Raw genomic sequence first — 144,179 nt, forward strand, 5'->3', positions numbered from 1 at the left:
TTGATTGTCCACTTACACAACTATGGTGCTCGGAGCTACAGAAACACAAGAATTTGAAACGCTCTGTCTACTTCAACATGCCTTCAATGTGACTTTAAGCATCATGCAACAGTTTTTTTTTTTTTGGGCGTTTCACTGTATTCTGTACCAGACAGTTTCATTAAAATCGGCTTCATGTTGAGACTGGAGTCGTTCTTGGTTGTAATTGAGCTTTAAAGCTCAAAGTTAAAGGTTATTATGAACCTATTTTATCGGTCCGGGCCTGAACTGATATGTATTCACTCCTCTGCCTTAAACAGCGATTCTACGTCCCGGCATTTTTATTTTGCAAACCTTCAGACATCAGTGTTCCTCCATTCTCTGATGAGCTCGCTCCTCATTGAACTACGTCTCTTCCTCCTTCGACAGTCTTTTATAATGTGACCTACTTTACAAAACATAGAAAAGGATAAAACTGAATCATCTTACTGGAGAAATGTAAAATGAAAGTGTCTCAGTCATTATACGAGCCCTTCAGATGTTACAGCTGTGACTCAGGCTGTGATAATCGCTCTACTTATCCCCCACATAAAACACCAGATCTGATGTCGCGCGGTTCAGCGATGGCCTGACGACATACGTTAACGCCACTTGGGTTCTCCGCCGTGCGTCACGGATCAGGGCTCTGAACCGTGACGCCGCGCTTCCCATCAGCCACCACGACGTCGCCTCCGCGCTTCGGGTTGTTGTGTCACCTCCTCGCTCGCTCTTCCCGTCACCGTCCGACGTGACGCCAGCGGGCCGCTGCATCGGCGCCTCGTGTAAATAAAAACTTCCTAAACCCAAACAGAGGGGGATGTTTTTCGAATCGTCCGAGGACAAAACCTCCCAACCTGCTGAAAGCCTCTCCGGCTCACGCTGAGAGTGTCTGGAGCGGACAAACAGTCGCTGCTCTTTGATGGGAACAAACCAGCAAACCAGCAGAGGTGCTTTTTTTTAAATTTTTTTTTTTTTTTTTTTTGTAATTGGGAGGAGAGGGGATTATCTCACTGGAGCGGTATCCACAGGCTCGTTTTACTGGAAACAGCCGTCGCAGGTATTTCTCCTTGTGATGCATGACTCAGGTGAGCGCATACCTGAGCGCATACTTCAGCAAACACAAACACACGCCCTCCAATCACAATGGAGGACACAGAATGCCACTTAGTTTTAATGGAGAAACAGATTTTTGAGGATTAAACGCGAGATAAAGATCAAACAGAATCCATCTCTTCGTGGTCCGTGGGTATTTTCTGTTCCCTCAATCAGCTAAAGGTCATCGGATTCCCAGATGCGGATGAAATGAACTAATTCCCTCAACTCGTCCACAAAGGCGTCGTTCTCCTGGTTGTCTGTGTCTGTGACGACCGTGTTTGTTTTTTATCGCAAGATCCATTTCTGTACGCTGAGTCATGAGGAGAAGGAGAAAACTCCCCAGACTGACATCCCGGGCTCCATCGGCCCACTCTCTGGCTCCTCTGGCTTCTCTGGCTGCCATTACCACAAACTTTACAACGTGGAGTTGCTCCAGTAATCCGGCAGACTCGAACGCAGCGGCGACTGGAGGAGAAGTTCAACCGAAACGTGGAGATTCGGGAGAAATGTGAGTGAAGGACTGGCACCGAGTCTCTCCCCCTGTTTCTCAAAGAGAATCCAATGAATGTGTCACTTCTGCTTCGTGTGTATTGGATATACACCGCCGCACACACATGCTGCACACACACACGCACACACACATACAAAGTGTTGGCCGGAGGGCCGCGATGGCGAGCGCGGATCGTGTTGCTTAAGACCCAGCTGTCCGGAGAGAAGCTTCAGACAGAGCAGGGAGACGCTGTCAGGAATGTCTACGAGGCGGTGAGGGGGCGGGAGGCCGAGGGCCGGAGAGCGCCGCCGCCGCCGCCGCCGCCGCTGCCGCCGCCGCCGCCGCCACCGCATGCTTTCTGAGGCCCGGGAAGGAAAAGGCCCAGATCACAAACCGCTCGGAGGGTCAGCTCCCACTCCCAGTCGAACGGTCGATACATCGAGGGACAAACCGCAACAGATAAGGTTGACGTGCCGATGTGCAACATTGGAGGCAATTCGCTGCTGCAGGTCTGGATAATAATAGCGTGTAACTGCGAAACACTCTGTAATTGCTGAAGTAATAAAGCCTATTAGTTCATGATTGTGAGAAGGCATCTGCGCCGACATAAAACAACACTGGCAGCAGGAGCCCAACCTGAAACATGTGTGTCTTTGACATCTCAAACACGTGAATCAGATTGTCTTGTCGTTCATTCAGTAAAAGGCCAACACACGCACAGGGAGAACATTCAAACTTCACAGAAACATCAGCCTGCAGCCTGAGCGGGCGGAGGGCCGATCGGCGGAGCAGCTGGAGTTCCGGTCCGGAGCGTAACGGCGCTCCTGAGGGGAGCTTCGGTTTCCAGCACCTGTCTGAGGAGGCGTGTGAAGAGCAGATTACAATAACATCAGAATTCCCAGCCATGTCTACCAGAGGATGTTATTCTGATGATGAAAAAAAAAAAAAGCTGAAGCCAAATCTGGAACAGCCGTCTTCTCGTCACTTTCCCCAGACATGATTTCAATCACGGCATTAAAGCACAACTGCAGTAAAATATATGCAGCAGCGAGACACAAAGGGACGAAAGAGAGACTCTCGTTTAACAGGAACCAGCAAAGTGCTGCTGACAGCCAGAGAGCCGTGAGATTCCTGCAGGTGTCACTTGACTCTGTCGGACCACCTTCCAGAAGTTTTACTGTTCGTTACATCAGTGCAGAAAATAATCCGGCAACACGATCGGCGCTGCCTGACGTGAAACCCAAGATGAAACAAATGGCCGTAATAACCTGTAATGATGACCCCGGGTCCAGAGATAACCGTCCGGGTGAGAGGAAATTGGTTCAGTGCCGTTATTACATGAGAGGAAAGCAAGATTAATGAGCGGAGGGGAGGGAGAAATTCCTGCACGGAGAATATTACAAGTAGGAAAAAAAAAGAAATATGAATGGAGGAATTCCCCTGTGCCACGCCAAAGCACACGGCACAGAAGGAGTGATTGAATACGCTAGTTAGTGATTAGGAAAACACCGCCCTGAACAAACAAGCGGCCGAATGATTCATCGGTGACTCGGTCTGAGGAGAGCGAATCCAGCAAATCAAAAATCAAAAGATTTAACATCAAAACAAGATAAAAAACAGGCTGTTATTAAAATCCAAAAGACATGAAGTAGGAGAATCACTGAAATTTAACACTCTGATATGAGTGAGCAGGCCCTCAGGCTTTAGAGTTCTTTATCTTCAATGAAGATGATTGTAAGTTTAGTTTTGTATTGTTTTGATCTTTACACTCTCTAAACTAAACTAAATAATAAAGACAGAAAAACACTTTATATGTGCTTTTTACTGCCAAATGAGACTGTTGTGTTGATGAAAGAAGAATCTTTTCTGTTGATTTTGGCTCCTAAATATCTAAATGAATGCAAAATTGTCAGCCAAAAAAAAGCCATGTGGGCCATCGGCCCTCCCGGCCTTAAATCAAGCGCTGAAAACGGTGCAGAAGTTCTACAAACAGAAAGAAATCCAGCCGTCCTGGTCATGGAAGGGTTAAAGCAGCTGTTTGCGTTTAAATAAACCACCAGCGTCCGTCTCGTTTTCATTCATCTCTAACCTGTAACCTCCTGTCAGTCCTCTAACCTTTGTGAGACAAATGTTCATAATTCTGTTCGGAAACTGAAGTAAGTAAATCCCTGTTTTAACTTGATTTTTAGACATCCATCTGCAAATGTCTTTCTTACATGATGGGAAAACAAGGAGTACGGAAAGTCCCATCATACGAGCACAGGTTCTCACACAATGCATTCCAGCAGTCTCCGTATTGTCTCCAGCTCCCTGATCGCTCCAGCAGCGGCTCTGACCCGCCAACAAACGTTTCCATCAATCACTGGAGGATGCTACGGAGGTGTATTGTTCAGACTGCGCGGAGGGTGTTTGATCGCTGCTGATCAGGGTGCACGCCGTCACTGCAGTGATCTGAGGCCTGCGTGGGACGAGGGGCTGGAAGGTTGAACCACAGGAAGCGACGGGAAGACACAACCACATCCCCACAAAGCCGGACAATTACAGCCAGAAATGACTACAATCTCAACTTAAAGCCAGTCTTAATGAAGCCTTCTGCTGCAAAATACAGTGAAACGTGGTTTTGACCCACGGGCCTTATGTTTGACACCCCTGATTTATAACAGAAATTCATAAATCTATACTGAGCGTAAACCGTTCACAGTTCTGTCAACTAAGACAGGAAGTCAGTGCAAAAGTGATTGATTTTCTTAGCAGTGTTTTATTCACCTGGAGCAGACAAACCTGATAACTGAGGCCGAATTTGTTTGAAAACACACCAGGAGGTAGATTAATGATGTGAACATCATTAAAGATTTGTCTGCTTGACTTTTTCAAGTGAAATGGTGGAACTTTCATAGTGTTCTGGGGGCTCATTTCCATGCAGCTGCTCAGTAAAATAGCCTCAAATTCATGTTGTCAGGGTGAATCCATTAAGATATTATAATACAACAGATATAGGAGAAGATTTTTGGACATTTTACTGTATTTTGCAGCAGAAGGTTTCACTGAAATTGTAGAAATTTTCCACTGTATTTGTTTATTTTGTTAAAAACAAACTAAAAAAAGACATTTTGATCATGTATAATACTAAATATGTAAACTACTATACATACTATCAAAGATAATATGACTTCATGAAGGCCTGAGTTTATGTGGGGTAACAAAGCTGCAAGTGGCTGTTTTATAAATTCCCCAGCGGAAATAGGAAATGGGAAGATTAAAGCCTCAAGTAAGAGGAAGTTCTGTTTTTAATGGCTCAAGGGTCTTTCCCCAGAAGCCGAGGAAACCACAATGGTCCCTTCTGTGCAGCTGCTGCCCTGGGACCGAGCGCAGGGGAGACTTTTGCCATGTAGGTTGGGGTCATGTTGACATGCGGCATTAATCACATCAGACAGCGGCCATAAAATGAAGCCTGAGCACACTTCAGCAGCGTAAACACAGACGACGTGCTCACAAACCCGATCGTGTCAATAAACAGGATATTTAACAGGTGCATTGCCAAAAGTTCTGATGCAGGAGGAAAACTGTACAAAAATAGACTTGCTTCTTCCAAGAAGAGTGTGTGTTTTTCTTTAATTCCAGCCGCCTCGCTGAGTCATTTTCCTCTAATAAATCCCTCTGAGTCTGGTTCTGCAGAAAGTCTCCTCCTCTGACTCTGGTTCTGCAGGTTTCTTCCAGGCAAAAGGGAGTTTTTTCCTTAAATTGTTGTTTTTCTCGCTGTATTTGGCGCTATAGAAATAAAATCTAATTTCACTGAACTCTAAATGAACTCTAATTCACATTTCAGAAAAAAAAAAACAGCTATGGGATTTTTATTTCCACCACAGTCACCCAAAGTGCGGCTCGAAGCAGCGTTTTCCCATGAAGGTGGAGAGAAATGACTCTAATTGTTGTTGAAGCGGCGTGAAACTTTTACTGCAGCCTGGAAGTCCCATGAAGTCATCTCCCTCAGAAGTCGTGAATAACGGACACACAGTCACGCCGTCACGCAGCGCAATGTTAAAAACACACACATTTCACGGGCCGAGCCTTAAAACATGGCTGCAGATGTCTGGCTTCGGCCCCCGCGGGCTCCGCCGGCGTGAGCGCGTGGGAACAGGAGTGCACGGTGTAGTTTTACACGCCGTCCCCGAGGAAACCTGCTGGAAGTGAGTCCGGCGGGAGAGACGGAGCCACAGATTAGGATGTCAGGTTTGCATGAGAGCGGCTCGGGAAGGCGAGATTCTGTTCTGGACGAAATTGATTCCAAATGATGCTGAAATATTAGAAGAGGTGGCGTCATGGCCGCGCACACTGGAGTCTTTCACGATCCCCGAAACAACATCGCTTTTCTTCTATCGGCGACCCGAACGAGTGTGTGTGCGAGGATCTGTGTGTGTGTGTGTGTGTGTGTGTGTGTGTGCGGGGGGCAGGAGCTGAGGCCCCGGGTGCGGATGGAGAGGACTGGAGGGTGGGAGGATTGTTGGGTAATGAGTCACTGGAGCCTTCTTCAAAGTCTGCTCTCCGGCCCTCACACCCGAGCAGGGAGGTCCGCTGGAATCTGGGCCGCCGGACGGAGGAGCCGAGTGGGCAGCCGGCCACAGACAGAGCGCACATACACACACACACACACACACACACACACACACACACACACACACTCATGACAGGCGGACACTCACAGGTCCCGCACAAACTTCTGCTCCCTCTAACTGGGGTCAGGATCTCGCCTCCGAGGACGCGGCTCCTTCAACAAAGGCCTCTGCTGTACATCACTCGAAGGCTGTATGTACAGCGTGCGGCTCTCTGGACTTTCTATAAGCGCAACGCAATTTATTATCTTTCCATAGTCAGCTGGTGAAACCGCGACCTCCGAGTCTGAAAGCTGACTTGTTTTTCGGTAAAAATTCCACATTTTCTACAGAAAATACAACATTTATAAACTATTAGTCTGAGCAGCATATACATCAAGATGTGTTGTGTCAGGGTTTGCACATTGTGCTGCGATTGTGTGTGTGTGCGCACGGCTGTAGTGAATAGTGGTTCTGCACATGCTCAGATGGACGATAACAGCTCCCGGTCTCCGAGGACTGGGACAGTCATTCCAACAGGAATCCGACTTCGTCCTCACCCCCTAAGTGGCTCAACATGAAAATGACTTTGTTTGCAGCATTTCTGCTGTTTACATGTAAACGAACATCTTTTTCAAAACATCGCGTCAACACAAAACTCTTTTGAAATGATTGCTTTGGGCGTAAACGAGGGCAATATTTTTCAGCTCCACCAACATGTGGCCAAATGTTCTATACCTTCAAAGATGGATATTATGTATTATATAACATTTACCAACAAAAAGTGATCATTGCCATCAAACCACAACCGGCAGTGAAAAACCTCCTTGAAATATCGAGAATTAAGAAAAAGGTCAGAGGTCTGTGAGTCACCGCATTATTCAAAAGCTCAACAAATGTTGCTAATCACATGGAAATCAACAGCAACAACAACAAGAAAAAGTTAAAGTTGCTCATCTTGTTGGTGCCTTGTATTGTCGGGCCACTAGGCGAGCCACTAAAACTTGTCTAAACATGCGAACGGGGCGGGAGAGAACCAACGGTGTTATTAACTCGCCCAGTTTAATTTTGGCTTCGTCATGATGGCGCATTAAAGCAAAAGTTATTTTTATGTTGGCATCACGCAGCCAGATGCTACAATGAGAGGCTCTTTCCTCACGCAGGTAAAAAGTCATTAAAGCGCGAGGAGGTTCAGCTTTTACCTCAGCAGGTAAAATCAACCAGAACCAAGACAAAGGGAACAACAACAACCTGCCCAGTGTGTGTCACGTCTCTGTGTTAAAGACGAGCGGCCGGGGAGCGAGCGTGACGTCCGTATGGGATTACACACACACACACACACGCACGCACGCACACACACACAAAACAGCTGTGACCTCATGTCACAGCTTTCACTCTCGTTTATTAGATCAGGAGCAACTGTGTGAGAGAAGAGAAGAGAAGGAGAGGAGACACGAATCAAGAAGATCTCTGATTTGTCTTTTGTCGAAAACAAAAAAAGCTTTAGCTGCATTTTGAGCTTCTGTTTACTCTTGGAGCCAATAATGCAACTGTTTGTGAGCATCTCCTGACATGGAACTTTAGGTAAAAAGCTATGACTCTGAAATGCTGCTGCTGTGTATCACAGTCCCAGGAAATAGTTTTTCTGCTCATGCTCAGTAGATGGACAAATGTCCATCTTCTCCCATTGTTAGTGTTTATATTGTATTGTTTTCCGTGCACGTGTGTGTAGTTTCATTATGAAACCAACCAGCGGCGCCAACTCCTGGCCGGACTGGCTGACTACATAGTTTTTAGTGTTTCTGCTGTTTTCCCTCTAAACACACATCATTTGAAAAACGTTGCCATAAACGCACAACTTTTCTACAAAGAAAACATAAAAACGATGTGTTTTTCACTTCAGACGTTGACTGAACGAGGCCTGACTGATCCGCTCTGACAGGATCAAAAGGAGGGAAACAGATCAGCTGACAGCCGCCGTGTAAACAGGATCAAACACGCCGAGCCGGAGCAGCGCCCTCCACAGCTGGCTCGCCTATATTTAAAACTCAATACATCCTCATGTGGCTGCCGAATCACATTTGCACTGCGTAGGTCAAAGGTCACTCCTCTGGTGTCAGCACAATTCATCAACAACGTTTCGGATGTAATAAAAGTGAAGCATGTTTCTTCCTGGAGCAGCCGGATCCCGACGGTCTATTTCAGGGGTTCGTGTCGAAGCGAGGCGCTGACGGGTCGCGGTGTCGATTCCCTCTCTGTTTGTCTCGTAAAAGCGAGGGACGGGCTGGTAGCGCCCCGGCGGGACAAGACTCGACAGGAGCCTCGGCTCTGCGCTGAAATCCCCCAGGCAGACGGCGTGGGCTCCGCGGCAACAAGTAAACACGGCGGCTCGCCGTGCGGGTTGAGCAACCCATCCGGCAGCTGCAGGCTCCGTCTGCCTCTGTCCCGACAGGTCAGGCCTCGCCTGTCCGCACAGGACGACCTCCTGCACGACCTTTCGCTCCTCGTCACATCACATGGTGTGGGCGGTTGGCACGGCAACACACGGGCAGGGCGCCTGCCGACCGATCAACGCTCGCCTCCGAGGCTTTTCCTTTTTATAGCGATACTAATGATTCACCTTTCGAATCGTCAAAAGGCCAAATTTAATTGTTGATTCGGGAGGAAATGAAGAGTTGGTCTCTGGTTTTATTTTTAAAGTGAAAATGAGGCTCGATAAGTGCAGAGAAATTCAGAACCAGCTGTTCTCCGCTTCACTGAACACAGAGACGTCATGAAATTCAGGGCATTTCCAACATTAATTCAGCTGAAGAGTCGATTCAGCTGCTCTCTTTCACCACAGAAACTCATCACAACGTTTAAGTCCGACCCTGTTTTCACCACAGCGTTCTCAGTTGAAACACGTTTCTGCATTTTTGTTTCAGGAACGTTTGATATTTAGAAAAAGGATGTTCATACACATGGAAACAACAGAAACGCCAATAAAACTCCAATAAAAACACTAAAAACATCAACATAACAAGTGAAAAGAGATGGAAGTAAAGCTTCATCCATAAGTCCTCTTCAGGTTTTCTTTAATACTGTTCCTTCTCAGGCTTTAAGATAAGTGCAAATTGTTGTTATATCAAGTTTGTGTAACGACCAAATCTCATCAGTGCGAGCATCAAATCTACATATAAAATGTACAAACTTTAAAACACAGAAAAATCCAATGAAATCTGTCTGAAAATAAGCTTCAAATGAACAAAACAGTAACTTTTCTGTCCCGACAGGAGTTTTGACCCAACATGTCTCATTCAGCGGCTCGCAGCAGCAGAAAAGCTGTGGCTTCATGCCAAACCACAGAGAACCCAAGACTTCACAACACGTGCAAACAGCTGTATCGTCACACGGATGAATATCCAGATATTTAACCGGAGCGCTGATAAATCTCACACAGAAGTGGCTTTGTGGACTCTATTATTCTGAGCAGAGCTCAGAACCCGTGTGATCATATACTAGTGGTGTAAAACTATTTGAAACACTGTCATCTAAGGCCCTGTTTACAGGACAATGTAAAAACGCAAAACTTTGGTTGCATTTTCCGGGTCTGTTTACACGAATACGGTGCTCAGAAACACTGAAAATGGAAGTTTTTGAAAACGCTCCATGTCTGTTAAAACACTGCTTCTGCCGACAGCTATATAACTCTTTAGCACATGTTCAGCAGATGGACAATAAGAACAATGATTTCCTCCAGAGTGTCGTGACTCTCAGTCCGGATTCTCAGTCGTTTTACAGCTGACAGTCACCGTACTAACGTGGTCGTCTGCCCATGTTTTCCCATTGTTCATGTTTCTAACATATTGTTCTCTATGCGTGGATGGACTTCTAAAAACACAGCAGAGCCCATTCTAAAGCCCTTTCTACTGCAGCAGTTTGATAAAAAGTCATATTGACAAGGATTTCCTGACTTCAAAGGTTCAAACCAAGTCACATGCTCCCTTGGAGGAGTTGACCTGACGCCTTCTAATCTCATGGAAATAAAAGATAAAGACACACACAGCGCACGCCGCCTCGGGGCGCAGCAGACGGATGAACTCCCTCCCTCTCCTGCTCTCTGCAGGGCGAGACGGGACAGGCCCGGGCAAGTCCTCCCTCCGGACGGCCTCTCCGTGTGAGGCGGCAAACATCCGACCTGCACGAGGGGGTGGAGCTGACGGAGGCCCCGTGGGGCCCGGGGAGTGGGTAAACGACCATGACCACCTCTTCAGGGTAATTACAATAAACAGCGGCTCGCCGCACGCTGACAGTACAGGCGGCTGCAGAGGTTTTCACCAGAGAGCTGTTTCCGCCCCTCGCAGCAGGGAGGTGGTCACTTCAGAGCGGTCACCGCCTGGAAAACCAACACACACACTCTCAAAAGGCCCAGTCTGGACGGTCACTCCTTCCAGCAAACCCACACCGCTGCACAAAGCTCCACTGTGCTCCCACACACACAAACAAGCCGCAGGAAGGAGATCTTCACTGGGCTGCGGAGCTCTGCCCACGAGGCCACAAAACATTCTGCACGTCTTCGCTGTGAAGATCTGGACGGCGGGAAAACATGGATTTGCACGCTTTGATGATATTTAGCTAGCGATTCACATCAAGGCCTGATTTCAGTTTTCCACGGGTCTCCATTGAACTTATGATTAAAGCCCATTTACATGACGCTTCAACATTGCTGTATAAATGAGCCTCATTCAAATCAGCTGTTTTTCCCTGTTTTATCAGAATGCTTCAATGTCGAGCTAGATGTTGCTGGGTCGGTGAAGATTTGTGAAAATTGTAAAAACACTGAACACGAATAGCTTTGATGAGGCCAGCAAGTCTCAGTATGTGCAAATAATTGACACAATTAACTGGAAAATGAATCAATCACTAGCTCAGTGGAACAATAGCAATTAGATGGGGACCATTTCCCATAATCCACTTCCTCATATGTTCCCCGGATGGATTTCACTCAATCCCTCTTTAATAAGATGCAATAATTTACCAATTACAGCACAATCGTTACACTTGATTGGCAGTTTTCATTAAACAATAATAACAATTAAACTCGGGGAGAGTCACAGAAATCCTCCAGGCAGCCAAAGAACAACAAAGCCAGGATGCTGCGGTGTGTGTGTGTGTGTGTGTGCAGAATGATGGCTGTTTGTGCAGAGCTGACATTTTGATATGTCAGGTATTCAGCGCTCCGCACTTCAAAGGCTCCGTCTGCACTCCGGATGGGAGTCGGACTCATTGACTGTCGCTCATCAGCTCGCATAAAACAACAGCACGATGCGTTCAGTGACAACGGTTCAAGACTGGAGTCTTTTTTTAGACAAGTTAAACACACTTAAGCTTTTATAAGTCAGGTCTGTCATTCATGAATGACTTAACTGCAGAACATTATGGAGGCTGCTTTAAGTCTGCAACGATCTCCATTCCAAGGTTCAGTAAGCAGCCTGCACTGAGCAGAGTTGCGAGTTTGATTCCACATGTTGATCCATTTGAGTGTCTTGAGGAAAACACCAAATCTGGGAAAATGTTAGCAATGTAATTTCTATCTTTTTAAATCTCTTGATTGACACCGTGGCTCTTTAATGAAAGGCACTTCGTGAGAACAGGTAGATCCCGGTCCGATAAGGTGTGGCGGCTGCTGGAGCACGAACGAACACTAAATCTGACAGTTGTGGTTGGGAGGATGCCGCCTGCTGCTTTTCATTTCCTCGTTTCCTCCCAGTTCACAGACTGGCTCTCCTCCGCCCTGTCCTCATTATTACCGGCACATGCTGACTCACTCCAGAGCCTCTAGTTTCTCTACAGCAGCAACAGAGAAAAGACTAAACTCAGACCCGGTGCAGACCTGACATGAGAAGAAGGAACCGAGTCGGCCTTCCCGTTCCAGTCAGACATCCTGCAGGAAGGCACAGAGTGCAGACTTCTACCGATACATCCTCAACACTTAAATAGCTCCTTCCACTCGGTCCCAGCATACTGCTTTTCTCTTGGCTTGGCTGAAGGACATCACACCGCAGACCCCCGGCGTCGCGGCGAAGCTCCTAAACACTCACAGGGGCTTAAACGTGTGTGTGTGGCAGAGACGTTGATCCGTGTGGCGTCTGGCAGGAGATTTCCACCTCAGGTTCAGCTCAGCTCAGCTCCTGTTTGAGTCCCTGTGATACAGACGTGGGGGAAACGCAGCGGTAACCCTCCATGTAAAACAAATTCATTTCATTTAGTTTGATAAGAAGTGCGATTTCGAAAATTTCAAATCAGGGATGTGGAACACGGACAGCTCAGTTTCACCACTCAGCGGGAAAAACGTCAGTAGAGGCAACATGTGGTTTCACACAGATTGTTACTGGAACTGATCTTGAAGGTTTTATAAGAAGCTTTTCTGTTTTTTTTTTTAAAAGGTTAACTGTTAGTTTATTTGACGGGTGTCAAACATGAGGCCCCTGGACCAAAACCCACCCACGAGAGGCTTCAATCTGGCCCAACAAACCACCAAGCAAGTAGAAAAAACTAAAAAGAAATTAGCTTTTTCATATTTTTCTTAAGATTAGTTGAATCAACAAAACACTGAGAACTGTGGAGAAATCAGTGACCATGGTATGAAAGATCTCCACCTCCTAGCAAACTAGCATTGGAAATGTAGTAATTTGTAGTATTAAGTGTGAAATGCTCTTCAAAACTTGCACCACAACAAAGAAAAAAAAATTAATTCTAAAGGGTATTTTGGCTCTATTTTACCACTCTGACCCACTCAAGAGGAAACAGGGCTTTCTGTCCCTCCTCAACTCAACTCTGGCCTGATCACTTTCATCAATTCAATGTCGCCCTCCAGTGGAAGACTGCAGAGCTGCCATCTTCATGATGGGTCACTTCCCGGTGCAGAAGATGGACACAAAGAAACCGAATCCATTTCTCCATGTTGAGATATAGAAGAAGCTGCAGACGGTGTCAGGGTTAAAACTTTTTACTGTAGTGCTACAGTATGCAACAGGTATGAATGAAAAAACATGGGCATCGTTGTGATCTCTGTAGTTTTTGTTCCAGATGACAGAATTGTCTGACATGTCGGATCCCCGCAGCATGGTAGCAGAGTATAAAACAGGATAATAAACAAGAAAAAAATAAAATAAAACAAAAGAAAGAAATTAAGGTGTAAATAAAAAGCATTCAGAGTCGACTTCCTTCTTTGTGCTCTCAGATACGCTCTCTGTGTGTCGATCAGCACTGGCAACGAGAGTGAAATTCAATGGCTAAAAACCCAGTAAAAACCGAGATCACAGATCTGGCTTGGTTTAGCACGACCGTAATGGCTTTCCTCACACTTACACACATACACACACACACGCATACACAAAATGACAAACCTACACAAGCCCCGGGAGAGCGATTGTCAGCCCTGGTCTCTGTCCACCGAGCGGTTTCGGGTTAGGAAAGTCAAGGTTAATCACGTAATAAATACATTCTCAAATCTCTTTTTGAAACAGACCGTCAGACGAATATATACAAACCGATTAAAGGAAAAACCCAAATATCCTTACTAAGTGTTTACATCTAAAACAGTCACTTGAACATGGTGCAGACCGAGACGCACACACAAACTCCTTCCAGATGGGGTTATCGACATGTCTCACGGCTCCGTCCGTCCGTCCGTCCCTTCCTCCACACGCTGATTGTACACACCAGTGTCGAGGTCTAGACCAAAGCAGTGCGACTCTATCCTCCCTCCACTACAGGCACACAAATACAAGGACACTCTGTTGGACCGGCTTCCCGGCGTCCTGCGAAGCCGCGTGTCACCTGGAACACGAGCGGCGCTCCCTGTAAACAAGAACTCTTTGTCCCCTCGGATTATAAATACTGTTTTGGTAAGGTCGTCTTCCTTAAAAGACGCGACAGAGTGTGTTTCAGCGAGCATCAATAGAAAACACACGACTGCGCTGTGAGAAGGCTTTTCCTTCTACATTTGTCTATCTTGTGTTTCTCTTCTTCTAACTTCTTCTTCTTTTTGGCTTCAGCGTTAAGGCCCAGGATCTGGAGTGGAAGAGGACAAGGAGAAGTCCGAGCGGAGATCTGCCGGCGCCCATAGGGCCTACTGTAGGTACGAACGACACACACACACACACACGCTCACACACACTCACAGATAAACAGTATTGCAGGGCAATATAAAAGAAGACACTAAGGAATGGTAAAACATCCTCTCTGTCATTTGCAAAATCATTCTTCTTCATACATTTTTAACTGTTTAAATAGTTCTTTTTGTTTAATCTTTTTTCTTTTTTTTTTTTTAGCGTGCTCGTCTCTCCTCTCCGGTCCAAAGTGCGTGGGTGCCGGTGCTCTTTCCGTCTGGCTACACTAGGGGGCGCCGTTCCTCTCTGCAGATGGCTGACAGGTGGTGGCTGTGGCTGTGTTTATTGCTATATCGTCCGTGGCCTCCCGGCGCCGAGCCGAGCTCCCCGTCCCCCGTCTGCTGATTGGAGTCTGTGCTTTGAGGAGGAGGGCGAAGCCCGGGCGGCTCGGCCGGGAGGGAGACTCCTCCCTCCCCGGGAGCCCGTTAGGTGAAGACGTAGTTGAGGAGGAGCTGCGAGAGCAGCAGCACGCAGAGGATGAGACAGTGGCGGCCGGTCAGCGACACGCCGTCGTCCGAGGCCCTCTGGCGAGACAGCTGACGACTCAGAGCCACCAGGTTTCTACAGAGGATGAAAAAGATCCAGCTGTCAGTCTCTCTCTCTCTCTCTCTCTCTCTCTCTCTACATCAAGACGACTGCATGTTCGTTTTTCCTGGCTGTTCAAGTCCAGCACACGGTCTTAACTCCACACTGTCATTTCAAACATATTTCGAGCCGCTGAAGTCAGAAAGTCTTTGGAAAATGACGACAAATGCCAGCCCTTTAAATAACGCAGTTTCATCCCTCAAACGTCTCTGATGGCGAGTCTAAACCGCCCGGCCTATAAAAAGAAGAGTGATGTGACAGAAAGTGAAGTCGATACATCTCAGTCAGGCAGATCGTTCGTAAAGCTCATGGAGCAAAACGGGATATTAGCCGGCATTCCTCACGCCTCCTCAAACGCGTTTTGAACTAAATGTTATTTTGAATCAGTTACTCAGAACCGGCGGCGGCACTGAACCAAGCGGTCACTCGCGATTGGATCAGACGAGTGTAGGAGTGGAAGCTCCAGACCACGAGGCGCCGCCGCTAAGTCCCCAATGTGGTTTCGCATGTCGTCACCAGCGCAACGTGGCAGCTCTCATTGTGGAGACTTCTCGTTCACAAATATTCCGTCTGTGGATCAAACAAGTTCGGCTGTCGGAAAGGGTTTCACAGCGTCTGAGTCACAGACGCAGCAGTGGTGACGGCTGCCCTGCAGAGTGCACGACCTCCGCTGAGGGGAACTTGGGCTCCGTTTACACGACTATGTTTACAAGTGAAAATGCAAAATTTTGGTCGTGTTTGAGTGTCTGTTGTCACGACGACGGTTCAGACTGGAAGATGATCCACTCTCAACATGTCGGCCTTTGTATTCTGAGCGTTCCCTGCCTTCCCTCCTGTTCTTCACTCTAATGTCAATGTGTGGTGTTCACCTCTGGATGTCCTGCTGTGTCTTCTGTATCGACGTTATGGAGGCCTCGATCTGTGCGATGTCCTTCACCTCTTTGCTGCACCGGGCACACTGGTTCGAAAAGCCTGCGCGCACATCGGACGACAGCGTGAGCCTTACAGACGTTTGGTTTTTAAAGTGTGTTTTTAAGTGTGCGCGTGCACACCTTCGTTGTCGGAGGACTCGTGCGTGGGCTCCGGCGTGGTGCTGCTGCTCTCGGTGTTCTGGCTGCAGCTGGACGGCTGACTGCTGGCCTTCCTGTGCTTCCCGTTCACCTCCGCCTGCGAGCGAATCAGAGAGACTTTATTTCAAGACGCTGCAGGGAAAAACGGAGCGGATGAAGAATTCGGGAAGCTGCGATAAAGATGCAGCTTCACGTCACTACAAAAAGCATGAGGCGGGAAGGAAAGAGGCTTCAAGGTGCTTGTCAGTGATTTCAGAAGAGAAAATGTCAAATTACTACACAACAAAACATATTTAAAAACGCCTAAATTAACACATGCTGGTATCCCAAAACAACCAATCTCGACCTTAAATCAAGCACTGATCTTGAAGTTACAAAGCACACGGTGAACCGAGGCAGAACGCTGATCGAACCTTCTGCTGGCTGGCCCAGCTGTGGCTGTACGACAGGCCGTTGTGCTGCCGCTGGCTCTTCTCGTGCGTCTGGATCACGCCGTCCTTCTCGAACTGAACCAGGCAGAGCTCGCCGTCCCAGGGCCGCGTGCTGCGGACACGGAGACGCTCGGATTAAAACCCGCGCACGCCGTTATCAGCGATAACACTCAGCGCTACGCTTCAGGAGTCAGAGCGTCCGTACTCCATGTGCTTGTACGTCCACTCCGAGGTGAGGGGGTCCTGCTGGAAGAGCCGCGGGATCCAGGCCTTCTCCCCCCTCTCTCTGGCCTCTTTCCTCTGAGCCTCCTCCAACACAAACTTCTCCTGGGTGGCCCGCACTTGGTCCCGGTCCATGATGGCGCTCGTCACGTGCTGCCACAACCTGTGCGGGGAAAATTAAAATCAGATGCAAACGACAGGAACGTAGCGAATGTTTGAATCTCACATGTTTGACTTTTCCTGTTTCTGGAACAGTTTTGTCCTTCGGTTACCGATGATTTCATAACTTTATTCAGTATGTACAGGTGCAATGAAAACGTTGGAATATAACAGGATGCAGGATCTCTGAACATGGGAATAGTTGTTAAATATTGTCCGTTATTGCTAAAAACCGAGGCTCTGTTTGCACGACATTGGTCTCACCTCTCAGACTCGAACTCTCCCTGCTGGTCCACCTGGACCACCTGCCTCTTGAGGCGAGCGCTGCGGATGTCTGAGCTGGGGTTCCACAGTGTTTCCTGCTGGCCGGAGCGCTTCTCGTGGATGAACACCTCGCCGTCCTGGTTTCAACAGAAGCAGCGAAACCAGAAAGAAGCTGTTTAGTCTCATTCTGGGAGTAACGCCACTCTTTCAGCAAAGCCTCCAAAACATTCCCAAATAAAAACTTCAAGTATTTATTTCTGCCTTTTCGAGCAGCTCCTCTAAACCGGGTCTACTGCCTGAAGCCTCTTATTGCTGCTTCTTCAAAACACGCAATTACCAATTCTGACTAATTACTACACTCGATACGACGCTGCACCCAGTAAACGGCGGGGGGGGGGCTGAACGGCTCGAGAGGAGAGCGAGCGGCGGGAGAGTCGGACGGAGAGCAGCTCTCACCCAGTGACCGTCCACGGTGGCCAGGAGCTCCTCTCCCACGAAGATCTTCCCACTGATCTGATTGACTGAGCAGGAGCCTCCCAGGAAAGGCTGCAGGCAGAACATTACGGTTACATTACGGTTCACGGTTTGCGCGGTAGAACACTCAGGTGAACATACCTTCAGTTTGAACTCCAGCTCCGTCAGACATTTAGTTTTCTCACACTCGATGGTTATTTTTCCTCCCAGCTCCAGAGTCATGGTGCCATACAAGATACCTACAGAGGACATGGGAGCATGAAAACAACACATGACAGTAGAAAACCTAAAGCTGGAACTCCATAAATCATGTGTAGTGTGTGTTAATGTACAGTCAGTAGTATAAATTAAAGTAGTTCGGTGATTTAGCAGGAGAGATCACATCACTCCAATATTAACGTCCTGTTCAATCTTTAATTCAAAATCCTTTTAACTTATGAAGCTCTAAACAACAGTTGGAGCTGGTTCAGGCCACCCTGGACCATTTTCCAGTCAGACTGCTTTATGTTAAGCACCGTCTCCTCGGTGTCCTGAAGTGACGACGTTGTATTTGGCGCTACACACACGAAATTCAACTGGAACTTGATCTTACTGAGATAAGGCAGGATTGGCTTTTCACCTCTGACACATCTGATGACTTATGAGAAAAGATATTTCATTGGCTCCAGCAGAGAAATGAACTTGCATATTTAACTCCTGTTCTTGTCGTGCTGCTGTCCAGAAAGGCCATTTGCTGCTGGATCAGTCGTCTGGTACAGAATGTATCTTCAGTGAAATAAATAAATGCAATGTGACGGCAGGATTAGACTAACTGCTGCTTAATGCCTCCGTCACAACTTGACTTTCTGAAAGCTTATAAAAAGCAAAGTACACGATGTTCTAACTAACTCCTTAATGCAGTTACAGCTCTTCAAAAAAACTGATGAAGTATAATTCACGTTCTACAGAGTGGGTCCTTTAATCTGTTTACCATTTAATTTATTTCCAATTACATTTTTTTGCAATCTGCAGTTATCACCCAAACCTGGAAGTAAGTAGCAAATCGATTCGACTGCGTTGAAAGGGAACTGTGAAGGTGAATTATAATTAATGCAACACGAGAAAAACCTTGCAAATCCCCGCAGTCCGTCCACGCTCCATAAAGATGCAACAGCAACACCGAGTTCACCAAAGAACGAGGGCGGATTACCTTTGCAGTGCGCGTAGGGCATCGTGATGACGTACTCCTCATCCCTGCTGAGAAACAGCAGCCTGGCTTTTCCGTCCAGAATGGCCGACAGAGAGTTACCTGAGAGAGCAGCAGAGACGTGAAGTTACCTCAACATCAACAGGCAGCGGATCCCGCGGGTCACACACTGCAGCGCGGCGTTTATCTACCGTAGAACTTGGACTTGGCCAGGATGCTCCCGCTGATGGAGAAGCCGTCCTTCCGGTTGCAGATGTGAAAGGCAGAGATGGGCGGATGGTGGGACACCTGGCGGAGAGAGCAGCAGCAGGCACGTACTCGTCACACACTTGCTACATTTCAGGGGTTTTGGGGGAGGATGGCGTCCTGTGTGCGTTTTATCTGCGAATGCGGCTCAACCTGCTCGGCTATGTAGAACGTGCAGCTGTCGGTCTGAGGATGAAGCCAGCAGCAGCGAAACGTCTCTCCGAGGATTGGATTGTAAGGCTTTTTCAGACCCTGAAAAACATAAAAACGTGTGTTGGAGTGAGTGTGAGCGCGTAATCACAGAGAAATTCTCTCTTTTAAAGATGGATTAAGATTGATTGGATGGATGGAGCAGATCGATCGCAGATAAACGACACCATCATGGAGCTCAACTGAACTGTGTGATGTTTTCACTCCAGAACCAATTTCAGCCTCTGCATTGAGAAGTTATGAAATGTCTATCGCTACATCTTCAGCCCAAAAAGTACTCTGCTTTAAAAACGCTGAGTCGACCCGAGATTAATCTGGAGACATTATCTGCTGGCTCATGACGGCCATTCTGACTCTGCTGACAGAGGAGATAAAATCCCCCAAAAAGAGGAAACAAGAAGGAAGCTTCTGCTGACAGATTCACTGCAGAACCAGACCTTGGACGGAGCTGCTCAGCAGCCGGAAAATAACTCGTTACTGAGTGTCATGGCGGAGGCTGTTGAGCCCCAAAGGGCCATAAAACATGATCAAACAGCATGAATAAATGAATTCCTATTGAGGGGGCTGGTTTAAAACTCCTGCCTGGTTATGAAACCATGCAAAACTCTGATAAGATAAGAATCACATAAACTCAATAACCACGTTCATCACATATCTGAAGAGCATGTAGTTTAAAGAGTGTTTTTTTTATCTCTCAGTCCGCTATCGGATCTTTCTTATTTACAGAATATTCTTTAACTTACATGATAAATTATGTATATCATATATGTCAGACATCAGAATTGTCATTGTTTGTTGTTAATCTTTTTTCTGCTTTAGCTAAAAAAAAACCCCACTAAAAGTCGTGCAAAAGAAACTTGTGCCTTCTTCCAACAAGTGGTAATCTGGATCAAATTAAACAACGATTAACAATAAGCGTTCAATCAGAAGAGAGCAAAGCTCAGAACTGCAGTCAATTCCCACCTCCAAAAGGAAAATTAAATATTGATTAATAGGTAAATAACCGAGATGCAGTACGATCTAGCAAAAGATAAAAAAAAAAAAAAAAACTCCACTAAAATTCAATCAGTTCTTTCTTCAGTCCAATCTGAACCTAGAACACCTTTGATGAAGTTCATCCATATTTTCTCGAAGCTCTGCTGTTTAATATGCATCGTATCTTTTCTAACAGTAAGGTTGACGTTTGCTTCATCTACTGTTGGCAGTTGATCTATAATTTTATTTCCATGAACTTTTTTCTGCATCGATCAGGTCAGAGGTCAAGAACTGTCTTCTCATTGTTATTCTAAGACTGATTTTCTGAGTTCAGACCCAGCAAGAAAAGTTTGAGATTCACTAAAAATGATCATTATTTCTTATATGAAAACAGGGGTGGCGATCTGTTGAATCACAGGTAAATGTTTGATGTCTGAATGAAGATATCTTACCTTGGGTTTCTTGTAAAAACCAGACAGATACCATCTCAACACCTGCTTGATGCGACCGTACGCGCTCTCCTCCTGTACGGCTCTGTGGCGACCGAGAGGAAAAGGAGTCATATTTCCTCGAAGGAATTTAAAACACTGAGATGCTCATGCTGACAGAAGCGGTAGAAGCGACTGACTGTGAGAGGAGGTCGGCGTGGTAGTAGTAATCCGACAGCTTGTCCAGGAAGGAGCGCGGCTCCAGGATGAAGGTGGGCAGCACCACCTTGGACAGGTCCATTCCCGGCCGGAGCTGCTTCAGCAGGCCCCAGATCAGGCCTTTGTTCTCCTCCGAGACGGTTTCCACCTGGGACGCCTCTCCAGCCTGGAGCAAAACGCGCAACAGCGTCAGTCTGGAAGGATTTTTAGAATAAAGTGCACACAACTCTGAATGCAAATCCATGATCAGTAAGTGACCTCGGCCATCTCCTCCGTGCTCTGCTCCACGTAGGCCGTGGCCTGCGGCCCCGGGGACAGCTCGTCCGATTGGTCCATGTCGCTCTCCTCCGTCAGCCGTCCGCCGTTCTCGTTGGCCGTGGCGTCCCAGTCGTCGTGCACCTCGCGCTCAGACTTGTCCGAGAAGCCGTCGTGCTCCATGTGGTCCAGAAGCACCGTGTCGTTCAATCTGACGAAGAGACAGGCGTGAAGGACGGAACGAAGCAATTCCCACAATCAGCCGTTTTACAGCTCCTGGTGGTCTTGTTATAAATGAAGCCAAGACAAATTACCGATAATTAAACTGCCGGGTGGTTCTAGTAATTTGAGTCAAGCTGAGGATAATTCAGCAGTTCAGATGGTTGAGCGAGTTTTATTTGTCCTGTTAATGATACACGACAACAACAGCCCACAAAAACACTGGTAACTGCGTCGCTGGTCTGATAATCTAAAAACAAAAGCAGTCTCTCAGAACATGAAGCCCACTAATGACATTTTAGGTTCACACTGGTCAGGTGTGGTCCAAATAAATTCACGCCTCGTGCAGCTGCAGCATCACTGCAGGCGACACATCGAAGAGTGAGAACTGCTTTCAAATCATTGCAGACACCAAATAAACTGACGAAAGACAATTAAATTAAAGGTGATGATATGCAGCACTAACCTCTAAAAACCTCTAAAAGACCAATCATGGGGATTGAAGGTTCCTCACAGCAGCCATTTAGCTAAAGCCATTCTTACTACTGTTTCAAAAAACAACAATAACTGCCACAACAAGAGTTTTCAACCAACTAGTGGAAGTCATGAGCTGAGATAACGAAATGCAGTGGAAAATGTGATTGAACATTTTGCATCGACATGACGATGTTTTGAAACCCAGGAGCTGGGAGTCATGACACTCAGGAGGGGAACTTTATTGAACTAGTTAGTATTTCAGTAGCAGTGTTTTAAAAGTTGTGTTTTCTCCTGTTTGCATGGAGATAATGTCAGCATTTAAAAAAAAAAAAAAAGTTCAGGTGTTTGTAGATCCAATCACTGATGTTGTGTAAATTCTCCCAAGATGCAATGGAAGTTATTCATTTTCACTTGGAAATGCTGTGGTTGAACGGGGCCTAAAATGCTGCAGCATCTCATTATTCTCTATCTTTTTCCATACCGGGGTATTTTATTATTCCCCGCACATGAATTTTACTAGCACAGCTGCTCTATTCTTACTGAGAAGCGACTGGCAGCGTGGGCTGATAATATGGAGGATAACCTTGTTATTCTTGCATACTGAAGTACTGTCCTATCCCGCAGAAAGCCACATTGTGAAGTGAAACTCCAAGCTCATGAAATCAAAATCGTACCAAGTAGCAGCTAATGAACTTATAAGACTGTTCAAAATCTCAGTCTGGAACCGTCTTAAAGTCACATTGCTGCAAACCACAACCACACTGCATGAGGAAGCAGTATTATAACAGATATGTAGACACTTCATAGCTGGATGCAGCACCCTTTCTTCTCTTTATAACTACAACGAGGCAGAATAATTAGAAAAGTAGCTGTTTTCATCAAATATAAAGGAAAGCTAATGAATTTGAATGTTAACGAATTTCACAGCTTTTAATATTACAACAAATAACACAACACCATCACAATAGCAATTAAAACATAATGAATGGTTCAAACTGTAGATTAAAATCTGTTGGTAAAACTACAAAAGCAAATCCCTCGACTACCCCGATCAGTCCTGTTCTGTGTCTGAAATAAATATCCATCAAAAACATTCTAGATAATGAGAGCAGTTTTAGGAGAAGTGGCTGCAGTACATCCGTCTCTCTCCAGCTATAAAGGCAAACCTGGAAACCCCCCACACGGGCCGGTTCACTTTTTTATGATTACATTGTCTCACTCTCGTCGGTGTCCGCCTCCAACACTGGACTTTGTTCCACGAATATGAGACTTTGATCAAAAAGCTAATTATATCAAAAGAACCCTGGGTACTGACACATGTAGCAAAATAGCAAACAGTCTGATAAAAGAAGCACAAGATTCGAAATTAAGATAAATGAAAGGGTAATACATGCATTACAAGTCACATGTTTCAGTGTCTTATGATATTCAATCACACACTCAGAGGAAATTAACGAGATAAATAATGATTACAATCAACGACAAGAATTTGGAGGGTCGTGCATAAAATAAAACAACAACTCATGACCCAGAGCGTTTCACCTTATCCGTTCTGGACGGATGACTTGCAATAGAAAATAAAAAAGCAGCATTTATGGATAATTTCACACTGAAAAGTTCCACGTCAGAGGTACAGAGGAGAACACTGTGTATGCTCAGGTTAAAATCCATCTACGGAGACCCAGAGGAGGATATTTTATCACTCCAGTGATGAGGCGATGATGGCCTCGGCAGCTCAGCCAACTCACTTTAATCTCAACGACTTGGCCGGGACACAATACAGAAGCCCAGATACTGGCTGAAAGCCCCAAACAAGCAAGACATGGCGGAACCCGGGAATCCCTGACAGAACCACTCAGAACAGGGGTGTCAAACATAAGGTTCTTGAGCCAAACCTGGCCCGCAACAGGCTCCAATTCAGACTTTAACACATTTATTAAAAGTAGCAGCCACAATAAGACAAAATACACCATAAAGTCAAAACAAAAAATACGGCTCCAGCAAATCTGACGAAATAAACTTTTGATTTTGTTTTGGAATTAGTTCGTTCACAGTGTCTTCAGACTCAAAATTGAGTTAGTTAAGAAAAACATGCAACTTGGATTGCACAACACACACTGCCACAGTCAATCTGTCAGCACACATGGATGTGAAACACGACGAGAATCCATTCATACCGCAACCTCTGCTGAGCTGTCATTTTCAAAGCCTGAGGTCTAATCCCCAGATCGAACTAAAATAAAACAAAAAAATCATGAAAGAAAGCAATGTATCAGCATTTAAAAAAAAAAAAGAAGTGAGAGTGTAAGAGGGAAGGAAAGCTTGAGATGGGCCAGCAGCTGCAGAGGAACATCCTGAAGCTTTTACAGAGCAAACACTGGACGCCAAAAAAACAACCTCAGAATGTAGAAAAACAGATTCGCAGTACAAGCACACCCAGCATCATATTCCCCCAAATCCTTAACATCTCTTAATCCCAACAACTACCAGGAACCAGCAGGACATTGAGCAGCATCTGTAATGTTTCAGGAGCTGTCATAAACACCCTCAGCGAAGGCACTATGGTCACGGAAAACAGCAGCTTTTCTTTTTCAGAAGCAACCATGGAAGTGAGCCTGACGGTTAGAGAGACCTGAATGATCGCATTCCTGCAGCCGACGACTGATGTTAGTTATTAATCCAAACACACCCTGGATGAAGCCACACAGTTCCTTACCTCAACGACACACAGCATGGAGACAAACTCTCCCTTTGCAACACAAAGCCAGAAAATCCAAAAACAGATGCAGTCTGTCCTGATCTCCTGTGTGTGTGTCAATGTCAGTGTCCTTCTTTTTTTTTTTTTTTCTTTTCACTGACTGACTAAAAAGGTACAGTTTGGTTTGCTCGGCTCTGGCTCACCTGCTTCCTGAATGAGTGCCTGCATATTTCTGTCTGTGTGCCAGAGTGTGTGTCAGTCTGTGCGTGCGTGTGTGTGTGCGCGCACGCAAGCTTGCAATGGCTGCGTTGCTACCGTGTCTTTCTGGGTGGTGTATATGGCTCACATTGTGCTCCATCTTCCTGCTCCCCTGTCAGTCATGTGACCGAGCGGGCTGCCGCGATTGGCCGGGAGGGGAGCAGGAGAGGAGGGAGTGCTGGGATGGATGGCCAGAGGGAGGGCTCAGCAAGGGCGGCGATAAGAGAAGGGGGGGGGGGGGGGGGGGGAGGCGTGACGAGGAGGAGGAGGAAAAAGATATCTAATGTAAGATGTAAACAGTACACAAACAGGTCAGTGTTGTGTGTCCTGATTGCACACAAGCTACACACATATTAATAGCCGAAAGCATATGAGCACACACTCATGATTATCCTCCGAGCAGAGAGAGAAAATGAAACAGTGCGTCATTTCTTTATCAACAACGCGACCTGTGAACTGGTGGTTTTGAAAATGCTGTGGTCTGACCTGATTTTCACAGCAGCAGCTATCAGATTCCCGAGGTGAAACAACACCGAGGACGACTGAAACACAGGCGGTGTCAGACTGTCCACCACCTGATGGGCGTCAGCTGCCTGTCTGGATGAGGACCCAGTCACTTTTTACAGTATTTAGGGAGATTCCTCACAATAAATTAAGAAAAAGAAATGAAGTAGGACTTGTCAACTAGTTAAAAAAGTAAAACCTTGAAGCTGTCGCACTGTGTATTCAGGTTCAACATGTTCCCATTAACTCCCCAAAGTGTTCATCTTTGACAATGTGAAAGTGTGCCTTACAGTAGCAATTCCCAAACGGACAAAAAAAAGGTGTTCCAAGAGAGTTACATAGAATACAGCCTCACTGGAGCAATGGACACAATTCGAGCTAAATGCATCTTTGGTGAAAAACTGCAGAGTGAAATTTGGAAACTGCAAACTGAAAAGACACCAGTCCCTCAAACACCCCGACACGGAGTGTAAAAACAGAGTTTATCCTCAGACAGAAGGAACTCATCGTTACAGAATATAACAAAGAAACTGGATTTCTCATATACTGTGCTGCGAGGTTCCTTCAATTTTTCTGTGACTGTATAGAGCGTGGTGTGGGGTCGCCAAGGGTTCCAATGGCAAAAATGCTGGCCCCTCAAGAAAAATATTGGGAATTGCTGATGAGTTGCATTGTTTTTCTTAGACCGTGAAGGATCACAGCCTCCCCAGGTAAACAATGTCAAATTCATCCTGCGTGAAGCTGCAGACGTTGTCCATGCAGAAAACTTAAAATCCAAGCAGTTCACTGTCATTAATCTCTATTTGCAAGGCAGCGTCACATGATAATACTGCTGCACGGTGACACATGTGCACATGCTGAAGCGATAGGAGGCTCTGTGAATGTTCCAGGACAGAAGAGTTGCTCAAATCACAGACCTCTGGCATGTCAAAGCAGGAAAAGCACAAATGTATAAAAGATGACTCCCTGCCATTCCTGCAGTATCCTGTTATTGTTCTTGCTGCTTTTGGCTTGAATCCGACTTGTGAAAGATTTGTGGGTATTTGTTACCGGGTTCACCAGCACTTCTTCAACATAGCATGACAAACCCTCACGGATACAGGTGGGCCGACACGTTAAGAATCAGAATGGAGCTGCAGAATCTACGTCGCCGTTTCGATTAATCAGATTGAAATCTTTCCAATTGAGGGATCAGTTTGTCCTGTAGGCTTGGAGATCATATGAACTGATCAGAATGATGTGAATATCATCCGATTCAGTCAGTGGCTCAATCCCATAATGCTTTGGCCCGGAATGTTGGCTGTTTGACATGCACACATGAGCCAGAGATTCAGATGCATTTGTCAGCGCCACAGTCTGTTAGTTTCTCACAGATTTTGTTAAACAAGTGAAGCTTTCCAGTTGTCAAGCCTTTCAACTGTTTTAAAGCTTTAATATTGTAGCGTTGTCTCCTGCATCGACCAGTCGTGTCTGCTTCCACTCCTTTCCTCTCCTCAGTACATGGAGGGACACATTGACACTGCAGAACACACAGATGCACAAAACTCCGACAGTGGGAACCGGTACGATGTGTTTACAAAGACTGGATAGGACTGTGTCATCCTGATTTCAATCAGCCAGAACCCATATAATCAGATAAGAGCGCTTACATGAGGCGATTTCAATCAGATTGGCGTTTAACTCGATTGTCTAAGTGATAGTTACAGTTCAAGTACTATGAAATAGTTTAACATCAAAAAGATAACAACTTTAGTTTGAGTATGTTGTAAAATGCATGTTTTTTTCCCCTCAAAACAACAATACAATCATTAAAAATTTTGTAAAATGTTATACTGTACAATGAGAATTAGACACTGAAGACCAGTTCCTGAGCAATATGATTCTTTCTGCCTCCATAACACTGTTGACTCCTTTATTCATTCAAAAATGCATTTGCTGAGGAGCTTTTTGGACGTCTCATACATGGAGTTATCATCGGCAGGGATTATTAAAGCAGGACCAAGAACCTTATCACTATGGACAAATGTGATTTTAGACGTTTTGTGAAAAGAAAACTGATAATATGAGTTGTTGGTGGCAGATATATGAAAAACAAAACTATAAAGGTTTTTGTTTTGATGGCTTTCGGTTTCTTCATCATGATGGTGATGAGTTTCCTGAAGATACAAATCCGACAGAAGGTTATGCCTCAAAACGCCTTCACGACTTAAATCAAAGATTTTCCTGCATCTCTCAGAAACATCATGTACTGCATAATAACATTTCTTTACCCAAGAATCCAAAGAATATCAAGACAACCTGCAGCAAACTCAGTTACTATTATAAAAGCAGACGTTCAGCTGACTGTATTCACGGCAGCCTTGACAACTTTCACACTGATTTTCAGAGAAATAATAAAAGTCAACCACAACAATAAACCAGCACACAATGAGAACCATCGGAAAGAGCGATAAATAAAAGATAGAGTAATATCTTGACATAATTGGTGCACAGTGCACTGCATCTTGTTCAACTGAGTAAAAACAGCTCCTCAACAATCAACAAACAAAGTCTAAGATAAAGCTAATAGGAGGATGGTGCAGCAACATTTGTAGAAACCAATTACAAAAAAGCAACACACTTCTTTAATTCAGGTTCTGTAACTGTACAATATTAAAAAGCTAATCTCTTGGTTAAAAAGCTCACAGTCTTCAGCAAGGATGGTCAATTGCTACAATTTGACAAGTGACTATAAAAGATTATACAAACCACAGATGCAACAACAAGCAGGAAAAGACAGATGAAGACATGGAGCTGTTTGAATGTGTGACATACTGTAGGAGCTCTGCATCCGTCAGCGCCGTGGACTGCAGCAGGTGGAGGATATGGGAGGACTCTGAAGACGTGCTGATATCTCCTTCCTTCCCAGCTTTGGCCGTCAGCTTGTAGAGACTGGAGCAGCTGAGAGCGAGCTCCAGGGCATCCATCCAGCACCGGCCTGGGGAGCAGACAGATTTTTGAGAAACGGGAAGGCGCGCAATGCCACAAATCCTGAGCACTGGAAACGCAATCCAACGGAAAGCGTTGCACAGAAGCCTCACCGTCAGATTCAGACGCGGCTCTGAAGATCAGGTAGTTGCTGGGTAGCGGCTGCGTGATGGAGCCAACATTCTCTCCTTTGGGACCCTGAGCATATGGATCAAACAGTGACTCACGCTTCATGTTGTGTCTTCATGTTGCACCAACAGAAACTAAATGCTTTCCCATGGGCAACGAGCATAACGTTTAACCGAAGAGGATAATTATTACTGGGGGGAAAAAAAGCTATTTAGGAAAAAAACCAAACTGAGCATCAATCAGCCAAATCAAGCTTGTTCAAATAATTTCAGTGTGCAATAGAACCAGTCTGAGTGTATTTTCTAAAACCCCCACTAGGAGTCACTCAAGCCAGGCTTTTTCTAAAGCTACATATAGGGGATTATAATTATGTGTTTGGCTTGTTTAAACAAAGACAGACCTACAGTGAGTGACTGCAACATTCAAATCAGTCGTGATTGAAGTCTTTCAATGGGATTTTGATCTGTGTCAGATTGAACGCTAAACCTTTCCTCCCGACACGCAGTCACTGGGTTGATGGAAATGCTGTTGAGTCTGTAAACCCAGCTGACCTTGACAGCCCAGATTGATTTGTCCAAAGGGTGGTAGAGCTTGAAGCAGAAGCCATCCTTCTTGGAGGGTCTCTCGATCAGCTTGCAAGCACTGAGGAGGATGGTGCCCACCCAGTGGTCTGTTTTCGGGGTCTTATAGATCAGCAGCACGCCGGGCCTCAGGGCACACCACAGCTTGGTCCAGCTTTTCAAGGAACCACGGATCTACAGACGTAAAGAAGAGGAGATGAAATGAGAGTGAACCAATACTGACGTATGTTTACGGAGAAGATTAAACTGTGAAAAAAGGTCAAATTGCTTCAGGTGAATAATCTGAACAGGTTTCAGACTGTAAAACTACTGAAATAATCATTTGCAGTATTGATTAGTAGTATGCACATAAGTAATGGCTCAGTGTGACTATTAATCTGGATTTTGATATTAAAACTGCATATAATTCACACCCGATACCTTTAGCCAGTTGGACATGATGACAACACTGGGGTCCTTGAGGGCAGTGGACAGTTCTTTAGCTGCCCGTTTCTTCTCCTGTCTGTAATTCTGCTTTTGAACCTGTACAAAAAACAACAAAATAACAGAAAATTATATTATGCTTCAACCTGATTTCCATCTTAGAAGACAGCTAAAAGGCTCAACATATTGCTTGACTTTTAACATTTCTTGAGAATATCTGAAATATAAATACATTTATTTTATTATCACGTCATCCCAGACATACACATTATATTCATACAGAGCATTTAATTCAGATGAGCGATCTTTATTTATTCATTCCATGATGAATGAAACACTGTTCAGCATGTCTCCAGCAAGCGGGTGATTTTTACCTTCAGCGACTCTTTCCTGGCCAGCTTCTCTGTGGGGGAGGGACAGTCCTTCTCCACACCATTAAACATCCTGGACTCAGACTGGAGGTGGGCGGGAGGAGAGACGGAAAAAAAACACAAACTTAAACGATAAACACTGCTAACTATTACCAGCCTAGCAAAGATACAGTCTCCCTCATGTTTCCATAACTCAAAATCCCAGAAGACACAAACTATGTCTTATAAGTTTAATACTTGATAATACAGAAAAGAACACGATTCACTTAAAATGAGGAAAGCCTATTTGACCAAATTTTTGTTTCCGGTATAATCTTTAAAGAAAAAAAGTTTGTTTCCTATCAAGGTTGTGGAGGTGACCACACTCCAAACGTTCCCTTGATTTTACAGATAAGGAGAAAGTGTTGACCACAACATCTAGTTATTAGATTTTACTGAGACTACAATTCAGCATAAGCACAAACATTACAACCCACAACATCTGCTGAACCCACACAAGGTTAACTAAACCTATCTTAAAGAATTGTACAATTACATGAAAATATCAAGGACAGCATGGAAGGGGGAGGGGCTGTTCTCAGTCTCATATTTTTCCCATGAGGGCTGTCAGGGTGGAAAACGGGGCAAAAGGCCAGCGATGCAGCTGTGCATGAGAATTATTCCACGTATGAAAGGGGCAATATTGCAAGACTGAGCAAAGCGAAGAAGACACGAGGAGAGGAGACGAGACAACATGTCTATCTGTTTCACAGCGGAAACACTTATAGAGCATCACTAATTAATATCACTGAAGAAGGAGACAGACTGCGAGCACTAATACAGCATAAGCAGCACGAGGACAGAATAGGTCTGGGATGTTAAATAGATGGCTTGAGGACCTGAAGACACAGTTCCCACCATGGCCATGACATTCTTATCGTAATGCAGTGGCTTACCTTGTTTTTTATATGTTACTTTGGATTAGCTGGTTCTGTGTCATCAAAAGAAGTGATTTGATTGTATTTAATGACCCATTTGTGCAAAGCTCTGACAATACTGTAATACCTTTGAAAACCTACAGACTTATAGGATCGAGGTTGCTTAATGCTGTAAGCCATCGAAAAAGGAGTTATGACAGATTGTAAAAAGAAACAGTGTTTGCTCACCGAATGAGTCATTTACAGTGAGCTGTTAGGAGGACTGCCCAATCAGGATCTGTGTTCTTACCTTGCTGCCTGGTGATTGGGCAGGACTAAGTTCATTACTCAGCATGGAGAGACCGTTCCTGTCTGTTTCACTGCCTGGTGGGAACCCACAACACACAGTCACATACAAATGAACTCGGTAAATAAACCTGCTGACAGACAATTAAAGCGCGGCAGCCGCCAAAACAGCTAACGAGCAGCAGCTGAGCTCCGTTGATTTGTATGGATTAAGTACATTACAGCACAGTACAGCAGATCCTCACATACACTGGAATCCACTCCAATATGTCTTTGTTCTGTTGTCCTTCTCTACCTGGACTGAGGTTGTAGAGGTCGTTGTCTCCTCCATAGGACAGGTTCCTGGTGAGGGTGCGGGGGTCAATTTTGGGCGGGGAGGTGGCGCTGGGACACAGAGAAAACCTCCGATGGAACAGATTCTCCTCCTTCATCCTGACAACCTGCTTGTCGTCTGCAATGAGAAGAAATCAAGCGGGGGAATGAACAGAATTAATTCTGATGAAAATACTGTGTGTCTTAGGAGAATTGCTTGTGCGTGTATTCATATCAGAAATAACAAACAGTTGGAGTTGATTTCTCCTCACTCCTTCTTTGGAACTGGATCTTTCTTGTTGATTCTGCCTGTTTGTCTGACTCCGGGCACTCCCACTCCATCCCGACTCCTTCCCTCTGCCTCTTGGAGTATGTTTATCTGTCTGAGCCCCCACCCCTGCAGCCCTCCACGCTAACAAAGACCTACTGTACGAAGACATGTCGGCCTGACCACATAATGGCACTGTGCGTGGCAGTGACAAGCAGTTCAGGCTGCACATTGTCAGAGTACAGGACAGATAAAGGCCTCCACCAAGTTCAGTTGGTTCTGTTCACAGAGACCCACTGTCTAAAATAACCCCACTGCCACTACTACCACTCCTCCATCGTCCAATTCTCTTCAGCCAGCCAAATGATTCTTCTTCAGTCATTCCCTTCACATCCGCATGAAGCCCGTCTACTGATGATGATCACATTTCATCACACAGGAGACGGAAAAAGCAGCTGCTGCACTTGTTTAGTGGGTGAAGCAGAGGCTCTGCAGTGTCCTGCTGCTGTTGCACTGTTTTTAATTTAAAGCAATAGGTGGATGAGTCATATCTCAATCCACCATCGGTGTGTTTAAAAAAAAAAAAAAAACTCAGCGCAAGCACAAAAAAAACATATGCCTCCACGCATATTGCTTTTCCCCTCCACTGGGCTTTGCTGCTATTGACAAGTCGCCAACTATTCATAGCATGTTCCCAACATCTGCCGATGGTCACGGCTGTTTTCAGATGGATCATTATCCTCGTCTGAACGGGCAGCGGGCTGATCATAGCAAATCGGAGCTGATGGTAAAACACTGTGCCTAATGGAGCGTAGCTGTTACCACCTGGGTCTGTCTGGACGGCCCAACTGTGCTCCGCTTAGATCAATATAATCCTATTGGCTTTCTCTCAGTGCACAAACACATACAGTAGACAGCGGACCCCTCTGACTCTCAGCCTACGGAGCAGTCTCGCCTACGAGTCGTCAATTACCACATCCAATAACAGTGTTACATAAAAATTCATTCATAGAACATCTTCACAGACTGATTCAACGCTCTCACATCACTGCACTGCGATCACACTGAGACAAGTGCAGCGAGTCAAAGTGTATATCCTGCTACGAGCGACAGAGTTTACTAAAAAAGCCTGTTGTTTAAATGGCTAAAACTGGAAACTTTAAATATATTGGTAGGGCTTGGGGGATTTGTCCGTTGTGCATTTTGAAGACACAAAGGCTTGCTAGCATCTTTAGACTGGCCACACCACTCCCTGCTTCCCTCTATGAGTCAGCCTCGCAACCTCCTGACTTCCTTCTCTCTTCTGACTGAGCAATCTCCTCTATTCTTTTTCCCCCTCGTCCTCTTTGCATTTTCCCCTGCAATCAAACCGACGGCAACGGAGGACCAAGATATGCCAGAGAAAATGCAAAATTTAAAAGGAGCCTTATTTGTCCTTGTGGGGCACGTCTATTAATAGCACTCTGTTGCTGCAGTGCACGCGTGCATGTGTGGTACAGTGCAGAGCCCTGGATGGGGTGCAGGCTGCATGGAAAAGAGCTCCAAGCTTCTGCGTTACACAACAGTCAATGCACCGCGCTGCCAAGCTCCGCGGTAATGCACACAGACACACATTTAATAGCACTTACAGTGCGGGCTCTCAGTTAGGTCAAGATGTGGCCAGACATGTAAAGTGACAGGACAGACCAATCACAGCTGCTCCTCACAGCTGCAGGGTGGGATTAGTTTGAGGGGGGGGGAGAAAAACTAAGAATCTGAGCACATTACGCATGGGTGTGGCATCCGCACATGCTTAATGTGCCTTTGTGCTCTGTGGGCCAGCCATTTGAATATTTAAGGTCATGTGTGTGTTTTGCGAGTGATGTAACTATCAAATATAAGCATGTCGACATGCATATGTGTGTGTAGGCATGCCTTACTGCCACAGACTGAAGAGAGGATTACACATGCACACGATGTAGCGCCAAAGGAGAGATAAAACGCATATCTCCAAGTAGCCAATCCTAGGACCAGTAGTGAAGCGGTGCGCCATGTTCACAAACCAGATCACACAGAACAAAAATTGCAAATACAGTCCTAACACATCAGAGGAAATTACTGCCAAAGAAAACACTTCTCATCCACTTGTGTGTGTGAATGTCTCCATAAGCAGGCATTCAATTAGTCACATCGATGTGGTGTGCTGTTTGACCACAGAGGACCACAGGGGGAAAAACACACTCTTCACTGAGATGAAAGAGGACAGGAGATGGATCATCTCTAATTTCAGAAATCAACAGAGCTGAATGTAGTCGTAAACATTTCAAGAACGCAGAGGGAGTGCTGGAAATAGTACAATGTCCACACTTCTTCGACATTTTAAAGAGAGTAGTCAATAAGTAACTGTAGCCCTAGAAAGAGAGAGGGAGGGGTTGTTACCTTCAGCTTTCATGTGCAATCTACAGGCGCATAACTACAGCCGTGGTGTCCATATGCATCCAACGCCTGCACAGAGGCGGGGTCTGAGCGTCGTTAAAAAGTTCCACCTTCGGACCCGTTTTCAGAAAGTTGCATTTTCAGTGGCCTGAGTATTGCTCAAACACAATACAAGGTTTGTTTTTTCCCTGGAGATCTCTGTGTAAACAGGACCTTAATCTTACTGATAAAAATATGATATTAATATATCCAAGAAGAGCTTGAGGCCACACTTTATTGGCTCTATGTAGTGATTCCACTAAAATTCCAGCATCACATGAAACCATGCTGAAATTCAACCGCCGCCGTTCAGTGTACACAAAGCATCATGTTTGCAGAGCCATGTCAACATCAACTTCTTCCAGCACAACTATGCTACACACAGGTGCTGGGGTAATATTTACCCACTGATATGAACCGTGCAGAAAAGATAAGACAGCAAGGAAACAACAAAAGGCCAGTGGAAAAAAAACACACATATGAGTCATACATTAACCTTGAACTTGGAAAAGGCCACTTCTTCATAAAAAAAAAAAAAAAAAAAGAAAAAAGGCTTGTGTGGCCCAGAGATACTCTATGGAGGGGAAAGCACTTCACTCACTGTCACATGGGTGCTGTTTGTTTTTAGTAATGATTACACCAACCGGGAAGGCGGGGTGTGTGTGTGTGTGTGTGTGTGTGTGTGTGTGTGTGTGTGTGTGTGTGTGTGTGTTTATAGGATGGAAAGGAACAGTTGACATGTCCCAACCTGTGCGATGTTATTACGCCTGACTGATCCCACTCGCACAAATAATCCTCGCCACACAAGTTCGAGATGAAATGTTCAAGGTTTACAATAAAGGAGCAGTAGGGAAAGCATGCAAATGGCATGTTTTTGCTCACAAACCGGTTTTCTTTTCTAATATCAGGCAAATAGGTAAATATAACATAACCTTTCATGTACTTTAGGTAAACAACTTAAAACTCCTCCTGAATGCTTGACATATATTTGTAAAACACTAACCCTGAGAAGGATTTCATCAGCCACTCATCGGCTGAGTTGAGTTTTCGGTGCAGCTGCTTCCAGTGTGGATGCAAAAATAAACTCTGGGACTTGGTAGTTTATTGGTTGAGAGTCACCTGGAACAGCAACTTGATCATCCGTCCATGTACTCACTATTGTTAATGTTTACAGTGCATATTGTTCTCTGTGTGCATGTTTCAAGACAAAAACAACCAACTAGCAGCCAATTATGAAAGTCACATGGCTGTCAGCGTTTCAGCTGTTTCCATGTAAACGGGCATCATTTACAAAATACTGCCATCTAATGCAAAACCTCTCTGAAGTGAAAATTCAACACGATTCCTTTTCACTTGGAATGTTGTCTTTTCAACGTGGCCGAGAGAAACTGCTCGTACAGGAGCTGGAAGAAATGCTGTTTTTGTTTGAAAGCAATCATAATAGACTGTGGACCAAATGCCCTGTTTTTAGCCACAACTTTGAACTGACAAGGTGCCCGTAGGCTAAAAAATATGACCAAGACACTCCCCATGCCTGTCAGAGCAACAGCAGCAGTAACAAATGCATTGTGGGTCATTTGAGACTTGGTCCGCACTAACTGGTGTGAAAACACCCCAACTCTCTCTGGTGTCACTATAAGCGCTTTATGCAGAATGTGCTCCAGATATTCATCTAAAGAAATACATTCAGTACCAAGGAGTGTGTAGATTAGACTGAAAATTCATGCTGTGGCAACATCACCAATTGAAAAAGTCGTCAACTCCCTCAGTTGAAGGTAGATTGTTATGCAAATCGTACAATGCGATCATATAGCACAAAAAAAAGCATTAATTCCTTAATCTACCTCTAAAATGATATGAAATCTATTCTAAGAAAGAGAAAGGATGCTTCAATATATCAGAAGATAATTGTTTTGTGATTACTTAACTCTAACCACAAAAAATGTAGTTTAACCTCCTGAGAACCAGAGTAACCAGACTGAGTCTGTCCCATTCTTGTAATGCCGCTGAGCAGATGAGCTGAGTGGACTAAGTCGTTTCACGTTTACTTCACTTTGGCAGCTGCTCGTTTGCACAACTTCCACCATTATGAAATGATAGGCTGTCAAAACAAATGCAATACGAGGCAGAACATGTCAAATGGAAGTTGCCTCAGTAAGTCATGCATTGGTCAATCACTATGCGTGACAAAATATTTACAATGTATATAGTATATTAAGATAAGTGTCCAGAACTAGTCTAACAATACCAATAAAACACCAACAAATATTTGGATAACGGGGATATGATCAGTCGAAGTACAGCTTCATGTGGTCTTAAATATAACCCAGCGCAGTGAGAGCCAAAGACAAAGGCAGCCTCCACTAAAACTCCATTGTGCGATCCCTCAAGTGAGCACTGCAGTATGTGCACAGCTTGAGAGGGACTGCAGGAGCCTGACAATACTGACAGCCTGCACCAAACCAGCTGTTCCTAATATGATGGCGCAGATTAAGCCCAGACACTCCCTCATCGCTCCATCACTCCAGCTAGCCTCCCTTCAGCGCCCCGGACCACGTTAACCCCCCCGTCTCCAGTGAGGACGCGGCTAATGGATGGCTGCATGACCTAGATTTACACCAATAGAAGTACCCAAGTACAGTATGTGCATCTACAGTGAAGTCAGCTGCATATTGAAGCAGACAGGATTAATATATATCTATATAAATAAAATACAACTTAGATTCAAGTTAATCTTGATTTTTCAGCATCATGCATAAATAACATGGTTTAACACATTCAGAAAGCAGGTCAAGACAAAGGCTCCCTTTATGACTCCAAATGAACAAAGTATACCACTGCTCAATCTGAGTAAAATGACTCAAGTGTTAGCCACTGCCCTTCCAACGTTCAGTTTAAAGTGTTGTCCTGAATGAAACAGAACAAGAGGCCACATTTGAAACTGTTAATACCAACCACATTTGAAACTGTTAATACCAACAGCATCTAAAAATGATCAAGTCAGACAACAACAAATCAAAATTCAAAAGAAAGTGGAACTATGATTCCTGTTAGTGTTCTAAAACCATACTCTGTGGGAGGATGTGCTGCTTAGTTGTTCTATTCCGAGTCATGCAGGAATGCAAGAATATTTTTGGGCTCTCTCTTGGAGAAAACATCTTCAGCTAAACTGCCCATTTTATCTGACTTAAAATAGGAAACCCTTGTAAGGTCTGGGGTGATCGATCGCCTTGGTGAAACCTATATCCACCGTCTTTTATCCAGCATGCCTCTCTCTAATGCCACAGCGATGTCAGCAGCTGCACATTGTAATTATATTGTTAATTTCTCTTGTGCATATGGTGGAGAATTAAATCTGGACAATTTGCCAGAGGTCATAAAAGCTCTTGTAAGCCGTGAAATGAACATGAGGAGGAAAGGAAAGGGTACAAATATGTCAGTTGGTCAAAGAGGTTTCGGTGTTTTATGCGCTTCAGCTGAGACTAGCAGGAGACACAGCCTCCCTCAATACATCGAGTCTGTTCCTGGGAACAGAGTCTTCTGTCAGGGAGAAGGCAAACGTCAAAACAATGCAAGCCTGCAAATGAAACCAGGTTTCCCAACAGGGAAGAAGAGACTCTGTTTAGACTGAAAGTGAAAAGTGGGGTTAAAGCTAACAACTAGGGAAGCACCGATACCACATTTTAACAGGATCAAACGATGTACGTGTAGAGGTACTGGTATCAGCGGATCCCTACTAACAGCTAGAAGCATTATCATTTTACTGGCGTCCCATTTGAGATCAAATACGGTCCCGAAGCTAAAATGAGCATCTGCATCCATAATAAGTAAAGAGCTATCACTACAACAACTGAAACTCAAACCATTTTTAGTTTGCAAATGGATTTACACTGTTCTTCCACAGTAAAACATGCACTTGCAGACATTTCTGAATGTAAATCATGGAGCATTTATTAAAAGTCAGTCTAGTCAAATCAATAGGTTCTGAAATGCACAGCCCAACTGTTTTGGTTCAGTAAGCAACATTTAATTTGTATCAAACGCCTGAACAACAAATCTCACAACTGTAGCAGAATTGGGAGGACAGCCTTCAAACTTAGAACGGCACATTTATCTCGTCTGAAAGACTTCAGCCTAGTTGTTAATTTGTTCGCTTGTGCTTTCATCGAATAAATCTAAATAACAGAGCAGGTCCCAGGACACAGACTGGAGCCATGCTTGACCTGATAGACAGACCAGGCCAGCTGGCTATGTATACCTCTGGATGCAGGCCAGGGGGTTGCTGTGTGTGAGAACGGGCCTGAGGGAGGCCTAACCGGACCGGCCTGACGGAAAAGGGTCCGACTGAGATGCCAGGCGCAATCCCTTTGTGTACATAAAAATCCAAAGACACACAAGTGCACATGTGTATATATACACACAGAGGCTCACGTTGGCCATTTAAAGTAACACAGGACCTAAATAGTGGACGTTCTGCAGGCGTGACTTCGACTCGCTCCTTTGTTTTCATTTCCTTGGTGGCTATTTAAACAGGATCTTCTGGGTGACAGAGGAACGAACATGACAGAAACAGACTGTCAGGCTCATACGCAGAACAGCACACACCCAAAGACAAACACAGATCGACACAGATCTTGAGGAAACTTTAATTCAACCATGTGCTAGAATAAGAAACATTTAATAACACTGTGGAAACAGAGTGTTCGGAGTATCAGAGTATTCTTCACCACAGACTAGTTCATAAGTCACAGAACTTCTAGTTTAGATAAAAATATCACATGTATTTGCGTGCATTTCAATTCTTATCTGGGAGAATTTGAGTCTGTTAATATCAGAATATGCCATATCGATTTAATATCCACACAAATATCAATTTATTTTCACTTGTCACTGAAAGTCTGAAAGAGTTTTGGTTGCTTTCGGTCAGCGGTGTCAAACATAAGGTCCGTGGGCCAAAACTGGCCTGCAAGAGGCTCTAACCCGTCCAGTCAAACCACAACGCAAACTGTAAAATTTCAAAGAAAAATTGTATTTTCTCTAAACAAATTTCTTTTAGCTGACCCAATAGAACACTGAGACCTGAGCTGAGATGTCAGTCATGCTGCCATGACAGATAGCAAACTAGCATCAGCCTCAAAGCCATGCTGTCAGAGTTCGATTTTAAAAACACACATTATGCAACAGCTACAGCAGATGTTGTTTTGATTGCGTCATTGTAATTTGGACCAGGAAATATCATGAAAATTGGTTTTCTGTTGAGATTGGAATCATTTTCAGTACTAAGTGTCTGGTTTTTGTGAAAACAGATATTATCATCACCAATACTCAAAGTTAAAGATGAAATTTTGGCTGGAGGTAGCCCTTGAAGGAAAATATGTTTGACACACCTGGTATAGAGGAAGCTCTAAAAATAAGACTTTCGTGAAAACAAAAACAGAAAGGCTGAGAGCTGAGGCAGAGTAAAGACAGAAAGTAGCTGTGTGATTATTTGAATTTCCTAACCCCGCAGGGGGCTCTGGCCTTGAAGAATGTTTTTTTTTTGTCTTAACAGCATGTCATTAGTGCTCATTGACCAGCAGAGTGTTGCATCTGAAGTTCCTCATTTAAGAGTTTGACTGTATCAACAAATTTCAAGCGAAGGCACCAAAGTGTCACGTCTCCTCTTGAGCTCTGCATGTCACTCCTGCATTTTAACTCCCCGCAAGTCAGGACATGAAAAAGCAATATATCAGCCAATTTCGCCATCCCACTGTACCATGAATTATAAATCAGGGTTTTGCAAATGAGATTCTTTCTTTTGCTCCACTTCAGGTTGCTGTAGTCATTTCAATGTCCTGTTACATTATGACAAGGCCTCATTATGGAGCCGAATCCCTGTGAGGCTGAGTAGGTAATAATAAAGCTGTGGAGATTGCATGGAGAGTGGGGAGAAAGGAGGATAAAATGAGCCTGTGTGATGAAGCTGGCACAGGTTGCAGGATGGGCCAAGTGTTTTTCCTCAGGGGAGAATGAGCAGGGAGGTCAGGGGGGGCTCAGACAGACCGACAGGAGGTGTGAGAGGCCGCGAGGAAGACGCCCGGCAGCAGACAATCCCGTGCTGGACGTAAGTCACAAGATAACAGATGACAAGGTGTTGGATAAATTACTTTAATTAATGACGTTAACGCACAATGAGGAGCAGCAGGAAGCAGCCAGATAGCGATAGGGAAGTCGAACAACGGCCAAGTTACTGATGTAACTGTCAAGGAGAAAAGCATTAGACTTTTTTTTTTTATAACTCCTTCAATAAACTCTCCAATTCAGGGCGTGTCAAACAAACACATTGTAGTTCAAGAACCACATGCAATCCAATTTCATTTTGAGTGGGCCACATCGGTAAAATATTAGATTTTAGATTTAAACTTTAAAAAGGTTTTCTTTGTTGTGGTGCAGAGCAAAATGCATTGAGTATATCTAACTAAACAATTAGGACTGAAAATGATTACAACCTCAACATAGAGCCAATTTTAAAGGTGCCTTATAGTGAAAAATACAGTGAAATGTTTTTAATGGTTTTAAGGCTGATGCTTGCAATGATCTGAGGGTCTTGGTGTTGAGTTGTGTCCACTACTCTAAAGAAAGTTGCTTGGGGAAAAAAAAAAAAAAAAAAAAACGAAAAGAAAAAGAAAAAAATATTTTCTTTCTTTCAAATTTGTTTGGCGGGCCAGATTAGAAACTCTTGCGGGCTGGTTTTGGCCCACGAGCCTTATGTTTCACAGGCCTGTAGTAGTTAATACCACAATCATGCTTTTACCTCCTTATCAGCATTGGAGCTGAAACAACATACGGAGTAAACTAGATACTTTCGATAAACGCAGTACCAGCAAGGCTTCAGATGCAACAGAAATTTCAAACTGCGCCAAAACTGCTATGAACACATCAATCTGCAGAAAAGTGTATGATTCTAGAGGGAAACACACAGAGGGGGAGAGTTTCTTTTAAGTTTTGAAATGAGCTGATGAAAGTTGCCTGCTGTGTCCAGCAAACATCAATATCTTGAGTCTCATTTGAGTGGAATACGCAGAGAGAAAGCAGCAGTTCATCTCAGCCTCTATTGGATCCAGTTCAAGGTAACATTTCTAGCTCACATCTGCCGTCCTTAAACATATAAAAATGTTTTTCTCATCCAGCAAGACACTCATCTAATATAGCTGAGATGAATTGATGCTGTCAAACTAAAATGTGAGTTATTAAACATTTAACGAGCAGTAATCGGGTCAATCTGAAAAGAGTGCAGTTTTTCCAAGAAGGCATTTGATGGCCTCGCCATATTCGATGAACCACATTAATATAATGTAATGAAGACTGATCATCCTCACAACGGAAGAGTGACAGAGCTCTGACCTCCTGTCCACCATCTGATCCAGAATAAGTTGAGTGATCATGTCTGATATGATATAGAAACTTCAGCCCTGCTTACAGGCATCGATTTCGCTTCAGGAAACTTTAGTGTTTATGCAGCAACATTTTGAAAACAACATTGTAGCTTTCATTTTAGATCACTAGTAGGTACTGTTCTTTGTTATTGTCATGAAATCACACACACATACTCACACACTCTTGCAGAGAACGATATGCTAAAAACAATCACAATTGCGAGCGCATTCACATTCGAATGGACAGATATCGACGTTGGATTGATGTGAAGTACGACTCAACTACTGAATAAAACTACCAAGTCAAAGATGCAGTCGCAACGTTTCTACAGAAACGTGAATTCAAATGACAACATGCAAAATCTGCACAGAAATGGTCTGGCCAAACTCAGAGTCACAATTTCAAATTAGTGTAAGTACACATTTTATTAAAACTGTGACAACTCAATCCCTACACATGGTTTGGTTGCAAGCAAATGCTCCTGTAAAGGTAAAGTGCCATCTGAAAGGGATGCACAATCTGGTCTTTTTTTTTTTTTTGCTCTGGAAATGGGAGTAAAAATTAAATCATTAACTTGTGCAACAGGAAATGAAGTGCAGAGCACATCTTGCTTGTTGGCTCAGCAAAATTTGAAAAGCACGACGCTGCGCATAATTGGCTAACTCATCCTAGCTGCGGGTTACGCTCAAAGCAGCGGCAGCTAATTAGTTCATAGCTATTCCAACTGTACTTATACCAGCCTTCACTCTTCATTGGTTGCAATTAAAAACTAATCACAGGGCTCGTCAGCATGTGGGAAATGACATTGCAGCATGCCCGTTAACTACAACTAAATGTGTGTGACAGACAGGCACATACACATCATTACTTCAAGTGATGCGCTCCTCTTACAAGACCTATAATTGCAAAGTTGAAATGTAACCCGTTATAAACAATAACAGAAAAAAGCATGTTCTGTCACAGTTTTAATGTAATACTGACTGTTCATCTTATCATTGTCTATAATTCTGTTGCTAAATCAGCCCTACTGAAACGGGCACAGAGTAAAAACACTTTTTCCGAGTCATTGCAGTGAACAGACAGAATTTTAAAAAGCAATAATTCAATGAGGCTGATGTTCATTTGCTTTACGATAAAAGCTTGGTTAAAATAGATCACATAATGATATGCATCTGCACAGTCTTTGCGCAGCGTACTGCCTTGCATACGATTCAGACATATCTGCCGTCTGGGAAGGTTTGCATCTTGTATGGAAACAACCAAACTAATGCAGTGAAGATCCACATTTACATAACGGCATCTTTTTGCCCTCATTATGCGGATCTACATAGAAGAGGCAATGCTGACTCGTTTCCAAATGTCAGTGATACAGAGAGACGCATCCAGCCAGCCTGCAACATGAGGAACACCATAAATAAACATCAAATCTTCCCGTGTCTCACTGTTGCTCTCATTAACTTACATCTTGTTTTACTGATCAAAAGAGACTACCGGGTGCTGCGATTTTTCTGAATGAGTGCTGCAATACACACCGCAGCTTGGATTTTGCTTCGCTAGCACTCCTCCCAATATATTCTGTCTTATAAGCAATTTGGATTTACTTTTGGTTAAACTATTCTGATGCTAGGGCCTGAATTGTGACTCGTCTTAATGAAGTGGCTGCAGGGAAACATTGTGTAACACAGCAGCATAAGGATGGTTTAGAATATGAAACACATATGTGTAAAACACTTTTGGATGATTTATGCACTGTACAAATAATGGATCCATTATTTGTGCAAAGATCCGTTGATTTCGCTACACATTTTACCAATACAAATTAGCATGCAATGATCACTAACCTAAACCTAATGTATGTGCTAATTTATTATCCATTATTTCTGCCACACAAATGGGTAGATCATGCCCATCCCCCAAAAGCACTGGACACATATATGGCATTTAGCGATGCGCCGATACCACTTTTTTAAAAGATGAGAACAAGTATGAACCTTTAGCTAATGGCTGATACAGAGTACCAAAACCAGTACTTATTAAAAACCTAATACATTTTCCATACGCAAAAGATAGCTGAAGTCTATGTGTTGCCATGAACCACCTCAGCACAGCCTCAACATCAACGCTACACCTCCTACAACCTTGAAGCCTCCAGTATACTACTGCGTTTACAGTATGCATCGAGTAATGTGTACAATCTACACACTGCCCCGTGTGTACTGTAGACTGAATCAGGCCAATTCTTAGACTAGACAAGTGGAAAAGAATCATAGAGCGCTTGTTATCTGCTGGCTAGAGTACATGTTTAGTAGAGTAGACCGATACCTGCATGATGCTAAAAATCACTGGAGAAAAAGGGAACTATGAAGCTATTCAGTCAGCTGACAGAGACATAAACTACAATGCTTTTATTACCCTTATCTTAACTGTGCATTAAATCAAAATGTGAATTTGTTTGGCTTTTGAACGCACTCGCATATGACAACGGCAGCCTGGGTTTGAGCTGGTGGGTACAGGCGGAGACATTTTGTCTGGTTAATGTGTAATTTGCTGTTAAATCTCATATAGTTGTTCTCCAGCAAACTCAAGCCAAGATAAACAGCCTGGGCATGACTGAAGCCTAGTGCTTCCTGGCTGAATTAACTGGGTAACTGTTGACTTTTTTTTCCCCACAACAGTGCAAGATGCAGATGAAGTGCAGGGTAGCAATTCAAACTTACAAAAACACTAAACAACCCCAAATTTTCTACATTTTGTTTCCAGCAAGCAACTTTATACTCTGAGCTGCGAAGCATCTATATGGTTTATACTTCCACGAGAGACCAAAATACAGAGTGAGTTATGGGAAGCTAAAAAAAGCAGCAGTAAGTAGTCATTACATTTTCCCTGCCACTGCACCAGAGATCAACATGTACTCCAGGCAAACTGCCTGTTACAGAGCGGCGCATGTCTTTCTGAAGTATCACTTTGTAGACAAGTATCCTCGTGTAACTCTCTTTACTTTTCACTCACTTCCAGGCCAAATGAATGCGACACACCCAGTAAGCTGCTGAGCTCACTTCAGTCAAACTGTTTGCCTTCTGCCAGCGACTCTGCAAACCTGACCCACAATGATTCACAGGGGTCAAAAACACAGTACAGATAGAGATTTTATTCCAGTCAGTGATCAGGAAGAATACTTTAAACTCAATGAGAGCTGTCATAAACAGAAACGTACTCCTCTGTACCTTGAGAGACATGCCCTAATTTTCTGTTCCACTCAGAAAGTGAGTTATCCCTCCTGGCAACACTGGGTAAAAATGTGCTTGCATTTGTGTCATTTTTTTAACTTTATTTTAAGTGGACCGGTGCCTGGAAGAAGATCAGTTCACAAATGAAATAGGAACACCTCAAGCACCGAAGCTTGTATTCTTAGACTGCAACATGGTGCATGCATACCTTATGATTAACTGAGGCTGAAACAGTTAGCTCGCTCAACGGAGCGTATGCATTATTGAGAAATTAAAGTGTGGGCTGGAGAGTGAGAGCTCGGCTTACCTTTCACCTGAACAGCAGGGCACACAGCATCCAGAGGCCTTTGTTGGAGCAGCTTGTCTCACCTGCAAAGATACAACGGTTACAACAAAGTTGCAGTAAAACCCACCAAACACACACAGACGTTTTCTTTTTCCTTCCCCTCCTTCCCATGCTCCTCCTGGTCACACCACTGTGCTATTGCCCCACCCCGCTCAGCCCCTGGCCTGGAGAAGCTGCTCACATCTGTCTGCTTTCCACCTGCACACACACAACACTGCACTGTTAGTGACAAGTGACACTGGTCTGGAGCTGCTGTCCAGTTGTGCTACGCCAACTACTTTATTCACCTCCCCAGGACACACACATACACACAAGCACACACCTAAACTGAAAAGATGAAATGATGGTCCTCGCTTTGACATTTGCAATGAAGGGAGATATATTCTGTTCAGAATGTATTTACCAAGTCAACAGAAGCATTCCACCGACAGTCAAACAGTGTGTGTTGCACACACCAGATAAAAAACACACATCCTACTTGGCTGTGAATCCAGAAAGACTCGAAGTGAAAAAGCAGAAGCACTAAGTATCACAGCATGCAGTGCAATCTCCAATTTTAAATACACCTAAATCCTAACCGGACTTACTGGAACTTTACACCAAAAGAACAATAAAAGTTGTTTTGCCTCCTATTATCAGTTTTCTATTTACTTGTCATCTAAATGGGGCCTTTAAATGCCTTATAATACTGTTTGAGGGACAAAAAGATGCACTATTAAGAAACGAAGATAAAGTGACAAATCACACATAGAAAAACAAAGCCATACAATACACACTGTAGCATTAACCAAGGAAACTAACAAATCTGCAAATGAAATTTGATAATCGGTTAACACAGTAATACCATGGCTTACAGCTATCACCAGGAGACAAAAAGTGTTTCCATTTAAATACAAAGTTTACACACTGCATGCATGACTTTTCAAAGAACTTCAGAAAACAAACATTTGCAGCGCAGGTTTGTCAATTTCAAAAAATGTGTCTTCCGGGGTCAAATGGGGCATAATTCTATCTTTCAAGTGCATCAATTATCATCAATTACTTTTTAATATGGTATTTCTGTTTCTGTCCAAATTAGGCACGCTACATGAGCATCAACATTTTTCCGTCAGAAAAGAGATAACAGGTGGGGTATTTGCTGACATCTGACAACTGTTTGTTTTACAAAGTTTGCAAATATCTTTTGTTGATTTTTCCAGTTGAATCTACTGAAGTAGTATTGCATATTTTTGGATGCATGACCGTTTCCAAGTATTATGTAAGAGCTACATTCTCTGGATCATGATATTTTCACTGGTAGGTGCACTTTACCAATCAAAATAGAACTCAGATTCCCACTCCAGATGGTTTATGGGGATGGATGGATGGATGAATGGATGGATGGACAGACAGACAAGTAGATGGGGCACATGCTCTTAAAAAAAATTAAAGTGTCTAACAACAACAGAGTGAAAAGTATAGAAACACATAGTCAACAGTAATAAAGTGATAAGGTGCCAAGATGCATAATAATACCATACTGGATGTTGCATTAAAATTATTACACTGGATTATTGTAATGAATTATTGTAGATTACCTTATGGCAAGCCAATGTGTGTAAAATTAAAACAGGTTGGACAGCACTGGTGGAATATGTCCTTTTAAATCCTATTACCGAGGAAAGAAGGAAGCTATAACACTGGAGTACATCTAGCCTAAATAAGAAGTGAACTGAAAGAGAATCTCTGAGCCGACAGCGCTTGAGGGGCAAAGACAAAGAAAGGAGGCAGAGCAGACTAAATGGAACAAATTTTTAAAATAAATAAATAAATAAATAATAATGATGAAGGCATGGAGAAGATGGAAGGAAGGTGCAATTTAGAATCATCTCAGGGAAGACTGGCATCAACAAAACCCACAAGCAAAACACTCTTTTGTCCACATAAAGCAAAATGTACAAAGTGTGCTAACTGGGAATAAAGGAAGACACTGTGACCCAGAATGCGGCTGAGATGGAAGGACTCCAGAACGACACACTTGAAGTTGTCCCAAATTTCTTCACTCAGGCCAGATGTTTCAGTGTCTTTTCTCAAGGGGAAATTCATTTCACTGTGCTGTAATGTAAACTACATGCCACGTAGAAATGACACTCACATTGTGCCTTGTAGCGCAAGACCGCAGAGCAACTGGAACCTGAACTGACTTCAGACAGCTTGTATGAATGTAACAGTGCCAGCCACAAGTCGGCATGAGAAGAGCCGTCCTCGCTTGCCCCAAAAATTAAAACTACGTTGCTTTGGACGGCTGAAACACTGCCACTTGCATATTGTATAACCGGTGCTCTGCATGCTTCTCTCCAAGCATACAACTAAGTAGCATTTACATAAGCACACCGCTAGTTTGCCAGCTTTCCCAGCAAAGAGCAAAAGACTGACTCACAGGAGGGGTCCCGGCCAGATCCTGCCCACTGATTTATAGTTGTGTCTCTGGCGCAGTTAAATGAAACGATAGGAGGGGTGTGAATAATAACTTGAGGTTGAAAGAAAGTGTTCAAACTGAGACTATAGTAGTGGTTAGAAACCCGTGCAAAACAGCTCAACAGTAACAAACTGTGGTTAAGAATCTGCATTATGCCCAACTTTATCTCTTCAACTTTCCATTAACTTGGTTTTACCCCTTTATGTTGCTGTGAGGTAAATCGACACAACCCTCACCCACAACACCCTAAAAAGTCCAGGAGAATATAGACGAGGAGTCCTGACACTCTGGAAGGCACCGCTGTTATTTATGTCTATCTAGTCCTGCATGTGCAGAAAAGGTTACGTTTTCCTCTGTAGACACAGAAAGACTCGGAGCACTTTCAAAAAGATGTGTCTTTAGGGGCTCCGAACACCACTGTCAAGTAAACGGATCCCTCAACACAAAACAAAAGTTTTGCATTTTCACTTGAAAACGTTGCTTATTCGGAGCCTCTACGTCTGTTTAATAATAATAATAATGCATTGGTTTTATACAGCGCTTTTCAGGACACTCAAAGACGCTTTACATTGCATTATTCATTCACTCCATACTGGGTGGTGGTAAGCTACTATTGTAGCCACAGCTGTCCTAGGGCAGACTGACGGAAGCGAGGCTGCCAATCTGCGCCATCGGCCCGTCCGACCACCACCAACCATTCACTCTCACAACTTTCATGCTAGGCAAGGTGGGTGAAGTGTCTTGCCCAAGGACACGACAGTTTTACGCCTGCAGGAGCTGGGATCGAACCGCCAACCTTCTGGTTATAAGACGACATGCTCTACCAACTGAGCTACTGTCGCCCCAGTAAGATGCAAACTAGAAATAAACATGAGAGAGCGTTGACTTTCCCACAATAGAAACTCTTCAAAAGTCGTGCATGTCGGCTGCTTCTCTCATCTCCATTCATAAACAACCATTATGTTTAAGCGGATCTCGTGGCAGCAGTGGGTCACACATGGCGGTCCTCTGAAGAAGACAGACGTCCACAGTCAAGCCACTTTGGTCTGTGGCCAAAGAGGAAGTCTTATCATTAGCTTCCTACTTGCTCTTGTACCTGAATGTTACTCCAATTGTTTGATGTAAACTGGCTTTTAGAAACATCCTTCATTGCACACCAACTGTCCAGCTACACCGGAAAACACAGAGAAACAAGCCATAAACCAAGTGAGATCAGACCGCTACAACACAAGGACACAGAAAAAGCACTCGTGGCTCATAATAGCAACAGATTCAGAAGAATGGCACTGGTTCGAAGGGCACTTAACAGTGAGTACACTCAAAGACCGCACACACTAACTGTTGCTCATCACATGCCCTCGTACCCTGGGGCATAATGTTTGTGCCCTCATGTCTGTCTCCAGATTTGCACATGGATCCTGCTAAGCAACTGCGAACACAGCTTTTATCTCAATAACTGAGAAGGCAATAATTATGTTGCTCTTATTATGAGAAGAAACAAAAACAAGGAAGAGTAATAGAGCAATGTTTCTATAGTTTGAATCGGAGCTGGACGATATGGGAAAAAGTCCAATCTTTTTTTTTCTTTTTTCAATCAGTTAGTGTCAATATATATCACCATGCATAACAAATCACTGTTTCTGTCCATTTTAAATTTTTCTTTGTTACTTATAAGTCAGGTTTAAAGATATCAGAAGGTTAGAATTTGTGCAAATATGTATTTTTTGTCAAAGTTGAACATGACAGGTAACACCAGACAACTGTTACACCAGACAAAAATGAACTGTCTTCAATCATTTCATCCCAGGGAACACCCATTTTTTGTCTTTTTTTTTTGATCAGCGATGTCCCACTGCTGTGGTAGCCACTTCTCCTGTTCTATCCAGGACGCACAGCGTCTTGTTGTCTTTTTCACCATCCTGAGGTTGGGATTACGTCCTGCCTTGTGGTGTTTGGGTGTGAGCAATCAAAAAGTTGATCGAACATGTTTCTTATGTCTATTATATGAAACATTTGTGACAGCAATTACTTTTTTCATTACCTGACAACATTGTGACATATTACAGGTTTATCTAGTATTTTTCAGTCCACCAGGACGTGTCCTTCTGTCGCTTTCATACAGGGAGACATAAGTTTCATAAAGATCTGCTAATCCTCACATAAGTACCAAATAGAACGTCGGTCACTTTCAGCAATTTGTTTTCTCGTGTTCATAACTCTCACAACCGTTTTAAAAAAAACATTTCAACATCAATATGAGTAAATAAACTGTCCTACTCAAATACAAATGAATGTTCACACACTGTCTCAGGCAATCAACAAACGATGGGGCAAAAAAAAAAAAAAAAAAAAAAAAGAAGCTGTAAACCCAATCAGATTGTCCAGTAATCCACATCGGCGAGTTGATCGACATCAGGAAAATGAGGTTTACAGCACTGCACTCTCCTAAGGGGACAAACAGGACTTTAAAAAAAAACGTATCTCCTGGCTATTGTTTGAAAAGCAATGTAAATCATGCACCCTTTGCACCTCTGATTGCCTTTAATAAAGGCTGCAGATCCTATTTGTAATATAAAATCAAGACAGCTAAAACTAAATTTCAAAAGCATCTTTTTATGGTTTACTTTGACACGTCTGATCTGATTATGACTACCAACACAGGCAATGTCTCAGGCAGCCCTGTAATCTCTGCAGACCCCAGGTTTAGAAACACTGGCTTACACAGCAATGCAGCAGCAGGAAATAAACCACAGACACAGTAATGGCTGTGACAGCTGTGTCACTGTGGAAATTATTGGCTTCATTGGATGAGAGCACTGATCAATCACACACCAAAGCTGACATGAAGTGCAAAACCAGCAGCGAGACACACTCAATACTGCTCTCACTAAATGCATCATAATCTACCATTAAAAGATTGACATTTTTAAAATCAACAAGATCAATAGGTTGCCAGTGCAAACACTAAAACCAGAGCGGGTTAATCGAACAGAGTTGAACACAAATAAGGAAGGAAGCAAGAAGACAAACCCTGGAGAGAGGATGTCTGCAGGAATTAATTTTACAGCAGAGTTAGCAGCTTTCTGCGATAAGTCCAGGGTGTCAAACATAAGACCCGTGGGCCAAAACCGGCTTGTAAGAGGCTCCAATCTGGTTCACCAAACCACCAAGCGAATTGTCAAAATTTCAAAGAAAACATTGATTTTATAACAAATTTCTTAAGAGTCGCAGACATAAACAGAGAGAGCAGAATTGATACATCAGTATGAATGATAGCTACCTCAATGCATTAGTCAAAGCCTTGTGGTCAAGATGAGACTTATCAAGCACAATGCAACAGCATTCTATACTTTTTGGAACATTTCACTGTTTTGCATCAGAAGGTGTCATTAAAATTGGCTTTATGTTGGAATTGTAGCCATATTCATTAGTTATTGTTTTCTTTGGCCAAAATATAGACATTTTCATCATACTTCACATCATACTCTGTGCCACAGCAAAGAAAACCATTTTAAAAAGTTTATATTTGAATGTAATTATGGCACTATTGTCAGAAGCCAAAATCTGGTAAAAGTCAAAGCTACAGTCCCATCACAGCCACCTTTCATCAGACATTGAACAGTCCAGACAGAAATTTTGGATAGAGTATCGCTTCAGACTGAAATCAGATAATGTCCTATGTCATGGAAACTGTCCAACTTCTGAAACTTGAGGTCTTTCCGAAAGGGTAAGGCAATGCTTGCCTTCTGTGAACCGCTTAGCTTGGACAGCTACAGTATGACTGGGAGTCACGAGTTTCCACTGAGTGTCACTTTCTCCACCCCAAGGGTGGCCAAAAGGGTGTAAATACAATGCTACCACAATTCATTTTGGAAAGTGACAAGGCAGTGGCTTCACATGAACAGGTTTTGACCGATTAATCTGTTCCAATTGCATTTCTATGACATAAAAACATCAACAGTCAGATGCCAAAAATTGCAGCCAATCGGGCCCAGTTCACAACAGAGCATCGAGATTACCCTCCAAACAGGGCTTTACCAGGCCACTGACGTAATCTGGCCTCTCAGCAACACCGCATTCACAACAAAAACACAGCGTTAAAGTATGTCACAAACCTACAACAGCCCTCTCTGTAAACTCAACACAGATGCTGCAGCTTATCCCTGGAAACTGCAGATTATCGGAGTTTGACATGGGCCATGCACAGTGCCAATCATTTACAGGGACAGACTATAAAATCTCACTGCAAGTGCTGCCACTCACAAAAGGCTTTAAAACAAATTATGAAGACACAATGAAAGTCTTACTGTCTTTGATTTGGACTGGAAGCAATTAGGCAAACTGCTACAGTGCATAAAGAACAAGATTTAATATAGAAATCACGAAAATGGATTCTGAGAGCACGACAACAATGGTGAGTCTTATCCTTCATCCTAACAGTGCACATATAACTTAAAGGAGTAAGATATGGGGACTTAAGTAAAGCTGGCAGCGCTGACACAAACAGCAGCTCCATACAGTTAGCTTAAGAGAAGTGAGAGGTGGATATTGATTGCAGAGGCGCTCGCTACCAGAAGAGCACTCAGCCCTGCCTGTAAAAGGAGGAGTGGTGGATGTATGGCGTGAAACCTGCTCTATAAATATCAACACCGCCAAGTTCAGGGGTCGAGAGGTTAGCCGAAATCCCTAACTCTGTTTGTGTTGGATACAGTAAGCAACACAAAGAGGAAGGACATGAGAGGCACGCAAGTGCACGATAAAGGACACCAAGAAGGTGGTAGCAAGGACTTCAATAAAACAAAAATCCAAAGATATGCAAGGAATTAGTAACTCACAGCCAGGTGTGGTAAAAACCCACAAAAATATGATTGCAGCCTTTTCATCAAAACCCCTGATATTAAAGGTTTGGACATCTTCATACAGTAAAAATGTAAGAGATCATAGAGCCTTTTTTTGTTGCCAATTTAACCATAAGGTCATCCAACCACCTTGGAAATGCCACCACTGTTGTTGCAGATTATCTTCCTAAAAGATAACTGACCCATTGCTGGACAGAAAGGCCGTCTTCTAGCAGAAAAAGTAACTTTAACAAAAAAAAAATTCTGTAAAGCACAGAAGGGGAAGGGAATCTTGGCACAATAGAGGCTGCTAAAAGTGCGTTTGCTCTCTGGGGGCAGAGTGACAGATTCAATATGGAGCAGTATTAGCCTAGATTCCCCCACTAGATGTCGGGGAAAGCATTTATATCTCAGGAGATCTGGCACAGTGCTGAGCCACTTATCAAGTGTGGACTAGGACACTTCCATTGTGAAGAGTGGTCAGTGTGAAACTACGAGTTCAAATAAGGAGCAGGTTCTGTATACTACAGCAAGAGTGTTTGCAAGTTCACCTCCCAAACCAAGAGAACCAGGACAAAAGAAAAGCAAAACATGTCTCCTCAGTTAATTTCGAACATTTTCATCAGCTTCTGGACGTTAATGATTGGATTGAAAATGGAGTTCATTCGTAGCTACGTGGTCAAGGTCAGAGGTTGGGACTAGGCACCTTCTGAGTATCCCTCAAGGCACAGCAAGGAAGTTGGGACATCTGTTGCTGTGTCTTCCTGCTAGAAAAAAGCAGCGATAAAAAACACAGCACTAACCACCCACAGAGAGTGACTCAAGCAGCTCTTCGCATTCTGACCACCCTTTTCTCTTTCTTTCATTCACCGCCGCTCTCTTCTCATTTGAAATTCGCTGCAGAGCAAAGCCACAGTTCTAGTTGATAGGCTTAGGGCCCAACACCATTAAATATCCCCACCTGATTAGGGCAAGGTAGACAGTCACATGGCGAGAGCAGACACTGGGTGTTTACAGATCAGCACAGGAAAATCTCCCCCGGCTTCTAAAACAGACCCATGTAGAACTAAATAGATGTTTAATTTCTGTTGCATACAGCAATAACAAAAAGGTTGTCACACAGGTGCCAGTTAAATCGACAAAAACAGAGGTATTACCTAAAGTACTGTCTTCTGTTAATGATTTCATGACCCAATTCTAATAGCTAAACATATTAATGACCTTCAGCTGTTTGTTGTGTTGCTCCGCCTGCTCCTGACGTCACTTTCAGTCTGACCCATCGGAGCTGTTCAATATCGCATCGATTTCTGTCCAATGCAAGGCTGGCAGGAAATCCTAATAATGGTCATTCTGACATTACATGTCAGTATAACCCACCCTGAAGTGCAGACCGCCATCACAAAGACTGAAGGTAGGAGAAAAACAAATCATGTGACAAAATGGAAACAGAAAGGATCAAGAGACACTTTCTTTTTTCTCATGTTCACCCTGTAATTTCCCACACATCGCCTAGCATTTCACTTCCACAATGCTGGTAATCATTTCCTCCTGTGAATGTCATCACTTCAGATTTTCTATGCCAGTAGTTTGAGTGACACATTATCATAATCCTTTTAACTATTAACTAAAGTGCACTTCAGTGCTATTCTCTTCTGTTGCCAAGCCCAACTCAACACAATACAGCACAATTAAAGATGATGAGCTCCTCTATCTCTGTCTGCACTAGAAACACAGATGGATGAGGTAAAGTGGAGATGAAATATCTCCACATTTCGTCGTTATCTCATCAAAATGAAATACTAAAGCCTGAAACACCAAACCAATTTCAGTTTTATTAATAAACATCGCACAAGGAGGTGCTTAGAATAATAAACTTGTGAGTGCTGCAGTTTTAACAAGCTATGGAATAAAGACTCAGCATCCAGATTGCTTAAAAAAATAAAGAATGCATTCTTTTCTTTAACCCCGATTACTCATCAGCGGTGTTAAAAAATTACAGCACCACGCTACAATCATCGATAACAAAAAGTATGTCAGTTAATAATCAAACAATTGTGTCATCATCTGAACATCTGGCCCTTGGGTGCACGGTGTGGACACGTCAGACAGACTGTTCTACAAATGTGGAGCACATTTCTTTAAATTTTAAGAGCAACCATGCAAAAATGTGACAGTTACATGCAAACTGTGCAGACAGCTGAGACTTTTCCCTGCTGTGACACTTTTTTTTTTTCCCTGTGCTGCGCTCATTGTGCTGGCTTTCAGCAGCATGCTGCTGGTCCAGTCACACACTCCTACCTTATTAAAAAAAAAATAATAAAACACTGTTATCTCATTAGGAGACGGCTCTATATTCATGCACATTCATACAGAATGCTCAGCGTCGCATCGCTGACAGCAAATTACACAAGATGCTGCACAGTCATGCATGTGTAATGTAACAGGTTCAGGAAGGAACTCAGAACAGGGTGGGAAATGAAGAAAACACAAAATCGCGGCAACAAGGTCATGCAGGAGTAGGATTTTTAAAAAGCACAAGGAGGAAGAGAATATGGTTCACTGACCAAGACTGAAAACTGAAATCTATCTTGTTCAATTCACCTCAGACACCTCAAAAAAATCAACACAACAAACAATGGAGGAACCACAAATTTGTGCTCTTCTGTTTTGAAATCTTTTTCACAAGGATCTGCCCATTGTGGTCCATAGACAAGGCAGGGAGTAATCCAGAATATTGAGCTGTACACGGCAAGGATGCAGCCGTACCTAAACAGACAGTGGAGAGCAAGAGACTGCAACATATGACTTATGGTTACACATTCGCAGTTCAGCAAGTGTATTTGGTCCACTCACATTAAACGAATCACACCAGAGTTCACTTGGTTGGTTCATAGCAAAGTGCATGTGTACACTCCAAGGAACTCTCAGAATATCTGATTTAGATTAAACATGCAATACGTGATCATTCTGTTCAGCAATGCAAATGTGATGTGACTTGTGATGAATGAACACTTAAGTGGATAATGTAGCTATATAGGGCAGAACTGCATCTGATCAGCCAAAAATGTTCACATGCAGAACATGAATGCATAATGCACGGAACACCAAATGAATATGTAGAATGTGCATGTTGCTATCACGATGATTATATACATTTAGGATAAATCACGCAGCCTTGATTATGTGATCATGTTGAAAAATACTGGAGTCATGCCCCCTATACTGCTTAAAGATGGGTGGGTGGCACAGCTATATCTGCAATGACCGATGTAGGTGTGTGGTTGTGATCACACAATAAAAATTAAAACATCTTGCTTACAAGTTTGAGAGAGAAAAAACTAGTTTGCATATTCAGAAAACCCTTTTTTATATATAACACCAGTCCCTTTGAACATGAGACCAGCTGGCTGTCACAATGTACCAGCGCTGAACCCCAGACAAAGGTTACAGGTTTGGTATTACAGCAGCAATAAGTGAGGCTGGACCATACTGAAGCTGTCTTGGCCTGCACTGCACACATCTGATATTTAAATGTCCACCAGCCTTCTACAATGACACTCCGCATTCAAGCAGATGCAACACGTCGACCGCTGCAACAATGTACACTGTGTAACATTTCACTGGACTGGCTGGAAGTGCTTTCAATTGCAGTGGTTTCAGCTCCATCGCATGCACGGTGCCACTCTGCACAACACGATGCGATTTCGGTGGGGGTCCACTTTGGAGAGCAGGTAGCAGCAGGGAGGTGTAAATATGAGAGGGTGCTTGCCCTTGCTTGTCACCGCCACCCAGGGTATCGGCTCGGCTCACGGTTGCTATGCGAACGAGTGACAGCGAGCGCTGCAGCCGCATGGGGCACGCTCTGCCTCGGGTAGCAGGCTAGGAGCGTTAGCCGCTGCCCAGCCAGCGTTACTCCCACAACTGAGAGAATTCCTCCAAATATAGCCAAACCACGATGCCTAAAAATACCGACTTGAGCCAAAGGGACAGGACACAATATCTCCTCCTTTTCAACCCACGGAGCGTCGCTAGCTAGCTAACATGAAGCAGACGTCGGGTGAAATAAATTCCAGTGAGGTTCGCTAAAAATAGCAAGTTACGGGTACCGTTGTGTTGGCTGGTGTAAGTGAGGAGAGAAACTCACTCTTTTGTCGAGCAGCGAAAGCGCTCACGCAGTTGTTTCCCAGTTTCTTTCCCAGTCCGGTGTCATAGCACGGAGGAGGAGGGCGGCAGACAGCAGCCGGGTCGGCGGTGGCGGTGGCGGCGGCGGGCGGACTGTGCTGGACGGTCGGTGCGGGCTGTGGAGGAGAAGTTGCCTCGTTTCAACATGGAGAGTGAGTGCGGAGTGGACTGAGGGTTCCTCCTGCTGCGGTTCCTCTGGACGGAGCCGCGCGGGGAGATCTGGCGACACCTGTGGCCGCAATGCGGTACTGCACCCTGCCGCACATCAGGCGCTTCACCACACACACTGAGGAGTATTTGCTCAGCTGTCCAAATCATTCATTTTAAAGTGTTCAAATCACTCCCATGGCCACAAGTCTATAAAATCAAGCATCCAGGCACGCAGACTGTTCCTACAAACATGTGTGAAGGAATGGGTGGCTCTCTGTAGCTCAGTGAATTCCAGCATGCTCCAGTGATAGGATGCCACCTGTGCAAGAAGTCCAGCAGGGAAAACTCCTCCTCCCTACAAAATATTCCATAAATCTACTGTTATTATCACAAGGTGGAAGCGACTGAGAACAGCATCGACTCCAGCACGGAAAATCACAGAGCCGGATCACCGGATGCTGAGTCACAAAGAGATCACCAACTTTCTGCAGAGTGCAACAGATTTATTGTGATGTTCAGATTAGCTCAAGAACGCTTCACAGAGGGCTTCATGGAATGGGTTCCCATGGCCGAGCAGCTGCATCCAAAGAAATCACCAAGAGTTATGCAAAGAGCTGATACATTGCTGCACAGCACACTGACAATGTCTTTATTTTCACAAAACCAAATAATTTCGACAGTCATAAACCCAATCTTAATGTTATACATCCTGATGCAAAATACAGTGAAATACAAACAAAAAACTTCTTTAATAGAATTTGAGTTATGTATGTTTTCACAAACTCACCCTGACAGCATGGCTTTGAGGTGAGTTTGCCAACAGTGAGGTTGCTATATTTCTCAGCTCGAATCTCAGAGTTGGTTTGTGTTTGGTACTCTTAAGAAATTTGGAGCCTCTGATGGGCCAGTTTTGGCCCACTGGCCTCATGTTTGACACCCCTGATCTGTAGCATATCCATGTGCTAAACTCTGGTTTCTGATACAATGAAAAGTAATGCCACTCTGATAGGGGTAATGATCATTATACAAAAGGAATGAAAAGTGTATCTACATGGTAACAACTTCTAAGCAGCTGAAATTGTTAATCTAGAATCAAAATAAAATTTTAACCACTGAAGTCACAGTAAATCTGTGAAATGTACACTTTCATGAATACAAAAAATTCCAAGACTTTGAATCCATTTCCATGCACTGATTCATTTTTATAGGTGTCATATGAGTTCCTGGGTGTTTCCAGCTCAACATTGATCACATGTTTTTTCCAAATAAGGAAGTATGACCTTTCTCACTAACGTTTCACTCATGAAAGCAACAGAAGTATTGAATTAGTTCAGAACTGTATAATGGATCAAACATCTTTGTTGTGAAACTGTGTGTTTGTTAACAGAGTCTGTGGGCGGAAAAATTGAAACTGATCAAAATTGCACACGTAACATGATTTATTGCTTGATTGGAATGCATTTCCACTGGATTTCTGTATCTCATACAGCAACAATGGTTGCTAAACAGGCCTCCAATGTGTCTATTATCACATGCTTTACTTTCATATAATACTGTTATATAAATACTGTGTTAAAATGTTTCATATTTTGTCTTTTTCTCAACATAATCATTATTAAGGGGAACCTTCCATACCAGCTGAGAGGACTGTCAGTGATGCTTTTCCAAGGCAACTGGCCAAAAAACGTCAGTTTATGAGAAATTCAAAGCATATAAGCACAATTCTTTGTCATTACATTTATTTTTGTGGTGAAATAGCAAAATGCAAACAAGCTGCACCTAACACAATATTTATTTGTCATGTCTTCATCATTAATTTACAAAAAGCAGGATGAAACATGTAAGTTACAAAAATATGGTTGCATAAAGTAAAATCTGACTCGTCAGCTTGCCTTATGTTTATGCACTGGATGTTGCCACAGCAGCTGTAGCCCTTTATTTACATTTTATTGCAGCTCACAGCATAGGGAACAAGATTGAGGCATTAAAATGCCATATCTATTTTTAAATCTCAACTTGTGGATGTGAGAGACATAAAACGAGGCTGACGTGGAGAAGTGGAGAGGTGAGATGGAGAAACAAGGGGGAGGGGGGGGGGCATTGTTTCAGGGTCGAGCAATATCAGACGTATTGAAGCTGACACGCTGGTGAAATCTTATATTATCGCCCCGCCAGGAGGGCTGTGCTCTGTGTGAAAGTGATTTCCCATCAAAACGCTTCCATGTTGCAGGGGGTAAAAGAAAGAAAAAAAAAATCCCCTGCTGTTAGGCCTCATGTGGGCCATAAAATATTTTTGAAGAGTCTGTATAAAGGTTTTATTCCACATAAAGTATGACAGAGGAATGGCATTATTTATTTATTCTCCGAGGCTGCACTTCACCACCTGCAACCTCGGAGCTGAATAATGCAGAGGTGATTCTAGCTTTCTCCTCCTCTGCAGCGTCGTGTTCTATCAGTCCTTTTGATCCGTTCTCCATTCATTCATAAAGTATCAACAATCAAATTAGGCCACTGTTCAGCGTCACTGTCACACAGTCTCTACAATGGTTTCATTAATGATATCAACTTGACCCAAAAGCTACGATATTCTGAATGAGCTTTGAAAGGCAAAGCGAGGCAGATGTATTCCTACAGCATCATTCAGACTCAGGGAAATTCACAGTACTCAGGAAATAAAGAAATTAAGAAATGCATGAAAAGCAGAATAAAGACTTTATTCAGATAAAGGTAGTAGAACAAATCAAATCTGTTGATTAATGGAAAGCTGGAGCAGATAATTTTGTCAGAAGTCCTGATTTAAAAGGAATCAGTGTGTCATTCCGTTTGTTCCTCAGGTGAGGAGGGTAGGAACTAAAAGCTGCTTCACCTTGTTTTCTTCTGACTCTGGGAACATTTAGTGAACATCTCCCTGATCACCTCATGGGTCTCCGTGTTTCACATTCTATAAATAGATCTGAGATGTATTTCGGCCCGAGGCCATTCAGTGCCTGTGAGTACGACGATGAGTTGTGACCTTCAACCTTTCTTCTTTAGGACAAAAAAAAAACAATGACGTGCTGCGGTTAGGTAATATGTTACAAGTGTACAATTAAAAACATAATCCTGGGAGAAAAAAGCTGTGATCGACAGTAAAAAGGAGATTGATGCTACAACATACTTATATCTTTAATTCTAATCCATTCGACAAATTGAAAGCTGTACACATATTTTCAAAAACCGGCCTTTTATTTGCATTGTACCAGCAAGCATCTCATAAAGCACAACAAAAAGTTCTTCTCTACTTTTGTTTCATCAAAAGCGTAAGTGCATACATTTTCCCCCCCGTAATATCAAAGAAAAGTAAAACAAGGACTTCAAATATTTACAAGCCACCCACGTACACCAGTTATCTGGGAGGAAGAAGAAGTACCTGCCTCATGGAAAATTCTGACCTTCAGAAGCTGAAAATAAAACCTGTCCTTCCCTGCTCGCTTTAACAGCACAGGAAATGTCTTGAGATGGATCAGATACGCAGTGGGAAGTGACATAACTCCACATTTATGTGAGGAATGTACAAGTGTGGCAAAGAAGGGCATTAACGGGACAAAACAATGGATGCTTTTGAGAATGGAAACGGGCACAATATGGATTTCCGAACACAAGCTCGTTTTCTGAGGGAAAAAAAAAAACTAAATTATAACCATCTGACATTAATACGAGCATAAATGTTGCAAACTGTGTCACAAAGCAAAAAATAAAACATATTCGACAATCCTGAGAGCAACATCTCAGTGTCCAGGACAGTGTAAAGACATATGCATCCAGTGCATTAATCAGAAAACAGTGCATGTAGACTCTCCAACAAACCACAAAATTCCTTCATTAAAAAATAAACATTGCACAGTTGATATTGTCTTAAGACATGATTAAAAAAATGTGTAATTTTTGGGGTTCCTGTCTCACAAAACAATCTTTTACACATAAACAAAAGGCTGCCACCTGCTGGTGTTAAGGCATAAAGGCTGATAAAAGGCAATGGTCAACCAGCATGTGCTTTTCCACAAGTTTAAATATTCACAAGTTATTCTTTATCAAAAGATTCAGTAAAAATACAGCATTCAGTAGACTACCTGAGTGGAAAAAAATATAAAATACACAGTAGAACGCAAGAAAAATGGATTAAAAAAATATACAATCTTTATATTTTTGGTCAGTGATTTCACACACATCTGAATCTTCATTTCAATTCCCTCATTCATCAAATATTCAAAACAAAGAGATACCACAAAGTTTGAATCCAGGAAAACAGAAGTTGCTCAGGAAAATGATTAATCAATAAATAATAATTAGTTAAAATCAGTCCCTCTATAAATTTATTTTTAAAAAAGAAAACAGTTGATACGGAGCGGACCGGCTATCTGAGCTTATGTGTCTTGGTCTTTGTTTTTTAAAAGTCCTCTGTGGGGTTCCAGGTTCTCATAGATGGAGAGCGCAGCAGTGTTTTGGTAGATCAGATCCACGTTGGTCCCTGTTCTCGATCGGATGATGTCCAGAGCGCACTGGTTCAGGAACACGTACTGCTCCTGCAGCCACATCAGACACAACAGTTCAGTAAGCTACAAATCAAATTAAACAAATCAAATTAAACAAATCAATTCAATTAGATTTTGTTTCATTTCTACAGCACCAAATACAACTCAGACTACAGGAGGGAGACAAGATGTTAGTGACAGGTAAAAGTGACACACGGAGAAAAGGAAAGCCATGTTTCACCTCGGTCTGCACCATCAGGGCCCGATGCATGCGCAGTTCGTGAACGATGCCGTACACATCCACGATGTTTTCCCTCTCGATCTGGAAGATGAGATGGTCGATGGCGATGAAGGTACCAGTGCGGCCCACACCAGCACTGTGTGTAAAATTAAAAAATGAAAAAAAGAAGAAGAGGAAAAGAAAGGAAAAAAGGATTAAACAAATAGAAAATAAGTTTATTTCTTTTTGTTCTTCTGGAAATGTGCATTGAATTATGTATCTGTGTGTGTGTGTGTGCTGTCTGACCTGCAGTGGACCACAGTGGGAGAATGTCTGGAGTACTGGTTCATGTGCTCTCTGACCAAATGTCTGAAGCTGATGAGGAGCTCTGTGGTTTCCGGTACGCCGTGATCCGGCCAGGCGGTGAAGTGGAAGTGACGGACCGAACGCGTCTCGGCTGTTTTCAACTGGAAGAGTCAAAATACGCAATCTCAGAGGAGCGGTGAGAGGACAGACTGGGGGAGGTAGCTTTGCACAATTGTTCATATCACAATGTGTAAATAATAATGTGGTGCTGAAATTACTTCACTTTTATTGTCTAATCTGTTCATCATTCTATACTGCTTCTTCGGCTTAAGTTTGCAGGAAGCAGAAATACTTCACTAATCCCAGAGGTAAATTCTCTATGTTCTCTGCATTAGGGAGCCATTACTGTGCCCAGTGCCCAGTGGGTGGATCGAACCAGGAAGCCTCAGATCCCAAATGCTGCTGCTAGATATTCATGGGGTGGCGAGATGGAGTGTAAACCCAGAGAGAAGGAACTCATCATCACAGAACATAAAGAAACTGTATTTCACACATAGCATGTTATAAGGTTCCTTCAACCTTTTTTCACTTTTTTTTTCTTTTTATTTTTTTTTACAATTGTGCCAGATGTGGCGGAGTTGGGAGGCTTAAGTTTACAGTAAAACTTTGGGTCCTTCAGGAAAAAGGTTGGAAGTCACCGATCTGTTCGCGTTTGAGGATCATTACACTGACCTCCCTGCCCACCTGGTTTGGAATAAGCTGCTAACACTCATCTCTGCGTTTCAGTCACGTGCCCGGGTCTCCGCTCTGGTACGGAGTTGAGCTTACATTTTTAATGGTAAAGTCCTTGATGGTCCAGTCTTCAAGCGGTATGTCAGAGGTTGTGGTCACAGTGATGTTTCCAAAGTGCTTTGTGCCCGGACTCCAGTACTGCTCACATTTTACCTTTCAAAAGAAGGAAATAATACAGTCATGTAATCAAGCAAGTTGGAGGAATGTTCTCCAAAATTTGTTAAATGCTAATAATAAAAAAAATATATATATTGTGGAAAAAAGTCTGATCACATTTGGCTGTCAATATGATTGAGATACTGTCGTAAACCAGGGTTTCTTAGAGCAGCAGCACTCACTCGTCCCTGTTCATTGCAGCGTGTCAGCATGACCAGAGTCTGCACGTTCTTCTCCCAGATCATCCTCCAGAACTCGTTGACTGTGGCAGGCAGAGGACCCTGAGCTGCGATAAACTCCTTCCTGGAGTTGTAGCCCTGCACCGTGAAGAGCAGCGGCCCGCCCGCAGCGGACAGCCGCCCCAAGTTAGTTCTCACAAACTTTTTTCATATGAGGAATGTGTGTGAAGCTGGGATGATTTGGGTGAGCGGAGACATGACAGTTATCTTGTGAAGGATGTTTACTGTTACTGGGAAATGGAGAGCGTCAGTACGCACCGGCATGTAGTTAGCATTGATGTAGTCATCGTTTGGACTCCCATGGATTATAGAGAGTTTCACCCTAGAGGAGTCATCTAGGGGGCGAACAAGAGGGTAAATACAATGTTATGACTCCTGTCATACTTTCCTACAAATGTGAAAGAAGCACCAGGAAATACATGACTGCAGTGACTTTCTCTAAGCCAGGGGTGTCAAACACATTTTAATTCCAGCTTCGTCTCCAGTGGGTTGGGTAATAGCACCATAATGACCTTTAAATTTAAACATGAGAGTTTTCATTGCTGTGTCAGAGTATAACTGATGAAAATGTCTGTTTTACCAAAACAATCAAACAATTTTTATTGAAAATGATTCCAACTGCAACAAAAGAATCATTTTAAAGATATGTTTCGTTGCAAAATACAGTGAAATTCATCAAAGCGCATACATGTTTTTGCAAAATATTCAATGACAGCATATCTCAATATCGGGTCTCAGCGTTGTGTTGTGTGTCCTACTCTGAAGAAATCTATTTAACAAGAAAAAACTTTCCTTTGAAATGTTTGCAACTTGCATGATGGCTTGTTGGGCCGGATTGGAGCTTCTTGCAGGCCAGTTTTGACCAGCAGGCCTCATGTTTGACACCCCTGCTCTACGCTGTGTTATGGATGGTGTAAAGCCAAAATGGTCGGCGGTGGAGTTTCAGGGGCACGATGGTTAAAAGCAGCAGAGGATGATTTGTCGGGGTGACTCACAGGGAAGGACGTTGGTATAGCGGTTCTTGGGCTTGTTCTCCAGAGACAGAGCATGGATTTTTGCCTGAGCGGTGCCCACGGTCTTCAGGTCCTTTTTTAAACAGAAAGACAGAAGAAAAAACGATCTTGCAGTGAAAAACACAGTTCTGTTATTACACAAAAGAGCAATAATAAACTAAAGCAGTCCTGATTTACCTCCAGTCATGATACAGTTAGATGGCTGGAGGAACTCAGACAAACATTTAGAACGATAAACTGAAAGGACACAAAGTATAGATACATACAAAATAGAAAAAAAATCTATTTGGGTTTCTAACCATTATAATTAATCTACATAAATAAATAAGACTATATTTTATGAAAATACATATCCACAGAATAAATCTTTATCCAATTATACACACACACACCTATCTAAGCATCCATACTTATTCTATAGACATACATAAACACACATATAACGTGTATATAGTTTAACATGTCTGAGAAGGGGAAAGAAGAAGAAAGACTCCATATTCAATAATCATATCTTATAAGTATCCTGCTTCCTGAGTTATGCTAAAAAAATAATTTATAGAAATATAAACCAAACACTTATGAAGGCACTTTTATCAATAAATAGCACAAATGTTCAGATTAGGAATCCCTTTCACCTCAAATTCCTCCGCGAAGCCACAGTTGGAGTCGGCCCTCTGCTTCCTGAAGTAGGCCTCGTAGTCCTCCACCCTCACGGGCACGCTCCTGCTCAAACAGCATGCAAACGGGAGTCATGAGAAAAACCAGTACTAACAACGGAAAGCTGCAGTCGTCCGCTGACTTTCAACCGTTCATACTCACACTTTGGCTCTGGAGAGAGAAAGAAAAAGGACAGGGCAACAGTTACAGAAATAACTGTGCTGAATGAATTCAGACAAACAATAAGAAGTGGTGATGGAAATAAATACCTCAGGGAATGAATCTGGATTTCTGGTGATTCTTTTTTGGACAGTCTATTAAACAAACACAGCAACTTTGTTAGTGTATAACAGAATATTAAAAAAAGATAGTCACTTTCAGTGATGGCAAGAGCGACAAACCTTTTCCAGAAGATGATGAATCCAATCAGAACGATGAAGAGGATGCAGAAAATCCCCAGCGTCACTCCCACAGCCATCCCAATGACAACTGGCGTGTTACAGGAGAAGACAGCGATGTTGAACCAGTTCAGTGTGAAAGAAGAACGTTCATAGCAGACAGACACCAAAGGTACCTGGGTCGACATCGAGCTTAGCAGTGAAGATAATGTCAGTCTGTGAAAACAGAGACGCTCCACTGACCACAAGGCTCTGCTCTACACTCAGACTGGTGAAAAGTACAATGCCGTACCTGTGGGAGCAAACCACAAGAGAGAACTTTCTGTAAGGTTAAATAGTTGAATACAAGGAAATGTTTTTGTCAAACAGAAATATGGATGAACAGAGACATAAGCAGGGAGTTACAAACATACACATCATACATACAGTAAAGATATGTATGAATGTGGTTTTAATTTATGTGTCTTACCAGTATCTTGTGTTGGCTTCCAGAGCACTGTTAGGGTAGCCTTCCCACACAGCATTATTTCCCACTTCTATACTCAGGTCCTGAGCGCTGCGAGACGACTGCAGCGCCGTGACTGTTGCCAGATATGCCGGAGCATTGCCCTTTTTAAAATCCTCATAAGTTTTCCCCAAGTACGTCGCGCAGTCGGAGCAGTTGGCTGGAAGCACAAAAACAACCCAAAACATGGACTGTTGGATCTGGCAAAATAAAAAAAATCCCTGATCTCGTTAAAAAAAAAAAAAAAGAATCTTACCAATGGTTTTAGTTGTTACCAGCACACCAACATGTGTGATCGGTCCATTGGTTGCGTTGAACAGGCTGGGGTCAATCTTGATGGAGAACTTGTTGTGATCCTGTGCATCAGTTGTAACTTTTGACACATAATCTGATGGGATGGGTGGATCTTGAAGAGAGAAACGAAGACAAGTTACATTTTGAAAAGTTGTATAACATCACAGAAAGTAGGAAAAGAGAATACCTTGATATCTTGTGAGGTGTTTGTGTGTGTACCAGTGCCAATGAATATCATTATCAGTGAATAGTGACTGTAGAACGTCTTACTTGTGATGCCGGTCTTGCATGTTTTTTCCTTTGGAGTGCTGGCTTCTCCGCAGCTTAGCGTTACAACGCTGATGTTGTAGTCGGTACAGTGGCGGAGGTTGGAAACATTCTGGCTGCAACATGCGCTGTTTTCCTTCATCTGTGTGCCATTCACAGAGATCATGAATCCGGAGTATTGGCCACTGGGATTGGGCCATGTCAAGGGGATCAGTGCATTAACTGCATTCAGGGGTTCACAAAGTATTTCTTGTACTGGACTTGCACCTGCGCCATGAAAAAAAGGAATAATTTGGTAAAGTGTATTATAATATGATTATTTGAGTACTCTCAGTAGAACTCAATAGAAATACATTAATATATTAGGAAAGAAAGACCATACGTGTGCAGGTGGAGTTGTAGCTCGGCTCAGCCTGCGTCCCATCAGAGGTCTCTGTGGTCACGCTGATGTTGTAGCGGCTTCCAGGAATCAGCTCAGCTACTGTGTAGTCGGTATCATTAACTACGACGCTTTTACCAGAGGCTTCATCTGACCCCTTCCAGGTAACATTGTACCGATAATCAGCTTTGTATTCATCAGGTTTCGCCCAGATGACTTGGATGTGAGTCTCATGTGCGGTGGGCATCACATACGGCACGCTCAGCGGTCCTGATTGAAGGACATTTCGTCAATGGAGACAGGTGAAGGGAAAATGGAGAATGGTTCAGTGCAAAAACCAAACTTCTTACTTGTAGAGACCAATTCATTCACTTCCTGACTCTCAAAACCCAAAATTCCCACAGTCGACACAGAGACGGTGAACAGCGTCCCAGAAGGAAGCGAGCCAAAAGTACTGTTGGTTGTGTTGGTGGTCTTGTTAGCGACGTTTCCGTCCGCTGATGGGGTGAGAGTCAGCCGGTAGAAAAACTGTGCACCTCCCATCAAAGGAGCCTCCGCCCATCTGAAGTGGATCGTGCTGTTCGTCTTATAGAGGATCTCAATCGGCCCGGGAGGGTTTGGAACTGGAGAGAGACGATGTAACAGCGTTATCGTGAAAGTCCAACACACGTCCACTGAAACATGCATTAATCCCGTTTGCAAATTAAAGGTGGCAACAGTTAAAGACATACAGGATTTAGATGTAAACATCTATGACCATTTCTGCTACTTTTTTGGAGTGATTCTCAACCTTTTTTGTGAGGGAACCCAAATTTTAAACCATTGTAAATCTCGGTGACCTCCTGAACCACTCTGAGGATAAACTCTGGATTCTAACACTCCATCTCGGGATGTTTGACGGTCTTGTGCCGTTTCAGCTTGCAGTTTCATACTTCACCACAAAAGATGCGTAAATTGTTTTCCATTGTTTCAATGAAGCCATATTCCATGTAGCACTCTTGGCCTCCGTGCTGGGGTGAATGGATTTCACTGATACAGTGCTTTTCCAGTCCTCAAAGCACTTTACACTGTTAATCACACACTCCAATGGAGGTTGCCATGCAAGGTGCTCAATCTGTCCGTTGGGAGCACCTGGTGTCTTGCTCAAAGACACTTCAACATGTGGGTATGGGGAATCAAACCTGCCACCTTACAATTGAGAGACAACCACTCCACCGACAGGCTTCGTTTTAACCATCTTTTGATGTTGTTGCGCCAATCTTTCGCTGTCCTGGAATCTCTCTAGTTGAGCCTCATATGATGCCGTCAATACTTGATATGACACGACTGAAAACGTCAGAACTGAACTCATTTACTGTACTTACAAGTTGCATTTTGTTTTGATCCGGATGTGGCATTGAAGGGTCCGCTGTACGTGGAAACCTCAACGCTGTAAAGCCTTCCAGCCGAAAGGTTTCCAAACAGACAGGCAGTACTGTTACAGTCCAGTTCAACAGATTGCGGCTGCGTCGATCCAGTTAAATCACTGGAAGATCTGCTTAGAATAACTTGATATTTTTCCACATTTCCAGCAGGTTTGGTCCACGACACCTGGATGGAGTCATTGGACTGAGTGGAGACAGTTGGCTGCACAGTCTCAGGCTCTGACGATGGAGGAAGAGAGGAGGATCGATTAGTGGGTCAGCATCACAGACTGGGTGGAAAAGGGAAACAAAAGTCACAGGTCTTACTTGTGTACTGAGAGGCGCAGTCTTTTGCCCCTTCAGTGTCTTCGACTTTAACAGAAACGCAGAATGTGCAGTTGGTGCCGGGGTTGAGCCCTGAAATCTCCACAGAGTTGTTCTTCAGGTTTTTGGTTTGGTTGCCACAGCCTGTCACCTTAACCGAATACCGGTAGTTGTCCTTGTACTCGAGTGGTTCCACCCAGGTTAAGCGTATCGCAGTTGTGTTTAAGGTTTCAGGACGCAGGTTTTGGACAGGATGTGGACCTGCAAACAAAACAACACGTATCTGAGAAAAGAGCCACACTCTCCTCACGGTGAAGGCTTAAACGCAACACAATCACTTTTCTGAAACTTTGTGGTGTAGACGGGGCTTTAAGTGCTCCGTGGTTAAATGTGTTCAGTTTCAACGAGGCAGTATCGATGATGTACATACGTGTGAAGTAAGAAACGGTCTCAGGATCAGCCTCAGTGCCATCTGCGGTCCGCGTCGTGACCGTGAGGCTGAAGTTGCTCCCTGATGTAAGCCCAGAGATTTTTATAGTTGTAGAATTCAGTATTCTTGAATCGTTACCAAACTTCACAGAATAGGAGTAGTCCGACTTGCTCCCTGGCTGAGTCCACACCAGGGTGACCGTATCCGTAGTGATTTCTGTCGGTTTTAGATTGGTGACAGAAAACGGTCCTAAAAACAGAAGGCAGAGGAGCTTATCTCTGGATAAACACAGAGTGGGTCGTGTTTATGAGACATTTCTACATCAAACATCTGGCTGTAATGATAATAATCATGTTTTTGATCACATCTGTTCGACAGAAACCCTCTTTGAGAAGATAATTAGCATCACTTTGGATTTCAATACATAAAAAGCAACATTGGAGAAAACAATATCAATTTATTTGGATGTTTCACTTAAAGTTAATTTAAGTGACTATTAAGTATGTTTTTGTCACTTTTGTGTAAATGCATTCACAATTTATTTCAATGTGGTTTGGAAATCACTCATAATGATTTTTATTTTATTATCAATTCGTTCCTGACGTATCAAAAAATATACAAACTACAGATATTTACAATAGGAAGGAAAAAAATCTATTTATACTCATTTGAAGTTGTCTATATCGACTACTTACACACACGCACACACACACACAAACTGTTTGGAAATGATCCATATAAATAAATAAATACATAATTTATGGAAATACATATACAGAAAATAAACAATATCGAGTACATGCGCACCAATCTCAAATTACGTATAGTACATGTATTACAACACATAAATCTAACTCTGCGTGTCTGTAGAGGTGTGTAAACAATACCAGAAAAAAAAGGGTCTACTCACTGGTGTAGTTTTGTGCCGTCACGCTTGTGCTCTGGTATCCTCTCACACCCACAGTAACTACTGAGATGCTGTAGGGACTTCCAGACTCGAGCTTGTCCAGAAGATACCAGTTGTTGACAGTCGGAAATGAGCCGTTAACTGTCGTCACACTAAAATTGTACTGATCACGGGTCATGTTCTCTGGGGACGTCCAGGTGAAGTTGATGGACGTGAACGTCTGAGATTGCACCGTGATGCGGCCGGGAGGGTTGGGAACTGAACGAGACAAACGATAAGTGTCATTCTTACTATACAATTTCAAAATCGAAAGATGTTGAGAAAAAAAATCCAACAAAGATTCATTTAGAAGGATAACTTACAGGTCGCGTTGCACACCTTTTGGCCATGGATTACTTGAGGTCCACTTTTGGTGCTCACCACCACACAGTACTCTACTCCTGGCTTTAAGCCACTGAACTGGACGTTCTTAGTCTCATTGCTCAGGTCTGTTGTGTTCTGAATTTTTTCGTCCCCGCTGTACAGCTGCACAAAGTATGAGGAAACCTGGCCTGACACCAGCTCCCAGCTCACTGACAGGTCCACAGTGCTTCCAACAACAGTCACGTCAGAAACCTTTTCAGGTTCTAGAGAAAAGAGAGGTTCAGGTTTATTGTGACATTACTTGACTTTGCATAAGTTAATGAACAAACATGACAATTTCAACTTGAACACACATGGTCATTCTATTGGAAAGCTACCAGTTTTGGTAATCATTTAATATGTTCTTGCTGAATCTTGTACTTGTCCGGGACAGAATCTTTCAATAGGTCTCCGCACTATTTCAAATCACAATTTCAATTTAAGATAACTTTATCCACGTTCAGTCTGTCATTTTAACTTATGTGGATTAATGTTTAGGAATTATCTTGACTTAAAGTAATGAGTCAATGTACAAGTCATAATTTCAAAACAACAAAATCTGATTTAATTTCGAGCCACCAAATGACTTAATGCATGTTTTTAGGCTGTGACAGGATACTGGAGTACCTGGAGGGAACCCACGCACACACAGGGATAACATGCAAACGCTCTATAACTTAAGCTCATGTAATAAATACTATGCATATAATATAAGTTAAACTTCTGAGAAAAAAGGAACTGAAGTTCAGTATCCAAAACTTGTTATGACAAGTGGAGTGTAAGAGAAAAATAAGTCCATATAAGATAGTGGGTCAGTTTTTACAGTGCACACACACACACACACACACACACACACACATGAAAATTCTCTTCAGACTCAGGAATGACTTACCTGTGTAATGCTCGATGCTTGCTGGTGCAGACCGGACATTTTGGAAAACTGCGAAGACTCGAAATTTGTACTGTGTTCCCGGAATGAGACTGTAAATGGTGTGCGTCTCATTGTGCGTTGACTTGTTGTGAACCACCTGACTGCCCAAGAAGGCTTCGACCTGATATATGAATGATGGCTGATGATCGTTTTGCCTGAGCCACTGCAGCCGGATGGACGTGGCGTTCGCATGCGACACGATGAGTTCAGTCACGGCGTTGGGCACTGTGGAAAACACAGGACTGAGTGACGGAAGGCCAAATATCCCAGATTATTCTTGGGACAGCACTTCATGTCTCTTCTTACTTGTGTAGCAGGATGCCTCCACCGCTGCAGCCTTGCTTTCACTTGCAGCAACTGTTGTGACTTTGATAATGTATTTAGACGCTGGTTCCAGGTCAGGAACATGAGCGCTGGTAATCTTCACTGTCTGAGAGTTCACCAGAGCTCCTGTGGCGTTGAAAACTTGAACTGAGTAGCTGTAATGTGGCTGGACTCCGTCAGGGTGTGACCACTGCACCGTCACTGCAGTGTTCGAGTCCGGGCGGGCAACTAGGTTCAGCACCGGATTTGGCACTAAAAAGATGACAGGAGGGGAAAACATGAAGAGAACACAGATTTAAAAAAAAAACAACACACATTTGCTTGTGTTTTTTTTTGTTGTTGTTGTTTTGTTTTGGTACTTACAGGTAAAGGAACACTTTTCCTCAGCTGTGCTGGTTAAATTCTGCGGGCCAACAGTTGTAACATTTATACAGTAGGAGGTTCCAGATGAGAGTGAAGACAGCTCTGCATTAGTGTTTATGGTGTCTTCACTTTCATATCCGCCACCGTCATCTCGTGGGTAGGCGATGTTGTATCTGACGTCTGGAGCACCCTCCATTCTGTCCGGGGCGCCCCACGTCAGATTAATTGAAGAGTTGGTTCTGGCAGTGATGTTGATTTCCTGAGGTGGTGTGGGAACTGAGAGGTTTGAAAAAAAAAACGCAAACATGTGAAAAAGTAGAGATCATATGCAACTCAAAAGTCATACATCAAACTGACATTGAGAACTCGTTTTTTACAAACATAAAAATGTGGAAAATTAGCAATACAACTGTGTTCTTTTCCATTAAAAAATGAGTAAAACTAAGGTTAGCTGAGCTGCTCTTTGGAGGAAATAATAAAAAGACACTTGGTTGTTGTACTTACAGGTTGCAAATGGGAAAACATCGGACGCAGTCTGAAAGGCTCCGGCGACGGCTGTGACGGTGACCTTAAAGATTCTCCCAGGACGTAAACCTGTGAAGCTGGCCGAGGAGACAATGGTTCGGCTGACGTTCATGAGTTCCAGGGCTGAATTTGAGATGTTAACATCAAAATTATCCTTTCCTCCAGAAAAACTCCAGGTAATGTCGAGGTGGTCAGTTCCTCGGCGTGTGACCGTAATGTTTACAGGCTTGTTCGGCCCTGAAACAAAGGAACAAATGGAGAGACCCATGATGTGAAGACGATGCTGCGACTTTCAGGCTCTCTGGGTGGAAAATCAATGCAAGAGCTGGCACCAGCAGGAGTCAATACAAAAAACAAACAGATGAAAATCCAACACATTGTGGAAGGGAAAAAAGAAAACCCTTAAAAAAAATTCTTACTTGTATAGGAGGAGATTTCACTCTTTTCACTCTCAGTTTCGTTATCTCCAGCCACAGATTGGACAGTAAAAGTGTATTTCACTCCAGGAGTCAGATCAGTCACATTTTTGCTTGTTTCAGTAACATTGTCACTCCAAGAACTTGAATCATTTTTCCACATTACTCTGTAGAAAGGGCTGTTCCCATTTGGTTTGGTCCAGTTCAGATATACAGACGTTGTTGTTTGTTCCGTGACGCTGAGATCTCTGACTACTTCAGGCCCTGCAGGTTAAGAAAAATAAATTAATTGGCTACAAAAAGAATAGAAGAAAGAAAAAAATCACAAGAAGTTAAATGCCTTAACTCCTTAAGATGACACTTTTTTTTTTAATCTCCATAATTTTAGGAAAATGAAAGAAATAAACAATATAGAATAATCAAAACAGATGAGGAGTCGTCGACGATCCAAGTTGAACTCCTCATCATACGCATCATCTTACTTGTATAGGAGGAGATTTCACTCATTTCACTCTCTGTTTTGTTATCTCCAGCCACAGATTGAACAGTAAAAGTGTATTTCACTCCAGGAGTCAGATCAGTGACATTTGTGCCAGTTTCATTGACAGTGGTATTAAAGTAAATTGAACCATCTGTCCATTTTACTCTATAGAAAGAGTAGTTTCCATTTGGTTTGGTCCAGTTCAGATATATAGACGTTGTTGTTATTTCACTGGCTTTGAGATTCATGACTATTTCAGGCTCTGTAGGTTAAGGAAAAGACATGAAGTGACTCCAAGAAGCACAATTCAAGTCCAAGCTAACAAAATTCCTAAATTCTCGAAAATGTTTGTAAAATGAAAGATAAAAACAACATAAAAACAAGAAATACAGATGAGGAGTCGACGATAATCCAAGTTGAATTCCTAATCATACACATCATCTTACTTGTATAGGACGAGATTTCTCTCTTTTTACTCTCTGTTTTGTTATCTCCAGCCACAGATTGAACAGTAAAAGTGTATTTCACTCCAGGAGTCAGATCAGTGACATTTGTGCCAGTTTCATTGACAGTGGTATTAAAGTAAATTGAACCATCTGTCCATCTTACTCTATAGAAAGAGTAGTTTCCATTTGGTTTGGTCCAGTTCAGATATATAGAGGTTGTTGTTTGTTCCATGACAATTAGATCTCTGACTACTTCAGGCTCTGTAGGTTAAGGAAAAGACATGAAGTGACTCCAAGAAGAATGGAAGAAAGACAAACATTACAAGAGGGTCAGTGCCTTAACTCCTTAAGTTAGTACAATTCCTTATCTCTAAAATGTTTGGAAAATGAAAGAAACAAAAAATACAAAATAAGAAATATAGATGAGGAATTGACGATGATCCAAGTTGAAATCCTCATCATACTCATACTCTTACTTGAAGTGAATCTTACTAGGTCAAGCACAAGTTAAATGAGCAGCGCTTGCACCTGGTCCATCAAAATAGAGCCCCTTATGTTGAAACATCTTCCTGATCTCAACAATTTTGGGAAAATGAAAGAAACAAAAAAGGAAAGAAAAAAAGATGAGGAGGCAAAGATGACCCAAGTTAACTGCTCAATCATTGACATCATCTTACGTGTAAAGGAGGAGATTTCACTCATTTCACTCTCTGTTTTGTTATCTCCAGCCACAGATTGGACAGTGAAAGTGTATTTCACTCCAGGAATCAGATCAGTGACATTTATGCCTGTTTCACTGACAGTGGTATTAAAGTAAATTGAACCATCTGTCCATCTTACTCTATAGAAAGAGTAGTTTCCATGTGGTTTGGTCCAGTTCAGATATATAGACGTTGTTGTTTGTTCCATGACAATTAGATCTCTGACTACTTCAGGCTCTGTAGGTTAAGGAAAAGACATGAAGTGACTCCAAGAAGAATGGAAGAAAGACAAATATTACAAGAAGTTCAATGCCTTAACTCCTTCAGTTAATACAATTCCTTATCTCTACAATGTTTGGAAAATGAAAGAAACAAAAAATACAAAATAAGAAATATAGATGAGGAGTTGGCGATGATCCAAGTTGAAATCCTCATCATACTCATAATCTTACGTGTATAAGAAGAAATTTCACTCATTTCACTCTCTGTTTTGTTATCTCCAGCCACAGATTGAACAGTAAAAGTGTATTTCACTCCAGGAGTCAGATCAGTGACATTTATGTTTGTTTCATTGACAGCGGTATTGAAGTATATTGAACCATCTGTCCATTTTACTCTATAGAAAGAGTAGTTTCCATTTGGTTTGGTCCAGTTCAGATATATAGAGGTTGTTGTTATTTCACTGGCATTGAGATTCATGACTATTTCAGGCTCTGTAAGTGAAGGAACAAGAGCGAAGTGAACACAAGAAGAAAGGAAGAGATGAGGAGCCCAAAATAAGGTCCAAGTTCAGCACCCAATCATTGTCTTCATCTTACGTGTATAAGCAGAGATTTCACTCTTTTCACTCTCAGTTTTGTTATCTCCAGCCACAGATTGGACAGTGAAAGTGTATTTCACTCCAGGAGTCAGATCACTGACATTTATATTTGTTTCATTGACAGTGGTATTGAAGTAAATTGAACCATCTGTCCATCTTACTCTATAGAAAGAGTAGTTTCCATTTGGTTTGGTCCAGTTCAGATATATAGACGTTGTTGTTTGTTTCATGACAATTAGATTTCTGATGGCTTCAGGCTCTGTAGGTTAAGGAAAAGACATGAAGTGACTTCAAGAAGCACAATTCAAGTCCAAGCTAACATAATTCCTAAATTCTCAAAAATGTTTGTAAAATGAAAGATAAAAACAACATAAAAACAAGAAATACAGATGAGGAGTCGACGATAATCCAAGTTGAATTCCTAATCATACACATCATCTTACTTGTATAGGACGAGATTTCTCTCTTTTTACTCTCAGTTTTGTTATCTCCAGCCACAGATTGGACAGTAAATCTGTATTGTACTCCAGGAATCAGATCAGTGAGTTTAATGCCTGTTTCACTGACAGTGGTATTAAAGTAAATTGAACCATCTGTCCATCTTACTCTATAGAAAGAGTAGTTTCCATGTGGTTTGGTCCAGTTCAGATATATAGACGTTGTTGTTTGTTCCATGACAATTAGATCTCTGACTACTTCAGGCTCTGTAGGTTAAGGAAAAGACATGAAGTGACTCCAAGAAGAATGGAAGAAAGACAAACATTACAAGAGGGTCAGTGCCTTAACTCCTTAAGTTAGTACAATTCCTTATCTCTAAAATGTTTGGAAAATGAAAGAAACAAAAAATACAAAATAAGAAATATAGATGAGGAATTGACGATGATCCAAGTTGAAATCCTCATCATACTCATACTCTTACTTGAAGTGAATCTTACTAGGTCAAGCACAAGTTAAATGAGCAGCGCTTGCACCTGGTCCATCAAAATAGAGCCCCTTATGTTGAAACATCTTCCTGATCTCAACAATTTTGGGAAAATGAAAGAAACAAAAAAGGAAAGAAAAAAAGATGAGGAGGCAAAGATGACCCAAGTTAACTGCTCAATCATTGACATCATCTTACGTGTAAAGGAGGAGATTTCACTCTTTTCACTCTCAGTTTTGTTATCTCCAGCCACAGATTGGACAGTGAAAGTGTATTTCACTCCAGGAGTCAGATCACTGACATTTATATTTGTTTCATTGACAGTGGTATTGAAGTAAATTGAACCATCTGTCCATCTTACTCTATAGAAAGAGTAGTTTCCATTTGGTTTGGTCCAGTTCAGATATATAGACGTTGTTGTTTGTTTCATGACAATTAGATTTCTGATGGCTTCAGGCTCTGTAGGTTAAGGAAAAGACATGAAGTGACTTCAAGAAGCACAATTCAAGTCCAAGCTAACATAATTCCTAAATTCTCAAAAATGTTTGTAAAATGAAAGATAAAAACAACATAAAAACAAGAAATACAGATGAGGAGTCGACGATAATCCAAGTTGAATTCCTAATCATACACATCATCTTACTTGTATAGGACGAGATTTCTCTCTTTTTACTCTCAGTTTTGTTATCTCCAGCCACAGATTGGACAGTAAATCTGTATTGTACTCCAGGAATCAGATCAGTGAGTTTAATGCCTGTTTCACTGACAGTGGTATTAAAGTAAATTGAACCATCTGTCCATCTTACTCTATAGAAAGAGTAGTTTCCATGTGGTTTGGTCCAGTTCAGATATATAGACGTTGTTGTTTGTTCCATGACAATTAGATCTCTGACTACTTCAGGCTCTGTAGGTTAAGGAAAAGACATGAAGTGACTCCAAGAAGAATGGAAGAAAGACAAACATTACAAGAGGGTCAGTGCCTTAACTCCTTAAGTTAGTACAATTCCTTATCTCTAAAATGTTTGGAAAATGAAAGAAACAAAAAATACAAAATAAGAAATATAGATGAGGAATTGACGATGATCCAAGTTGAAATCCTCATCATACTCATACTCTTACTTGAAGTGAATCTTACTAGGTCAAGCACAAGTTAAATGAGCAGCGCTTGCACCTGGTCCATCAAAATAGAGCCCCTTATGTTGAAACATCTTCCTGATCTCAACAATTTTGGGAAAATGAAAGAAACAAAAAAGGAAAGAAAAAAAGATGAGGAGGCAAAGATGACCCAAGTTAACTGCTCAATCATTGACATCATCTTACGTGTAAAGGAGGAGATTTCACTCTTTTCACTCTCAGTTTTGTTATCTCCAGCCACAGATTGGACAGTGAAAGTGTATTTCACTCCAGGAGTCAGATCACTGACATTTATATTTGTTTCATTGACAGTGGTATTGAAGTAAATTGAACCATCTGTCCATCTTACTCTATAGAAAGAGTAGTTTCCATTTGGTTTGGTCCAGTTCAGATATATAGACGTTGTTGTTTGTTTCATGACAATTAGATTTCTGATGGCTTCAGGCTCTGTAGGTTAAGGAAAAGACATGAAGTGACTTCAAGAAGCACAATTCAAGTCCAAGCTAACATAATTCCTAAATTCTCAAAAATGTTTGTAAAATGAAAGATAAAAACAACATAAAAACAAGAAATACAGATGAGGAGTCGACGATAATCCAAGTTGAATTCCTAATCATACACATCATCTTACTTGTATAGGACGAGATTTCTCTCTTTTTACTCTCAGTTTTGTTATCTCCAGCCACAGATTGGACAGTAAATCTGTATTGTACTCCAGGAATCAGATCAGTGACTTTAATGCCTGTTTCACTGACAGTGGTATTAAAGTAAATTGAACCATCTGTCCATCTTACTCTATAGAAAGAGTAGTTTCCATGTGGTTTGGTCCAGTTCAGATATATAGACGTTGTTGTTTGTTCCATGACAATTAGATCTCTGACTACTTCAGGCTCTGTAGGTTAAGGAAAAGACATGAAGTGACTCCAAGAAGAATGGAAGAAAGACAAACATTACAAGAGGGTCAGTGCCTTAACTCCTTAAGTTAGTACAATTCCTTATCTCTAAAATGTTTGGAAAATGAAAGAAACAAAAAATACAAAATAAGAAATATAGATGAGGAATTGACGATGATCCAAGTTGAAATCCTCATCATACTCATACTCTTACTTGAAGTGAATCTTACTAGGTCAAGCACAAGTTAAATGAGCAGCGCTTGCACCTGGTCCATCAAAATAGAGCCCCTTATGTTGAAACATCTTCCTGATCTCAACAATTTTGGGAAAATGAAAGAAACAAAAAAGGAAAGAAAAAAAGATGAGGAGGCAAAGATGACCCAAGTTAACTGCTCAATCATTGACATCATCTTACGTGTAAAGGAGGAGATTTCACTCATTTCACTCTCTGTTTTGTTATCTCCAGCCACAGATTGGACAGTGAAAGTGTATTTCACTCCAGGAATCAGATCAGTGACATTTATGCCTGTTTCACTGACAGTGGTATTAAAGTAAATTGAACCATCTGTCCATCTTACTCTATAGAAAGAGTAGTTTCCATGTGGTTTGGTCCAGTTCAGATATATAGACGTTGTTGTTTGTTCCATGACAATTAGATCTCTGACTACTTCAGGCTCTGTAGGTTAAGGAAAAGACATGAAGTGACTCCAAGAAGAATGGAAGAAAGACAAATATTACAAGAAGTTCAATGCCTTAACTCCTTCAGTTAATACAATTCCTTATCTCTACAATGTTTGGAAAATGAAAGAAACAAAAAATACAAAATAAGAAATATAGATGAGGAGTTGGCGATGATCCAAGTTGAAATCCTCATCATACTCATAATCTTACGTGTATAAGAAGAAATTTCACTCATTTCACTCTCTGTTTTGTTATCTCCAGCCACAGATTGAACAGTAAAAGTGTATTTCACTCCAGGAGTCAGATCAGTGACTTTTATGTTTGTTTCATTGACAGCGGTATTGAAGTATATTGAACCATCTGTCCATTTTACTCTATAGAAAGAGTAGTTTCCATTTGGTTTGGTCCAGTTCAGATATATAGAGGTTGTTGTTATTTCACTGGCATTGAGATTCATGACTATTTCAGGCTCTGTAAGTGAAGGAACAAGAGCGAAGTGAACACAAGAAGAAAGGAAGAGATGAGGAGCCCAAAATAAGGTCCAAGTTCAGCACCCAATCATTGTCTTCATCTTACGTGTATAAGCAGAGATTTCACTCTTTTCACTCTCAGTTTTGTTATCTCCAGCCACAGATTGGACAGTGAAAGTGTATTTCACTCCAGGAGTCAGATCACTGACATTTATATTTGTTTCATTGACAGTGGTATTGAAGTAAATTGAACCATCTGTCCATCTTACTCTATAGAAAGAGTAGTTTCCATTTGGTTTGGTCCAGTTCAGATATATAGACGTTGTTGTTTGTTTCATGACAATTAGATTTCTGATGGCTTCAGGCTCTGTAGGTTAAGGAAAAGACATGAAGTGACTTCAAGAAGCACAATTCAAGTCCAAGCTAACATAATTCCTAAATTCTCAAAAATGTTTGTAAAATGAAAGATAAAAACAACATAAAAACAAGAAATACAGATGAGGAGTCGACGATAATCCAAGTTGAATTCCTAATCATACACATCATCTTACTTGTATAGGACGAGATTTCTCTCTTTTTACTCTCAGTTTTGTTATCTCCAGCCACAGATTGGACAGTAAATCTGTATTGTACTCCAGGAATCAGATCAGTGACTTTAATGCCTGTTTCACTGACAGTGGTATTAAAGTAAATTGAACCATCTGTCCATCTTACTCTATAGAAAGAGTAGTTTCCATGTGGTTTGGTCCAGTTCAGATATATAGAGGTTGTTGTTTGTTCCATGACAATTAGATCTCTGACTACTTCAGGCTCTGTAGGTTAAGGAAAAGACATGAAGTGACTCCAAGAAGAATGGAAGAAAGACAAATATTACAAGAAGTTCAATGCCTTAACTCCTTCAGTTAATACAATTCCTTATCTTTACAATGTTTGGAAAATGAAAGAAACAAAAAATATAAAATAAGAAAAATAGATGAGGAGTTGGCGATGATCCAAGTTGAAATCCTCATCATACTCATAATCTTACGTGTATAAGAAGAGATTTCACTCATTTCACTCTCTGTTTTGTTATCTCCAGCCACAGATTGGACAGTAAAAGTGTATTTCATTCCAGGAGTCAGATCAGTGACATTTATGTTTGTTTCACTGGTAGTGGGATTAAAGTAAATCGAATCGTCTGTGCACTGTACTCTATAGAAAGAGTAGTTTCCATTTGGTTTGGTCCAGTTCAGATATATAGAGGTTGTTGTTATTTCACTGGCATTGAGATTCGTGACTATTTCAGGCTCTGTAAGTGAAGGAACAAGAGCGAAGTGAACACAAGAAGAAAGGAAGAGATGAGGAGCCCAAAATAAGGTCCAAGTTCAGCACCCAATCATTGCCTTCATCTTACGTGTATAAGAAGAGATTTCACTCTTTTCACTCTCAGTTTTGTTATCTCCAGCCACAGATTGGACAGTGAAAGTATATTTCACTCCAGGAGTCAGATCACTGACATTTATATTTGTTTCATTGACAGTGGTATTAAAGTAAATTGAACCATCTGTCCAATTTACTCTATAGAAAGAGTAGTTTCCATTTGGTTTGGTCCAGTTCAGATACGTAGACGTTGTTGTTTTTTCTGTGACATTCAGATATCTGACTACTTCAGGCTCTGTAGGGTAGGGAATAAGAAATTTAGTTAATCCAAGAAGAATGGAAGAAAGAAAAACGTTACAAGAATTTAAATACCATAACTCCTTGATTTAATACAATTCCTAAATTCTGTATGTTTGGAAAATGAAAGAAACAAACAATATAAAAAAAAGAAATGTAGATGAGGAGTTGACGATGATCCGCCTTAAATTCCCTATAATTGTCATCATCAGAAACCCAGAGGATGTTGTTGTTTTGTTAACATGGAGATGCTCAACCATTTTTGGTTATAGGAGGAGAAAATATGTCAAGTGAATCAGAATGACAACAAACATCTTGGAAACCAATTAATTTCACTTTTACTTGTTTACTTTGTGTTCTGTTCAGCCCCAGACGAGTCGTAGAAAATATTTGGATGATTTCTCTGTTGTGTTATTTCTATCTTCTTGCTTCACTAAAACTCACTTTTTTAATTTTACAACTAATTATTGTGGTTTTATTGCTGAATTGCACTCCGCAGTTATTTTTGGAGTTCTTCAGCTTTGATCACTTGTTGTTCAGTTTGTTCGATTTTGTTTCAAAGCAGCTTGTTAGCTTTGCTCAATGAAGACAAAAAAAAAAAAAAAAAAAGACAGGAGAAGATAAGTAAACATTCTGAGACAGTTAATAAAAAACACAAACACAAAATCTCTGGTCAGTTTTCAAGTAAAACTGCAGAACTGTCGTTGCTTTGCGTGTCCGTTTACACCACAACGGGATCAACGAAAACGTGACTTTAAGAAAGCATCTACAAAAGTGGAACTTTTTGGAAAATCTTCGAGTCTGTCTCCATGGAAACAGACAAAAAGAGGGACTTAGAAGTTTCAGAGTTACAGCAATGCAACTCCATCATCTGTCCTTGCAAATGTCTGTGTTGTGTGTGTCTGTGTGTGTGTGCACACATCGCACACTAGTGACACACCAGGCAAACTGCAGCATTCTCAGTGTTTCTGCCGCTTCAGTGTAAACGGACAACACAAAAAACACAAAATCGATGTTTTCACTTGAAAATGGGGCTTGACAACAAAAATTAAAAAAAAAAAAAAACACTCACAAGAAAATGGACATTATTAAAATCAATGCATAGTGCAACATGTATGTCTTTGTGGAAGGGCGTCCGGAGAAAACCACACACGCTCAGGGAAAACATGCAAACAACACACATCCAGAAGTGAAAAGGGAGTTAACTCACTTGTGTACTTCGTCAAAGTTGAAGCTTCTCCTTCAGTTTGATGATCTTCTGCCACTGCAGTGACAGTTATATCATACCGGGTCCCAGCTGTCAGGCCGGTGATGTTTGCAGATGTTTCAGTGGTTTGGACATTCCGGGGTTGATTTTCATGTGTCCAGATAACTCTGTAGAAGGACTTTCCTCCATCTGGCGCTGTCCAGGTCACAAAGATGGAGGACGTTGTAACCGTACCACTGAGAATTTTCACAGCTCCAGGTTCTGTGAATTAAAAAAAAAAAAAAAAAAAAAATTACAAATCAGTAATCACAGCCTATAATAGTATTATTTTCGAACATAAATATTTCACATGCATATCTACTCAAAATAAAAATACAGACATACACAAACATATTGATACTGATATATAGATATAAATTTAAATTAATAAAAAAAATATATTATTTTCCTTTGTGTTTCTGTATTTTGTATATCTTTCGACATGTCTGGAATTAATTAAGAAAAAAAAATATTCAGTGTAATCTGAGGCCAATCTGTAGAAAACAATGCGGCTGATCAATGCGATTCAAAACAATCAAACTCACTTGTTGTGACAGTTTCGCAGCAGCTGAGAATGAAACAATGAACCTGGACATCATAGATGGTTCCAGGAGTCAGAGCAGTTATCACACCATCTGTCGAGTTTTTGCCGTCAGTGGAGATGCTACAGTTGACAGCAGTCACAGTGATATTGGTCGTTGTTGACGTCAGCTTTACTTCCGATGAACAACTGCCTAGAAAAGGAAGCAACACAAAAAAAAGACCACCAGCAGTCAGCAACAAACACACAAACTCAATATGTTATTTGTAAAATCTGCACATTATATATATTGATACCTGTATAAAACATAAAAATGTAAAAACACAGAACAACACATGCATATTGAGATTAAATGACAAACATCGACTTACTGTCACAAAGCGCCTGGGTGTCCTGCAGAGAGGGGAGAAGAGAGGAGTGAATCACTTCATACCAGCAGAGGGCAGCCTTACGCTGCAAAGCATCAACTCCAAACCTGCAGCTCAGAGTCCTGCTGGATTTACCCACCAAGTACAGACTCAACAAAAAGCTAGCACCTGCAGAGAGTCTATGTTCAAGTAGAAGTAGAAATAGTGCAGGTTCTGAAATGCATCCAGAAGAAGAACAGGAAAAATAATCCCTTTGGAAGGTATTTTATGTGCTGTCGTATTCTCTTAGCCAGTGATGAAAAATAGATGCTCATTTAAAGTGTAAATCGAGGGAAAATCCCGTGTCTATGCATTGGAAATTCACAGATCACATTCATTTAAACTGAGCGATTCTCAGTTAACCATCCGAACACTTCCTGCTGGAACACACAAAAGCTCCGTTAGTGCAGGATTAAATTCCACCAGTGAGTGACTGAAGGCTTGAGTTCAAGTGCCAGTTAGTACAAACAAGGAAGCAGATCCTGAAAATACTTCACTTCACTGGACTTAGTAAAAGTCCTTTTTGGAGGGTTTACAGGGTACAAGGCTGGGGTCTGTTGGACAAAAGACTTTACAAAGAGACTGGAAACTGAGCTTTTCGGTTTCCAAACATCTGATCTGACTGAGTTCAGTCAAATCAGTTCTCTCCTAAAGCATTACTACTATAAAATCGTCATAAATAGAACTCTGACACTGCGGCTTACAACAGCAAGTACAAGAAAAAAAAAAGCAGGAAAGAGAAAATAAGATGTTGTAGCAGCAAACAAAAGACGACAATTTCTTCCTGATCCTCAGATCGAATGTAACATTCATTAAAAACACAAAAAATAAAGAGAAGCAATATGATTATATAGATTAAAATGGGACACACACACACACACACACACACACACACACACACACGCGCGCTATTCAGTCATATCCATTTTAAACTAGCTCTGCTACTTTATGTCACTGTTATGAACATTGAATAATTTTCTGCTGTGCTGGAATTTAGACTTGTAATGTCAAAGATAACGAAAACTAGAACACATTATTTTCATTCAAAATCGTTCTAAAATTTGAAATTGATTTTCTTTTTCGAAATAGATTTCTCTTAAATCTGAACATCAATGAATGTCATGCAATCAAACTAGCATTTAAAGGGTTAACATCAACTTTTCTTTTCTTTCTTTCTTTCTTATCTTTGTGTATCAGTTCACTTCGTGGTTCGTACATTAAATTTCATTGTTACTCTTTAACAGAAAAAAAAACAGAACTGCACGAAGAGAATGTAAATAAGGACGGGAATTACAAGAAGCATTCCATGTTTTTGCTGGTCCATTCATCTGTAAACTGCCTCTGACTATCTTGGCTCTCATTTGCTGGAATACAGTACAGGAATGGTCGAAATATCTGGAAAATGCAGCTATTGATGGGTTTGATGTTATTTGAAAAAAATAAAAGAAAAAAATAAAGGGTTAACATCTTGAAATTCAGTGAAGGTGTAGTAGTTTAGTGAAGCACTGAAGTTGTCTCATAATAATAATAAACCAATTAAAAAACATCTTGTAAAGTTTTTTTTTTTTTTAAGTGAAAACTTTTATAATGACTCGTGAATTTAGTATTAAATCTGAAAAGATTTCAAGAGAGAGACACAAACTTACAGAATGATGGACACTTAAAGAAAAACATTGACCCGAATGACAAAAGTGTCCGAAAAGATGCCTGAGTGTTAAATATACAGAACGGTTCAGGGGTGTGTGTTCACACTTGTGGGAATAAAGCAAACCTATGAGTGATTGTTGTGCGTGAACAGCCTGTATGTACAAGTGTGAGCGAACGGCTTGAACTTTGTCTCTCTCTTTATTAAAAACTTTACTCCCAACAAGGAAACTGCAGTAGGAGAGTGAACGCCACCCAAATTTCCCCCTCCACATAATGTTAAACTTTCACCAATCCTGCTTTTTGTTAAAGGCCACTTCATGATGCCAAGTGCAAACTCACGTCCACCGGGACTCTCAATTTCTGCTTTGGTTAACCAGATATGGGCGCCAAGCATCCTCATTCCGCATTATTGATTAGCCAAAAATTAAACAGCCCACAGTTACTCCCTGACATGTTGGCTTTCTCACTGTTTGCCACTCAGCTAAACATTAAACACATGGCATCATGGCTCAGCCCTGCATCATTCCGCACCCCCCCCACAAAGCTCGGGGAAAATCATTAACCAACAGTGAAAGAGAGGGCTTTGCAATATCAAACTTGTAGTGTTGATTTTTAATTTAAGGAAATGTTGATGAAGTGGAAAAAAAAAGGCATAAAACACAGAATCCTGATGTTAATCTTCTCATATCCTGCTGCATTAACCAGGAGTGTCAAACAGGGGCCACATGCAGCCCAGTTTCATGTTGAGTAGGCTGGACTGGTAAAACAGTGCTAAAATTTAAACCAAATTTAAAATGAATTCAAACTGAAAGTTTATCCTTGTTGCAGTGCAGAGTGTACTTGATGAAAATGTCTATATTTCTGCAAATCTCAATAGAAAACCAATTCTAATGAAACCAAATGTGCAAAATGTAGTGAAATCTCCCAAAAAAAAAAAAACATTTTTTGTCGTATCATGCTGCTTTGCACCCCTGATGAAATCTAATGACACCGACAATGACATGGCAGCGTCTTACTGTCTCACTTGATCTTTAGTTTCTGAGTCAGCGTCACACTTGTTAAATGGGGCTCATATCATCCAGGAAGCGGTGCACTGTGGCCACATGCAGCCTAATTTCACCTCGTGTGGGTCGGACCAGAGAAACTGTGCCACAATAACCTGGAAATTTAAACGTTTGTCTTGGTGCAGCGTAACCTAATAGTTACTACTGAAAATGATGGCAATCTCAGCATAAAACCAAAGTTTAATGATGTGGAATACAGTGAAATGTAAAAAAAAAAAAAAAGAGGAAAAAACATAATGCAAAGGAGAAAAAAATGTATCAACATTGTCTTTAGCATTTTTACAGTTTGCTTGTAGGTTTAGTGGGCCGGATTGGAGCCTCTGGCGGGCTGGTTTTGGCCTACAGGCCTTATGTTTGACACCCCTGGCATCGAGGTTAGAGGAGAGATCAGTATCACTGTTACCACTGTAAACTCCTAATATACTATAACATAGGATGGATTTAAACCAGAAAAATAATTTCCCAGCACCATTAATAAAGCAGGCCTTCTTACACATGAGCAGTCCTGCAGGGTAAAGCACTGGAAACCAGCTGGAAGCGGGTTTAGTGAACTTTCCAGGGTTTGCATCAGAGGTGTCAAACATAAGGCCAGAGGGTCAAAATCGGGTCCGCCAAAGATGAAACTGGACTGCATGTGGCCCTCAAACTACTAGTTTACGGTTGACGGGGCACAGAGAACAATCTGTTGCTCTCGGTTAGGAGCTCACCGGGACCTGATCTGATATCAAAGCATTGAGTCCAGGATTGTATAACCAGCAGAAAACAATAAATCACCAATCAAGGAACCTCAGAAGAAAAGCCCGGACGCACTGAGAGTCTTCAGCCTCAGAGACGAACCAACTGCTGCATCAAACCTCCATTTCAGATGAACCACATTATTGTGTCATCGCCGGTGGCTTTTTGCACTTTAACAGGCGGAAGAGCCGCTATGAGGAAGTGTATCTGTGAGAGACGACACTTCTGCTGTGGGGCGTCAGAGGATCGACGCTCTGAGAGGAAGTGGCCACAAACCATTGTTTGACACTTTTTTTTTCCTTTACTGTTTAGTAATTTAATGAAACATATTACCTTCTCACCAGATGGATTTTTAAATGAATACTGGATTCTTCTTTTACTCATGACAGTTAAGCGCACTGCTCCTCTTTAAGTGTGTGTTTAAGCTGCAGGTGGGAAATGCAGGAGTGTTTAAAATGACTGTATTGAGAGTGAACTGAACAAAGATCAAGCCCGGTGGTGTGTGACAGTCAAATAGAGCCTAAATTTGAGCGCAAGACCAACACCCACTTTACTGGAAATGCTTCAGCGACATGTAAATTTATCGTCATGTATTTTCCACACAGCTGTACTCTTATCGATCTGAAAGCCTTTTATTTTTAACGCATCAAGCCAAGAATTGTGGCGTCATGTGTTTCATGCATCACATCCATCAGACTGCTACTGTTCAAGCCACTCTCTGTTGAGAACTAAATCCATTTCTTCAGGTGCGCTGAGGAGCTTTCAGTGTTGGTTTTTTAAAATGCAGTGTTCTTAAATGAACAAACTTTCCTATAACGCTGTTTTTCATGCATTTAATCAACTGAAATCAACATGTTAATGTCCAAACTCGAATGTTGCAGTGGGTCCTCATCCAATATGGCGGAACACTCCAGGATCCAGTGTGGAAGAGCACCTAAAAAATTACTATTGCACTTTTTTTTTTTTTTTTTTACAAAATCTACATTCATATTTTAACATTGCCTATATTAAAAATGTGTATATTATCATTGTAACTGTTGTATAGTGTTAAATTTGGGTTTTCAATATGCTGTGATATGTCATGTGCTGTGGGCCTCTTGGCCAGGTCAACCGTATGAAACAGATCATGATCTCAATGGGTTTTTTTCTTCCTGGTTAAGGAAAGTTACATTCTAGAACAGAGTTGGGTGTTGCATGGTGGTTACAGGACTTTCCAATACCCCTCCCTGACTGTGCGTTTCGGTTAAGCATTGACTTCCAGTGGACCAAAGATGGAAATCAGAAAGAAGAGCGTCAGTCATAAAAACTAACCAGGTTGATGATTAACTCTGCAAAAACTTGCATAGACTAGTAAGTTAGACAAAAAAAAAAAAAAAAAAATCACTACATTAGGAATCACAACTAGTCAGAATTAGTACGACCTTTGACACTCTAGCAGAGGCTGTCATAAAACAAACAGAATCACAAACAGGATCTTTAAAATGGGAAATGGATTCACTGATATGGTGCTTTCCATGTAAATGACTGAAAACATTTTACAATAATAGTCTCACACACTTAAATACAATGCAAGGTGCTCAATCCGTCTATTCGGAGCACTCGCCCACACCTGCAACCTTACTTGATCTCAAACCCAGATTATGAATCACGGTGAGTCACGGTTCACGTTTAGTTTCTTGTGCACTTTTTGAGAATCTAAGGCTCCATTTACACAACGTTTCAAATGAAAACACCATTTTTGCACTTTCATTTCAGAAAAGTTTTAAGTTAACACAGTTTTGAAAACGATGGAAACGGAAGAAACATCTTTTATTTCATGTGCAAACCACACTGTTTTTCAAAAATGGTCTAATATCCTAGATAAAAAAAGCTAAAACAGCTGGGATTGCTTCAAATGGATGATGACGATCTCCTGGACTTTGTGCTTCTGGTCACTCGGACTTTAGTTTTTCGTGAAGATGAGAGTCTGTTCTGCCTACAGCTGTCTGGAGTCCACAGAGGTCTCTCAGTGGAAAATGGTTTAAATGAGGAAATTAAAGCTTTGAAGAAGGACTCATATAGGCGAGGGGCCGAAGGCAGGACGCACCCTGGACAGGTCACCAGCTCATCACAGGACAGACACAGAGAGACAGGCCACCACACACACTCACATTCACACCTGGAGGACATTTAAGATCAGCAACGGCACACAGAAAGGCCCCGGCGGGCATTTGAACCTATGACCTTCTCACTGTGAGACGAGAGCGCAAACATTCATGGAAATAAGTTTGTACTGTGTGTTTTCAGCCTGCTGGTGACGGTGGCATCAAGGCTGCTGCTTTCTAAAGCCTTTTGATTGGTTATTTTCAATCCGACCACTGGGAGTCACCAAAATCTTCAAATCCTGACAAAGTGCAGCTCTATCACATACACTGCATTTGGTTTCAAGAGAAATTGTCTTTAATTTAGTTCAGAATCACAATCAGAAACACTTTATTTTGCAGGTACCAGAAAACAAAAACATTTTTACAGGACTAGGATTTTTTTTGTACATGTCCAAAAACACAAAGTGAACAAAAAAAACTTTTAAAACGTACAACACTGAAAGAGGCAGTTACATGTATTTTACATATGTGCACAAATAAGGTAGATAAGTTGTAGGTTATGATCAAGCTAAAGAGAAGTGGAAATACTTTAATTAAAGGTTAAATTGGATAACTATACCAAATGAATACATTTGGCTCTTTGAGTCTCAGCTTTGAAACAAAAAACTCATTTTCATGTGATGAGGATGAGAGACACCAGGAACAGCCCAGTGGCGTTTTGTGGTGAGTATTTATAGTGATCTCTATTTTAAAGCTACTTACTGTTGGAAATGTGTGTCAGATTTAGTGCTTGGGTAAATAAATCTCATAAAGACGAGTGAAAGAGTTTCCTATTTGTGTTGTAAGAGAATCTGAGTGAAAACAGCCTCACAAGAATACGGTAAACAACGCATCCTCGCACTGTGACATCTCTTGTTTTTGTACAAACAGTCATGTTGAACTGGGCCCTGGGGAGGTGACTGCTCTGAGCCGCAACTCCCAAAAACTAGTATTTCCCTTGGCCTTCCTCCGAAGAATCACTTATTTTCTCCTGGTTGAATAAACAAAACTTCGTCCCAAGCCATTATGCTCTGGCGCTGATTCAGAGAGTAGAAATAACTCACAGCTCAAAGTGTCTGATGGGAAATGCTGCCCTCCGAACACTGCAGCTCATATAATGGCCTTCATTTTTCTTATGGAGGCGACACGGCTCCGCCCAGGCTCGTACTGGGCCTTAGAAGGTTCATTTAACAAGTCCGGTGTAGAATTTTCATGTACTTCTGTAAAACAGGAGCAACGCCGCTGCTGCTTGTGTTTGACCTTCACAGACTGACCTTCACACGAGGAATTATATTTAATGCTCGCTGGGAAACGTACTCAGCCAACGACCCCGTTGCCCCGTTACACTATCTGCGGCCTTTGACTGTCTGCAGGAGGGGGAGGAAATGGCTGTACTGAATGCTACATAAACATTACATCAGTCCTTAAGGCAGCCTTGCCTCTCTCTGACTCCTTCTGATTCCCAACAGTCCGCCTCCCGATAACGCCGCACTTCCTTCCTGCGTAATAACACAATCGAGAAAATCACCTTTAAGGCTGTTTGCTCAGGGATCAGGCGTTTAGCATTACCTTGTCATAATCTGATAACGGGGAACAAAAGAATATGGCAGAAAAAAAACCCCACAACGCTTGATTTCCACCGCTTGAATTACGCAAAGTAATGAAAACATGTGACTGATGTCGCTCCGGTGCCCTTGTTGACTCGCTGAGTGGAGAAAGTGGATTCCTACACCGCTGTAAATTCTGCAAAATGGTGTTATCTGATCAAGCCAAAACGCGTGTGCGTGTGTGTGCGTATTCGTGTGTGTTGAGGACAAATATCAAAGTTTCACCAGTAGGAAGTAAGACAACGTTCACCCTCGGCCCTTCTCTTTCAAGAATCTTTAATTTACACTTTTTTTGTTTAACTATTCCTTCTACTTTATTGATACTTTTTAACCATTTTCACAATTACTGTCATTATATTGTTATTTTTTCACTATGACTGCTACTTTACAGAGGCTTTTTAATGCGAAGCAACATCTTGCAGACTCCACAGAGGAAGGCTCAGTTGGGATTTGAACCTGTGACTTTCTCATTAACCACTGCTCCACACGTGTTTGTATTATCGCAAATCATATTATCACAATGCTCAATAATCCATTGTGCTCTCACATGAAAAAAAGAAACCGATCTTATGATATAAAGTTCGTAAGAGGAAGTCGTGAGCGTTTGTTGTCTGGGCTGAAGCCGTCGCTGCGGAGCGCGCCGGGGTTAAGGATCTTGTTCAGGAAGCCACAGTGGCGACCTGCGGGTGAAGATATTTGAACCCCGGTCTCACGCTCACACATTATTCCAATCTCATAAATCTAACATATCAGAAGAAGGTTAAAGTCTTTAGCGGTTTAAGTTGACCAGAAATGCTCAATAGGTCTTCTTTGATGACCTGATTACTAAAAATCTAGACATTAATCAACAATCAATCATTCTGATGGAGGTTTAGGTGAGTTTACTCTTCCCTTTTTTTTTATTTTCCCAATAAAAAAGCTCCTTGTTTTCTATTTAAAGTTCATTACCTCAGAGGTTTCACACGAGCGGCGTACTCATTGTTTCTGTTCTAACACAGCTTCCTGGCCCTTCCGGAGCCCACCCTGAGAGCACGTCTGGACGGCACGAAGGGCGTCTGAGCTGGACTTCATACCTCCAGTTCATTAAGGCCAACAACGGAAGACAAGAGCCACACGACACCGGCTCATAAATCCGCCCCTGTGTTCATTTAGAGTCGCCTCGGAGCTCTGCTGACATCAAACATCACTCCACAGGTTGTAATCGTCCTTCCTCTGTAGCTGTAATGTGCCCTGCCTTCTGTTTAGGCCAGTTTGGTTATGTCGGCTTGTTTTTTATGATCGAGAAACAGGTTTTTGCAAGTTATTCTTTGAAATCCGAAATTCTGATAATAATGAAGGGTTTATGTTCAACACATTTTATGCTCCAGGTAAAATTTCAGCCAAACTTACAGGACAATGTTCTCAGTTTTCATTGCTTTTTACATTGTTTTCAGTGATTCTGCCGTTCCCATGGAAACAGATATTGTGTTGTCGTGTAAATGTGGTCTGATTAGATTCAAGGTCAGGATATTTTTTATTGTCATTCCTCAAGCGATTGGCTTTCATTAACTGCCGTGCAAAGGAAGAAAATGTCATAAATAAAGATAAAATATAGAGCCACTGAAAATAAAGTACCATGCAAAAAAAAAAAAAAGATTTAAAACATATTTAGCAACTGTAGAAATTAGCAGTTAAATAATAGTGATTTATAATTAAAGTCGTAAACTAAACATTTCAGTGACGCTATGACTTTTTACAGTTATGCATTGGTTGATTACTATTATGAAATCAACAGCACTAAATACAGTGTTTCCAGTTTACCAGCTGCATATCTCAGATGTTTTACGCTGTGTTCTCGATGACTGTTAAAAACTTCATCCTGCAGTTTTACGCCGATGACTGATGACTTTATGCCAACTGATGAAACATCAGCTGAAATGAACGAGTGCTGCCTGCTTGACCGCGTCACCGCAAAGTGAGACAGTCAAAAGTAACTCAAGTTTACTTCTGGTTTAGTTTTTACAAGTAACTATTCATTAGATTTTGTAACTGATAAGATAACAGGAAGTGACTGAGAAGATATATCTGGCATACTTTTTTTTGTCACTTTTGCAACAAAGCCCAAGCCACCACTTCCACTTTTTATTATCGTACCAACAATATAAATGGACTTTACCTGTCTATTTCTGATCATCACGACACATTGCAACATCATGAAAATGAGAAAAAGAAAATCAAATTACACTGTATTTCCCCACAGATTAAATAAACAAAGGGTCCTAATTGTCATAGCAGAGGTCAGAATAAAAATGGCACAATGCTCTTTGGGAGAGATTCAGCACACACACCCTTCCGTGTAATACTATAGGAACATGATTCACACAATGGCAAAGGTTCGGTCTATAAATATCCACTGCCCCCGAAAATTCCCCCTGACTCATGGCGGTTTTAGCTGTGAGTGTTTGTCTCCAGGTATCAGCTTCCCACACCAGAGTCCTGCCGCTGCTATCAGGGGCCGCATCACACCAGGGCCTATGGAAATGAGTGGCGTGGTATTTACTGTCCCCGTGCTGCGCTGCAGATACACATCTGAATGCAGCCGTCTGAGTTTCCTCATCACGCCGCTGGACTGCAGCAGGAGGAAGCTCTATGTGAATTCATACGAACTCACACCCCATGGATTCCGGACAGAGAGAAGTGTGTAAACCATTACTCTGAATCCCAAACTGATGCTTGAACACCTCGCATCGAACCAACCAGCAGAAAGATGCACTCAAGTAAAGACTATTGACAAGACCATTGAAGTCTTTCTGAAGCAATCTGGCCATCAGTCTGGAGAGACGCTATGAGCGACTGGAAGACCTGCGAAACCAGTGAAAAATAATCATTTGTTGTCTCCAATTCAACCTCGTATGACCACCACTTTCTTTTTTCCCCGGAGGCCACTGATTAAATGATAGCTGTCAGCTGACAATGCAGCCTTTCAGGCTGCGAGAGGAGCCGGCGTCTCATTTACATGGACCAGGGAACTGGAATTCTTTGTGGCTCATCATGAACATGCAGAGCTGCCAGGCGCGGCTCCGGTCAAAAGGCAGCATGTTTGGAGATGCTGATTCAGAACTGGACGGTCCTGGAGCAGTCGCAGGGGACCGGGAGTGGGTGGAGGGTGCAGACGTCAACAAAGGAACGCTTCATTTTGTGACTTTTCGGACTTTAGCTGCAGAGACACTACGAGGCTTGTGCTTTCTAATTTGGAGACAGCAAGAAGAATACATTTCGAGAGAGAAATTTATCAGACGTCATGAAGCCGTCACTCTTCAAACGTCACTGGTGTTGACAGGGCAAAGTATTCAAAGCGAATCTAAACAAAATGATAGAGCTCGATCACAATGGATCAGTTCTTTAAAAGGCGCTTTCCTGTGTAGTGGAAACGTCATCCCCCTCACATTTCCACAAGATGAGAGGAGGATGGAGAGAGAAACAGACACGGTGGATGGAAGCAGAGAGAGAAGCTCTATTCAGTGATAAACTCATGCAAAGTGTTGTACCGGTACTTTCGCGGATCACTGATGGGTAAACATCAGGTGGAAGGCTCGCACGCACTTTCTCTGGACTCCACAGGCCCGGCCTGCCGTCAAAGTTATTAGAAGGATGTGCTAAAAATTCTGCAACCTCCCAAAAATGAGCTAATATTCAGTAAGAACAGAAAATGTTAATGCACGTTTTTTAAGAGAGAAGAAGAAAATTGAGCTACATTGACAGAAAAAAAAGAAAAAGCACTGTATATTTCGTACATCCTCACTTTTGTGGATGTTGTTCTTTGTTTTGTGGTCCGACACAGAAAGATGGCGTATGAGCCAGAGGCAGGTTACACTCACTGGAAGACCAATTTGAGTCGTTAAAGGTTAAAGGTCAGGACTAATCTCTGATTTCATCAAAACACCACACGAACCAGAAAAACCCGAATGCCGCATCTCTAAGACAGGGGTGTCAAACATAAGGTCTGTGGGCCAAAACCGGCTCGCAAGAGGCTCCAATCCGGCCGGCCAAACCACAAAGCAAACCGCAAAAAATTTCAAAGAAAACAGATTTTTTTTTTCCGACACATATTTCATAAGAGCATCGGATACCTAAGAACCGAGATGAGATATCGGTGACGTTGCCATGAAAGACAGCTAACTAGCATGAGCATCAAGGCAATGCTATCAGGGAGAATTCAGAAAAAACATGCATAATTCAACAAAATGCGATTAGAGATGCGGGGTTTCTTTATGGACATTCCACTGTATTTTGGTCAATAATACCAGCTTTATGGTGAGATTGTTGGAATTTTCAGTCATATATGTTTGGTTTTGTGAATATATAGATATTCTAACTACATATATTCTGCACCACAACAAAAAGAAACGTCAAAGCTTAAATGTATGGTTATTGTGGCATTTATTAAATTAACTGAATTTTAAACTCAGATAAAACATGAATCCATGTATTCAATAAACATTAAAAGCTAAACGCAATATTCGCACATTATCTATGATTTTCTCACCATTTTCATTTTCCAACATCAGAAAACCAAAATGCTGGCCACACCTCCGATCTGAACTCATCTGAGACCACAGCCAGAACTTTACCATCATCTGCGCTGATCTTTTTTTTTTTTTTAACCAAAACTTTATTCAAAATAGTCACAAGTGCCTCTCTCCACTCTGAGGTGTAAAGATACGCACAAAAACAGAAAAACACACTAAAATGCGTGTGCAGTTGCCTCTGCTGGGAGTTGTATAACTTCTTGTCAGTCGGTGAAATCTGTCTATTGAAAGCAGCTGTGCTGGCATCACATTTGCATGTGTACCGTGTGGCCTGTGTTCCACTTGTGTACTGTTCATAGAAGACGACAGTAACGGGCCATTGCACCTTTACTTCCTCATTATATAAATATACTAATCTCCCCACACGGCTAAAGAAGGTTTAACCATAAAACAACCGATGACTGTATTTACGGCCTAAAAAAGGAAAAGGGAATTTTCCGTTTTACATTTCAAAGCGTTTTTATTTTCTTTCCTGTGAAAAGCATTTCACAAGAGCAGGTTGGAAACAGGATGTCAGAGGATGCTGAAGTTCTAGAGAATCAATTAAACTGAACTACCTCTTTCTAAAAAAAAAAAAAAAAAAAGAAGCCATGCATGGCTGCCAGGTAGAGAAGTTGCTTGAGTTACAGCCAGCGATGTGAAAGTCACACGTTGCCACATTAATATGCTTCAGCAACATCACGATGAAAACGGATGCCACCATTCTGCTAATGAGGCGGTGTGGACGTCGGTTTCAGTTAATGTCTCTATTACGATCAGAGGTCTGATCTGAGTGAGACGTGTGACCGTCCAGGAGAGACTGAAGGCTCCGGAGCCACCAGGCCATCAACTGTTGCATTCTGCATGTTTTTTACATACTTATCCTGACAGCATAGCTCGCATTGACGTAACGAGCTTCTCATCTCAGCATCACTTTTAGCTCAGCTCAGTCTCGGTGTTGTGTTGGTCAGTTTTGGCCCGCGGGCCTCATGTTTGACACTCCTGTATTAGCTCAAACACAGTGCAGTGGTAAATATATTCATTAAATCAGTGTGAGTCTGTCCTCGGCGTGGAGACTTCTGTGGAGGTGCAGGAGTGACAGGGACACTGAGTTGCACTTCATTCCATTCCTGACCCCTTTGTGTTGGCCACACACATCCTCACATACCATTCTCAACCTCTCTCACCCTGCCCCTCTCTCTCTCTCTCTCTCTCTCTCCCACCAGATAGACTGGTGGGACAAGTACAGGTGCGTCCAAGGCTGCTGGACGCCACCAGCTACCAGTTATGTAAGAGTTTGTCCACAGGAATGCATTTTTGAACACATTCGTAAGGGAGGTTAATCGGTTGTGTAATCCTGAATAAATGATTTACCAATAAAATCATTTGGAATAATTTCCTCATTAACCTCATTAACTTTAGTTCACAATAACATACAATATAGTTTAATAGTCTGAAGTGATGAATTCACCTATCCTCATGTCACTTTAACTTTGTTAATCCAGCTCTTTAGTTATTTCATAAATGTGTTCCAGAGAGGCATAATCAACTTTTGAACATACCTGTCTTGTTTCTTGTGCAGCACTTTGTAACACTGGAGTATAACTTCTTAAAAAATATATTTTTGTAAATATCATATATAATCAGGCTATGAAGTGTCTTTTCAGTGCTTTTGTTTTGCTCTAGCATTGCACCAATAATTTCCACATAAGTCAGTGAATGACTTATGTTTTCATTGAATTTCAGTTTTAGACAATCTTGTTTTCCCTTCTATAGTCATATCAAAGATGAAATTCTACCTATTCTATTTGACTGTGGCAGTGTATTTCATACGAGTTGTATATTCTATCTATCTGTCCATTGAACTGAATGCCTCCACTCATCACATTTCAATAATTCACTGTTTCACCACTAAAACTGAAAGTCGGCGCATTAATTACCTGCTGACCTGAATTTAACGCGAATTAACGCTCACAAAGGGCCACTGTCCACTGACAGCAGGGCACATGTGAAACAGCCTTCACTTCACGTTAGCGCTGAAGTTTTCTGATGAGTTTCAGCTGGACGGTCCGGGCGCGCACACGCGCTCACTAACGGGACGCGTACCTGCGCAACAGGTGCAGCCGAAACTCTCCAGACTGAAGCGAAGCCGCCTGTTGAGGCTCCGCGTGACCTTACGACAGAAAGACGAACACGTTGCGGTTTTCTGGTGAGGATGGAGTGAGTGAAGCCTTCCTACCCTGAGCAGAGCGCAGAGCAGCAGCAGCAGCGTCCACAGACCGACGCACGAGCGCGGCGTCATGATGCCCGCGCGCTTCGGAGGAAAGAAGACAAGAGTCTCTTCTACACTCTCATCTCCAACTGGTGTCTGTCCTTCTGAACTGAAAAAGAAAACAAACTGAGGGATGTTTCTTCTCGCCGTCGACAGCTCGTCTGTCTCTACATCTGGACAATTAAAAGGTGAGAAAGTCGAACTAGTTTCCTTGAGCGGGGGCGGAGCGTCACTCTGGGAAGTTTGAAAAAGTCTCCAGTGACACTGCTCTCCTCCTCTTCTCTCCTCTCCTCCTCTCTCCAGTCCCTCTGCTCTCACACGCTTTCTGTAAACTTCGAGGAAGGGCCAGTCTTCCTCCTTTTCCTCGAAGAAATGAAAACTCATCCTGCATTCTTGCCATAACTTGGCCGAGCAGCGTGAAGGAATGTGGGGTCTCTCGTCAGACACCATATTAAGACCTGTCTACACCACAATGTTTTTTTTTTCTACGTTTCTCGTTTCAGAAAAAAATTGCGTTTACATGGGAACGTTTTGAAAATGATGTAGTTAACACGTTCGGCCACTGGTAGGTGCTGTTGTGTTTTTTGTCCACTGCACAGGGAACAGTGGGCGTAGACAGATAGCTGCACGAACGGAAGATGAAGTTAATAACCTTTAAGTTTAAACTTTAAAGCTTGTCTTCATTGTGGCACAGGGTGTACGTGATGAGAATGTCTATTTTTTTACAAAAGCCAAACAAAGCTGTGTGTGTGCGGGTGTGTGTGTGTGTGTGTTTCCACCCTGAGTATCTCTTGAGCCGGGAACACTGTAGGCCATGCCTACCTTTGCCACTCCTCCCGGGTTGATTTTTGGCTGTGTCCTGAACGCCACTAGCTCATCCTGATCACTCTCTCCATCATCTTCTCCACATATCCAGTAGAAGTACCGCAGTACCACGACTCATACGCTGTTTGAGTGTGAGCTGCCTGAACAGCTCTGGTTGTGTTTATTAGTTCTCATCTTCTTCTCTTGCGATCATCCACACATCTCTTATCCAAAGAGTTCGCACTACCAGACACTAAATTCTCTGTTTACAAGTCTGAAATATGGCTGAACGCTTGGCTTCCACAGGCCAGTTGTCTCTGTTCCGCTAACTTTTCTAATGCCTCCTGCTTTAAAACCCTAAAGGTCAGAAGGATCACGAGGCCCTGAAATCCTAAATGTCCCTCTTGACTCCTTGACCCGTGTGGGGTGCACTCTGCCTTTGTTTGAGCGTCAGTTGGGATCGACTTCGGCATACCACCGCCCAGAAACGGATTTATCGATGGAGAAGGTGACTGGAACGTCAATGGGCCGCACCTCGTCTCCATCCCTACAGTATGAGGAAAGAAAAAGTACCATGATAGCACAAAGTCCTCACTTGACATGTATTTATAGAATATTTTATCAGCGTGGTCACAGAGTGTTGCACAGGAAGCAGAAGCCGGGCGGCTCTGTGCATGGCTGGTTTTAAAGTTACAGGCCATGAAGCCACTCAAGACTACATGTTCAACTAAACAAAAAACTGCAGTGAAGATGAAGTCTTCATTCTTGGTAATTTAGCCTGAAAACATGTAGGGAAAGTGTGCCCCACTTTCTCCCTTTTCACCTGTTTCCTTTCCTCACAGAAGTCTTATTCACCCTGATAGTTTTCACCTTTAATACAACGGCAATGTTCATATTAATTTGAGTGAATTAAGTAAAAAAATGTATAATTTGCAGTTATACAGCAATATTACAGCAGTATTTTGAAAATGATGCCTGGTTTACACAGAAATGCTGAAAGTGATGTCGTTTTCACGTTGAGCCTCTAGTGGGTGCTGCTGGTTCCTGTGTCACTTTGCAAACGAACTGTGTTAAAGACACACTCCTGGTCAATGTGACTGTAGCGTGAACCGTTGTAAACATTGTTCCATACAGTTCTGAAATTAGGATTTCATGATAAGTTGGTGTTTTTGAACGTCGCTGTGTTGGACAAGATAAAAGGTGTTACAACATCACCCTCCCTCACACAGAGTTCCTCTTTTTTATGCCACATGAAAATAACACCAAATTTTTTTCACTTTTGTCACACATTTTAAAAATTGTGATAGATATCAATACTTTAGAGGATCAGGACGAGTTATCTAATTGTCTATTCCTCTGGTGCCTCCGTGCAAAATTAACACCTCTTCATGCTGGTGTTGTGTTGGTGAAGACACGCTGCGTTGAGTGGGTGATTTTCTGACCTTTAAATAGTACGCTGGATGCCGGAGCTGCCGCCGCTTTGTGACAGACAGCTTCATAGCGGCCGTTAAAGGAGGCCCGCTGACGACGGCTAATGGAGATAAAGATGATATGAACTGGTCACCATGACCCGCCATTCCCAGCGAAACGTTGCATAATCCCCTGGGGAACCGTCGCGGCTATATTTCTCATTTTTCATCTCTCTGCTTTTGCTGAATTACACACATGTAACTGCGTCTGTCTGATGTTTGACCTCCTGTCTGCGAGGCAGGAATCAAGTATGCTAATGCGTTCGATGACACTGATAAAGTGCAAAGCGGAGCGACTTGGAAGGAATGTTATGTTATCTGCGTGGAGCCATAAACATGCACACATTCATTAAAGGACAGACCTAAACATCCCAGTCTCAGTGGACTGAAGTTACAGCGCTGCTGAAGTCATGTACGCAGAAACTGCACAGCAACAGGCCTGGAAGTAAGAAATTGCAAATACTCAGATTACTGTAGGACTCTAGGGTATTTGCACTTCCAGGAGTATGCAATCATTTCGTGCAATAATTTGTATCTTTACTGCTTTTAAATATGATGTTGATTATGCCAAAGATTTTAATGAATCCTAGTATGTACACTGATCTGCCAAAACATCATAACCTCTGAAAGATGAAGTGAACAACAGGACCTCATGACACCATCTGTCAGCAACGACAGCAGCAAGTAGACAACAGCAGACACAGATGAGCGTAATGGCAATGCATTTCATTTGCGTATGGATTAGACTTCATGGCTTTTAATAAGTACTCGTATCAGTGCTCAGTATCTGCTAGTAGCTAAAAAGGTGAGTAGAAAAGTACTGGTTATTTTTTTTATATATAAATAACTCCTGTTAGTGGCAGAGGAAAAAGATGGATAAGCATGAAGATTTCAATGAGTTTAACAAGAGAGAGCTTTTTCAAAAAAAAGTTATATTTTCCTTCATTTCCATGGAGATGGAGACCAAGAATTCAGGTCGTTTTCAGAAACTTCCAGTGGCTCCGAGTGTCGTCGCTGTGTAAACAGACGCCCACAACACAACTGAAGTTTTGTGTTTTCACTTGAAAACGTGGTGTGAACAGGTCCTGGAAAGTCGTGGCAAGGAGGTGCACTAGTGGCCTGATTGCATCTTGTGTAACAATCCCCTGGTTCGAAAATAAACATGCTTTTGTTGTTTATAGAAAAGGCAAAATAGCTATTATAAAGTTTCATGACGGGCACGGCTTTTATGTTTGCGTGCTGCCCACCCTCAAGCCACGCGTGTGACAGCGGGGAGCGAATTTAGTCCAATAATACAAATCCAGTCCGAAGGGGCGCCATTGTTGGTCTTTTGTGAGCCTGACTCAAACATGTACACCCATAAAAGGTGACAAATAGGTAGAAAAGTATGAGAAATGGCCCATTTTCCACATTAATACTCTTTTATTTCGGGTGACGTATGAACTGCTCAGGTAATGTTATTCTGCAGGGGATTGTCAATAAACTGAACACAGGCAGTGCCTTTTGTTACATTTTGTACTGTAACAGTCAAAGAGAGAACAAAAAGCAAAGAAAAACAAGGGCGCGGGACTGATTACGTCAGATCGTGTCCATACGGTGATTGACTGTATATTTGATTATCAGAGTGTTGCTGGGAAGAGCTTCAAAGAAGCGCACGGGGAGACAAGAAGTGACCCGGTGGGAGTTCAGACGGCAGTCTGAAAAGGTGATCTCTGGACTGTTTGGTCTCCTTTGACAGAAATTATAAGCAGGAAAGAAACTGCAAGCCAAATAACAAAGACAAAAGAAGAATTTCCTAATTAGGTCAAAATGGTTATTTCCACTGGACGCAAGCCAAAGCCGCACACTGGAGGTGTTTATCCCCGATGAACAGAACACTATGAATACATCTTATCAAAGATATTCACATTGTTTTTGCATATGTACATGTAAAAGCACCTGATTTTGACCTCTGTTACTGATGAAATAAGTTTTTTTCCCTCAAGGTTATTTGTCTTTTTCTTGTAGCTCTGTGCTCTCTCTCCTGACAAACTTAAGAATCGTGCTTGTTTTCTGATGTCGGCTTGTTTGTCTGACTTTGTTGTTCTCCATCTTATCACTCTCTCTCATTATTCCCCGACTGCAATGGGTGCGAGCAAAACGCCGCCATTTCTGAGTGGATCTGATTTTACTTCTCTTCCTGTTAAGAGGTGTTTTTAATGTTTCCCTCTATAAATCAAAGTCAGTCGACTTGAACAGGAAATTTCAATTCTCTGCCATAGATTGCTGTCATATTTAAATTAAAAATCTACCATGACGGGTGTGTGGCTTGATGGATCACATCTCTGAAGTTAGAACTTGGTTGTTCTCTTCTTGGTTTTAGAAGCTGCACTGCGATGTGAACCATCACGCAAAAGGGACAAAAACAATAGACAGCTCTTCTTCCTCTTTCCACCTTTCTATTTCCTCACTGTAACAATCTAACTCCAAATAGACACTTGGTTTTAAATGAGGAAAAGTTAAGACAGTTTTGCTTAGAAGCAGCATAATTCATTTACTTTACTTCTCCAAAATAAGCTATCTGCCTGCCCGGTAATTCTCGTCTACTTCCTGAAATGTCTTCTTTGTCTTCTCTTTCAAATTTCAGTTTTTACGCCTGTCATCAGTACGTGTTCAGAAAAAATTTAAACTAGGCCAAAATAATGCGATGCAGCTCCAGGACGCTCCCCACTGACGGGCTTTAAGTGGCCGCAGAGGGAAGAGGGAGCTGCTCTCTGGTTGGATTTTAATCAATAGGTCAGGACTCAGTGGGACAGGATCCATACTGTGAGCTTTATGGAGAGTCGTGAGGGAGCTTCCATGGAGACCCGTCTGCTGCGTGCAGAATGCCCTTCATCGCTAAAATACCAGGCCCCCGTTCCTGTGCGCTGTTAAAATAAATGCACATTTAGCAAATCGACTTGGGTGAATTCAGTCATATCATGAACAGCCGTGGTTCATGGAGAGGAGCAAACGTGGGAGGAAAATGAAAATAACCATCTGGATAATGACAGCGTGACCGACAATGTGTTTACGAGTAACTGGGAGGTTGGAAAGGTCCCATTTCCCAGTGGGGGGAAAAAAGACAACAACATCAGATTAAACTGGAAGGTTCCTACAGGAAAAGTGGGAGGTGAATGGATTTTTCAACTTTTCCCCTCAACGCTTGGCATGAGATACAGACACGGACATAGATGCTGTTAAATGTTAAGAGACAAACTTCCTCTGTGAACAGACAGGTAAGTAATAATGGTTGTAATCTGTCACTGAAGACATTTGAAATAAATGACAGTAAATTATTCATCCTGAGCTTCACCTCATCGTGCCTCCTGGTTGATGTTTGGGATGAGGAGCTTGTTTGTCTCCTTTGTTATTGTCATGAAGTTTAAAATGGAGCATTCCCAATTCAATTCACTTTGACTTTATTTATATAGCGCCAAATACAGCACAGTCATTTCTAGGCATTTTTACAGAGATAATCCAACACTTCCACGAGAGCAAGCAAAAGGGACAGAGGAAAGAAAAAACTCCCAACGTAAGGCCCGGAGGCCAAAACTGGCCAGCAAAAGGCTCCAATCCCGTAGTTTGCTTGTTATTTGCTTGGTATTAATTTATTTTCATTGCATATGTGAAGCACTGGGGATTTCCTTTTGTCTGAATATTGCTATATAAATGAACTTTCTTTGCCTTTACAGCGTTTTTCACCACTGGAACCTCATCAACCTCATCAATGTTTCAGCACAGTTTCTCACACACCAAGCTCAACCTTTATTTGGAGAATACAGATGGAATAGGAAATGACTAAGAGTCGAACAAGCCGTATCTTATTTGAGTCGCTGGTGGTTTAAAATGCATTGGTGGTTGTACTATACCTGACTCTCTGTCCAGAGATCATGGATACCATAACATAACCGCACTTCATCAGTTTTTCTGCCCTTTTCTGGAGTTGTAACTGATTCTCTTCTTTCCCTAACTTCATTTACTAATTCAGCAAACATCTATTTGACTGAAGAACTCTGTGAACTTGACAGGAGCCGTCCCTCTGCTGGACTGTTTGAACTCTCCTCTTCCTCCATCTTTCCATCTGCAGGACTGTCGTTTGTTTGTTTATGTTGGGCAAATGGTCATAATTGCTGTTGTGACCCATGAACATGATCTGCCGCTGTTTAGATTTGAACTCCGGAGTAAACAGGGAATCCTAATCTCCACCCTTTGAAAACTGTGTGATCTGATGGTTTACGCTGGTGAAAAGCTTCTTTTCTGGCGTTGGCGTGGCAGAGCTGCAGTGACGGTGCCCTGCGGCGAGGGTGGAGGTGCACTGGAAACACATTATGTTTGCACACTTCATTTAAAAACGCTACTAATGACAGTTGATTCATCAGTTCAGTGATTACTGGGATCAGAGACTCAGAGTCTCTGTTGTCACAACCACACATGCGTTCTTTTTAAAGCACATACAGTGAGTACAAACCGTCTGTTATCTTCCCAAACTTCGTATGAACAAAGCCTGAATAAGATCTTAAGCTCGTCTCTCACCTCTCCTGTTAATCCTTCATAGCAGAGTTTCTTAGAAATTTTATTTAAAAAAAAAAAATCCTTTCTCTGGTTTTTGACCTACGGGCCTTGTGTTTGACACCGCTGCTCTATAGGGTACTCAGAACATTTTGACTCCAAAAGTGTTGCTGAGGGATGGTTTTGTACATTAGGACTTTAAGGTGGGTGTTAACATGCCATTTATACAATTAATTCTCTTGCATTATATTTACATATTTATGAGCAGCACTGCTCAACAAACTACAATACAAACAAATTAACGCTTATTATAAGAATGTTAATGAATAAAAATTAGTATCAGTGTTTCGTGCTGTGTATGCATGTGGTCATAATTAAGATAAATACATCAGTCAATTGCATTGCAGGGAATACGAAATGAAAATAAAAGGGTGGTAATATTATATTAAAATACGTCAAAAAACTGCACCTAATCTCAATAATCTGCACACAGAAATTATAATTTATTTTAGAATTTGAAAGAAATGTGATGTTACCACATTTAACAACTTCTTCCAAATATGGTTTAATTCAACCTTTTTTTGTTGCAAATATCTAATCAGATGTTTAACACATTCACCTTGATTGATCAATTTATTGATTTGGCTGAAACCTGATGTGACCAAATTAAGACCTGCATTGGTCTCTACTGGTGGGTCATCGGGTTAGGTGTGTAAAGAACTTGGGTTTGAACCCGGGTTACAAACAGGACAGCAAGATTAGAATATGGTGCACCTTGTAAAGTCATGGAACGCCAATGAAAGAGCAGCAGCAGGATGGATGGAAAATGTCTGGAAAAGGTTTTTCCAGAGGCTTTAATGGATCATCAGTGACACAGTGTCACCATTCTACTAATAACAGCGAACATTTCTGGTCCGGTCTGACGTTGGTGCGTGTTCTGCTTGAACTTGTGACTGTCTGTATTTCTGGCTGTAGCTTTAGTGTTGCATTCCCCTGCAGTCAGACCTCTGTGCGTCTGCAGGAAACAGCCCGCCATCATCAGATGAACACTTTACAGCTCCCCGATTCCCCGCAATGCAAATGTGCCGCAGGATTAGATTGTTGCCGTCCTGCGTTCGTCCCTGTTTTATGGCTCCATAAAGGCAGGCTGGAGGCTGGAGGTGACATGATGAGTCACACTCAAATCTGAGGCCGGCATCGGTTTGGTAAGGACAACATAGGGGGAGGCTTCAAGTCCAATTAGATTTTTTTTTTTTTTTAAACTTTACCAATGAATTATAAATGTTCCATTGAGATGTATTAATCAGATGGACTCAGCTGGTCATAGGAGCAGCAGTGAGCCACTCGAACCACTAGATGCCTCCATTTGTTACCACAGGAATCTGACGTGCACTGAAATCCATTCACTCTTCTCTCTCTCTCTCTCTCTCTTTTTCTTTCCTCTTCTTCTCTTATCTGGATAAGTTCCAGTTTTAGTGATTTTAACACCGTTGTGACTCCGTGTACCGCACAGACTGCTTCTTATTCATTCACATTTCCCTGCGAGTGACTGTTTACACAGCTTCCAGCCTTCATCTGTGAAACTTACACCACGTTTTAGCGAGAAAACGAGGAAGTGATGCAACGGCCTGATGTTTCAGAGTAGCGGCATTAGAACCAGACAGCTCAAGGCCACTGGGTATCAGCATCCTTTCCCGTATCATTAATTAGGTGAGAAGATGCCTCCATACTCGTCCATACTGTGGGGGAGAAGATAGAGGAGGACGAAGGGGCTTATTTAGTTGATTGAAGCAGGGGGTTAAAGACAGGAGAAGGAGATTTATATGGATGAAGAGGAGTTTGAAGTGGGTCATAAATAAAATAAAAATAGAGGAGAGAGCAGGAATTTGTGCCCCGTATAGTACAAGAGCTAATTTAGCAAATGACCCAAAGAGTAAGGCCTAAATATCTATTGAAGGGGGATTGATAGTAAAGTGACACACTCAGCAGTTTTTCTTCACTGAGCTGTTTGTCAGCAGTATGTTGATTGGCAATAGTTTGGAAATGGAGTCAAAGCAGAAAGCCTGGGTCTTTTCAAAAGCAGAATTAAATGCTGGACGGGGTCACCCAAGTGCAAAATGGAAGGCACTTAATGTAAACGCACCTTTCGCAATTTGCTGTCGCCAGGCAGAATAACTCTGGCCTCCCTTTTAATCATCTCTCTCGGTTAGACTTCATAAATGTGCACACACACACTTACACACACACACACACCAGTGGTATTGTTGTGTTGTTGCTGTGACACATTAGCTGAGCTGTCAGCGCTGTGTGGGTCAGACTGATTCACTCAATAAGTGCAGCCGAAGTTACATCAGTTAGTCGGAGGAGGGAAACGAGCAGTAATCTCAGTCCTGAAACAGACAAGGAGGAGAAACAGCAGGCGGCTCTTATAGAGGTGAGCTCTGCTTGTAGCCGCCGATACGTTACAGAAGCTGTGAATACAGTTCAACGTTAGACTTATTTACTGATGACTGAGCAATTTAGCAGTTTATTAAGGTGTTATTTCAAAACATGAGAATAAGACCTGAAAAAGTAAGCAAAAGAGCGAGCCATATGGAAACGTGTGCTTTGCTGAAGCAGGAACAAGTGTTGTAATTTATGACTATCATGAAAAAAAAAAAAAAAAAAATTCTACTTGGAGCAAGTTCGTTTCTTAACTTTCACCAAAACCGTTTTCACATTGAGAGACGTCAGGCCCACTTCGGAGAGCTCTCCAAGACCTCCCACCTTCCCCGTGGGAACTGGAGAGATTCATGTTCGGTGATATTTAGATGCATTTTCTTCCTCTGAGAGGTGGCGCCTTCCCCACTTCCCAGTTACTCATGAACGCACCATTAGTTCACGAATAACATGCTTCTCCTGCAAGAGGACAAGATCATAAGTGGACAGAGAGAAACATTCTGGCTGAAAGTAGTGGAATTACTGTCAATTCTTATGTTATCACTTGTTTTTCAGTCATCTACCTGTGCAGAAGAACTGTTTACTGTGGATGCATGTGCAGTAGTGGTGTTTCTGCCGTCTACACTGCGAAACTTTCCACCTTTGGGTCACTCATTAAACTCACAGGCATGTTTTCTGTTTGAGGGGGGTTAAACTCCAAACTTCAGACTCAGCTGGTTCTTGAACCCAGATTCACTCCCTGTGAGGTCAGAGTGCCAACCACTGCTCCACTGTGAGCCCTGGCCTGAATTAGACAACACATATTTCCAAAAATAATTTCTGACTCTTGTGCAAGTAATTGTGCTAACATGGACAATTACATTTACAATGTGCCAAACAAATCCACCTATAGGTGTTGATGTACACTCAGTATAGGCGTCGGATTCTTCAACAGCCACAAATGTGAACCAGAACAAAAGGCGATAATCTGGACTGTCTGGCGTAGCTCGAGGGTTCCCGTTTCGCCATGCTAACTCTGTCTGGGCCTCTTGTTCTGAGCAGAATTGACACAATCTGTTTTGCCAGATTTGTCTGTGTGGGTCCAGTCTCAACAACCAGGTTGTAGCGAGTGTGTATTGTTATTCCTTCCTCTGTTTCTTGTCACCAGCGGAGGTTGGGTATAAATATTGGAGTTTACTTTGACTCCTCGGCCTTGTTTTGACACACAAACACAAGGTCCAAAGACATATTGCGTTCTACCTCTTCAGTGAAAACAACAGAAGATTTATCCAAATCAAAGATATTTAGGAGTTGTTTGGTTCTGATAATAGAGTGGATCTGGGAAGGAAACTTAATTGGTTTTTAATGTTACTTCCTGTGTGCTCAGTGTACATAGAATTAGATACTCGAGATGCACTAATAACAAATTTTCCGAGGACAAGCGCTCTGTGCAGTTTCATACCTGACTCTGGTATCGGTATCGGTGCGTCCCTTTTAAATACATCTATTCAGAAGTGAGACATGTCCTTGATGTGTTTACAGCTTGTTTGTGTTCCTGCACGGTTCACCGGTGTCGTGCTTGCTATACAGCACGCTAATATGCATGCATTTTGTGTCTTTTATTTCCATCCATTTCCAGTTTTTTTCTCACACACAGTCTGTTGTTTCTGCACTAAAAGGGCCAAGGCCGCTAATTTCTATAAGAGAAAAGAAACACATGTTTGTATTTCCTGGCGATTTGTGTTCATCGTATAGTGAGTGTTTTTTTTTTTTTTTTTTCCTGCTGGTGAGTTCAGAGAGCTGACAGGGAAAGGCTACCATATGGCAAGACAGGAAGGAGGGAGAGAGAGAGAACGAGAGAGAGAGAGAACGAGAGAGAGAGACTGCAGCAAACACTAAAAGAGGGACAGACAAGAGAATACGATGCTTTGGTAGATTGAGTAAGAGTAACTGAGACAAGAGAGAGACAGAGTGTGTGTGTGTGTGTGTGTAACAGGGGATGATGAGAATGACAGAGACCGGAAAAAGAGAATGGACCAGGGTGGTGGTGAGTGAAGGGGGGGTGCTGATGGAGATGAGTGAGAGAGGTGGGTGGCAGAGCGTACAGCTTGGAAGCAGAGGAGGTGACAGTGGGGGGTGTTCACTGCTCGCTGATGTGTTATGATCCAACTTCCCCCACTATAGATGCACACAAACAGGTTTCTGTCACTTGAAAACACTATTTTTTTTTTTTTTTTTGCTGTGAAAAAAAAAAAAATCAAATCTGTGTCTTTTTGTCATTGTCGACTAATCCTCTAAAAGCACCAAACCCAACAACATCCGTGTGTGTGTGTGTGTCGCTAGTTTTCTCTACTCGGTCCAGAAACACATTCAACTCACACAAGATTTTCCACCAAATCAACTGATTTTTGAACTTTGCCTGAAATATCTCATCAATTTCTCTTACATTAAATATAAAGCAGTAAATGGAGTTTTCAGGATCTGCTTTCTGCTGATTCATACGAAATCAGTGTTATGAGCATTTATGGCAGTGACCCTTCACTACGACTCAGAGCAACGTTGTTTCCTATAGGTTTAGTTTAAATATTTAAAGATCTGTCAGTAGGATGCATTATTTCCTGTGGATGTTTGTGTTTATTAAAGGATTTGTTGGCAGGAATCTTTAAACCTTCATAATGACCTTGTAGAAACCATCCTTTAGCGACAAGACCCTTTTGAGGAGGTTTAGGTCTCCACAATTTGATTAATAAACACATTCACACACACACACACACACACACACACACACACACACACACACACTCAGACTCTCTCTCTCTCGCTCTCTCTCCCGCTCGCTCGCTCGCTCTCCCTCATCCTGGCTCTGTTGCCAAGGCTACCGTACAGCCTCTTGCTGCATATACTGAGACGAAGCTGCCGCCTGTGGATCTCTCTCTCCTCCAGGATACAAACAAAAGAAAACCCAGCAGACTTTTATGCCTGTGTCTTCTCCTGCGCACTTCGTTTTGTTCGTTTGTGCCTGTCCTAACCTTTACCCGCATCCTCTCGCCTCTTCCCAGTCTCTCGCGGTCGCCCCGTCTCCTTCTGACGCGCGAACACACTCCTTCTTCCCCCAGACAGAGGAGCAGTAAAGGGATTGGCGTGGTTCTCGGTGTTTGGCTCCTGGTCTTTGGCTGGCTGGGAGCAGAGCGGCAGATGGCGATGTGAAGACGGGCTCAGCCAGGTAAGCGGACTTATCCTAACCAGACTTAAAGCTGTGGGTGAGTGACTGTTCCAGCCCTCCTCTCCTCCTCCCTTCTCTCCCTCTTTCCCCCCCCTGTGGCTGTGCGACATGAGGTGAATACCAATTCTTCAGCAAAGCTCTTACGGTTCCTACGGCCGCGATGTTTTCCTAACAGTGAAAAAGGTAGGGATGTGCGATGCAGCTTTTATTTATTCCCGGATTAGTGGAGCTGATCATTTGCCAACAGGTTGGCCCTTTGATGCCGCCGTGAAACGTACATTTTTCCCTCTCTAGCCCAACTCCAAGCTTGATTTCCTCTGTGTTGTATCATGTCTATGTGACAATGTGGGAGTCACCAGAGGGAGAGATGCAACAGTCCACCTCCCCGGGTGATTCATTACTAATCCATCCAGCTCTGCACTGTGTGGTCGCTCTAGCTCACTGTAGCCATGTACGTGATATGAATGGTGTTTTGTCTTAGTATGAATGACTGCCAGAGAATGCAATTCCTCCACTGGTGTTTTGATGCAGTGCAATCATGTAACACAATCCTTTGTCACCGGGAATCCAGATTTATCTCCAGCAGCCTGTAAATCAATTCGCTATGCAGCACATTTCAATTATTCATAGTGTACAGCTGAGGCTGATTTGTAAGTTTATATGTGTGTTAATGAGATTTCTCGTTGAAATACTCCTGAAGCGGCTGCGAGAGATTGGAGGAGTTTATGTAAACAATAGAGCTGATTGATTATCTGTCCCTGTGATGTGCAGGAGGAAGCTGCAGGCTGGCTCGCCGTTTCATTTTAAGGTCATGTGCGTATTAATGTCAAGATTTTTTTGGTGTGTGCCTTTGTGTGTATGGGACAAAGAGGTTGATGAGACAGGTCTTAGCCCTCGTGACTTTATCTCAGATTACCATCTCATCATCACTTTCCAGCTAGAGCTTCCTCTTGCCTAGTCTTTCTGCCACATGAGCACCTCCACATCGCGCTCGATACTCGCTCTCTAATCACTCCGATTCGTCCAAAAACCGGGAAATACTGTCTCACAGTTCACCTGAAAGTTTTCTGTAAATGGCGGCTGTCCGAGCAAAAAATACAAATCTCTTCTTAAAAATAGAATAGAAAAGCAGATTTGGACTCATTACTTTCCAAACAGAGATACAGGCAACATCAGGAATATCCATTAAAGCAGCAGCAGCCAGCTGTCACCACAGTAATTCCCCCTGTTCGTGATTGTAGGAAAGAGCTTTAAGCAAGCGGCAGCTCGCGGCCGCTCCTGGTCCGGCCGTCCTCCTGGGACAGAGCCCACAGGCTCATTGTGCGCCTCGGTTGAGACTCAGCTGGATGCTGGCTTCTTGAATGGACGCAGATCAATGGAAACACTATGCCCATACTCTATTTGAAGACTGAGGGGATGGTGTTTGTAAGGACCCAAGGACAGTAGACCTTCAGCGAAGAGCGAGGCTGAATCACACTACAGGTTTGGATTATTTGCCACAAATCTATTTGGCCGGAGTTCATTCATTTCACAATCAGTGCGAGTTGTTTTACTCTATTTCAATCTCATCATCGTCATCGTCGTCGTTTTGTGTTTTTTTCTCTTTGGAATTGTTTAAATCTAACCTTTGACTCTTGATCGCAACATCGACTATGTTAAAAATGTAGGGTTTTTTAAACTGCAATATGAATATCAATTACAAACAACCACCACCTTTTTCATTTTCTTGAGTATTTCCATTTGTTAAAAAAATGAGGATTGTGGGAAAAGGATTAATACAAATTTGCATAGATTAGCTGAGATTGCAGCTGACAAACCAGATGAGCCCGCCACCACCTCAGCCTCTACCATCACTGACAAAAACAAATGAAGGGACCTCATGAGACACGCTATGTGAAATTGAAATGTGAACAATTTGTTTTGTTATATTTAGGAACAATCAACTGATTTCCCTGAGGATAAACTTTTGAGTTTATATTCTGTCTTGGGGTGTTTGCTGGTCTGGTGCCGCTTCAGTTTGCAGTTTCAAACTTTTATTCTTCAGTTTTTTACAGCAAAAGATCAATTTACATGTTTCTCCACCTCTTAATACTTCAATGTGTCATAAAAAATCATGTGCAAACTCACTTTTTTTATATATATAAAAACATGTCATACCCGTTAAGCAGACTCATGTCCTCAGTGTTTCTAAAATACGAGCTACAACCCTGTTTCAGTGTGCCAAGCGAGCACCTGGCAGTGAGAGGAAGTGACTGGAAAACACAGATATTTACCTCAAAGGATTAAAGCAAAGCAGGCCTGGATGTTTTTTTTTTTTCAGACAAACATGAATATTGTCACTGCTCTCCCTGTGCAGATGTGTGTGTGTGTGTGTGTGTGTGTGTGTGTGTGTGTGTGTGTGTGTGTGTGTGTGTGTGTATGTGTGTGCGTGTGTGTGTGCATGCTACAGTATGTTGGTTGCCACAGTTACCAAAACGCCAACCTCACTGCGTCATTGCCTCAGACAACCTTCACACACAAAAAAAGAGTTGCTTTTCCTCCCATTCATCCCTCCATCCACTCCTCTACCTGTCCACCTATTGTTTAAAAATGGAAGCACACTAAAGTTTCTTATACAACATGGTCTATGGCTGTGTGCGCATGTGTCTGTGTGTGTGTGTGTGTATGTGTGTGTATATATACACGTTATGTAGGCCTATGTGTGTACATTGTATGTATGCACATTGCCATGGCTACAAGCTGGGCGAACTGGCGTCATCACTTCAAAACCACCTTCACATCGAGCAAAGAGAGAAAGAAGCAAACTCTAAGCAGCTCCCCTCTGTTCCACACCTGCACTCACACACTCACACACACACACACACACACACACACACACACACGCACACACACAACCTGGTGCCAGCTACAGGTCAACAATGGGTGGGGGTCAGCGCTTGGGGGCGGATGCCTTTCCCAGCATGCCGTTCTACAAACAATTTTTACATTTTAGGAAAAGAAAACGAAATGGAAGATGAAACTCATCGAGTAATGTCATTTTTTTGACTGAATGTTATTTTACTCATTTCAAATAAGCACTAAGTGAAAAACCTAAAGTGGAATAGGGTTTACGGAAAACACTTAGGCCCCGTTTACACAACAACATTTCAAGTGAAAATGCATCATTTTTGCATTTTCAGAAATGTTTTAAAGAATGTAGTTTGCATGCCAGGCCACTAGTGGGTGCTGTTGTTTTTTTGTTTTTTTTGTGATGAAACCACACAAGTGCACACAGAGTGTGAATACGTCCAAAAACAATATCAACTGCAAGTTCAGGGACATTCATACAGACGATTGCTGTTATGGTGACTGTCAACTATAAAACTACCAAGTCCCAGGAGAATATGGACTGAGAGACAGGACATTGTGATTGTCTCTCTACTGAGCAGGTGCAGATGAACTATTTAACACAGGTTTGGTGGACATGTGCAGTGTCAGCGTTTCCGCTGGAGACCCGATGGTCGCTCCACAGTATGACAGAGTCAGAACATTTCCAAAAAGTTTGAGTTTTCAGTGGCTAAGCGAACTGTTGTTGTGTAAACAGACACTCAAAACGCAACAAAGGTCGCAGTGCAAACCGGCCCCGAGAGAGGAACATCAGCTAGTCAACCATCATAAAATCAAATTGCTCCTTTTCTATAGTTTCCCGAACATATGTCACAGATCAAGAACAAACAATATCCTGTTATTTCACCTTCTTTCAATTAGTGACTTTGATATTTATTCTGTTGATTCAATGAAATTTCATACTGGGCCCAATATGCCCACATTCTGAACACAAATCAGACATACCCACCTCCTGCCAATGGCGCGGTGTCACATTCTGCCGAGTTCGCCCAGCGGGGTCCGGTGCAGGAGATAAGAGATGGCTCCACTCACCTGCTAATTCTACTGGGATAGTCTGGTCTAAATCATCCCTCAGACACAAATAAAAATAAATAAATAAATAAATAAATAAAAAGAGGTAGGAGGAGGGAAAAAAAATGACAATTTACTGTATCACCTAACATCAGCATCCTCCGCTCAGGAAGCCACAGCTGGAAGCTGACATGGGCGCCACACCGAGCCATTTTTAGAGGATTTCTAACCCTGCTTTGGTGTGACCACTCCAGCCTCTTGTGTCTCCAGTACAGGCCCATAAATATAGGGACACAATATGACATAACTTGGAGGAATTCCACCTCCGACCAGCACCACAGTTGGTTAGACTCCTAACTTCAGTTTGGTTCACTAGAATCAAGAGAGTTAAACACTTTTTTACTTGTATTCCACATTTTGAGGGACTGTGTGTTATTCTCGTTATTTGGGGCTCTGTTGCATGTAAAATGCAAAACTTTCACTGTGCTTCAGGGGTCTGTTTACATGACAGCGGTATTCAGAGTCACTGAAAACACAACTTTTTGGAAAAGGCTCCCAAGGTAGAACTTTTTGAACGTGCTTGGGCTACGACTCCATTGTAGATGGCAAAAACGTTGCTACTGCACATGCGCACTGCAGACGTAGTAAATAGATCTTCTGCACGTGCTTAGTTGAAGGACAATAACGACAATGTTATCCGTGGAGACGAAAAACTTTTGGGAAACCAAAACTCAAAAACGATGCATTTTTTCTTGTTGTCATGTAAACGGAGCTTTAGATAGAAGAAAAAAAACATTAAGTGTGGCCAAAACAATCATCAACCCTTTCTAAAAATGCCGTTTTAAAACTATGGACATCAAGATATAAAACTGTATAGATCGGTTCTAAACTTTTGACTTTGGATTAGCAATCTATGGATTGTACATTTGATAATAATGATTCAATTTTTTTATCTTTATTTTTGAAATAGATGTTATTGAATGACATTGATTTGAGCAATGACTTTGTACCTAACGTACGACTATCAGCACTGAAGGGGGGGCCAATTTAGCCTACTTTGAGTAGCATTTTGGGGGCACTTAGTTTAAATTGCCTGTTCCCTGTTATTCTGAATTTTGAAGCCATGTGTTTTTTTTTTCTTTTTGTTTTTTTCCTTTGTGTCCTTCAGAACTGCCTGTGCTTCACAATGGCTGACAACGACCGGTTGCCACAGGATACAGGATTTGACTTGATCATGTGATCTGATTGCCTCGCCAAGTTGTCCCTGCCGTTTCTCATAGGTGAGTCACGTGACGGACTGTCGTCGTTTGATCATTTCCAGAAAAGCCATTCGGGGAGATCGTGCCCCTCTGCGTCGCCGGCTGGTACTCATTGATGAAAACTTGTTCCAAACTCACTTGTGACAAATTTAGACAACAGCAACACATTCAGACAAAAGCGGTGTGGGTGCAAACAGCACATCACCTACTCTCACGAGCCCCCGCATTCACACATCCGAGCAGGACACATGGCAGTAATCAGCCGAATGTACAAAACACCTTCATTAATGGTTGAAGGACAAAAGTGCAGAGCGGAAAAGGGCTTTGAATACACTGCTGACTGATACAGGGAGGTGTGTGTGTGTGTGTGTGTGTGTGTGTGTGTGTGTGTGTGTGTGTGTGTGTGTGTGTGTGTGTGTGTGTGTGTGTGTGTGTGTGTGTGTGTGTGTGTGTGTGTGTGTGTGTCGGTAGATGATAATGCTCAGGACGGAAGAGAGGGATGAGAGCCACTCTGTTGCCAAGGTGACGGACAGGGCTGTAAACACGCTACCCCTGACTCATCCCTCCACAATAGAGTCTCTCTCTCTCTCTCTCTCTCTCTCTCTCTCTCTCTCTCTCTCTCTCTCTCTCTCTCTCTCTCTCTCTCTCTCTCTCTCTCTCTCTCTCTGTCACACACACACACACACACACACACACACACAATAGAGTCCAATCTGAGTGAGACAAGAGGATCTGGAGATGAGAGCCACTCCAAGCTGCTTAGCTATACATCTGAATAGGCCTGTGGAATAAGCACAACTCCTCTCTGTCATGCACACGCTCAATTGGAAACACAATCAGATACTCTCTCTCTCACACACTCACACACACGCAACCTGACAAACGCAGCTCGTGCATCACTGAGCCGAAAATCAGCATGCTGTGTCACGGACGATGGAAAATTTTTTTACGTCAGATCAGGCATGTAAGCAGAAAAAAAAGGAGTTACTTCTGCAAAGCGAGTGTTGCTCAACCATTTAACTATCATCAGTGTTTAAGAAGGGGCAATGAAACAGCCAAACACACACTGTGTTTATGTTATTTAAACTGATTGTGGCACATGGTTGGAATTCATATCTTCGGTTTTGATAATTTTCTCAACAGTGTCATTAATAAAAAAACATATAACATGTAACACATGTCAGCTGTTTCAGCACTTCAGTCAGCTTCAGCTTCTGTCCTTTCAAAGTCACCCAAAGGCTTCTTTACTTGTGATTTACTGGCATGATGCGTGTCTTTTAAGAACTAACATTCTTGTAATTTGACACCAGCATCGGTGCTGCTGCTGCGCCCGAGCCAAACGAATTTCAATAGTTAACCCTATGATTTTAAACTTTGAGTCAAAAATGAATATTAAATTCTGTAACATATTCCAGAAATGATGGGAAAATCATAAAGACCACTTTGAGATTCTTGTATTGCATCTTGATCAGAATGAAAAGAAGATTTTTTTACTCTGAATCCATCTCTTAATCACACAGTACATGTAAAACTAATATTAAGAGAAGAATAACCTTTCTCAACAGGGGTATCATGACCCGCCGGCTGAGTAGCTCTACTCGTTCCCACACGGAGGACTCCATCTTCCTGCGGCCCGATGAGGACCCCGTCTGGCTGGACGAGCCCGCAAAGACAGACAAACTATGTGACGGAGTCCCCAAAAAAGACGGGCTCCCGGAATGTAAAGACGGCCCGGCCGAGGGCCAGAACGCCCAGGGAGAGGAAGTGTTCATCCACAAGGTCTACGCTCTCGTGATCGAGATCCACTGCTGGGCTGCGCTGTTCATCATCTCACAAGTCACGGTATTAGAGTCAACATGACCATAATCCTGTTCGTTTTTCATCAGCGTCGGTACATTTTGAAGCGTTGCTATGAGAAGAAGACGTGGTTTGGGTCAGAGGGCGGCTCAGCTAAAATTGGACGCCTCTTCAGTAGTCACTTCCTCCTCCTCCTCCTCCTCCTCCTCCTCCTCCTCTCCCTTTTGTTGACTTCATGTTTGATTCATTCAAGAAAAGAAGGGGCAGGTGCACAATTACCATGAGTAAAACAAAAATAATGCAGGATGATTATGATACCAGCGGCCAATTTACAATTTTTTTTCTATGCCTGTGAAATAACCCATCTTCTTAGCTGGTTTTCTTTTCGCCTGAGAGCTGCCGTTTGACTACCGAGCCATGAATGACTGAAGCCTCCTCTGTCTCGCGCCTTCTAGGGCTACTGGGTGTTTTTCGTGGTGGAAGGAAATGGGCCTTTCTCCTCCATCTACAAGGCCCTGCAGGTCATTGACTTCTACCTTGGCTTCATCTTGCCCTGCCACCCAATATTTGGAATGGATGTGAGTTTTACTCCCTGAAATGACCTGCAGCCATTTAAACTGGGTAACACAACTCAAAACGTCTTTCCTGCTCTCTGGTGCGTTGGCCAGTCCATGGTGCTGATGAGGGAGGTGGTAAACACGAAGGAGCACAACTGGATCGTCCACGGTACTGCAGGCATTGGCGTGGCCATCTGTGTGATCATGGTACTAAAGGATACACTGCGTGGATCCTTTATTTTAAACCAAATTTTGATCTTTTCTATATTAAGACGCAGAAGAATATGAGTTGATCGGCTTCATTTTTCCTGTTCACTGCCTCTCAGGTTATTCACATGGTGTGGAAGTGGCGGTATGGCTCTGGGCTGTGGTCGTCAGGATCGGGGTCGGGGACTGGGACTGGGACGGCATCGAGGGACCTTGGCGATCGGCGTCAGTCGGTGAGCCGCCAGCCGTCCTTCACCCTGTCGGAGTGGACGGACGCCCAGGAGGACCTGCTGGACCTGGATCCCGTCCCTCAGACCCCGGTGTTTGACATAGGCACTGACACCCGGACGGAGGGAGACGCCGCCACCCTGACAGTCACGCCGGTGGGGCTTCAGGAGAGGTGAGAGGAGAGAGCGGATTCTGATTTGCTTCATGGATAGCGTCGGTTCTCTGGATTTTACACCTTTTATCTGCTCCTTGTTAAAAGTTAACACACAGTAGGTCATATCACGACTGAACAGCCAATTGTTCAATTACTGTTGATCCCTTCGAAAGGTGACATGTAATTCCTACGCCGTTCACCTGATCTGGATTTAAATACCCTCATCTTAAAGCTCTTAAAGCATATCGTTATGCTAGAATTAAATGTTATAATTATCCGTCTGTTTTTTAAACCACACAGGAGAGGCTCCAACGTTTCCCTGACCCTGGACATGTGTACGCCAGGCTGCACGGAGCCCTACGGCTACGGCGCTTCCCCGCTCTCACCCAGAGACCAATCAGCCCAGGAGTACCTCCGCCAGGGAACGCACGTCCTGACCCCGGCCATGCTGCACACCAGAGCCATGGATGACCAGAGCCTGCAGTCAGAGTTTTATGTGAGCGCGGCAGCAGCCGTTCAACCACCTACACTCCCCAGATTAACACAGATGAGCAGAGACTCATCGGAAAAGACGCGCTCTGACGCATACGTGGAGATGCGGGCACAAACGCACACGCCCACACACACACATACAAACACCCATCAGAGCTCCGCACACACCCGTGAGCTTCTCCACTGTCTGTTAGTGGGCGAAGGATGGAGGGATTCAAGTGTTTTTGCATACAAAAAAACCCACAGAGGATTTCAGTGTCTGCCAGGCATAAAGCGCTGCGCTCATCACCGTATACACAGCATCCACTGCATCCACAGCCTTTTAGTCACGTATAATTGGAGAAAAATCAGTACATTTTGAAGGGCAGAGGATGAGTTCACGGCTTTTGATACTATATTCTTGGTGTTTATTTTCTTTTTTGTTTTTAAGAAATGAATGCTTGGACTTTCCATCTCTACAAGGACTGATAATTGTTCCGTGTGCTATTTTCAGGAAACTCCCATGAACTTTGTGGACCCGAAGGAGTACAATTACCCAGGGCTGGTGAGAAAGAACCGCTACAAGACCATTTTACCCAGTGAGTGCCCCAGTTATTGACAGCAGTCACTAAAAACATACGAGCTGTGTCGTAAATGTTTAGCCCAGCTTCTCTTTAATACATTCAAATCCTCATATTGACAAACAGATGCAGACGAGTTTATAAATCTGTGTTTTAAAAGTTGAAACATTATGCACTGTGGAGCTGTTTTCCATATTGTTCTGTTGCTGTCGATTTAAATTAGGATAATCTGACGTTGTCCTCCTGCAGATACTCACAGCAGAGTCATCCTGAAGTCTCTAGATGAAGAGGATTTTCTCACCACCTATATTAATGGAAATTATCTCAAAGTAAGTGTTAATATACATAGTGATATCAAATGGAATTCACTGTTACTGACTTTTTATTTCTAAGATTTTTCACATTATTGAGCGTTATTACGTTACTGGCTGTGTCTGGCTCTTTGGTTATCTCAAAAATTTGTTGTTTCACTGTTAAAAATAGATGCTTTACTTATTTGTTGAATTCAAAATTCAGAAGCAAGATTTCTAGACATGAAATAAAAAGTGATACAGTGCAACAGTAGAAGAATGTTTAAAAGACAGAATTTTTATTGAGCAAAATTCAAGTCAACTTAAATCTTTGCCCTCAGTTCTTAGGGGGATTTTACATGTGGCGTTTTGGGAAAATTTGTGGTCCATCCCTGTTACAGAGTCAACTAAATGAAAAAAAAAATGAATGTAAGCTATTAGAATCATATTGAAGTGGTGTAATATGAACATCCACTATTGAGGAATTTCTAACACTATGATGCACATAATATTTATCGTTAATTTCTGAGGGTGTTGTAATTTTTCATCTCAGTGAACACAGAGGTTTGACTGCTTTTGGGTAACATTAACTGAATATGACAGTGCGGGTCATGTTGTGTTTGCAGGGCTACGGGGGTGAGGAGCGGGCCTACATCGCCACCCAGGGTCCCACCGTCAACACGGTGGGGGACTTCTGGAGGATGGTGTGGCAGGAGAAAAGCCCCATCATCGTGATGATCACAAACCTGGAGGAGAAGAACGAGGTCAGTGTTCAGACGCCTAACATGGCGGTGGACCGTGATAACATGGATGAACGGATGTGAGAGTGTTCGCTCGCTTGTTGTAGAAATGCGCGGAGTACTGGCCCGAGGACACTGTGACCCATGAGGGCATCCAGATCACTGTTGTCTCGGTAACACAGGAGGATGACTACAGCCTGAGGGTGTTTACTCTGAAGGTAACCCAGAGAAAGGCTCCTTGTGTGCCTCGTACATTGGACACAAATGCTCCAAACACAACAAAACATCGTGACCCTTTGTACCACAGAGACATTCAAAAAGATCTATTTATACTATTATGAATAAATGTATACATATATCAACGAGCACCTATCGAAATGAGCATCAGCAATCAGTTTAAAAGTTAAAGTGATGTGATCCCATTTCACAAGTTGCAGCCTGCATCTGATAAGTAAACGGCAATAAATCATCAGATAACAATGTGTTGAGCCTCAGTCATGTATTTTATTACTGATGTATAGAACTGATGGTTATTATTCCATATGATAATGCACATCACAGGCAAGAACAGACAGGCGACACAAGCTGTTTTTGTACGAACTCCTTTTTTGATGTCTGACGATCTGCGTTCATTGTTGTCGTAGCAACTAACACCAAGGTAACAATTTGGACGAGCCTGCAGAGCAACAGGCTGATCAAGATCATCTCCAGTGTGGATATTTTCCTGGACGGTATGATCACATTGTGCGTGTGTGTGTGGGTGTGTGTGGGGAGCAGAGTGGGGAGGAAGAGCGCAGCCTGAAGCAGTACTGGTACACCTCCTGGCCCGATCAGAAGACCCCTGACAAAGCCCCGCCTCTGCTGGAACTGGTGCAGGAAGTGGAGAGGGCTCGAGAGGAAGCCCCTCCTTCCAGTGGGCCCACGATCGTTCACTGCAGGTACAACACCCAATGAACCAGGAGGGTCAACCTTGAGTGGTAAACTGTTGCCAAAATAACCTTTAAATTTAAACTTAGAAGTTTTTCTTTGTTGTAATACAGAGTGTACATGATGAAAATGTTGATATTTTCACAAAACTAAACAATTACTCCCAAAAAATGGCGTCAAATCCCAACGTAAAGTCGATTTCAACAAGACTTTCTGCTGCAACATACATTAAAATAAGAAAAAAAAAGTTCTCACTGTTGCATCATGGGTGTTTTTACACACTTATCCTGAAAGCATCATATGTTAGTTTGCTAGCTTTCATGACAACATCACTGATATCTCAGCCCAGGTCTAGCTGTTGCGTTGTGTCCTCTACTTTTGAGAAATAATTTTTTAATTAAAAAGTCACTGTTTTCTCAGAAGTGTCAGGCCACTTTTGGCCCACAGGCCTTATGTGTGACACCCTATCATACACCATTTAAAAAACTGGAAAACTTCCAAAATTCAGTTGTTTTCTGTTCTTAATTGAATGTTTTAACGCATCTGCACCAGTAGAGGGCGACATTTGAACGTGCACATAGTGCAGAATGAAGTCTATTTTCTTCGCTTTGTGTTTCAACGTGATTCGTCTGTACATGAAGTGAAAACTGATGTTAAACAGGTCAAATTGTGTGATACTGTGAGATCAATAAGTTCAGTCATCAATATTTTTTTTTTGCTATTACTTTTGCTGTCAGTAAGTTATGTCAGTATGTTATGATACGTTGTTAAATAACTGTTTCGGGATCTCAGCCGCTGTTAATCTGTATTCTGAGAAGCAAAACACTTTTGTCCATATTGCTAATACAAGAAACACTGATATTTTTCCTTTTTCAATGGGATTCAAACCCTGATCTTTCAGTCAGAAGCTTCCTGTTCTTATCAATCGGTCACCACTGCCACCCTTCTCATCCCCCCCACTGTTGCTGTTACTGAGCTGTCTGGACTCGTCTTTCTCCCCGCAGTGCTGGGATTGGTCGAACTGGCTGTTTCATCGCCACCTCCATCCTGTGCAAGCAGCTGAGGACCGAGGGTGTGGTCGACATCCTGAGAACCACCTGCCAGCTCCGTCTGGACAGGTGAGACATACGGCATCTATCTTTAGCTCTGGGATGAAAATCCAGCTGACATGGATTTCAGACAGATCTAAATGACAAGTTGTTGTGTTGTATGTAATTCTGTGGAAAAGATCAGCTTTACTTGGAAATGTAATATTTTGGGTGATACACTCTAGAGCCCTGACTCTTTCAACAAACATCAAGCATTGTAATTTTATGCTTCTGTGTGAGGAATTCTAAAATCATCCCACATTTTAGAACTCTGAGACATTCTGGAACTTTCACACATTCAGTGATTCTTGCCAGTTCTACAACTTGATGTATTTTGAAACTTTGACTCATTCTAGAACTCTCACACATTCTGGAACTTTGCCGCATACTAGGAGTTTCACATGTTTCTAAAGTTTCTCAGATTAAGGATTTCCCACACATTATAGAACTTGAACAAATTCCAGAATGTGATTGCGGGAGTTATATGTACTAAACTTGATCTGCAGATTCCTGGCACCAAAAGTGACTCAGGCAAATGGAACATATCATATCGAATAAACAATTTAGGTTGAAACAATCAGTATTTACATGTGTTCTGTCAGTCACATTGACTTTGCTCGCCCCTCGGGGAACTATTATCTTGCAGGTTCATTCATTTGCCTTTCCCTCCATGTGTTTATCAGGGGCGGGATGATCCAGACGTGTGAGCAGTACCAGTTCGTGCACCACGTCCTCAGCCTGTACGAGAAGCAGCTGTCTCACACAGCCGAGGAGTAGTGTGAGCACTCCGGCCACACCCCGATCGAGACACACCACTGTACACTGTACCGCCGCCGGTGGTATGCACCACTGTACCTAGCATCATCTCAGCCTCACCCTTTAACAAGCTCCAACCGTGTTAATCCCTTCATCCAAGGCAGGCTCGCTCAGGCAGGACTGAACGGTCGGCATGAAATCTGTGCGTATTGTATGAATATCATAAGAGGATGTGGGAATTGAGATCACTGCCCTTCCTCCCGGCGACACAGTTTCATCACTGATCCACAGATTCTTGGGGAGACGCAGCAGTCTGGCCTGAAATAATCGAAGCTCACACTCCCAGCATCATTTCATTTGCACTGCTGAAGTTTCTATCACGCTACTGTACATGGGCCTCGTCCTGCACTCGCTCTGAAATAGCTCCCTCCCGTACTGATTGTACAGCGATCGAAAGGACCCGAAGTATAATGGGATCGCCTGCAGTGGTGCCGGTTTGGAAATTCAAGTTCAGTCTCGCAAAGTTGGCGATGATGAATAATAAGGGCCCTTTACAGTATAAGTTCCAGCATATTTTAAATCTACGGAGATAATCAAACGCCAGCCTAATATGTTACTCTGTATTGATATGAAGGCTCACATGAATTCTGAGTTAGCCTTTTCTCACTGACTCTCATATTTAATGTAATTGAAAAAAAAAAGAACATTAGAGAAGGCCTCTTTCAACTTTTGATGCATTCAGAAGTCACCTCATCTTCAGGTTGCATGGTGCTAAGTGTTCATTAAAGGCATGTGCAATGTTATGGAACATAGGAATGTATAACAATTAGGTTAATGATTAAATAATTAGGATTTCTGTGCAATTTACAGTATTACAGTTGTACCATGCTGCCTGTGCAGTCCTCATGGCCCATGATGTTTACAGTCAACAACTTCTGCATTAAGGCCACATAGACGTTCACCCAGAGGCATCACAGGGCCGGGGATGCAGGAATAGTCACACCATCAGAACAACGGATGTGGAATCGGAGATGCACCAAATGTTGTCTCACCAGAAAACTGGGAACCGTAAATGAAAGAGTGTTAACATACGGATGAAATACCTCCCCTGAGAGCTGGACGCTTTGTGATGCCTCTGCTTTCAACAGTAGCTTGAACACATCTGTGAATAAGAAGCCCATGATTGTTGTATAGACAGGCCAGGCCTAATCTGTATGAAGCACAATAGACCAACTAAGGTTGTCTCTCTGATGTTCAGCCGTAAAAGTTCCTTTTTTTTTCCCCCGTATTGTGTTTTGGTTGTGTTGAGTTTAATGGATTGCATGTGCTGTATGGGACTCCATAGGTCCACAATCAAAGCGACGTGATTGGTTGTCCTGCTTTTTGTTGTGTAAAAGGGTTTAAAGCCTAATATATTGCTTGCTCTCGGCCAATGCTTTTGATACAGTTTGCTTTTGTGAAACCAACCAGAGATATTTTTAGAACATTTTGATACAATCCTTTCGAGTAGATGCCTTGTGTATATTTCCGTTTACACCATGATGGAATGTAGCTCATACTGTGGATCAAACCATCGGTTTTGCAAGATTTAACGGAACAAAATGTGACGACTACCTAAGTTACCTTACAGTACACAAAATAAGTAGATTTCGTTCAGTCTTCAGTAAAATTACTTTGGGCCTTTAGGCTTTGCTTTAATATGCTTTGCTTTCTGTGTTTGTTTTTTATTGTTTCCTTGGAAGATTTTACCTCAGACTGAGTTTTTACGCAGTCCCCACTCTATTCCACCTGTGACTAGAGGCCACTCTCCGTTGACAACATGAGAAATATGTGTAAGGCAGCTAAAACAGTGACGACAATTTTCTATGTTATAAAACTCAAATGATTTCTATCTTGACTTGATGCATCTGATTAAAGGCCATGAACATTGTCAGAGGATGGCTCTAAATGTACCAATTCTCAAACATCAGACAAACTTTGAAAATACTTTTCTAAAAAAACTGCCAAAATGACAATTTACTGGAACACACAACTGAGATGAACAAGAATAATCACCAACTCTCACCGGATTTGTAGCGTAATCCTCTGATAATGTCCAGTGAACTTGACTGAAAAGCTTTTATCATGAGTGCTTGTTGTCAGTGCTTACCTATCCTCCTCTGATGATCAAAATGGGGAAACAGCCAGTCAGTCATACAACCAACCAGCAATCAGTATTCCTCTCCTCTGCTACGGTATCGCTTTAAGTTGTGAGTTTTTGCATCCAAATAAAGGTAGATTTTCATGAATCTGTGTTCGACCCTCACTTACTCACACGCGACCAAACACCTGCTTCATCTATTTTTTAGTTTCCTGTTGGACTGAAAATCTGACCATAAGGTGCAGTTTTTTAATTTCACCACTAGATGTCAGTGTATTCCATCTCACTGCACACAGCTACAAGTCTTGCTGTTTAGACAGTGCGTGGTGTTAGAGCAACAGAACAAAGGCTTTCAGTTCAACACGCACACACACTGCATACAACAAATGAGATGAGATGAGCAATTGAGACACTGAAGTGGGCTTTCAGTTTTTAAAGTTTAATTTCATATATTATCAAGGACATATAAAAGCTTTTTGAAGTTTTTGTACTGGGAGTCATTACACTGAAACATTGTTATTGTCTATCTACTGAGCATGTGCAGAAGAACTGCTGTATGTATCTAAGTATTGACAAATACTCACATACATACAGCACCCGAATGTTTCCAGAAAGTCACATTTTTTGTCCATTTACGCAACAATGGAGTCGGAGCGTCTTTGGCAAGTTCCGCCTTTGAGCTGTCCTTGAGAAGTTGTGATGTTAGTGGCTCCGAGTGCCTTTGTCATGTAAACTGCACTCAAAACATAATGAAAGTCTTGCACTTTCACTTGAAAGAATTGAGCAAATGGACCTTTGGAAACTCCACTTGTCTTCATTATATGTTTGTAAATTTCCAGGGCTGGCCAACAGATTGAAGAGCAAAGATCAAAGATCAATATTCGAGACAAGCAACTACTTTTACATAGTGATAGTAATCATACTTTCACATTCCACTGACTGTCAGAGGTTTTGTTTTCAATGGTGTGCTCTTCCATATGCTGTATTTCAATATTACCACAGTGCAAAATTCAGAAAAAAATACAACTTAGTGCAGTAAATATGATCACTAGGCTGGTATGATGAAAATATAATTGAACTGATTCATTTTGTGAAAGGAAACTGCAGTATGTAATTTATAAAAACTTCCCAGGTTATATTTAAAGAGATGAAGCATATATGTTCAGTGCATCTTAGATTGTTTTACTTGGGTGAAGAGTAAGACCCAGCCATGACCCATAACTGCGGAAGTGCTTTTGTCTATAGGGAGCTGTTGGGGGTCAAGGGTCAATAGGATTAAAACCCGTGAACTTCTAAACACAAGCTTACTTGCTTTATCACAAGGGCACAAATGCCCCACTGCACCTCTCTTTTGACTCAGACAACTGTCAAACTCATGTAAATATCTGAACTCACTCACTCTCACTCAACTGCCAACTTCACCATCCAACCTTGTCCTGAGCTCTGGCTTGTGCTTCACCCCAAGACACACCGTCTCTTCCAGCTATTTCATTACAGTCCTTCACCAGGTGGTTTTTGGTCTCTTTTCCTTCTTCCAGTTTGAATCTTGTCATTGGGCTTCCTTAAGACACTGCCAAGCCATCGCAGCCCACGATTCTTAATTTCAAGAGACATATTCATTCTCTGTTGTCTTATACAGTTCATCAGTTGTAATCTGTTGGCATATTTATAACAGCAGCATTAGGTACTACAGTTTCCTCCCACAATCGAAAAAACATGCATGTAAGGTTAACGAGTGACTCTTAGCGGCCCCAAGGTCTGAATATGAGTGTGTGTGTGTGTGGTTGTCTGTATTTGATCTGTGATGGTCTGGTGACCTGTCCAGGATGTATCCTGCTTTCACCCACAGTAAACTGGGATTAGCTCCAGCACCCTTTGACCCTGCACAGGATTATGTGGTGTAGAAGATGGACTGATGAATGGTTATTATGACACTATTTCGGTCTAGCCCAGTTGAGGTGAAATTGGGATAACTACCCCCCCACCCCCCAAATTAAAACATGGTTGACAGATCAGATGTAGAGTAGTGCTAAGAATTCCCCCATGAGATTAATGAAGTATCTGTATTATTTAATCAACACGTTTATTATTTTTGTTGCTATAAATGTGTATATTTTGATTTTTTATATAAATATTATATGGATTACTATACAACAAAAGATTTGTGGTTGTTGTTCTGTTTTGTTTTGTATTGTATTGAACGCGGCTCCTTTAAAAAGACCGAACTGTCCCTTTAATCCAGGGATCATAACGCTGACGTCACCCTACCCAAAAGCCGCCGTCGCTGATTGGCTGGAGGTGACGTCAACCGCGCAGTTTTCTGCTCCCCCTCCCCCTCCTTGCTGAACCATGACCTCATCGTTTTAGTTCATGAAAGTGCTAAAGTGCACCTCCTGTACCTAACCTCCCCCCTCCCCTCCTCCTCCTCCTCACACACACACACACACATACACACACACACTAACAGCTTTAGCCCTTACCTAGCCTAGAAGCTAACTGCGTCTCCCGGTGTGACTGTACCGGTAAAAACACTGCGCTTGCTTTCATGCCCGGTTTGTCCCCGGCGCTGTCAGTCTCAGCTGTGAGGGGCCAGGTAATCAGCGCCCCGCAGCCCCGTGAACGCACCACGGCTGTCGGCTCACACATGGAGGAGAGCTGAACTGCAGCGGCGTGGAGCCGGAGGTGAGTGCTGCTGCGTTTGTGTGTGAGTGCGTGTGAGTGTGTGTGTTCCCATCATCGATCAGTCCTGGCTTTTTCTTTATCAGCTGCGTTGCTACAAACAGCGCTAGCTGACGTTAGCTGCGTGATATCTGTGCGCGTGCCCCCGCTTCACTGTTGCGGCGAGTCCGTCGATGCGCGCGCGCCCCCTCCTCTCTTTCAAGTGCGCGCGCACGTCTTATAATGGGAATTAAACCCGTACGGGCTGAATTATCCACTCTTTAAAACATTTGTCCGTTCGCCGGAAGATCATTTGAAGGTATGTTGAGCTTTTTAACACATTTTCTTCTTTTTTTATTTGTATTCGCGGTCGTGTCTCATCAAAGGAGCGCTTCATTTTAGCATGCGGACATTTCCGCGCGTCATAACAACACAGGACAGGTTCCCCACGCAGAATGCGCCCGCTGCACCTTTTACTAACAACACTCCATGTAATTATGCAAGGTTTTTTTTTTCCACCTCTCTACATTAGCCTCTGTCCGCATTTCAGTCTATTCTTATTTCCAATGTAGGTCGGTTTATTATAGTGCGCTAGTGCTGCTCCCCCTCCATCATTGTTATTATCGCAGCATTAAAGGTCTTTGTGCGTCCCGTGTCTCAACTGCAAAATCTGTGACCTGTGCACGTTTTAAAAATTGGTGTCAGGCATTTATTTGAGCATATTTTTCACCTATGTTTAAGAGAATTGTTTTTGTGTGATTTCTTTCCTCCCTGATGACGCTTTTCATTATTTCATTCAGTGGTGTATATTATTAAAACAATGTTTTGGTTCTTTTTTTTAACTACGTTTGTGTTTTTTCACTGTCCTGAACTCTGTGCTTTGCGTTTATTTGACTTTTTTTATACAAGAAAAGTTCAATTTTTTTTTATGGTCCTGTTTAGTAAGTTTTTGAATGGGGTCTATAAATAAATACCATTTCAGCTATCAGATAGTATATTTAGTTCCCGGTGTCATCAGCATTGATGATTACTGTTATGGAGGAGCCCCAGTTTGTTATCTGACCCTGCAATCTGCAGCAGCCACACTGGGATAGTAGGCTATTGATTAGAGGACACCAGAAGGTTTCCTACCTGATGTGTTGTTTACAGCATGGTGGTGCTGATCTGATCCACCAGGGCCAACCAGCAATTGATTTTTTATTTTTTTGGGGTGGGTGGGGGGTGTTGGCAGGGTACTCAATAACAACAACACTCATGTTGTGCATGTTAATCCCTCTCAAGTGTGTCGTTCATTTAATTCTGTTAATTTAATTGTGATAAACATGCTTACTGTGCAACTGTGCATCCATACTTGAGAACAGTTGCAGTGTGTCAACCCCTGATAGAGAAGTTTTTGTCTGAATCAGGACATTATTGTTAGAATAAGGAATCAGGAACATTTACACACCCACATAGAGCTAATGAGAGTTTATTCTGGCTGCTCCCTTTCGGGTCATTACAGAGGATCATGTTATCAGCTTGTTTTCTCTGCCTGATGTTATGAGGTATGCCCTACCAGGAGTATGACGGCATTAAACTTTATATATATATATATATATATATATATATATATATATATATATATATATATATATATATAAATATCTTTTTATTCAGACTGTTTGTCAAATCTGTTTTGCAATAACCATTTTGAGGCCTCAGTTTACCAGTTTACATGGCAATATTTAAAGTAAAAATGCATTGTTTTTGCATTTGATGTTTGAAAAAAACTTTTGCGTTTATATGTCAAAGCAGTGAAAACTGCTCAAAACGCTGAAAATGAGTCAGTGCTTTTTTTCATGAAATCAAATAGACTGTACGCTGTATAAACAGTAATAATACAGGTATTTGTATAGACAGAACACAAATGTCTATCGGATTGCTATTACTGTGACCCCCGGGAGAATATGGAATTTTCAGAAAGTCTCATTTTCCTCCGTTAACTTGGCGACAGAGCCAGAGCCGCAGCGTTTTTGAAAAGTTCCACCTTATGAGCCGTTCTCAAAGTTGTGTTTTCAGTGACCCCAAGCTGTGTTGTCCTGCAAATGGACACCCTTTTTAATGAGGCCTAAGTTTTCTGACATTTTAATATCCCAGTCAATTCTTGTGAAAACAAATATTTATTAAATGCTAATAAAAAATGACTTTTCATTCTTGTCATTTTCAGAACTGATAGGCTGGTAACTGTCTTTCCACACATGTGTTCCTACAGTTTCATGATGATGGTGCTGGCCTGGGCTACTGCTTTTCATAGTGATATAAACGGACACAGATGACACTCAGTTTTGGTTCACGAGAGGAGTGTGTGGCTTCGAGTAAAACGCCATGAGTACTGCAGTGATGTAATTGTTTCAGGCCTAAACAAACAAGTCATGTCTGTCACTGTAGAGAACTGAGGGCTCGCTGTATATCAGCCCACTCAAGGCTGCGGCCACAGGTGACGTTATGACGGGAGCTAATGAATAACCTGGATGGCATTACATCACCGCTGGGCGCCCTCCAGTTGCTCTCATTGTGTTTGCCTCTCTCTGATGTCTGATATGGCTTTATTGAGCCGACTCGTCATGCCCAGCTCATGGCTTTGTGTGAATAGCACTGCATAGATTGGCCCATTTATGACATAAAGTTACTTCCTCATCTTTATTTTATGGCAGGAAGAAACCGTTTTTGTTGTCAGTCTTTTACCGTCAGTTTAAACAAAACAAAACATGTAAAGTCAGTTTATGATTTGTGTGTTTTTTTGTTTTTTTTTAATTGAGGAAAAGAGGAAATTACCTTTGCTCTTTACTCCGTAGTTCTGGCAAATTGTTTTTGACATCAAGTTTTGTTGGATGAACGATTTAATTTAATTAATTTAGAATTAATTTCCATAGCGTCAAATACAACACAGTCATTTCAAAGCACTTTCACAGAGAAAAACGCAACATTTCACATATGACCAAACAGGAAATGGTGGAACAGAAAACCTCCTTTTGAAACAGTGACGAGTCGGACTTTGAACTCATTTGTTGAATAGATTTTCATTAGTTACAACACCAACAAAAACAGATTTATTTAAAATTATGTTTTTTTGAGATTAATCCCAACAACATATGCAACAGTTCTATGGCTGATATGCTGGAAAATTCCCCAATGAAAATTTCCTTATCTGTGCTTACATAAATCCTCTAAATATAACCAGTCGATCAGGTTCTCCCACCTGTAGTCCGTCATCAGGTACAGCCGCATTGTTACCACTTTAATGATGTGCACCGTCCCGTCTGCCTGCGTCATTTCACCGCGTGAACTTATTTCCACTTCGCCAACAGTTGTGAAAAAGAGATGGCGAGATGGATGTTTTTCAACCAACAAATATGAAGAGATGCTGGAATTTGCTGTCTCAGTCTGGAGCAGAGCGGGTCAGAGAGAACATCAAACAGAATAAAAATAGCAGATTTATTTTAATCACCGCCTCCCAGAGCAGCTCACTGTAAAATCTCACCGTTTCTAGCGTCCATAACTTTAAATAAGCTACAATGCTCTGTGTGCCTTTTTGAAGTGGAAGTGCCACTTTCAGACGTAGCATCCCTTCTCGTCCTGTACGGTTATCCCACATCAGCACCAGCGGCAGCATCCCACCACCCTCCCGTTGCCCCCTTATCACCCCAGCTGGGCTGTTTCTATGGCAACAACCAAATCTGCTCCAGGCCTGAACACTGTGCGTCTGCCTCTCTGCTTTTCTCTCCTCTTTGCTTGTTTTCCTTCGATCAGCCTGAGCTTCGCAGCAAGCTCCTGGCTGCAGCCTGTTTCTGTGTGGGGAGCTTATTTGTTGTTGGTGTGTGTGTGCGTGTGTGTGCGTGTGTGTGTGTTGCTTTCTTTCTTTTGCCTGGATGTGAGATGCAGGGAGCAAGATGCTTTTGCATACAGTAGGGCAGCAGTTGTTGTGCTGAGTAAGCAGGCTTCAGGTCTGTGATCCGCCTTTTATTAGCTCTCCAATTCTGTTTTTTTTTTTTTTTTTATATTGTCATTTCGGGTTGCCTTTATTCTTTGTTGCACTTTTCTCATTTGTCGACTCAGGGTCCTTGAAGCATGGTGGATGTAGAATGAGAAGCGTGGAAAGATGCAGAGCCCCCGTCCCTCCGCTGCCACACATGTAAACCTGCTCACTCGCGCCCTCCCCATCCCCGCTCGCTGCACAAGACCAAGGAAGAGAGTGATAGAGAGGAGAAGGAGGGATTCGGAGAGGGAAAAAAGTGCGAGACTCTGGGTGGGTGGGAGAGCGGTCGCCATTAGACATATGCAGCGTCAGATGCTGCGCTCAGCAGCAGGGACACAGAAAGAGAGAGGAAGAGACTCACGCCCCTGGAAGCTGCTCTGAAGGGCTCCCTGCCATATAAGGTACGGTATAACAGGTGATGGGGCAGGTCATGATGTAGCAGGCGCCGTTTCGGGGGCTTATTATTTCTGCTGAATGGGTGTTATGGTGCACATTACAGGAAAAGCGTCACTGTGTGTCACCACGCTGTGTATTATACTGACATATTGCAGAAATCTGCCCGGTGGCATCAGATAAGATGAGAAAATCTGAAAAGGAATCGAAGCATTTGTGTTCATTTGTGTTTACAGTGCAGACAGTTGCTGCTGCCTATCTCGGTTTGTTTTTCCGTGTTCTTGGGCTGCTGCTGCGCTTGCATCAGGCAGGTTGCCAGGCAGTAACGGCATGTGTGCGTCCATGTCCAATCTTGGCCTGCAGCCTGCAGCAAACGTAGGTCTGAGCGATGGGAAATCATTATTTGGTGAATGCAATTAATCCACGCAAGGACTTCTTCGCTCTCATAAATTGCACGGCAGCTCGTGTGACGCGTCGGATGTGAAGTTCATTCTAAAGCAGTCCCTCTTCCTCTTCACCTCCCTCACCTTGAGATGGCTGGGTTGCTAGGCTGGAGAGATCCTGGCTGGGTCGTTCGCCGCCTCATCCCTCAGCTCAGTTCTCCCTGCGCGCTCTCTCCTGCCCTGCCTTGGCGGTACTGATGTCAGAACGCAGGTGAGGGGTTGCAGAGCGGAGCGGCCTGGATTTCTTCCCAGGAAAGCACTGATCAAGAGGGCAGTTTTCTCATCCACGGCTCCTCTCTCCTCTGTGTTCTCGCCCACATTCTCTGCTGCTGCTCTACTTTTTTCTTCATATAAGTTTTATTTCTATCGCAGAGGTATCAAACACATTTCAGTTCAGGGGCCACCTGCGGTCCAGTTTCATCTTGAATTGACCAAACAGGTAAAGTAGTGCTATAACAACCTTTAAATTCAAACTTTAAAGAATTTCTTTGTTGTGGTGCAGAGTGTATGCGAGGAAAATGTATATATCTTCACAAAGCCAAACAGTTAATTCTTCTGCTTTTTTGCATGTTTCATTTCTGTGGGAAACTAAGTTCATGTGTGATTTTCAATATCAGACAATCAACCGACTGTTGACTGTCTCAGTTGGTTGGTTGATTACTTTATGTTTAAGATGATAAAGACTTGAGTTCATGTTGTTTTGTCATCAACGAAAGGCCAGAAATAGTTTTATTTCATTATTACAGGAGCAGTCAAGGCAGCTTGATCCAAAATCTCCAACTCTTACATTTTTCTTTTTCAAATGTCCCATCTTAATTAATGATTTGTCTACCAAAACAGTTCACATTTTATTGTAAACAGATATTCAACCCTCCTATTACAATTTACCTTTTGTCACGTAGTGTTTATTTACGAAGCTGAATAATACACTCAGGACATGTAATCACTTCTCAAACAGTCATTCAATAATAAACTCTATATCCCTGGCGGCTTTCGGTGGTATGTTTCCACAATTGATGCCAAAGCCTTTTGTGTTTGTCTACTTTTATCTCCCTCCACTATCTGTTTCTACACCTCTGTCTCTCGTACTCTCCCTTTTCAGCCGCGCTCTAAACCTCCATTTAGGCTTTGGGGTAAATGAGAGGGGCCTATTCATTTTTCATGACACCACGTGCCTGTGGATGAATAAAACAACATGGCGGCATTCACACTCTGACCTTCTCACTTGTCAAGCGACACCTGGTTGACCAAGGAAACGATCCCGAACCGATACGAAGATTCAAGAAACTGTATGCTAACTGAAACAAATGACACTGCAGCCATGTGTGGTCACCTATACACACAACAACGTTTCTCACACACACACACACACACATAGCCGATCTCCCAGGCCTGATAAATGACTGCGAGAGTGTGTGTGTATGTCTCATGTTAAATGCACAAGTGGTGCAGTGAATGTGAGTAGTGAAGGGATCAGAGTGATTAGAAGTGATAGATAGTAGGAGGCAGTTCATCAAGTTTATGGACAGTCCCTAACACAGACACACACACACACACACACACACACACTCCCACAGGATGTCACACAGGCCCGTTGCCTGTGTCCAGACCTGCTCCCTGAATTCCCCTGGCTTAATTTATCTCACGCCCTCAGTTTCCTGTTTCATGAGCTCCCGCACCAGAGACCCTCGATCAACAACCAGCAGCCCTCCCACATGCACACCCAGACACGCACGCACGCACAGACACACACACACACACACACCTGTGTTTTATTGTTGAGTCTAATTTAAGCCTCGGCTTTGTGTTTGGTTGTGTGATATTCCTTTAGATCTCCTGACTGATAAATCCTGGCAGATGATCCGATTGGGTTTTTTTGGTCTTTAAATAACTTTTACATTTGCGTTTTGAAGCGTGGATACTTTTAATGCTCAAAGTCTTCCAGTAGGAGATGTTACAAAGGCACAAAAATACCCCATGCACTGAGTTCAGGTGTGGGGAAATTTATGCGTGATGGATCCGTCACTGTCACCTTGCAGCCGTTGGGACTGGAGTGATTTTGTTTGTTGCGCTGGCATGACTGGTGTGCGGCTCAGGATGAGCATCAGCATCCCAGGCCTGACACAAAGAGTCTGAAATTTCATTCCGGACAATAATAACATCAATCTAAAATGCTGAACGTTGTGCTGCCAAGCAGCTCGTAGCTGTTTGATTTTCATTGCTATTTTCAGTTTATTTGCACATTTTTCAACAGCAAACAAACACAAAAGCTTTTTCACTTTTACTGTGCATGGGGCTTATTTTTTTTCCATTTTTTTCCTATCTTCCTCTCTGTTTAGGCACCATGGATCTCTCAGCGGTAGCCCTCCTCCACTGACCTCTTCACCTCCTCCTCCCCATCTCTTCCTCGACCTGCCCCTCTTTCATCTGCCCTCCATCCCTCTACTACTCCCAAGTCTTTGCCCCGGAGTTGCCGATCAACCCTCTCCTCCATCATGGCAGGGGAAAAAGGACCAAACAAGCGAAGCGCCATGGACATCAAGCGCCTGGCGAGCCTGATCCAGAGGGGAACCGGCCGCCTGCTGGTGATCGACAGCAGGACGTTTTCCGAGTACAACGCGTCGCACGTGCAAGGTGCGATCAACGTCTGCTGCTCGAAGCTGGTGAAGAGGCGCCTGCAGCAGGACAAAGTGTCCGTCACCGAGCTGCTGCAACCCAACGGCAAAGTGAAGGTCAGTTCCCGTCTTCCTTTGGGAAATATGAGGCGATTCCAGGGACTGGAAACACTGGCCAGGCTGTCCATGAAGACCAGTGGTGTCAGACACGTTTTAGTTCATGGCCAGATCATCTTGAGTGGTGTGCACTTCGAAAAAAGTGCTTTATTAACCTTTAAGTTTAGAGTTTTTGTTATAAATGTCTCTATTTTTGAAAGCAATTGCGATGGAAAATTGCAATAGTCTCAACATAAAGCCAGTTTTCTGATGCAGAATACATTGAAATGTCAAAAAAAAAAAAAAAAAAAAAAAAAAAACTTCTTCTCCTATAAGTGTTGCATTATGGGTGTTTTCACAAACTCTCCCCGACAGCATGGGTTTGAGGCGCATGCTAGTTTTTGGTCTCTGTGTTTTGTTGTTTCTCTAAATGAAAAAAAAAAAATCTGTTCTTTCCTGAAACTTCAGACAGTTAAATTGATCATTTGACGGGCCATGTTGGAGCTTCTTCTTGACCGGTTTTGGCCCACGGACCTTATGTTTGACACTCCTGTTGTGTCTGGTTTCAACCTCACCATTGAAGACAAAACACTTGATTGTTACCAGTTCAGTATTTTGGCGTATAACTCAAATAAAACCATAAAAGGTTTTCACAGTTCTCTCAAACACAAGTTTGAAAGCTGCTGATTGGTAAATTGAGGCACCTTTGATCAATTAGAAAAACTACTATTAGAAGCTTTAACAATATATAATTAACATTTTGTATTATAATGAATTTCTTTCATATGTCTGTTACAGCCAGGATGAGGTGTTAAAATGATCCATTTCCAGTTCAGTGGATTGGCAGAAGTCAGCAAAACAAAGGACAGGGGACAACATAAATAATTGAATAAATCAATGAAGATGAACCAGCACAAAATATGTTGATGCTTTTTTTTTTTTTCAGCTTTGCATCTGTTGCTCGAAGACCAGCGGTCAGTTTTCCCTTGTCATCTTTCTCACAGGCGTGTATTTACTTTACGGTTCTAATCTTTCTCTGAATCCCGGGTCTCAGGTTCAGGTTCCCGTCTCAGCAGCTTGTCGCCATGCTGAAGTGTCCTTGTACAGTAACTCTGACTTTCAAGCAGCTCGATAGCTTTTTCAGATTATCGCCAACTGCCTGACCTGTGTTCACGGAGGTTCTGGATCGGCCTCCCCTGTGCGAGCCCGAGCCTGCGCCTCGCCAGCGGCGGCTATATTTGGCGGGCATGCGGGTGTACTGTAGGTTTGTTGCTTATCAGTGGCCCTGAAATCGGATCCTCCCGTTTTCCATGACTTCTCCTCCGAATATGACAGCCTTTTTTCCATGGCCCGGCCGCTCGTGGCATGCTGACTCCTATATTTTTAGTCCTTGTGTGAAACTGAAGGAACTCTGGGAGGGGAAACCTGAGCGGGGGGCAGGGGGAGCGAGGTTAATTTATTTATTGTTTTCGTGTGTGTTGGCATGCGCTTCATACCTTGGTCTTGGTTCTGGGTGTGTAGTATAACATGCAACAGTTTAACGTGATTGAATGAAGACGAGGCCGTGGCAGATGACGTTCCTGTCCTTTAACTCCGAGAGCTATTTTTAGTATTTATTTAACTTGCAGAAATGCTACGCCCAGCGCGTTAAAAGACTGATTCCCAGCAGCCGATGACATTTGACAGGTGACTGAAGCTGTTTTCTTAGGCGTGACTCAGGGCAGCATTCAGTCCATGATATGCCATTGTTGTTTTTGTTGCTGTACTTCCTGGTTGCCAGGAGTCGTACCTGTCTTTCATGTGATTGATTTAGGACCTACTTCTATTTTATACCTTATCTCTCCTAAAGTTGCAGCTGTAAAGTCGACTGTATTTCCCAGTAGTGCACAACTATAAAACTGAATAACAAAAGAAATGTAATGTGAAAGTAATTTCTTTTTTTTTTTTCACTCATGAATCTGACTGACACTTTCCACGGAGTCAAAGACAGAACTGTGGACGACTGTTTCTCTTGCTGGAGCTAATAGCATCTGGTAGACTGGTTGAGAGTCCCTGCGGACTTCCTCTTCCACACTGACTCTCTGTTACAACAATTTATTGCAGTGGCTTGAGGCAGTCAAACCCACATGCTTTTCTTCTCACCTAAAATTTACCATTATTAATGGCGCACGGAGTTTATATAACGCCTCTTTCTTCGGCGCGAGTTCTCCTGTGGTCTTAAGGCCAGCGTGGAACAACGTTTGACTCATCTCAACTGAAGCGTGATGCTTGACCTACTCTTGCTACGGATTTAGATTGAAAGACAACAAACAACCTCGATATGATGGGAAATTCTCACCACTCCAGCGCAGTGATGCTGGAGAGGAGTCGGTGTGAGTTTCATTATTTCAGTCAATGCTACACGCTGGAGGTTGTTTCTGTGCCGGCTCTGTTGGGCTCGGCTCGGCGTGGGGCCTGCCGCTTTGGCAGATCTCACGCTGTGGCGCCCCGCGGAGCCATGCTTCCTCCTGATTTCTCTCACTTTCGGGCTCATGACAGTCCTGTCTGCCCGTCTGTCTCCCGTCACTGTAGATTGCGGCTTCCCACCAGCGGCAGCCTCTTCAGTTTCCCTCTCTCTATCTAGCGTTGCCCCACGGCTGGTTTGTTATTATCCATTCCCCACCCCGGGCAAAGAGGATAAGGCTTGTGATTAATGCTAGGCTGGATAAAGCTGGAACTAGCCGGGTGAGAGAGGAGGGCCTGACGGACCCAGACTCTTTTGTTATTGGCTGAGCATGACATCATCCCTTTTGTGCGGCCACTGGCAGGCCGCGGGCTGGGCACGTGCAGACTGGCTGTATGGCGTTAAAGCCAGCTTCCAACTAAACCCACACACACACACACACACACACACACACACACACACACACACACACACACACACACACACACACACACACACACACGCCTCCCTCCCTTACCCCCCGCACGGCTCCGAGCATCGCCGGGAGCCGCCTCGGCCAGCCAAGACAGCAAAGGACACCATTGTGGCTCTTTGTCGGGGAAGTGAATGCAGGAAGCAGGAGAGCAGCATTGAGCGTATTCATGGATGAGCTGCTGCCTCCGCCTCCTCCCCGGTTGCCTCCCGCCTCACATCCCATTGAGAACTAATAGCCTGCATCCCCCAAGGCGCTGCACTCACCCTGGTTCATAGAAGCCTCGGTGAACTGAGCTGAATGAACATCCCTGACCAGCGCAGCAGCAATCAAAATGGTGTCTTCTTTCTTCTACCGCTCGCATCCCTTCCCTTCACGATCTCTTTATTAATGCACTCTATTAATGTGGGTCAGAGCGAGCTGGATGCACGGGGTTATGTGGCGAAGGACCTCTGCTGGGACAGGATGGCACGGGCTTAGTGGGGACCAGGGCTTCCTCCTGCTTTTCCCGACAGACTGCAGGCCAGGCGGCTGGTTCCTTGGCTTAAGCCCGGCTAATCCCCGCCGCTGCGACGCGGCCAGCCGGCCAGGCAGCCCCGGCAGATGGACCAGAGGTTTTCAGCAGTGCGGGGAAGCACCGGTGCTCCTGGATGCAGGCGTGGAGGCCTGAAACGGGATGAATGGCCGACTCATAGAGTCAATTTTGTCTTAGAAACCGTCACATGCTGCGATGAGGGGGAACTTAAATATTTATAGCCGCAAGCGTGTTTCCAGTTTTTTCCTGTAGCAGAGAACACAAACAAAGCCTCATGTTTAGATATGAATTTGCATTTCGGACTGGCACACTGACCCAGATGAAAGTATCAGGCAACAAAGTGACATGACTGATTCACATTTTCTGGCCTGTACCTTTTGTGTGACATTGACATTGCGTGTCTTTCTCTGTTGGGCAACCACGGAATCACCAACTGTCAGCTGGGATTAGCTCTTGCAACTCTGTTTCATAAAGTTGTGGAAAGATGGATGCATGATTCACAGTGTGTATGAAGTCAGTGTGCGATCTGTACTCAGACTGAGAAAATTAAACACTTTAGCCTCTTCAGTTTTGAATCAGTTCCACATCTGGATTTAACAAGTGGGGTGTACTTTATTTGTGACTGCTGCAGTTTAAAATCTGCAACAGGAAGAAATTTTATGGATTGAAATGTCAGTTTGTTCTTGTTTTTTTTAAATCACATGATATATTAAGCTCCCTCATTTCTTGCTGCACCTGTAATTACCCTCTAGCTTGCTTTCATGTGTTTTGACAGCAGCATATTAGACATGATAATGAACAGTCGCCCGGTGATTGTTGTCCAGCGTAACGACCATGTAGCAATAAAGCCGGCCAGGCGATGGGCCTGTGATCTTGTCTCTGATCTTAATTGGTGGGATTGGCTGAGTGCCCCGCTGCATGCGGGGAGAGACGGCCCGTGATCGGCTAATGCATTTATGCAATGGAGAAGATCTCCATCAATTCTACTGATGACGCACCATCTGTTACGGAGAGGAAGAGAGTGAGGCTGAAATGACACACAGTGGGAAATCCAAGGATAATTCAGAGGAAGAAGGGCACGTGTTTCCCACGAATGGCTCAGTAGTGGAATATCTGTTTTTTTAAATGGTCTAAAACGCTACGGCAAACGCTGAACATTTTTCATTATGGCTTCATTGTGTGTGCAGAAGATTCCAGTAATTACAGTAATTAGTTCACTTCAAAGAAAAGACAAAATTGTGTCATGTGTCGTCTGCAGGGGCACCAGAGCCACAAACCCAGTGGATGACTCACTTTGTGGACCCTTTCCTTCCCAGATAAACAAAGCAGGGACAAACTGGGAACTTTAGGCATGTTTCATTCACATTTTTTTTTTCCTTTTTAGCCAAGTTCAAAGAGAGACGTTGCACTGGGTTGTGTTTTCCTACACAAACGGCATGTCATGTGTTTGCTTGGATGAGGTCATACAGTGAATCACTGTTTGTTTTAAAGATCACTTTGTTTGACGTGCACACATAGTTAGCTCAGAACACGCCTTACGGCATCCCGGAGTAAAAATAACATTTATGGCAAACGGTGGATCGGTTTGAGCTCAGATCACCACCAGACGTGGTCGAATGGAGTTTAGTATGATGATAAGATAACATAGTTATGAGTGAGACTCGGATGAGGTAGAGCCATGTACAACTATACCAGATGTAGATGTGGGGCCCACTGTGTGTGTGTGTGTGTGTGTGTGTGTGTGTATGTGTGTGTTTGTGTGTGTGAGTGTGTCCCCTGACATTCAGTGGTGTGAAGGTGTGACCAGATTAGGTGACTGCCACTCTGACATGATGACCTAACGCTGCACATGCATAGAAACGTCAGGGACTTTTCACCATGATGACACACACACACACACACACACACACACACACACACACACACACACACACACACACACACACACACACACACACACACACACACACACACACACGGACTTTCCTCTAACGACAGAAATTCCCCAATCCATAAACATTTTAATCCAAATGCTCAACGTTATCCAAAGTTATTGACCCTAAACTTTATATCCCCCTTTCTGCTCTTATAAAAAAAAAAACACGCTTGGTCTTCATACGTAGAAGCACGCAAACTGCGTAACACACACCTCGCACACCTATTAAAGCACACATGGAGGTGGCAGCTGCCAGTGCCCGTCAGTGGCATCGTCTGCCCCCGGGGTGTGATCCTGACAGCGGATGGAGGGGTGCGTTGCGCGCCGTGTGGCACGGTCTTAAAGCGGTCCTCGATCAGGATGTAATGTTCTGTATGTAGTGTCAGGTGTTGTGTGTTTCAGGAGGGCCCGTCCCATGAAGCAAGTGTGATGCCAAATTAGCGTATTAAGAATGTTGCACATGCGTGTGTGTGTGTAAATCAATCAAAAACAAATGTGGGTGTGTGATACACATGATATACACCGAGTGCGTTTCACCAGGGGGATCGGAGTTTGACTCGTCCCGATCTCCTTCTCACAGCGATTAAAGATACTTCACCTACTAATTGGACAAAATGCATTTAAAAAAAAAAAATTCTATTTTGAAACGGATTAGTTTTGAACTCTAATTCTTGTTTTTCATCATTTGTTGAGAATGGAAATGTATGGAAAATAAAGTATGGCAGGAAAGGAAACCTACGTCTCAATCTCCACTCCTGGTTTCTTCTGAAGTTGTAACAACAACATGCAGATTTTGCTGATTGCTCATAACTAATGTATATGTTTTCACCTGTTTTAGAGGCAAAATTGACTCTATCCTTTAATAGAACTGGTGTAATGTTATATCTGTTCTCTTCGGAACAGCTCATTGACCGATTCAAGCATATTTTTGTTTTATTAAATTAGACCATATAATAGATAAACACTGAAAGTGTTTGTGCTGATTGCCAGTACTTGGCTGGGTTGGTTCCTTATCAGACTTTGAGCGGTCCGTGGTGGGCAAAGGGCGACTTTTACAGGATGTTTTCAGTCCAGCCACAAAGCCGTAAACACATCATGATCACTCTGTGATTATTTTTTTATGTGTTTGTAATAAAAATAACTTCTGGATTGTTTACTCTCTTTGTTTATGTGTTGTCTGTCAGATTCAGAGGCATTCGGATTCAAAAGGTTCAGCTTAATTTTAAGAAAGCACTGTAAAAGCAGTGTATTCGATCTTGCACAATCCCTGAAAACTCTCGAAATTCATGATTTATGCTTCAGATTTTCTGTGCTCGATAAGTAAACATAAGAGAACGAGGTCTGACCACGGCCCATCTTGTTAAAAAAAAGATTTACGGTATCAAGATGTTCAGTATTTCCATCTCCCGAGTCAGTCTGGCTCACGGTTTACGTTGTGGTCTGTAAATACTGCCGTTAATGGCAGAAGGTTCCTGCTGCAGTCGTCCGGCTCTCTGTGGGTCATCCTATAGCGTCCGAGCTGAGACGACCCAGACTGCGCTTCAGGAATGTGCCTCCAATTTTAAACTGTTTGTGCTGATGTTGTGTCACAGGCCAGTTCTCACACACACACACACACACACACACACACACACACACACACACACACACACACACACACACACACACACACACACACACACACACACACACACACACACACACTGTCCTACTCAGCACTGACCTTGTCACCGGCCAGCTTCTCTGCTGAGGTCAGAGGAAGCCATGTTTCACTTTCTTGCAGAAGCTCATTCCATAATATCCTGTCCGGGCTGATGTTTTCAGGAATTCATCTTTTGTTGCCGGGCGACACGTCGTCTGTGTTTCATGCCGTGTTTGGTTTTACGAGCGTGCACAAACTGTTCCCGTAGAGGAACATTACCAGTAAGATCAGGCTCGACATGCAGAATTATCTCATTTCTTGTTTTTCCCTCCCACTTTTCAGATGATTTATTCATAACACAGAGATGAAAGAGGCCTTGATTTGTTCCCTAACAGTGCGATTTATATTATTCAGTCACAGTGTTTTCTTCGGTTTTCTTAGTAAAGCAAAATAAGACAAATGGCCTCCTCACTGTGTGACCATTACTTGCATTCAGTCTTCTTTAACTTCTTCTCTGACCCCCCCTCATTGCATTTCCCTCCTTGCTTTATTTCCCTTTAAGTCCCCCGGAGCTTACTCTCTCTCTCTTTCTCTTTCTGCCAGTGGCATTCCTTGTTTACCTGCAGTCTGCATGCGTCACAGAGCCTTGGCTGTGATGGTAGTGGCGCTGTAGCACTGCAGAGGGACGAGGGATCTGTAGTGCTGCTGCAGTGTGACAGCCAGCCCGCGGCTCCGGGTCGCTGACCTCCAACACTGCAGCACACGCTTAGCACCATGCGTCCTTTCACTCAGTCGCTCCCCGTCCCGTATCTCGCCATCTCAACTCTCGGCCGTACGCAGTTTGTTCTCCGCTCAGAAAGGGAGCCAGATGGAATTTCATCCTCCAGCTGGAATACTCAATGAATTGTTTTATAGATACAAATACAATAGAATAGTGTCTGTTAACACGGTGCTATTCAGCTGGATTTTGTTTTTTTTTTTCTTTTGTCTTTTATTAGACCATCAATACCACAGTTGAGATATTACACATGAGATAAAATACTTATAAATAAATTAAAAAAAAAAAAAAAGACTCTATAGGAGGTGTTAAGCAGAAGTAACATGCAAAAGGCTCCAGTGCAGATAGGAGTTACTTTGAAAGCAGTCGTTTGATTTTTGCAAATATATCAGCATTTTCATCCTGTGTGCTCTCCACCACAACAAAAAACCCCTTTGAAGAATAAATGTAAAGGTTATTATGGCACTGTTTTCCCAGTCCATCCCACTCAAGGTGAAATTTGTTTCCCTTACTATAAAGTGCACTGTGAGTCATGCAGTTGCTGATCAGATTATCAAACTCAATAAAGTTCAGCTTTTTACTTTGTGTTTTACCTTAAAAATGACTTTTTTCTGCCTGGACAGGACTCCAGAGTGTGTGGAGCTGCTGTACACACATGCACACTTAAAGAAACGTAATCCTCTGGCGTTGAGATCAGACTCTCAAATTAGATCTGATCCCATTAGGATTATTTAACCAAAATTACCCAGGGTCAGTAAAGACGGCGGGAGCGAGGGATTTAAACAAAGAGAAAGAGACGAGTATGTTGTCACTCTTTGTAAATACAGAGTTGTAAGGAAAGTCAGTTAAAATTGTAGTTCTTCAATCGTCCTGGCGATGAATTCACTTCCATCTCATGGCATCAACTCTTCTGACCAACAATGATCTGAATATTATTTATTTTAATTATGCATCAACCATTAAATAAATTATAGTAAATGGGGGCAAATAGACGTCAACATTTTAGCATTTACACCCTTTACCCTCGCTTGGCTGCTAGTTTGCTTGAGCGGTCCAAACATAAAGCACGCCTCAGTGATAACCCTCCAGATATCAGCGGTACATCAAGCGAACGGAGAGCCTGGGGTCTGACATTTGTCATGATCGGTTTTCTGCGTCGGCGTTGGACGCACCAGTAATGATGGCAGGCGTCCCTCCAACGCAGACCGGCCAGATTGACCTTGTCCTGTCTGAATCACCTGTCTGGCTGCCGTCCAGGCCGCTCTGCCGTGGCTGCTCCGTAAGCAGAAACAGAATCGGGCGCTCCGTGCACCAGAGGCTGTCATCGCCGCACGGAGGAGGGTGATGGAGGAGAAAGTGCAGTTTTGCCTGGAAGCGAGTGGCTTTCTGAGGGTGGTGTAATCTTTTTGTTTATCGAGGCAAACAAAGAAATTCATTCAATTGTCCCTCTGACACTTCCTCCTCTTTTCTTTTTTTCGATTTCTCATCTTCCCTTTCTTTCTTTTTCATTTGCATCTTACATCTCTCTCTCCCTGTCTTTTCCCATCATCCCCTGCCCCAGTGCCCTGCTACTCCCCTCTTCTCCATCTCCCTGAAGCTCTCCACCGCCCCCCCCCCCCCCCCCCCCCCCCCCACCCCCCCACCCCCCCTCCCTTTCTTCTTCTCCTGTCCAGTGGCGGTTCAGTGATGCAGTGATTCATAGCTGCAGTAGGCTCTGCCTGATGGTCACATGACCAAAGCCTGCCTGACAACATGGGGAACAACACAGCCCGGCGTGCGTGTGTGTGTGTGCGTGTGTTAGTGTGTATGCAGTACACGTGCTCACACTCCCGCATCCGAGCACACGTAAATACACTCTGTCACGTCGACGCACGCCTGTGATCTGACACAGAGCTGCTGTGGATGTCCGCACC

At 42.8% G+C, this 144,179-nt stretch overlaps 4 protein-coding genes across 19 annotated transcripts in view; 2 read left to right on the forward strand and 2 right to left on the reverse strand.

Annotated features, from left to right (window-relative positions):
* Nucleotides 1-13,164: 13,164 nt before the first annotated feature.
* Nucleotides 13,165-56,563, reverse strand: osbpl5 (oxysterol binding protein-like 5). 2 transcript variants are annotated; one of them, XM_030095562.1, is made up of 23 exons: nt 56,362-56,563; nt 44,883-44,944; nt 31,194-31,349; nt 30,903-30,976; nt 29,700-29,780; nt 29,323-29,424; nt 28,873-29,076; nt 28,306-28,390; nt 28,040-28,202; nt 21,073-21,280; nt 20,796-20,980; nt 20,620-20,701; nt 19,136-19,234; nt 18,928-19,024; nt 18,740-18,838; nt 17,692-17,789; nt 17,533-17,622; nt 17,077-17,213; nt 16,637-16,816; nt 16,414-16,543; nt 15,983-16,097; nt 15,800-15,902; nt 13,165-14,906 (listed from the first exon to the last, which is right to left on the reverse strand). In XM_030095562.1, the coding sequence occupies exons 3-23, from the start codon at nt 31,327-31,329 to the stop codon at nt 14,771-14,773; spliced, it is 2,604 nt and encodes an 867-aa protein (XP_029951422.1). In that variant the 5' UTR covers nt 31,330-31,349; nt 44,883-44,944; nt 56,362-56,563; the 3' UTR covers nt 13,165-14,770. The 2 variants fall into 2 exon arrangements, with proteins under 2 accessions (XP_029951422.1, XP_029951423.1); XM_030095563.1 differs by lacking the exon at nt 30,903-30,976.
* Nucleotides 56,564-59,286: 2,723 nt separating this feature from the next.
* LOC115391352 (receptor-type tyrosine-protein phosphatase eta) lies at nt 59,287-96,937 on the reverse strand. Of its 11 annotated transcripts, XM_030095550.1 has the most exons (47): nt 96,672-96,937; nt 82,674-82,695; nt 82,307-82,495; nt 81,726-81,983; nt 80,253-80,513; nt 79,887-80,147; nt 79,411-79,671; nt 78,966-79,226; nt 78,600-78,860; nt 78,124-78,384; nt 77,447-77,707; nt 77,002-77,262; nt 76,325-76,585; nt 75,880-76,140; nt 75,203-75,463; nt 74,758-75,018; nt 74,392-74,652; nt 73,916-74,176; nt 73,239-73,499; nt 72,794-73,054; nt 72,315-72,575; nt 71,875-72,132; nt 71,371-71,646; nt 70,990-71,259; nt 70,645-70,908; nt 69,713-69,976; nt 69,354-69,608; nt 68,444-68,692; nt 68,017-68,274; nt 67,651-67,929; nt 66,637-66,909; nt 66,290-66,556; nt 65,911-66,174; nt 65,603-65,752; nt 65,311-65,506; nt 65,018-65,133; nt 64,845-64,932; nt 64,713-64,757; nt 64,606-64,614; nt 64,422-64,509; nt 63,769-63,859; nt 63,032-63,108; nt 62,717-62,851; nt 62,415-62,531; nt 61,587-61,747; nt 61,302-61,437; nt 59,288-61,111 (listed from the first exon to the last, which is right to left on the reverse strand). In XM_030095550.1, the coding sequence occupies exons 1-47, from the start codon at nt 96,732-96,734 to the stop codon at nt 60,953-60,955; spliced, it is 9,714 nt and encodes a 3,237-aa protein (XP_029951410.1). In that variant the 5' UTR covers nt 96,735-96,937; the 3' UTR covers nt 59,288-60,952. The 11 variants fall into 11 exon arrangements, with proteins under 11 accessions (XP_029951411.1, XP_029951410.1, XP_029951413.1 ...); XM_030095551.1 differs by lacking the exon at nt 64,606-64,614 and having other exon boundaries at nt 59,287-61,111; XM_030095553.1 differs by lacking the exon at nt 79,887-80,147 and having other exon boundaries at nt 96,672-96,936.
* A 10,971-nt stretch (nt 96,938-107,908) lies between these two features.
* ptpn5 (protein tyrosine phosphatase non-receptor type 5) lies at nt 107,909-124,067 on the forward strand. 3 transcript variants are annotated; one of them, XM_030095570.1, is made up of 15 exons: nt 107,909-107,972; nt 109,042-109,148; nt 114,214-114,325; nt 115,870-116,146; nt 116,557-116,679; nt 116,770-116,865; nt 116,985-117,265; nt 117,548-117,743; nt 118,233-118,317; nt 118,549-118,628; nt 119,216-119,353; nt 119,437-119,547; nt 120,107-120,267; nt 121,261-121,374; nt 122,028-124,067. In XM_030095570.1, exons 4-15 carry the CDS (start codon nt 115,877-115,879, stop codon nt 122,119-122,121), a joined length of 1,749 nt encoding a protein of 582 aa, XP_029951430.1. In that variant the 5' UTR covers nt 107,909-107,972; nt 109,042-109,148; nt 114,214-114,325; nt 115,870-115,876; the 3' UTR covers nt 122,122-124,067. The 3 variants fall into 3 exon arrangements, with proteins under 3 accessions (XP_029951430.1, XP_029951429.1, XP_029951431.1); XM_030095569.1 differs by lacking the exon at nt 107,909-107,972 and having other exon boundaries at nt 109,024-109,148; XM_030095571.1 differs by lacking the exons at nt 107,909-107,972; nt 109,042-109,148 and adding an exon at nt 109,436-109,599.
* A 2,537-nt stretch (nt 124,068-126,604) lies between these two features.
* Nucleotides 126,605-144,179, forward strand: part of dusp8a (dual specificity phosphatase 8a) — a 46,291-nt gene continuing 28,716 nt past the window's right edge. Inside the window, exons 1-2 of one of the 3 annotated variants that reach the window (XM_030095565.1) lie at nt 126,605-126,922; nt 134,089-134,481. In XM_030095565.1, coding sequence (XP_029951425.1) covers nt 134,245-134,481 — 237 coding nt within the window. In that variant the 5' untranslated portion in view covers nt 126,605-126,922; nt 134,089-134,244. Of the gene's footprint in view, nt 126,923-127,105; nt 127,218-134,088; nt 134,482-144,179 lie in introns of those variants that run through there. The other 2 variants (XM_030095566.1, XM_030095564.1) reach the window with 2 other exon arrangements.

The sequence above is a fragment of the Salarias fasciatus genome, chromosome 7 (genome assembly GCF_902148845.1).
Source record: "Salarias fasciatus chromosome 7, fSalaFa1.1, whole genome shotgun sequence".
Taxonomy (NCBI): Eukaryota; Metazoa; Chordata; class Actinopteri; order Blenniiformes; family Blenniidae; genus Salarias; species Salarias fasciatus.

Coding starts and splice junctions, on each gene's coding strand:
- LOC115391352 (XM_030095550.1), bottom strand. CDS start 96,734: ATGACGCCGCGCTCGTGCGTCGGTCTGTGGACGCTGCTGCTGCTGCTC. Junction 62,852..63,031: donor TCAATGCTAACTACATGCCG/GTGCGTACTGAC, acceptor TTCACGGTGCAG/GGCTACAACTCCAGGAAGGA. Junction 61,748..62,414: donor AGGACTTTACCATTAAAAAT/GTAAGCTCAACT, acceptor TGACTCTTCCAG/TTGAAAACAGCCGAGACGCG.
- osbpl5 (XM_030095562.1), bottom strand. CDS start 31,329: ATGAAGGAGGAGAATCTGTTCCATCGGAGGTTTTCTCTGTGTCCCAGC. Junction 29,077..29,322: donor TCATGTCCAACTGGCTAAAG/GTATCGGGTGTG, acceptor TTACGTCTGTAG/ATCCGTGGTTCCTTGAAAAG. Junction 16,098..16,413: donor GCTGGGCCAGCCAGCAGAAG/GTTCGATCAGCG, acceptor ATTCGCTCGCAG/GCGGAGGTGAACGGGAAGCA.
- ptpn5 (XM_030095570.1), top strand. CDS start 115,877: ATGACCCGCCGGCTGAGTAGCTCTACTCGTTCCCACACGGAGGACTCC. Junction 116,147..116,556: donor TCATCATCTCACAAGTCACG/GTATTAGAGTCA, acceptor CGCGCCTTCTAG/GGCTACTGGGTGTTTTTCGT. Junction 118,318..118,548: donor CTACAAGACCATTTTACCCA/GTGAGTGCCCCA, acceptor GTCCTCCTGCAG/ATACTCACAGCAGAGTCATC.